We start from the raw sequence: 144,179 nt of genomic DNA on the forward strand, positions 1-144,179 counted from the left end.
CAGCCCCCTCACCATAAAAGACACCTTCAAAGGAACATGGGTCCTCCACGAAAGCTTGGGAATCCCAGGGTCACGAAGCGGACAGTGTCCGTTCGCTGGCTACTTGAGGGCAAGAGACAAAATGGACGTCGTATCTAAAATGGAACCCAAGGGTTCAGATGGACATACCCAAGAATGAGACGAACCATACATAGTAGCGTAGCGAAAACGCGTACACCCACTAAACTCGTCATTTGCGGTTCGTAGATACCAAACTCATCCATATTCGAACATACCCAAAATGTCAGTCAGATTCTCACGGAACCTCAGACGCTCCTTTTGCCCTCATGTAGGCAAGCACTAGTCGAGATCAGAATCGATTTCGATATTCATCAAATCGTTCAGTTGCTGCTGGAACATCATTCTATTCATCAACGTCTCTTTAGTAACTGATGGCCGTCTTATACACGTTGTAGCACAGAGGCCACATAAGGCCGGACCACACTGTACGCAAAGACAACACGTGAAAAGAAACGTTACCACAACTACCATGATCATCAGAATCTTCCAACCCCAAGTTGATATCAGGCCCCAAAACCATCCTAGAAGCGTCCAATTACCCTCGTCCACGTGTATGGACTCGGAGATCTTATGCAACTTCGAGATGGCTTGGTAAACAGTTGGAGCGTTGTCAGGAATGAAAATGCAACAGCTCGAATGGATAACTTTGCACACACCACCTCTATCTGCAAGAACAACATCTAGAACCATACGGTTCTGCAACGTCATAAGTCTATCCGCCTGAAGTTCCGCTGTTAAATTACCAAGAGCACTCGCAGTTATGTTAGCAGTCAATTCTACCACACGGGTCAACTGTCTCAGGTTCCTACTATTAACCATAGGTCCCCAAAACGGCAAGAAACCCTTAAAGAAGTCTCCTGCTTCTTGACCCGCAGTGTCTTCTTTGCTGACAGCGCCTCTCACAACTCTAGTTTTATGATAGTCGGAGGCAACTGTAAAAGTCGGTGGCAAAAGATTCGCAATATAACAGGTTCCCGAGAAGTCACAGGGCAACCAGGTATATGCACGCTCATAACATACAAAATAGGTACCCTTGGCAGTCAGGAAAACAGGGGAAGAGAGCATCGGTAGAACGTACGTGTCAGTACAAGCACTGTCCCCAAGCTGGGCTCTCGGATTTCGACCAAGACCTTTCAAGCAGAAATTACCGAGGTGGGGTAGGATCCATATTGGAGACGAGCTCTTGAGCTGTCTATCACCCACTGACATACTATACTCAGCCTCACTCAGATCTTTATATGCTTGTATCTCTGCATCTGGAATAAGCGATACATCAAAAATATCTCGATCGAGATCAGCAATCGCTATCGCCAAAGGCTTGTGGTACGGACCAGGACCAAAGTTCGCGGAACGTGGCTCTCGACTGGGGTAGGAATCTAGTGCACTACGGAACATAGTTTGGAATGCTCGAGCTGACCCCTGGGAACTATAAGGAAGAACCAATTACGGAATACCTCTATCCATGGTATGTGGCATTAACCCACACACCCAACAGTTGGTAGTATTCATTACCAACTGATGCTGATGTAGGAGTTGAACAAAGGAGTTATTCATGAATTCCGCACGTCTAACCTGCTCATGTTGGGGCAGAGGATGAAAGGAATGTGGAGAAACAGTAGTAATGGAACTTAGTTTAGGAGAAAAGGTAGGTGAAACAGAAGGCAATAACGACTGTATCCCAAAATACACTCAGACCACCAATAGCATAGAAACAGTCAAAAACAGTAGAAATACCTGAAACAAAAAACATTTCGTTCGTACAATCTTATGCAATTTTGATCTTTGCGCCGACATCCTTTCTACTTCCAACAGCTTAGAGAACGCCATCCTCTAAAAACCGTCCGTACGTTCTTGACGCACTTCGTTCTGAGTAGCAATTATCAATCCCCAGGAGTTCCCAGGAATTGACAAAAGGTAACTGACCTAGTATCAGGAACCTGCTAAACAGAAGGAAGTACCCGCACGGCCCTACGGTTAACCCAGATGATAGGTTTTCTCAAACAAACATCCAACTTAATAAAATCTCTTAGCTGTAAAAAAATGCACGTAGAAGGAAACTCAAAAATCAGCAAAGGATGCAATGGTTCTTAATGTTCGTGGCAACAGTAAAGGAAAATATAAAAAAATATTAGTCTTTGTCATGTGAACGAAGAAAATATCGACATCTTCCAGGTCGAGTCTGCTCTTCAAATAATTGTTCAGCTGGTGAAACAATGTTCAATCGATCAGATGACAATTCAGACCTTGAGTTCTCCAAAACTGACGACTCGACAGATGTGTCCGGCTGCAATGAATTGTCTACTACAGGTTGAGCATCGCTAAACGGCACATAACGTAGAGGAGTCTCAGTTTCCGCTGTCGCAATACCAGTTCTCACCCAATTATCTGCTGGTGAAGGGATCGAAACCTTTTTGGTATGGGTGGCATGCACCCAGTTCTTTCTGCCTTCCAACCGAACTGCAGTCCTTGTAGCCAGCAGCACCTGAAAAGGGCCCACAAATCTCGGCTCCAGATTGCGTTTTCTGCCAAAATTGCGGGTAACAACCCAGTCACCCGGTTGGAGCCGATGTCCAGGACCCTCTGTCTGTGCCGGTAAAGCTTCAAAGACCTGTTGATGAATTAACCTCAGTTTAGCAGTCAGATCATGAAGATAATCAATTAACATTGGATATTCAAGGCTATCAAAGGCCTTAGGCCTCGGGACTCCCCAAATGTTTGCAGGGCGGCCGAACACAATCTCATATGGGCTAAACCCTACTCGAGAGTGCACAGTCGCCCTGGTTGACAAGAGAGCCAGAGGCAAAGCATCAGGCCATGACAAACCAGTCGTAGCTTGTATCTTTGCAAGTTTCAGTTTCAGAGTACCATTGTACCCTTCAACCAAACCCGCTGCCTGAGGATGATTGGCGCTATGGAATTTCTGTCGAATTCCAAGGCCCTTACACACACTTTGCATCACACTTCCCACAAACTCACTTCCATTATCTGACCACACAATCCGTGGCATTCCATACCGAGGAAAGTATTACTTCAGTAGGACTGTCGCTGTGGACAAGGCAGTATTATCCTTGAGAGGATAGGCCTCTATCCATCTGGAGAACGCACAAACCACAACCAAAACGTACTTCAGATTATTGCATCTCTCCATATGGATGAAGTCCAGTTGGATAACCTCAAAAGGACATGTAGGAGGGGCAAAATGGCCAGGTGGAGTGGGAGTGCCCTTGCCAGGATTGTACATCAAACACACCATACAATTCTTAACCACTCTCTCAGCACATTTAGCGATACCATCATTCTTCCATACAGGAGACAATAGCTTACATATACCTTTCGCGCTAATATGCGACAAGCCGTGAGCCATAGTCACAACGGCTAGCACATATGCATCCGGTAACATCCACCTCTGACATTCTGACAAGTCAACCCAACATCCATAGGTATCTAACTTTCCCGTACTTTCTTTCCACTTGGTCTTCTCAGTTTTAGTGGCCTCGTTCTGAATTGCTTTCACGCTCTCAACAGTGTCTTCACACATACCAGTCTCCGTCGGCCACCGCACTGAACTCGTAACATACATTCGGGACGCAAGATTCTTAGCCGTTTCCTTAGCAATCTCATCCGCAAATGCATTACCACGACCAACATCATCCGTAACCTTTCGATGCGCACTACATTTAATGATCGCCACCTGTTTAGGCAATGTAAGTGCATCCAAAAGATCATTCACAAGCTGTCCGTGTTGGATCTTCGTACCATGCGATGTCATAAATCCTCTCTCTCTCCACAATCGGCCAAAGCTATGTGCAACACCAAACGCATACTGACTGTCAGTAAACACATTCACTCGCTTTCCCTTAGACAAGACACATGCTCTCGTTAACGCAATCAACTCTGCCGCCTGTGCTGAATTCTGACTCAATCTCGCAGTTTCCACAACCGTACTCAACGTCACTACAGCATACGCAGTCGTCACATCACCATTCGGCAACTTAAAACATGAACCATCAACATACAAAGTGCCATCGGGGTCTATCAATGGAGTGTTTTTCAGGTCCACACGACCCTTCGTTTCTTCTTCAGTTCGTAAATAACAATCATGTGGTGATACATCATTTGATTCCACATTAATCGGCAACAATGTCGCCGGATTCAGCACATTACAACGCTTGATCTGTATATGACTTGCCAAAAGTGTCAACTCGTAACCGGACAACCTTGCACTCGTCAGATGTTGAGTTTTTGTACGATTCAGGAGAGTGTCAACTGCATGCGGAACCATCACTGTGAGCATATTATCCATAACCAGACCTGCGGATTGTCGAATAGACACCGCAGCTGCCGCTGTCGCCCTCAAGCAACTCGGCAACGCTCTAGCTAACGGGTCTACGGTCGAGGAAAAATATGCACATGGACGCTGCTTACCACCAAATTGTTGCGTCAAAACACTCAACGCACAACCTTCTCTCTCGTGAACGTATAGTGTAAATGGCTTACTGTAACCAGGAGTACCTAACACATGAGCCGAACACAACGCGTCACGCAGTTCAGAAAAACTTTTCTGACATTCTTCCGTCCATGGCAAAGGAGTCGAAACATCCTTGCACGTGAGAGCTATCAATGGCTTCGCTAACAGTGAAAAGTTTGGGATCCACTGTCTGCAGTATGACGTGATACCTAGAAAGGCACGCACATCTCTCTGAGTTGTTGGCACCGTCATTCGAGCAATCGCTGCAATTCTTTCTGGGGTCAACCTTCTTCCCTCCTTTGACAATAAGTGACCGAGATAGGTTACTTCTTGACAACAATATTGCAATTTAGAGGGTGACACCTTGTGATGTAAGTCACATAGATGCTGTAACAGTGATACTGTAGCAGTTTTGCAAATCTGTTCAGTGTCAGCAGCTACCAACAGATCGTCAACGTACTGAATCAAGGCCGCACCAGTCGGTAACACAAACGCATCAAGTTGGCTCTTAAGCGCTTGACTATAGATCGATGGACTCTCACAGTAGCCCTGAGGTGCGCGTTTAAACCTGAAACTGCGACCACCTAACGAGAAACCAAATAGATCTCTGCTTTCCTCAGCAATTGGAATGCTAAAGAAGGCATTCTTCAGATCGATTACCGAGAACCATGATGCAGAAGCTGGAATCAGAGTTAGCAAAGCCGTAATGTCGGGCACTACGGGGAACTGTGGAATCACAATTTTATTCACGTCTCGTAAATCAATGACGAAACGATACACAGGAGGCTTAGATGGATCAGTTCGTTTCAAAATAGGTAACACAGGACTATTACACACGTTACCCCGAGTTTCTTCGATGACATCCTTATCGATCAAATCGTAAATGATCGCTAATAGTGCTCGTTCTCCATCAAGAGAGATACGATACTGGGGAATGCGTGGTAAGCGCACATTTGGTTTCAATTGAACAACATAAGGCGGTATATCCAACAGGCCCACATCGTTGGGACCCGTCGCCCACAAAGACTTAGGAAGAGAACTCAATTCCGGTGGGAGCTTACCAGTCGACAAATACATAGGAGAGATCACTTTCTGACCCAACGTAAGCTCCACTCCCGCAGGAGAACAGTACAAAGTCGCATATAACCGCTTCAACAAATCCAGGCCCAAAAGATTCTCACCACAACCAGTAGTCAAAAGCAAAGGAGCTTCTAACTCACGAGACCCAATTGTAAGGGGCAACGGGCTAGAAACTGGATTGCTAACGGGGGCGCCAGACCATCCAACGGAAACATTCGTTAAGCCAGACAAAGGCGCGCCAGGGAGTTTCGAATGCATGATGGAGCTTTTCGCTGCACCAGTATCCAACAGAAAAGGCTCAACTACGCCCATTGTGGCAACTGTAACGTAAGGCCCTCTCTGATCAACCGGAACCGATACCACTCCCTTTCTTTGTCTATGGCTGTCCTAATAATGACCATCAGCAGCAACATCATGCTCGACATAATAGTCGTCCACATGATACTGTGCAGATCTACCAGCCAATAAATCGTGCCGATCAAAGCAATTTTGCGAGTCTGCTGAAGTGGCAAGACGCTCATTCTGATTCTGAGTAACACCGCGACCTCTACCACGGGATGCTTGTTGAGGACCACTACGACCTCCTCGAGCCGAAACACCATTGTTTCGGTCACGCAAAACCGGACAATTAAACTTCAGATGACCCTCACCCCTACAATAGGCGCATTGATTATACCCCAACATAGTTCGCGGTGTAGAGGAGTCGGTACGCGACTGCGACCTAGAAAACTGTGACTGTAATCGATTTTGCTGTTGCAAGTTATTTTGATTCGAGCGCGGAGAATACGCTTGCTGCAATAAGACCTTAGTTTTAAGATCCTTCGTTTTCTTATCTGCACGTTCGCTTTCTTCTTTCTCTCTATTTTCGTAGTATTGGGCCGTAGCTAATATTTGAGCAGTGGTAGAAACAGCCCACGAACTTTCAGAATTCTTCAATTTGTTGCTTAGTTCAGGCAGCAGATTCGATACAAATTTATCAACAAACAGTCGCTGACCTCCCTCAGTGCTCATATCCTGACCACTGTGATCAAGGAATGCCTCCTCAAATCTCGTAAAGAAATCGGAGACACTCTCGTCCTTCTTTTGTTTGCACGCGGACAGTTTATCCCAGTTAACTCTTATTGCCGGCATAAGTGTCTTCATAAGTGTAATTATCCTCTGGGGCAGATTCTCAATGAGCTGTTCAGGTTTAGCCCCACCAACTTGCCGTGCGTCAGCCGCAGCAAGAGCAGCCCAATCACCGCCTAACTCGGCTACGTGATTCTCTTGGCGGATTTTCGCCCAAATCGGTTGAGGTACTACATTACCGAACAACATGTCAATATCGGCAAGGTTCATAATAGTAGCATCCACTAGTTGGGATAACTCCTTATAATAACCTGCCGGATATTTGCGGGGGTCAGGCAAAGTTTGCTTCACCTGCAAAACTTCCTATCGTTTCCAGGGGAGGTGTATCCAAACTCTCTGAAAGTGTGGTGGAATAGCAGGGTTAGCAGCAGCATCAACTGGCATCCACACTGGGGGAGCTTCCCGCATAGGGTACTGACCAGATTGTGCCATCCGCTCCTCAGCTTCGTCCTTAAACAATGCTCGAGGTGATACCGTAGATCGAAAAGATAACAAACGCTCTAAAGCATGTCGGACATTACTACCCACAATCATACCACTCGAAAAGTGACTCTGAAGTTCAGTAATCTCGGGCGGTACATTGTCTACCGCATCAGTATCCCACTTTTCTCGCAAAGATTTACACATTTCCTTGTACACAAATCTTTGTGTGGGCTCATTAAACTGAGAAAATGTCTCGAAGACTATACTCGAAGTGTACTTCGCAGGATAACTAATCCATTTACGCGCCAGTTTTACCAACGACTCACGTTCTCTACCATCAGGAATTTGACTACGCCTCTGAGAGACATCAGAAAGATCGGACCCAAGTATCGGCCCAAAAAGCGGAGAATAGAGATTAGCGACAGCATTAAATATGCGACTACGAACAGAAGGGGAAGAAGAAGGAAGCACAGGAGTAACTACATCAGGGGTAACCGTAGAACTAGTAGAAGTAGGCGAGATAGCAGGAGTAGTAGTAACAATAGGCTGAAGAGGTACAGGCAAAGGAGCAATAGGGAAAAGAGCGGGTAGTGGAGGATGAACAATTTGCGGCACAAGAGGATTCGGAAGAACAGGAGGAACAACAGGCTGTCCAGCAGCCGCCAAGACAGCAGGTTGGGGAGCAGGAGGAATCACAGGACCCACAGTATCTGGTGCATAGGGAGGTGGTGATTTCAATAGATAAGACAATAAGGAATCCTCAACCGTTTCTTCTCCCGTCTTATCAGGACTAGACGGTAAAACTGGATAACATTTATCCACCGCCATATGATGCAATCTAGCAGAAACTTCCTGCTCCTTCTCATCCTTGTCTCGCTGATACTGTTCTGCATTTCGCATCACCGCAATAACACCTTCTCTCTTATTTTTCTTAGACTGTTTAATTTCTTTCTGCTTGGCCACTTTACGCCATAACCGAAAGGAATCAAACATGACTGGCCTAGCCTTCTTTTTAAACAATTTAGTTTCAAGATTATCCAATATTGCAGTTTCGAAACTACCATGTGGTGGCCAACTAAGAACACCATCATTTTTAGTATATCAAATCCAATATTCATTATATACGATAGGACCTACTCCATGGCGACTATAGAGCTCATAAATTGGAGTTCCAACTGGAGGTATCGGACATGAATCCTCTAGTCGGGAATCCGTGCTGCAACATTTAAAGAAACCAAACAAAGTACTACGGCCAGGCATCGTGCACACTAACCTAGTTTACAAACTTCAAGGGTTATCGAATTACGATGTCCTCGCAAAAAAATGCAAGACCCTCGGTTTTTGGCAATTGCAATTGTCAAATTAAACCCAACAACTAAGAACCAACGACTAGGAACCACAAATGCAATGGAACCATACAAACAATCAAGTCTACTTTGGGAGCGACCCACAAATACTTAACTGAAAAAGCAATGGCGTCACCAGGAAGGCCCGTCTATCGTCTCGCCGTACAAAGGACTACGCCAGGCGCCAAAACAGGTCGACAGTCAGGGCATCAGTCCGTCGCAGCCGTCAGGAGGCGGGAATCTTCGCGGGAAAAGTCTTCGGGCCACTTATTTCGACAACTGGATCGATGAAGCGGGGTGCACCTTCCCTCGGAGATTTCACACGAAGTTCCTCACGATCGTAGGGCTTTGGACCGGTACCGCTGATGTCGCCCCACGTTGGGCGCCAACTGAAGGACTGGGCTATTCTAAGGCCCAGCGGTGCCAGGGGACAACACCTGAAACCTTCGTGGGTTACCTGTTCCGGCGTACAAAACACAGAGACACAGGACACTTCCTGCGGCGTCAAAGATCAGCATTTATTCACTGCAGGGATACAGAAATCGCAAGAAGTACACAACGTGTAGGTTCTGAGAGACTGCTTCGAATTGCACAAGTGGATCGCTCCTTTTATACACATTTTCGTCATTGCTCAGCATGGCGAACAAAAGGTTACAGCTTAGCTCCCATAATAAACTTCAAAAAGGTCGCATTCATGTTTTCAGAAACCCGAAACATAATTACAGCAGCATTGCCGGTTCCCAACTGTAAAAGCACATTAAACACATTCCATTCTGACCGTAACGAATTAGAGGAAGGGACAGAAACAGATGCAAAGGAAAAGATAAGGATGTACAACAGTTTAGAAAACAGTGTAGAGAGCAATAACGGAAACTTGATTGCAGGATCAAAGGACTCGGGCCCAATGTATGCACGACTGAAACAATTAACGGCATGGCAAGATGAGCCTTAAGCGGGGCCATCTGCCTTTGCCGTGTCAGCCCCCTCACCATAAAAGACACCTTCAAAGGAACATGGGTCCTCCACGAAAGCTTGGGAATCCCAGGGTCACGAAGCGGACAGTGTCCGTTCGCTGGCTACTTGAGGGCAAGAGACAAAATGGACGTCGTATCTAAAATGGAACCCAAGGGTTTAGATGGACATACCCAAGAATGAGACGAACCATACATAGTAGCGTAGCGAAAACGCGTACACCCACTAAACTCGTCATTTGCGGTTCGTAGATACCAAACTCATCCATATTCGAACATACCCAAAATGTCAGTCAGATTCTCACGGAACCTCAGAGGTCGGGAGTGGAGGTCGCACTCCGGAGACACCCGGAAGCGGGGAGACCGTGACCCTGTGACGCCGGAACACGACATCGAACCAAGGCCGCCCAGCGACATCGATCCGGAGCCGCCTCACGGCACCGACCCGGCGTCAGGTAAAGCAGATCGACGCTACATCAAACCGAGGCCGCCCAGCGACATCGAACCGGAACCGCCAGACGGCATCGACACGGCGTCAAGTGGAACAGATCGACACGACATCGAACCGGAACCGTCTCACGGCGTCGACTCGGCGCCAGCGGAGCCGATATTCGCAGAAGGGACAGTAAGTGGTAGAAAGGGCATCTGAGGCCCTGTGGAGCCCTAAAAGACCATTCTAGGGGCTAGAGGGGTGTTAGGACCGGCCTGGGAGTGCTAGGGGGTGAACTGAGACTGGTGGAGGGACCTGTGTGAGGGACTGTGTAGTTGGGAGAGCCAGAACCTTAGGTTACCCTCCTTCTACCTCAGCTTAGGCCGCAGCCTTGACCACTCTAGGTGGGACATCCCCAGGCCACCCCAGTGACCACAAGCTGTACTTGGGCATAGTAATACCAAACTACCTCATAAATGTGATCTGATTTGCAATTGTTATTGATTGCTTATATTATTTATTGAAGGTGTTTTATTTATTGTCTGACTGTATTTATTCCTGCATTGTATTTATTGTCTGACAGTATTTATTTGCCCTCTGAATTTATTGCACCCCTATTTATTCCTTGCTTATTTATGACCTGATCCTATTTATTGAAACCCCACTGTGGTATTATTTATTTGACCTGCTATTTTCAAGAAAAGTCTTATGGTATTGTATGTATGTTTTGAAACCTGCAACTAAGAGAAAATAAGATAAAGACAAACTACTTTCTTTCATAATTTTTACGGTGTAGTGTCGTTTTTGGAACGGATGAACGCATGGTTATTGTGAGGGTGTGACGTACGCTTAACACGGTGCCTGACCCCCAACCGCTCGAGCCAAGCTACCATTGTGCTGGGAACCTGGTGACTGCTAACCCGGTTGCCCGGTTTCCAACACCTACTTCCTATAGAAAGCCTAACCCTACTCTTAGTCCTACAACTAGTCCAGCAACCAATCACACCAGAAGCCCTAATCGCTACTTCCAATTAAAGGTCTAACCCTAGCCCTAGTCCCAACAACCAATAACACAGGAAGCCCTAGACCCTACTTCCAATAGAAATCCTAACCCTAGCCCTAGTCCCAACCCTACATTGTTTGAATCACAGACCCAGAAACTAATCAGAACACTCAAATACCCAACCAATGAGGACACTAACCCTAATCCAATAGGAACATCAGAGACAACCACTAATCAGTGTATACATGTACCAACCATTAGCAGACCATATAAGGTCCCAGCAACCTCAGAGAAGGTTTGCTGGCCAGGGAGTTGGAAGCTGCTTCTCCTGTTCAGAATCTCCTAGGAGACAGACAGGCTCAATCCACACTTTTGATTTCTGCAGGGAAAGGCCTCACTAACTTGAAATCTAACAATACTGTTTGAATAAAACTTTACTCCCTCTCCTGGCCAAAAAACGAAGTGCAGTCAGTCCCTAATAAACACAGTTTAAACAGCTCACAGAAGCACCCTCTGATGTAGAGTATCCCTGTTGCTGGGGGAGGGAGGCAGGGGGGCTGGTTTCACTGGCTTGTGAACACAAAATGGTGGTTGGGGGTGCACCGTTTTAACATACAGGTCTTAGCACAGAGCACCGTGCCACTGGAAGCAAGATGCCTGCTGTGTGTAAAGGCGAGACCTTGAAATGAAGAGTTAACTTGGATTATATGGATTCCATACAACTCATCATTCACATGTTTTCCCATTTCCAAGTGTCACATTTACAAACAGCAGGCATCTTGCTCCCGAGTGCCTTATTTACAACACAAAAAGAGAGTCAAGTGGGAGGAATTTAAAGTGAAGAAACATACTTCATTAATCATTAAGACGTAATGCACTTGATTGAAGGTGAAGAAAAACATTAAGACAGTGTTTCATATAAATATCTTTTTTCACTTTAAATTTCACACACAAACAAAAAAAAATCACAATTTTTCAGTTATAAATATGGCACAGTGTCCAATGGCCACTGGGCGCAAGAGGCCTGCTGTTTGTAAATGAAACACTTTGAAATGGGAGAAAATCAAAATGAAGAGTTTACTTAATGATTAAAGTAACTTCATTTACTCCTTTTAAAGGATTCAGAAACCTTTTTTCCCTCACGCTGCAATATTGAGTTGGCACAGACTTATTTAAGAGTTAAATACCTCGGTGCTTCAGTTCTCCACCTAAGTGCCCCAACATGGATCATAGCTATGACTGAGGATGGAGTGGCTTAGCCAGCAAACATGGTGGTCACTTTTGGAAGGCTCTGCCAATCTATGAATGTAATCTGCATGAATCTGCCGATCCCCGGGGCAAACGTACCTGGGTTGAGCGCCTACCAGCGTCTGACACAGGGCACCTCACCGATGCCGCAGGGAGGCACGAGGCAAGGGGTGATAATAGCAGCAGTGGCGATGATAGGCATGGGCCAAGAGTGTCTGCAGCGGGTGAGACAAAGAGGCAGTAGTCTGCTTGAAGCCAGAGAGGAGCGAGACACAGGGCAAAACGTGAGCTTGCATTGGACTGGGGAGGAGGGGTAGAGCCCCCCCCACTTTGGTGCCAACCATACAGTTGGCCACCCGACTGCCCTAGCGAGAACTAGTTATGGCGCCCGCGGCTTTGGACAACGCTGTTTGAGGCTGCTACAACAGTCACCGGAGGAGAGGGTGGGTGGGGGGTTGGGTAAGTACAACAGGAGGGTCAATGAAGAGCTGCAGACGACTCGCCAAACCAAGTGGCAGAACTGAGCAGCTTGTGAGGCTGTGTGGTAGCAGAGCCACAGCCTCGCAGCATTCGAGTGTCCAGCAGGCCCCGCACCGGCAATAGGAAACCTCGCTTGCTCACTAGAGAATAAAAGGCCCACCCCGTTGATACTTCCTAGGCCCAAGTCAATGAACACCCTGTTGTACACCGACAGACCTGGTTGTGCCCTCGGAGATTGGGGCCGTGAGCCTCCATTGCTGCAAGACGCAGCAGTGTCTGCAATAATGGGTCATGATACAGGTGCATCCCAGGAGCCCAGCTGGAGACACTGGGGACTGCCGGGAGGCTCTGGGCTGCAGGCCTAAACTGGAGGGGGCAGAGGCAATACTGAACCCGGACCTTGTAGGTAGCAATGGGACTGCTGCCTCTCTCCATTGACACCTACCACCCCCCCTTCCTCCTTTGCTGCTATTGTGGACTCACACAATGCCTTCTGAGGATCAGGACAACCACATGGAAGGCCAATAGCTGAATCTGCTGTGGTCTGGCAGAGTCGGACCTTATTGATTGGCCAACAATAGTGGGAGCATGAATGCCTGTACTCATGTTGCGGGTTCATCTCTTCTGGGGTCCAGGAACCGGTGACAAATTTGGAGGTTCACGACACGCTAAGCAGTGGCCCCTCTGTGAAGGTGATCCTTGGCAACTGTGGCCTGCTTGACACCTGGTGCAGACAGAGAATAAGTCACGATCATGGGTGAAGCGATTTCTTTTCCTCCTCTCTCAGCCCCCACTTGGGACTCCCAATGTATGCATGGTGGGCACCTGGTGGCCTGTATTGTGGACAGTGCCAAGGTTGCAGAGGGGACTGCTACCGGAGTGGGAGACGTGCCTATGCCCACTGCGACCACCATAGATACTACATTGCTTGATCGGGACCTTTCCAGATTCTTCACCCCGTTCTCGTGTGTCATGGGGGTCGTGCTATTTCACCACCGCAGGCGTGGATGGCGGTGAGACAGTGATCCCTCTACACCTGCTTTACTTTGAACTCCTGGCCGTACATGCTTCCCCATCTCTCTTGTGCAAGAGAGTGAAAAGATAGGGGTAACAAGAGCCTCATAGCTCCGAGACAACCTACGTGACTCCAAACTGGCATACTGACCGCCCCATGGTGACGTGGGGTGCGGGACACATCTGGTAGGCCTCACTGGTCTCTGCACCTGAACTCTGACAGGTACTGATCTTCACCCGCGCCCGCCCCCCCCCCCACCCCCCTGCAGCATGGCAAGGGACAAACCACGAGCCGCCGCCTCCCAGCAGATCAACAAATTCACTAAACGCAAAGCTCCCACATATACGGCTGGAGCAGCTGGGGCCAGTCTCCCGACAAACTAAAGTCCGCAAACCTCGTCCACATTGCATGCAATTCAAGATCTCAAAGTCACTCTAGAGGGCAAGATGGGAGAACTAAAGGTTGAGCAGAAAAGATCTACGGAATACTACTCATAGGGTCACAGAGGTAGACGGCAGGGTGTCAAACTGAAGAAGCTGCCAAGTCTCATGAAGATTGCCTAGAGCAGAAGGAAGATCACAGCGCAATAACTTGCGCATTGTGGCCATACCGGAGGGTGCTGAAGGGACTGTGTCCACCTTCGACTCAAAGCTCACATTTGAAGGTCATGTCAACTAGGTTACCTCAGCATCTTTCTATATGTTAAAATTGCGGAAGAAGATTCTTCCGTTCATTCCTGCTGATTTACACAGCTGGTGATCACAGCCTTGGTCCTGTCCAGGGCCGACTATTGTAATGGCCTGTTTATCAATCTTGGGTCTAAATGCCTGACAAAACTTCAGATCGTGCAAAATGCTGCAGCCAGGCTTCTGTTGAATATCCCTAAGCAGAAATCAGCCGCTGCTGCCTTAAAGGAATTACACTGGCTACCAGTGAAGCGACGCATTGAGTTTAAAGCCTTGTGCATAGCATTTAAAGCAACTCATAATATAGGGCCAATCTGTTTTAAGCAAAATCTTCGCCTGCATGTCCCTGCAAGCCAGCTACGCTCAGCTCAATTTCACAATCTGATTATCCCTAGGTTCAAGAAAAGTGCTTGGGGACGCAGAAGGTTTTTGGTAGGGACAACTAGACTCTGGACCTCTCTTCCCCCAGATATTGAAGGATGGCACTCATCTGTTAGCATTCAAGAAGGCGCTGAAGACATGGTTGTTTAACCCCTAACCATTGGTCAAGATCTAACGATGTCTGTTTTGAGGAGCTAGTGCCTTGACACCTTTGGGTAATTGACTTGAGCTTTATGAATCTCTTTTTCATTTCATTTCACTACATTCATGCTAACTGGTTGCTAAGCTGAATTCCCACAGGAGAGGTATTGAATTTCCTTCTAGTAGAGAGGGCCAACAGAGCACCGATTGCCAAGCCCCTGCTGGGTGCACCCCTCACTGGTTTGATCAACTATGTTGATCGAGACACTGTTCTCAGAGCAGCACAAAAGGTAGTTATACTGACCAATCAATCGCCCCCACGATGATCTTTCCGGACTACACCCTGAAGGTCCAGTAGCAAAGGTGACCCTTTCAGGAACCCATACAAAAACTAATCTATGGAGGTCACCTATATGCTTCTATTCCCAGCTAACCTGTAGGTCATCTTTCGGGGCAAGGCATTCTTGTTCAGCGCGCCAGAGGTGGTCTGGGACTGGATAGAGGAACGCCCCACGCTGCACATAGGGTATTCTCCACATCGAGGGAAGAGGAGCCGACGGGCGATAAGGAACATCCTAGAGAATGGCACACTGCTTTGGGAAGGTAGCTGCACCGCAGGGAATGAGGGCCTGGTCTCTGGGTCCTGAGCACCCCATTCTACGAGACTATTCTTCCACAGTGGTGAAGGAATGAGCTGCACAGACTGCCAATAATCAACCCTTGGAGGCCCTTCCAGACACTCGTGATTTATTTTTGTGGATACAGGCTGTAGGTGCCTTTGTGGTATTCACAAAGAACTGTTGATGGACAGAATGCAGAACAATGTCATACATTCACCCCAGTACAGAGATCTGGGCCTAAATCCATCGTTTTTTTGCTCACCATGCCATTCCAGTTTGGACCCAGCCATATGCAAATCAGTCTTGACCCTGTGCCCTATGGGAACAGTCCAGCCCGAACTGCCAGGCAAGGTCCTCCCTGTGTGTTTTGTTGTGGTATTCACTGCAGCTGCACAAAGGCTTTGCACAGATCATAGACAAGCTTCTCACTCCTGTTTTCCCCCTCTTCTTTTCTATCCTCCCACACATCCACCACCGCCCCTCACATATCCCCCCTCCTCCTTACCTCCCTCTTTAATTGGAGAGTTCAGATTGGCTTTAGTTGGGGTGGGATTATGCACGGTAGGGAAGATTTCGTGAAATGCTCAAGGCATGCTCGACAAAAATAAAGCTGGGCGATAATCAAGGCAGCCTCAAAGACTGTTGCCAATTTTCTGATGCTCCAGGAGACTCGCCTCCTTGGTAATCGTTGTCACTATTTGGTCTGAAGGGGTTATGCTCAGCTTTACCACTCAGGGTTTCACCAGGGCTTACGATGTACAGCCATCTTGATCCCAGAACTCTCACCCTTGGCAGTCTCTAAGGTGTGGCATGACAGCCTGGGCCAGTATGTAGCGGTGACGGGACCCTTATATGGCTTCCCAATTTCTTTGATTTGTCTCTTTGCCGCTGCCCCTTTACATCTGACTTTTTGGGAAAACTGGGTGGCCTCATACGTTCACTCCCAGAAGCTTCATGGGGAGATCTTAACGGGGTGTGCGACCCGGGTCTTGACCGCTCCTCTACCCCTCCAACACCTAGTTCGACACTTCTATCAGCTTTTCTGCATAACCTGACATTGAATCACGGGTGGAGAGCACATCACCCAGGGGAAAAGGGGTACACCTTCTACTCTGGAGCACCCCAGTCGTACTCTAGGCTAGATGCCACGTCGTGAGGGCTGCCAAGTCTTAGACATGCGACTACTGGTATGGAGCCTCTCAGATCATTCACTGGTGGCAGTAGACTTGGTCTGGCGCCTGCTGCAGACCGCAATCAGTTCATGAGCAGTTATGTCTTAAAATGGTGTAATATTCTCTGACAGAACTAAAAGGACAGTCATACCTATGGACACTGAGTTCCCATTACAAAATGGTAAGCGCGAGTTACTAAACGAGCGTTTATGGGTGTGATACCTTGTATGTGATAATTGCGGCTGATCGAGGGGGTCAGAGAATATTACACCATTTTAAGACAAAACTGATCATTAACTGATAACTCTAAGAAATTGAGATGCATTGTGGAACTTGCAGTCATCGTGAGAGACATTTCCTACTGAAGGTGTTTTTTTCAACCTACAGGCACTGCAATTGGTAGTTATAAGGCCTGGCAACCAATGTAAGCAAGTTTGGTTATATATATGAAAGAACTAATAATATCAGACCCTCGGTGGAAACTAGCATGAAGAAAGGCGAATTCTCACCAAAACACCTGCTTGGCACGATAAAAGATCCGTTGTGTGCTCCTGAATGTTTCTATTGGAGCGATGTTGTTGGAAATAAATATATATCTATCACTAGAAAATGCTCATTTACAGGCCCTGCTATCTGCAGCCTGAACAGGATAATGTAAAATACACACAGCCTTTCCTTAACTTTAAAAAGAAAATGTGACCCTGTGCTTATTTACTCAAGCTGTGATCTACTCTGTGTATGCCAGCTACTACTAGCTCGCAATCCAGATTCCCAATCTAGAAATTTGTTTTAAATTACCAATATCAACAGTTGTGCCATTGCTTTCCTTACCATGCCTATCCTTATCAACATGCTATTGCTTTCAGGGTGTTCTTCCAAAAAGTATTAGTTTTCCAAATATGTTTTTTAGAACACACCCTTTTTTAAATTTTATTTTTTTACTTGTTTTCGTTTTTCCATTTGAAAAGCTGTAACTTGGTCTTCTAAATAAACTGTTGCAGAATAGGTATTTGGCTAAGCACGCAAAACAAAAACATTTGGAAATTTTCAGGCTGTCATACTTGATATAATTTGCAACAACTGCACTTATGGGTGGGTTTGAATGGCTACCTTAAATAATACACAAGTTAGTTTGAACACTATTTTGCGAGAGATTCAGTATTTCAAAGAATATTTTGAACACTATTTTGCCCGAGATTCAGTATTTCAAAGAATCACTTTTTTTTCCCCCAGTGCTTTGCAAAATATTCGGCATGTCTAACTTTATGTGTACTTTTCTCCTCTCCAGGCAGTAGTAATCAATGACTGACACCCGAAAAAACACCTGAGCAAAGAACATCAACCAGATTGTCTAGCACCATCCAGGCCTGGACATCCAAGTCCTATTGAAGTTCAACAGCCATAAGACAGTACTCGCACTGCTCCTCTTCGCTCGGCCATCTTGGAGGTTAGTGGTCTAGCACTACCTTCCTCTACGCCTATATAAGGACAACAACAGTGCAGACACCTGCAGCGGGTGAGCCGCTGACGTGCCAGCCGTCTGCACCCGAAAGGCTGTAGAACCCCTGCCTCCCAAGCTATAAATGTTACCTCTGCAAACTAAGTAAGCTACACTGCTGCACCCCTTTTTAGGTCGAGCCTACGGCAGAGCACATGCGCTGCTCTGCGAGGCTTCTTCTAACTGCTCTGTGGGGGTCTGACTCCCCCCACGCATTGGGTTGGCTTTAGCATGTGTCTTTCAATAATGAAAGCACACAAATGGCTAAAGGCGAGTGCATGTCCCACCTCTTTTGTAATGTTCACTTACACGGCGTTTTGCCTACGGGAGCGAGCAGTGGCACGCAGGGTGGCAGCTGCATTCCTCGTGGCACGATCACTTTTAATTTATTCTTCTCAATGCTGCAATGTAATCTAATGTACTAGGGTAAAATGCGCTCACGTGTTAAATACACCGTTTTAAGACTTTATGACATTTTGCGTGATGCTTGTTGCATAATGTCCATGTCAAACATGTGCACGTCTGTCAGAGCCAGGCCAGGCCCCCCAGCTCGGCCTGTTCCATTTGTTTTCTGACCCACCACTAAGTTGCCCTGAAACTTTAGAAAGTGTTCTATGAACATAACTGGTGTGTGGAATGGCACTCGGTTTACAACCGTGCTGCTCGCGACAGAGCAAGGCTGAACCGTTCTCATGACCGGGGCTTCCCCGCTCTCCTCAAGGCCCAGGAGAAACTCTTCACTCCCAGTGAATGGAAAATTCTGTGGAGTGTCTCTCTCTCTATCCCCCTCCCACGGTCTGCCATAAGAAAGCTGTTGATTTTAGAAACTCTACTCCCAAAGAAGTGGATGTATGTGAAGTTGTAGTAGTAAATCGCATTCATTTTCAGTTCCATTAAAAGCCTCTGCTGTTGGGAATTACGCGCATCCAGGAAGTTTGCTGGTCACCAGTTAATCAGTGCACGTGCAGCAGCGCACTCTGTGTAAACTCAGGTCATTATCTTCAATCAGCGTAAAGCAGCTTAGGGGGTGAAAGTGCCTGCTGCAGAGCATTGTCCATAAAGTGAACCCTCAAACTTCCATTCAGTGCACTCATGAGTTTGTTAGAGGTCTTCGTAGCTCTCACGGCAGGCGTGTGGTTCCGTTATGCGGCAGCTACAATAACCTGTAAAGAAAACGTCTGAATACCTGTAGGAATGAACTCAACTTTATTATAAATTTGATTGAATATGCTACTTACCAGTATGCATCTGTTCTTGGCATGTAGGGCTGCTGACATTCATATCTGTGCATAGATCGCCGCCTAGTGTTGGGTCCGGATGTTTGCACGTTGTTGTCCTGGAAGAGTCTTCGAAGTATCCTTGGATAGGTGACTCCTCCCCTGGACTACAGTGCGCATGGGCATCCTCTCCATCCTCAGATTGTTTTTCGCCATTGTGGCAGTGATGGAGTAGATACAGAAAGTGATGACCATGCTTGCAGTAATTCTGAGAGCTGCAGCTGCGACAGGCGCCGGGGAGGAGGGAGGGCGATATGAATGTCAGCAGCCCTACATGCCAAGAACAGATGCATACTGGTAAGTAGCATATTCAGTTCGAGGCATGTGGGCTGCTGAATTCATATCTGTGCATAGAATACATAGCAGTGCCCTCTATTAGCGGCGGCTACCCGTGCCAGCTGCAGCGGTCTGAAAAAGTGTCTTGAGAACAGCCTGTCCTACAGCTGCCTGCTGTTTTGACTGCACATCTACACAATAGTGTTTTGTAAATGTGTGTGTAGTGGACCATGTGGCTGCTCTGCATATATCATGCAGGGGAATATTTCCTAGGAAGGCCATGGAAGCCCCCAACTTACGTGTTGAGTGGGCTCGTGGTGGAATAGTTAATGTGCGTTTTGCCTTTTGATAACAGATTTGAATACACTTAACTATCCATCTGGCTATCCCTGCTTTGGAGATGGCGTTACCTTTGTGGTGTGGGGCAAAGGCAATGAACAGTTGTTTTGTCTTCCTGAAGGGTTTAGTCCTGTCGATGTAGTACATGAGGGCCCTCCGTACATCTAGTGTATGTAGTGCCCTTTCTGCAACAGTTTGTGGGTTTTGGAAGAAAACGGGCAGTTCAATAGTCTGATTCATGTGGAACTGCGATATTACCTTGGGCATGAATTTGGGGTTGGTACGTAGTACGACCCTGTTGGCGTGAACCTGAATAAATGGCTCTTGAACGGTTAGTGCCTGGAGTTCACTAACTCTTCTTAGGGAAGTGATCGCTACCAGGAAGGCCACTTTCCAGGTAAGGAATTGAATCTCGCATGAGTGTAGAGGTTCAAAGGGTGGACCCATCAGGCGTGTGAGGACCAAGTTGAGGTTCCACATTGGAGCCGGTGGGTGACTAGGTGGAATGACTCGTTTGAGCCCTTCCAAGAATGCTTTGATGGCAGGCACTCTGAATAGAGAGAGGTGCTGCCTGGTTTGCAGATAGGCTGATATTGCGGTCAAATGGACACGTATAGAGGTGTACGCCAGATTGCATCGGTATAGGTGTAAGAGGTAACAGATGATGTTGTGGATGGATGCGTCCAGCGGGTTGATGTCATTATTATCGCAATAGATGACGAACCTTTTCCATTTGGCTGCATAGCAAGCTCTGGTAGTGGGTCTCCTGGCCTCCTTGATGATGTCCATACAGTCAGGTGGCAGGTTGAGATAGCCAAACTCTAGGACTTCAGGAGCCAGATCGCCAGGTTCAGCTGTTGCGGATCTGGGTGCTGAACCTCTCCATGGTTCTGCGTCAAATGCGCGGGTTTGATCCGCAGCCTTTGATGCGGCACCACGGAAAGTTCGAGGAAGGTGGTGTACCACGGCTGGCGTGCCCACGTGGGAGCAACTAGGACGAGTGTCAGGGAGTGTTGTCGGAGTTTGCGAGCCACCAGCGGTATCAACGGCGCTGGGGGAAAAGCGTACGCAAATCTGCCGGACCAGTTCATCCATATCGCATTGCCCTGCGACTGCGGATGTGGGAATCTGGCGGCGAAGCTTTGGCATTTTGCGTTTTCGCTTGTCGCGAATAGGTCTATCTCTGGATGACCCCACTGCTGGAAGTACGGTTGGAGTACTGATGGGTGTAACTCCCACTCGTGCATCTGGTGGCTGTGTCTGCTGAGCAGATCCGCCATCTGGTTGTCCTTGCCAGGGAGGTGTTCCGCCATGAGGAACATGTTCCTTTGAATGGCCCACTTCCACATGCTCTGAGCCAGATGAGACAACTGTGGAGAGTGTGTTCCTCCCTGTTTCTGTATGTAGTACATTGCGGTCATGTTGTCCGTCCGGATCAACACGACCTTGTTGCATAGATGTACTTTGAATGCCTTCATGGCTAGGAAGATTGCCATCAGTTCCAGAAGGTTGATGTGCATCTTCTTTTGTTGTGTTGTCCATAGTCCCTGCACTGTGTAGTGGAGTACATGAGCTCCCCATCCCTGGAGAGACGCGTCCGCTGTCAGTACTATCTGTGGGACAGGCTCTTGGAACGGTCGGCCCTTGCAAAGGTTTTGTGGATTCCACCAATGCAGAGAGTTGTATGCCCGACCGCTCACCAACACTAGGTCTTTCAACTGTCCTTGAGCCTGATTCCACTGACGTGCTAGGCACTCCTGAAGTGGGCGCATATGTAACCTCGCGTGCGGGACTATGAAGATGCAGGAGGCCATCATGCCTATCAACTGCATAAACACTCGCGCTGGAAGCGAGTGATTGGGTTTGAACTTGGAGATCAGCAGTTGTATGCTGTTGATCCTCACTAAATTTGGCTGAGCTGTGGCCGCCAGAGTGTCTATAGTCGCACCTAGGTACTGTTGTACGTGTGCGGGCTGGAGATGGGACTTTGGGTAATTTAGTGAGAATCCCAGACTGTGAAGAAGGTGAATGGTGCGGGACATGTGGCTTGCACATTGCTGGGCTGACTTCGCTTGAACGAGCCAGTCGTCTAGGTAGGGGTAGACGTGTATATGCTGTCTCCGTAAATGTGCTGCCACCGTAGCTAGGCACTTCGTGAAAACCCTGGGCGCTGTTGTCACGCCGAAGGGAAGGACTTTGAACTGATAGTGCCGTCCCTGAACAGTGAACCTGAGGTATTTTTTGTGTGAGGGGTGGATGGGTATGTGAAAGTACGCATCCTTGAGGTCCAGTGAGGCTAGGAAGTCTCCCTGCTTGAGAAGCGGAAGGACTTGCTGTAGAGTGAGCATGTGAAAGTGCTCTGAAAGAATGTACTGGTTCAGGGGTCTCAGGTCTAATATAGGCCTGAGCGACCCGTCCTTTTTTTGAATTAAGAAGTAGAGGGAGTAAACCCCCGTACCCTGCTCGTGGATGGGTACGACCTCGATAGCGCCTTTTAGAAGCATACTTTCTACCTCTTGCTGTAAGAGCGTTAAGTGCTCTGAGGACATAGGACGGTTTCTTGGTGGTATTGTGGGTGGAGTGGAGGTTAACTCCAGACAGTAACCGTATTTTATAATATCTTTGACCCACCTGTCCGTGGTGATGGAGTTCCACGTGGACAGGAACCTTTGTAGTCTTCCCCCGACAGGTGTTATGTGGTCGGGAGGAAGGGAGAGGGCGTCACTGCTTGTTCTTGGGGGAGGACCTGGTGTTGCCGTAGCCACGTCCTCTGCCCTTTGTACTGGAGCCACGATATCCACCTCGGGTGTTTTTATCGTAGGTGGTCTGTGTATTGCCTTTGTTATACGTTTGTTGTGACCCCTGTCCTCTACCTGCTCCCTTGTTTCCGGGGCGACGAAAGGAGCCGCTCCGAAAGGACTGAGTTTGGAGAGCGCCCATGGACTTTGCAGTGTCCGTGTCCTTTTTTATCTTTTCGAGGGTGGTGTCAACCTCGGGGCCGAATAAATAGTCGGGGTTGACGGGCTGGTTCAGTATGTTGTTTTGTACCTCAGGCTTGAATCCTGAGATTCGTAGCCAGGCATGGCGTTGCAGCATGACGCTTGTGTTTATGGCCCTGGCAGCCGTGTCTGCAGCATCTAGCGCACATTTGATGGAAGCATTTGTGAGTAGCTGTCCCTCTCTGATAAGAATTTCCGCACCTTCTTTGAAGTGGTCAGGGAGATGTTGGAGGAGGTGCTCCAATGTGTCATAGTGCGCTCTATCGTAGCGAGCGAGGAGCGCTTGAGTGTTGGCTATGCGCCATATGTTGGCAGCCTGGGCGGCAACTCGTTTGCCGGAGGTCTCTAGCACCTTGGACTCTTTGTCCGGGGGAGGAGCGTCACCTGTCGTTTGCGAGTGTGCCCTCTTGCGAGCATTCGCTACGACGATGGAGTCGAGTGGTAATTGTCCTTTGATGTAAGTAGGATCCCCAGGTGCTGATCTGTATTTTTTATCAATCCTGGGGTTTATCACTCGTGCCCTGGTGGGTTCCTTGAAAATGTCCTTAGCCGGCTTGAGGACCCCCTTCAGCATTGGCAAAGTTTTCACATGTCTTTCTGAGGATGCAAAGGTGTCCATTAGAAAGTCATCCTCGATGGTATCCGAGTGAAGCTGTACCCCATGGTTATTTGCCGCACGTTCAATAAGTGCGTTGAACGCCGCAGTATCCTCCGTGGGAGATGTTTTCGCCCCATAGAGTTGTGGGTCCTGTGTATCGAGAGGTGCACTGGGGTCTGCAGGGTCGCCCCAAGTTTGATCAGGGTCCTGCTGGTCATCAGGGTCTGTGTCTACATGGTAGGGTGCTTGGTCCTCCATGTAGTCCTCCAATGCATCCGTGTCGGAGCGTGCGGGGGAGAACCTGTGTGGATCCTGGTAGGAGGAATGGAACGGTTCATAAAGGAGAGGTTCTGATTCCACAGGCAGCTTCCTTTTTAGTGGGATCCTGAAAGGGTCCAATGGCGGTTCCGAAGTTATTCTTCGGTCGTGGAGAATCATCCTGCCAGTGTCGGCGTCGATGACACATGACGGCGACGTCTCGTCCGGTGGAACCGGAGTCTGGGTAACCCGTGTCCTGAGTTGGAACATCTTCGGGATTGTTGACGGAGGCAAGCCGAAGGTAATGTTGGCTGGCCCCGTTGAGGGTGCTGGAGCTCCTATCGGGCCGGAACCCGACGGGTCCTTGAGGGCCGCCGTGGTTTTGTTGCTTTGTGTCGCACCAGGCCGCACTTGGGGCGTCTTTGAGGCTTTGGCACCGGGCAGGTTCGTAGAGCCGGGCGTGGATTTTTTCGGCGCCGGCGGGTCTTCGAGTCGAGGTGTGGAGATCACCACCGACGTCCTCGGTACGTGAGGCTTCGGCGTCGTCGAGGGAGCGACGCGTGGCGAAGCAGGCGGTATTGCCCTCGGTGTCGTTGGCGTCGGTAGCCGAGTAGGTTTCTCGGTGCCGATGGCCTTTTTCCCTTTGCCGACTCCGATGTCGCCCGATTCCAGTTCGGCACCGAAGTCCCTCTTGGTGCGGTCGGTGCCGACGCGTTGCGCTGGCGTCGAAGGCGTTGAAGGCCTCGATCCGACCAAGGCCACTTTCAGTTTCGGTTTCGTTTGAACCGGAGCAGCTTTCGGTTTCGGTTTTGTGGTAGGGAAACCAGCTGGCTTATGCGGCAATGGCTGCCACTGAACGTCCGAGGCCGGGCCCGAGGGCGGGGCCGAAGAACTACGGGATGGGTCTCGGGTAAGGCCCGAAGGCGATCCCTCGACCGGAGCCAAAGGCCGTGGCGCTGGTGTTTCTTCGGTTTGAACAGGTAGGCCTTGTTCATCATTGGAGCTACTCTCCTCGGCCCCTAAGGCCTCCTCGTCGTCTCCTACCTCGGTGTCGTCTTCACCTCTGTGGAAGAGTGACTCGTCGCCCCCGTCCGATCCGGGGTCGTGTTCGGAAACGGGACTGGAGGGTATGGCTTCTAAGTCTTCGACGTCGGCCTCGTCGAAGATGTCTGCCGGGGCCGGTGCCGCGTCTCGAGTCTCGCCGCTCTTCGGTTCCTTAGAGTCTTCTTGGAACGGAACCCGGCACAGGCCATGCATGTCGATTCGTCGTGGTCCGGTGAAAGGCATTAGTTGCACACCGGATGGACGTCGATGTGTGGGTACTTCGCATTGCATACCGGACACCTTTTGAATGGCGTCCTGGATTCCATCGTCGAAGTCGTCGATGGACAGGTAAATGCGAAAGAAGTCGGTGCTGAAAAGTTAGTAAACTAACAAATTCTATCGAAACCCGATCGATAAACAGTACCGACGCGAACTAAAGGCCTTTTGGCCTCGACCAAATATTTTCCTAACTTGAGCTAAGATAGCACATCCGAACCCAATGGCGGAAAAAAACAATCTGAGGATGGAGAGGATGCCCATGCGCACTGTAGTCCAGGGGAGGAGTCACCTATCCAAGGATACTTCGAAGACTCTTCCAGGACAACAACGTGCAAACATCCGGACCCAACACTAGGCGGCGATCTATGCACAGATATGAATTCAGCAGCCCACATGCCTCGAACACAATGGTTTGCGTTGGGTAGTACACTTATTAATGTCACTAAAGACTTCAGTGTGATTGTGTGCTGGAAACACACCTGATATCACCAAATAGTACAACAAGCATTTGCAATGCAATAGGTCTTGCATTTACGTTGGTTTAAGCTATTGGCTTTGTAAATTACAATGCCTATTATTTGTTTTAAGAAACAAAGATAGGCAGCCATTTACAATGCCAATAGCTTAAATTTGCGTAAATGCGAGACCTATTGCGTTGCAAATGCTTGTTAACATCGGCAATCACTATGCTCAACTAGGCCAGTTTGGGTCTTCCTGCGGCCACTTCCCCCACCAGAGCTTGGAAGTTCCAGTCGCATGCATAGGTTGCAGGATTTCATGCCCGTCCCCTTTGATGATAGCACATGCGCTAACAGCTCGTTCTGGCCTGGATTTGCAACTAGAGGGACGGGTATCAGTCCCACGTCGGGGTCCCCTCCATCATCCCGGGTCTTGCCCTCAGACAACACGGTAAAAGTCACTCCCAGCACCATCCTGCCTCTCGAGGCATTTCTTGTCACTGCCTAAACATGCCACCAAAATCTGGGATCTTTTATCATAGCTGGCCCCAGATTTCTGTTTTCTCAAAGAAGCATGGCTTAATGCCTCGGCTCTCCTGTGTATTCCCCTCACTCTACCGGATAAGTATAAGCTAGTTAGGCGGGATAGAGAAACCAGACCGGGAGGTGGGGTAGCCATAGTGTTCCGAGACACTGTTAAGGTTAAACTTATCAAATCATTGCTAGTGGACTGGGTGGAAATGTGCATCTTTAAATTTGAGCTGCAGCCCGAAGTCCATTGGAAGGGTGCACTTATTGCCGGCCAGGCATTAAAAAAGACTTTAGTCTACTCCAAGCTGAAAGCATTGCCCCTGTCACATGTTATGTCACTTTTAGCTTAGGTTTAATCACTTTTTTCACTGGGACACCTTTTTTGACTGCTAATTCCTTGATTGTACTAATTTCTATTGTGTATTTCTACACTGCTTATTTGTTGCTTATCAAAAATACAAACAGCATTATTATACTTTGACTCTTTGATGTGTATAGACAATTTTCTTTCTGACTCCATTTTAAACCCTATATACTGCCATTGTGCTTTTTTCTACCATACAGTTGTTTATCATTTCGCAGGAGCCATTGTTTCCTATCTAAATATAAAATTTCACTGCCATGTTATCACATACACATTAAAAAAAAACAGGAGAAACTACATCTCTAGCAAAATTGTGACTGCTGGCAATTCATCTAAAGAACTCTACAAAGTGCTCAATGACTTCACAAAGCCACGCGCCTGCTCTATGGTGAATTCTGCCTCACAGCAACTATGCAACTCTTTGGCTGACTTTTTCATCAACCAGAAATTCCCTATCAGTCAGTCACACTAACCCTACTGCTCCGATCCCACTACCGTCCGATTCCGCCCTTCTCCGAGATAGGCTCGAACCTTTAACGTTAGATCAACTTTTGGTGCTCGTGGCTAAAGGTATATCTAGTTCACCTGCAGATGTATGTCCACTTAGGGTCACCGCTAATCTCGCATCTCTAGTAGCGCCTACCATCCTCTCACTTTTTAATTTATCCTTGGACATGGCTAAAATGAGACTTGCCTAGAAGGCCGCTCTAGTCTCTCTATATGAAAGAAACCAAATGCCGATCCATAGAGCTTACCACCCCATCTCAACAAACAGCTCACAACATTACTTTAAAACTCTAGATACCTCCCAATTGGGATTCAGATCTGGCCACAGCACAGGTGGCAATTACTGGCACCATTCGCCTGTCTTTAGAGCTGGGCTCTACTGCCATTCTTGTGCTCCTGGACCCGTCAGCAGCCTTTGACACCGTTTCGAATGACCTACTGTTGTGCACACTGCATGAGGTCAGTGTCGGGGGCAATGCCTTAATATGGCTTGCAGACTTCTTAGTCAGTGAACTCAAATGATCATGCTGGGTCCGTTTAAGTCCCACTCCATCTCAATAACAAAAGGGGTGGCTCAGGGCTCTTCTTTGAGCCAGACGTTGTTTTATATTTACGTAGCTCCCCCTTGCCCGGATTGTTAAATCGTACCGGCTTTGAAGCGATATCCTATTCGGGTGAAACACCGCTGATCATCTCGTTTAGTCAGTATTCTGACAGGGTAAGTCCCGATTCATGGACTGTATGAGAAGGATCGCTGCCTGGATGAAGATGAATTGTCATCAATTGAACAGCGAAAAAACTGACGTAGTGCTGTTTGGCACAGCCCAGGACCTCTGGGACACCAACTGTTGGGCTTCGGAACTGGAGGCGGCCCCCTCACCCCGGCTCATCCTGAAAAATCTGGGCATTAAATTAGATCAGGCCCTATCCATGAGAGATCATATCTCATCTACTTGCGGGGCATACTTCATAACCAGTCAGCTACTAAGGAAAGTCTTCCCTTGGTTATTATCCTCTGCAAGGCAGACTCTGGTTCAGGCCCTATACATAAGCCACCTTCACTATGGCAAAGCTTTGCTCATGGCAGCGAATTATACCTTCTTGGCCAAACTCCAGGTGGTGCAAAACACGGCTGCACGCCTGGTCTGTAATCTCCCAGCAGGCTCACCATCAGCGCCCATACTGAAAGCCTTATACTGACTTCGGGTCGGTAAGCACACTGTGTTCAAATTTTGCTGCCTCCTCCACAAGGCTCTGATGGGTGGAGCCCCCGCATTCCTAAAGGACAAACTGCGGCATTACTTTCCTGCAAGAATGCTTAGAAGGCACTCCTGACTGTTCACCGCATTCATACTTACAGATTTAGTGGGAGACCTTTTCCTTTAACCCCTTCCATGCTCATGACGGAACGGTTCCGTCATGAGCCACGGTTGAGCTGTGCTCATGACGGAACCGTTCCGTCATGAGCCCGCCCGCGCTCGAACCCTTCAGCACCGCGGCGGAATTCGCCCAGCGCTGAAGGGGTTAACGCCCCATCTACATGGAATCAACTTCCATAGCATCTCCATTGCTGCTCAGACTTGGCAAACAAAAAAACCTTCTGAAGACCAGGCTGTTTTAGGCTGATGAAGTGGCCCTGTGTTGGCATAGAGCAAAGATGTACTGTGGGTAGGATTTGTGCACTACATCAAGTGGAAATAACATAACATGCTGACTGTCACACAGACCTTACAGGAACATTGCAGGAATGTGTAGGAAAGTGAAGTTTTTCCTTGGTCATCCCCCTCTCTTTGAACTCACCCGCAAAGAACACATATCTCCCTCCACAACCTGGTTGGTTTCTAAGAACTTAGTGCAGGAGGCTAGAGTAAAGAAATGTAGTACTAATATACAGTATCATGCTTCTTCTTGATATACCACTACCTAGATCCAAAAAACACTTTTGCCCCTGCATGTCTAGAGGAAAATCAAGACCGTCTTCTGTAAGTGACATGTCGTCCATATGTTATCCACTAGATGAATGGTCCCAGTTGGGAAACCACCTTACACTGCCAATATCCTTACCTTCATCCGCCTACTCTGAATTCATCCCTTTTTACCTCACCCTTTGTACAGCACTGCGCTACCAATTTGCCAGTTTCATGCTACATAAATTCACTTAGAAACATTATAAGAAACCCACAGGTTAAAAAAAAAAATAACAGCCTAAAAGAGGACATTTGCTCTACTGGGCAGTTGAATTAACCATCTTTACAGATTCCGAAAAGGTATTTTTTTTTCTGAACTTGCGAAGCTCGGTAAATGTCTTTGAGGATAGGTGCGCTGAGGTGAATCTGAAAGTAACAGTGGCAAAAAATCCCATAATTGAGTAAGGATAGCAGCTCTAATTGCAATGTCAGAACTTGGATCATCTCACAGTAGTCTGGACATCGACGTTAATTTTTTTCCAGTGCATCTAACCAAGAAGACAACATTATAATAGTAGTACAGTACACAATCCTACTGAAGAAAGTTATGTTAAGCGGAATCAATGCATCGTTTGTGGAAAAACTTTTACTTAATATATGGGTGAAGTTGGTCCCCAAAATACCCACATTTTTAAAAACAGAGGTTATACACAATAGAGGGTACAAGTACACCATCTGCATCTCTTACATGGGAGGACAGCCGATAAAAAAACATGAAGAGAAATGGATAAGATACAGCATAAAAAATAAAAGTATTTCAAAGCAATGCCTCTTGAACATAAAAAAACAATGATTTAATATCTGCTTTGTCACCCACCTCAATCTAGGACCCTGACGTGGAGTTTGTGCATCTCAACAAAATAAGTTAAATATAAGCCGTGTCACCACTTAGTATATGCGAGCAGAGCAAAACATGAGAAAGTTAGACGTCAAATATTGTATTTAAATACAAGTGCTTGCTTTTTACCAAACCTACAAGTGCTCTATGCCACTCCCCTACCCGCAAAATGAAGGCTAATGATTCACTGCACATGGACAGGGCCGGGGCTGAAATGAGCAGGGGAGGGGCCGTGATAAACAAAGAGAGGCACCGTGAATAGAGCCATGTACAGATTTTGCTTACTTTAAGTAGGCCCTTGTTTTGGCTGGACTGCTGGCTTCAACTAAAGAAAAATATATTGTAAACAATGCAACCTATATTCATCGGACTCTCCATACCCACTACATATAAGATACAGATGCTTCAATTTAAGAGGTACAACCCTTCATGACCCTGCTGGTATACAGGAAGCCACCACTAGAGGCTATGACATTTAAAGGACAGAACACCCACAGCTGACCTGATTACTCTGCGGATCACACTTTTTTTGTGTTTAATGCACAGACAGGACAACTGCAGTAGACCACAAAGTTTATGAATGCAGTATTTCCTATGTATACCTTGTGATTACATGAATAATTAGTTCTTGGCTCTGATGCCAGGCTTGCCTGATGAAGAAAGAGACCAGCTATTTCATATGACAAACTCTGCAGCCTTTGATTCATCTTTCTGAACCACAGACAAGCCTCGTACTACAGAGGACGTATGGATATTTCGATGCACTCACAGAGTTTCAGCAAATTAAAAGTTTGCTGCCAAATTCTGTAAAACTATGCACAGTTGATTAGGACAAAGTAATTTCATAGCAACGTGTGTTGAACAAACCTGACAATCAGCTAACAAACACTGCTGTCTGTAATAAGTCACACTGATACATATTAAAAGTTAAAAAAAAAAAAATTGACAGTTCAGAAAATTAATTGAAGAGTTCTAGTTGCATCTTTCGGAGATTTCAGCACAATTCCTAGGTGATGTTCCAGTGTGGAGTTAACCTTCTTTGTCGAAAATAATCTGCACTGCAGCAAACACCTGAAAACAAGAGCAATAATTAAATGTTTGTAAGTAGCAATATGCATTAGCAAAGCCAAAAACTGACTATTTTTAGACGTATGTGTTCCTGTTGTAACTGCTTTATGTTGTTTTGTTTGACTGCACTAAGATAACACATGCATTCAGACAATAACTGGGGGTTGAAGGAAAACATTCTACATCCAGCCAGTTTATAGCTTGAACAAAAATGTCTTTGAAGGATCCAAGGTCCTAGAGAAAGGATGACTTGAGCTTGGATATAGAGTTGAATATAGGATTTATTTTTATAGGAAATATCCCATCCAGGCAGGGCATGTCATTACATCAACAGCCTCTTCTTGTTTAAAAGATCACATTCTAAACCAACGTAGCTAGGCAGCAAGAGTGGAGCATATGATCTAAATACATTCTCAAGTAACCATGGCACCAGAACAACAATAAGCAGATGCCACAGTTTTATTATTAACACACGTGTTTATAATGTGTGAGAGTTGTTCTCCTTTAAGTAGACTCAGTATGCGTTTGAATATTTACCATAGTACGCATTAGAGTACGTAACAAATACGTTTATTCTATATTTAAAAGCTTGCAATAATAACGTTTTTTTCTTAACTTTTTGATTACGTAACACAGCTTTTTGAAAAGTACAAACTGGTACTTTTAATAATAAAACACCCTCTTTTACTTTTAGATGAGGTCGTTCGTATTCTTGAATGCCATAAAGCATCAACGCTTGTTGCTTACATTTCACACCAAGGAATATAAACAAATCCAACAATGTAGGAAAATAAAAACAATGACTTTTAAAAATGAAATTGCATGCTTGTGATACTTGTTCCTTCTAACAGAAAATGGTACTTTGCTCAACAGGGCGATAGGTGTTTAGCTGTGTGTTTTAATGGCAGGCTAAGGAATCTATGCAGCACTATGTATTTGCCAGACTCGCCGTATCCAAGTTTGAAACCAGCATGCAATGCCATGTTACACATCCATGAACCATATTGGGATGTGTTACGTTTATTTCTGAAACTTTAACATGTGGTTTATTGCCAATCTTTTGTAATTAGCCTGCAAGTATATATTAATAGTAATGAGGAAAAGCAGCAGGGATACACAGGTCACTTGCCCCGGTGAAAGACTGTGACCCATGGAGCGCTATCAGTCAGCTGAAACAAGTTTACGGATGAAAAAATGTAAGAATAGGTTTGGTTCTCATGCATCTCCCCCTATTTACTAGTTTTAACCTTATCATTGGCCCAGGAGACCAATATATAACTTTATATTGTCTATAAGAATCTCCACTATAATCTTTTGCAACAGTCTAGCTCCCTTAATGTAAGATTGAGCCCATTGTTGGTGTGTAGACTGCACCCCTAGATGTTGGACTGAACCCAATGATAAAGCATGCCTCCTACAGTGGGTGAAGGATCCTCTAGCCAAAATATAAGATAGACTATGACAATACGAATGGTGAATTGCCATTTTTGGCTCTACTATACTCATATGGTGTTTAAGAACATCTCAGGAGGCCGTATAGCATTTGCCCACTTAAACAAATCCACTCCCTCCCTTTACGGGTTTACATGCATAAGGACATGCCTGAAAAGACTGCTAATCCTGTTACAGGCCAAGTGTAGAAATGTATCTTCCAGAGTACAGAGGAAGACCCTGCAAAGAGCGGTTCTCAACAACGTATGCAACTATCCAATGTGTGATGAGATAAGGGATTTATAGTGACATTTTAAATTCATAGGATATCTAGGTTGTGTTGGGGGCTTTGGCCACTGGAAAAGAAACAAGCTTTTTGTAGTGATTGAGTCAGGTAGTTTTATTCAAGATGGTACAATAGACCCCACCAGGAGCAGCCAGCATGCTGCTCAGCCCAGTCAACTGTGAAGATTTGACTCCCAACATTCTGTAGGATGACATCATAGCAAGGTTCCACAGAGAGAGCAAGAACAACATTTGCAATGCAATCGGTCTCGCCTTTGGAACCTTATATGCATTTAGCCATGCAGCACATTAGCATGGGTGCTGAAACATCTACTGTTCTTTAACATGGAGGGAAAGTAGGCACCAAACTGCGTGACATGCCAGGTATGGGAACACATGGAGAGAAAATATTGCCTTTCAGCGCGAAATGGTATAGTCCAAAGCTCTGTTTCTGATATAAACTCAGGCTCTTCGGTGGTCATATCACTGAAAGTACAAGATTTGAAAAACATTTTCTACGGGAGCTCGTGGAAGACAATTTCTATGGACTGGATTCTAGAGAATGCTAAAGAAATTCTGGTATTTTACTGACATTGGCTGGTCGTTTTCGATCAAGAAAGTTGCCAGAAAATAGAAATCCCTCAGCAGAACGCAATTCTGGTATTTTACTGACCTCTACTGGCCGTTTTCTATGAAGACAGTTAAATAGAGGCAGTTGAACAGAAAAAAAAAAGTCCCTTGGTGGATGGAGACAAGGCCTAGGGCTGGTCTCCAGAGCACACAAAGTACATACACATATTAGTATATACTAAAGTATATACAAGAGGTCTCGAATGCTCCACCTCAAAAGGATGGCAACATTCCTAATTTGATTAAAAATCTGATAATAGCTTTGACAGAATGAGATAGCATAAGGCAATGCCACGACCGAGTAGGAAACCATACATTGTAACTTGAAGAAAGTCTCCTTGCTTACTTCTGCAAGCAGACATCAGATTCAATAATCAACAATAACGATAACGGGCCAATATTATTCTAATTCTGAAATGGCATACCCACTTAAAATTTCAAAACATCAATCTTATATGTTTTTTTTTTTAATAGATAAGGTGGGATAAGGTCGAAATTGTCAAACTTTAACTTCAAGTCATTGCAACAAATATGACCGGTTTGTAATATTTCTCAGCACCGACTCCCCTCTGGCAAAACACTGCCATTTGCTCCTCAGCTGTTATCTATGGCAGTTTCCTCGCAACTTGAGTGACTTCAGAATTTCCCATGTAGCTGCCCAACCACTTAAACCTGCTCTTCAACTACATAATTAAGCGCTTGGTTTGCAGGGGGAGGAACCTGCATCCCTTGTAAAACAAGGAGATGATTTTAGAAAAGGAGGGGCAAACTACTATCTTATTCAGTGTCAATAGATGCGAAAACCATTCAATGTGGTCCCAGTACAGAGCCCCCAATATCATCCTGCATTAATGGCTACTGCAGAATTTGATGATTGAAGTGTACAGCTAACAAATATTCAACAGCATGTACATGCATGTTCTCATCAAGGGAGAAGAAAAGTGCCTTCTACTGAGAATGACAACCTTCACTATCCACAACAAATTCCCCTAGCCATCCTTTAATGATCCACCAACAGAATATTAAATTGAATAGCAAAGAGGACAAGAAAAACTAGCTAGGCACACGATGCAGCCCAGTAAGTGTTTGCTTCTCTGTTTTTGGCAATTGTTGCATGGGTTGTCAGAAGAAATGTTCAAGCTAGAGCCTAGGTCCACAATTGCAATAAATGAGTCATCAGTTTTGTATTCTAAAATATGATATTTTATTGATGTAAATTAGTGTTGTTTTAGAGGGAAGTGGAAGAAGGCAATCACAGCCACACAAAAAAAATTACCTTCCAATCAATTTAGAACAGAAATTATAAACCTTTCTACCTCTGTGGACTCTCAACAAATCAGAAATGGAAAATGAGGGCCCCTACTGAATCATTGCTGGAATCCAGGAACCCTCACTGAGTCATTTTGGGAGCCGAGCACCACGGTCTAAGCAATTTCTATTGTTTCAACTTAGGAAAATACAGAAACAAGTATACATCAAACGATGAAGTATTTTATTTAATGCACAAAAATATAGAAAAACTGATTTTTTTATGGGAAGTTCAGAGCTTTACTAAATGTTGTTTTTAATCCTAACAGAGGAAGCAATATGCTAAGCTCTAGAATATCACTTTGTCTTTTTTACTCCTAATGCAAGCTTTTTTTTTTGCCTATGCTTCAATTGAGACCACTCATTGTCCATATTATACTGTGCTTGCTGCTCCAAACAATCAAGTGAAGGATACCAACTTAATTTTTTGCCTCAGATTTTAATTTACATAACAGGTTTATAATTTGACTTTTACATTTTGTTTTTTCATGTACAATTTATTAGTCTGCTCATATAATTACATTTTCTATATAGTAGCTGCAAGTCTGGGTCCATAGCCTAGATTAAATCTAATTTGGTTTGCACACGAGAAAAAAGCGACTCCGTGAAATAAAATATTTGTCTAGGATCACACAATTTGAGACCAGTTTATGGGTCAGGAGCATTTCAGTTAGGTAGAGCAGATTGTTCTGGTCACTAGACCTGCAGGTCTGAAAACATTTTTATGATTTTGAGAGGCCTGTTGGTACTCTCAAAAGCTAGCTACTCCCAAATTTGCTAACTTTTAGAATAAAGGCAAACACAGGTTGGATGTAATAGGGAAGTATTACTGGGGTTCTTAAGCAGCTACTGTTAATAGATATTCTGCTAGACTTTTGTAGTCAGTAGCAATTATTTGACTTTTTAGTTTTGAATAGGAACTGATCCATCATGCTGTTTTTCAGTAAAACAAAGAAGATGTTGTGAATACAAACTGCTTGGTATTGTAACGACATAAAACTCGAAGCAAAACCTTTACAGGAACGCCTCACCTCAGAAGGATACTCACATCATGGTATCCTACATGAGCATCTACTCAAATTTTGCGAAGAAAGCTCCAGGCTTGACATTATGGTGGAAGGAGAGGAGAGAAATTTGAGAGGAAACAAACAATCTGAATTCATGCCCCCAAATAATTCAGTCATTCTTGTTGACTCAAATTCTGTGGGACAAGTTGGTGCTACTCAACTTGGGGATTTTATTTTGCTTCTAGGAAATCACTGCTGCAAAGCAGAAGTAACCTTAATGATGAAATTTTGCATTCATTGCTATTGTTTACTGGCTCACAGCTTGTGATTAAACTGGCTCTGGGGAACTCATGTTCGCCATTAACAAAACTGCTGTCTTCAGAATAGAAAGCTGAGAGCGCACTGGATTGTCACATGGTTTAGTACAGATTATGAATTCAGTCTACATCATGCAATTATTTAATCAGCAATATGATAGGAAAAAAGAGGATCTTGCTGTCATTATTTCCAATACCTTAGCCTGCATTTCCATTGGGAGACAATTTAAGCCATAGCTAGAACCATTTAGAATCAGATTACAAGCAGCTATTTTAATCTCAAAGCAGGCAGTGCTGCAGATCTGGCACATGATAGGAAGATTACATGGAAACATTTAGACAAGTGCACAAACTCAGAGGAAGATATTTAAGATGTGCAACATCATCCCAGAATAGCCTTAATGTTAATGTGAAGCAAAGAGGCTGTCATATCCTAGAGTAACACTTTACTTTACCCAAGACATTGTTCTATCTGCCCTCTTTATCTTGCGGGCCAAACATTGAAGGAGAATAACTACTGCCTTTACCCGGCGCCACTTAAAATACAATGGTCTCCAAGTGTCAAACGTTCCTTCACACTCAGTGAATTGTATTAATGGACTGAAATTTACATTTGCATTTTCCCATTTACTACAAGTGCTTCAATTAGCAGTGACTTAGATACAGCATGTATAATTATTTAATTTGATTAACGCAACACATTGTTTTCTTTCTTACTCACGAGTTATATTTTCAGTAAGGCTGTCTGCCTATTTCATTTTTAGGTCTCGCCTTGCTATCGCGTAAGCGATTGCAAAGCGAGACTATAGAATACGGGTTTCAAAAGTGCTCCCAAAAAGCGGATTGCATGGCTAGCACGCGCACAATCACGCGCATCGTGCCGCCATGCAATCCGCCTTTTGGGAGCACTTCAAAGGGTCCGCTCCCCCAAGCGCGCGCGCGCGCGCGCCACGCTCCGCCGGGCTTATTTTTCTTTTTTTTTTTAAACTTCAAGCGCGAGGCGCGCGTGCGGCCAATGCTTGTTACTCTGAGATTCTTGTAAAATTTCAGGGAGAAATTCACTATACTGGAGGTGGTTTGGTTTCCCAATTAAAAGGCGTAGTTTCGAAAGCCTCCCTATAAAGTTAAGCAAAGGAAGAGACGTCCTTGTCTAACAGACTCTGTGTCCAAGCAGGGTGTTCATTCTGGCTCCCGCTTAATCAGGTAACGGATATGGCTTGCTTGCTGCCGGCTGTGTTGCTTCTCTGTGTGATTGCAGTGATCAGCGTAGCAGCGCGTGGATATTCTCCAAGGAGGGTCCACGAAAGTGCAATTTCATCAGCCAAGAAGAACCACGAGGGGGATCAAAGCAGAAACAAGTGACCGGCCGCCGGTATTGTGCACAGCCCTGTGAGTACTGCAAAGCTAGATTGTTCAAATGTGTGTTTAAAGCAGAGCAACCCTGAGACAAGCGGCTGCGTGTCATATAAGTGAGCCCCGGCAGCGCTAAGGTGGCCCAGGTTTAGAAACGCATCATGAAACGCAGCGTTGCTCCCTGTTAGGTGCATTGCATGACAGGGGCAGAGCTTTAAGTGGGCCGGGTCCCTCCGGGTCTCGGGTCGAGTAGTATATTTATGTCCTTAACTCTACTGATGATTATAAGCAATTAATGTAATGACTTTTCAAGTAATCCAAGTCAAGGACTAAGATTCCGTTTATATTTCCCATGTTTTACTAAATCTTGCACTCCACTTGAGTGTTAGCTATTCTCAAGATGTTTTGTTTTGGGGTGTTTTTTTCGTGCAGCTTTACTTTTATATACTACATACAGGGCTTTGAGTGGGATGGAAAAACGGGGGCGGTTTGCCTGGCAAAGGGTCGTGGCCAATGTAATTAAGGGCGTGGCTTAATACACGTCCGCTAAAAAAATCTGTGCATAGCATAGTGTGCCACCCGACTTGTATTTTGCTGTTTCTGTCATTATATACAGATATATGATACAACAAGTAGTATCATAACTACAAGAAGTCGGGGCTATTGGCTTTGTCAAAGGTTGTTAGTTACATAAGATAAATAAGCAGCAACTATGGCTTGTATATAATATTAAAAAAGATTCTACTTGTTTTTTTGCTTGCTAAAGGATCAGCGCGGCGCCCGGTTCAGGGACACCGTGCTTTGTTCGTTTGTTTTTTTAAAAACTTTATTGGTGAGCGTGCGCTCTGCATTTAGATGCCGCTGAATTTGGCCCTGAGGCAGAAAGAGTTCGTCTCGTGGCTGGAATCTTCCTCTCGGATCCAGAACAGAGATGTGCAGTGTGCTTGTTTTCGTTCTTTTATTTTTTTTATTTTATTGGTGAGCGTGGCGCCCGCTTTAAGGACACCGTACTCAGTGTTAAAGTAAAAAATAAAAAAAGAAACCGAGCGTGGTTTCCTTGAAGCAGCGCCGCGCACAAATGCTTGTTTTTTTCAGTCACCCTTCCTTCTCTTTTTCTGTTTCCCCTCCCTCTTGTTTCTGGTCCTCTCGACTGTTTTTCTCTCCCCGTCTGTCTTTTCTCCTCTCTCGCTTTCCCTTTCCCGAAGTGTCTCTGATGTGGAGACGGGGCTCCCACTGCCAAAGTACGTAAAAAATGCAGCTGCTCTTCTGAGACTAGGGTGGCATTATCTGGCCTGTAGTCACATCACAGGCTGATGCAGTGTTACATCTCCCTGCTCTTGCAGTGTTGGCTTAACACCATCACTTCAGGACAGAATAATAGTGCACCAGGGAGACAGATACACAGCTAGGAAGACTGGGTCTCACATTACCGAGTTCCTGCTTCATGCAGAGATTTGAATTGTTGGAAAAGGAGCATGAGACCTCTGGTCCCAAATGAATGGTTCTTACTGCGGCACAGGGAATGGCGTGGGCCCTTAAAAAGGAGGCTTGTTACAATGGTGCCTCTGGGGTTACTGCTTCTAATGAATTACTTGCGTATTTATTAACAATACAGCAGTGCCTCTGAAATGTTTCAAACATAGCTGGGCGCGGACATGCAACACGTTTCACTTTGCTTCGGTGATTCTGGAGAGACATGTCCAGCTTTTTGTTCAGCTGCTCTGGAAGCTGTTTCTTTAAAGGCATTGTTACGTGCATGATTGCTTTGCATAACATAACACAGCATGACTGGATGTGACATGATAAAACATAACATATTTAAGTGGAGGATAAAAGAAAGCTAATGTAGACAATTCCTCTTCATGATCGTGTGGACATGGGTACCTAGACCATTTTTCAGAAAAGAGCGGTTCAGTCCAGTTTTCAAAAGCCTTTGCAGACATAACCAAATCTAGAGCGGGTAATTTGTAACTGGAAAGTAACTGTTTCTTAGAACCTGGGTGTTTAAAAGCAGCCTATTGTTTAACAGTATTAGAAAGTACCATCGTAACCCTGTAAAACAAGCATTTGCAATTTGCATTGCATTTGGGAGAGTTTGAGCTATTGGTATTGTAAATGACAATGCCTTTTAATTATGGGTTTTGAAAACCGGCAAGCGGTGCCTAAATACTTACAATCCATGCTTACTGAATGAAGGGTGGCAGTTAAAGGGGCGAAGTTGTTGCCAGCCTTGCTTCTCATAAACAACAACTATAAGCATGAAGTACATTTACACACCACTTGCAGATTTTCAAAACACATAAAAGACATTGTCATTTACAATGCCAATAGCTCAAACTCTCGGAAATGCGAGACCTATTGCATTGCAAATGCTTGTTGTGTAATAGTACACAGCTTTCGGTGGTGTCACTTTAAGATGTATAGGCTATGCAATGATGAGAGACAGCAAAGAAAATCTGTAATTTAACACATGTATTTGGTGCTTACTTTAATCATAAGTTTTCTTCAACAAACCAACCAGCAAGGACATAATGGTACTTGAATATGAAACCAAACAAACAGTAATTCTATGTCAGGACCGGAGGCGAGGATTAAGCTCTGCTTTCTTTATTTCCATTTGCAGCAGTGTTCAACTTTATTAAACAAAAAAACATCTTTCCCGTAGTCCACAGGGGAAAGGTCAACAAAGGTGAACCAATCAACGGTTCAGGGAGACCACAGGCTTCTGGGTAACTTCCTCTATCTTTGCCTGCTCATCCAGCAGTTAAGCCATCCATGTTTCAGCTTGGTTTGATTCTTGTGGTGCGGTGTAATAACTGCTATTTTGACTTGATGATACGTTTGGGTCTTTGCAGCGCCTCTGACGCAGCTGAATAAAACAGGGGAGCGTCTTCTCATTGCTCCAGTCGCGGTGATGAAAGTTTGCCTCGGGCATCGTTTATGCATTGGCCATCAAAGGGTGCACAGAGCCTTAGGTTCATCAAAAGAGTTTCTCCCATACTATAGGTGTATATTTCTGCCCTGTGGCTTGTGCTACTTTTTCTGGATTCACCCCTCACACATCACCCCTCTGATTTAAGCCATGGACATGGAAGGAGACTACTTACAGGAGGAGTCCTTGCAGGTCCTCCCTCTCAACTATGAATTTTGAGTGGATGCCTCCATCTATCAGGTGGTTGTGGCAGCCGTGGGCACCTTTGAACAGCCGCCTCATGGAAATTGCCTACGCTTATGCTGAACCATCCTCTTCAAGGGAGCAACCCCTCCCTCCTTTAACCATGCTCCAAAGCGCAAGTCTGGCCCTGCCATTGATCTTGGTGTTTTGGGCACCTTAAGAAGGCCTTCTTGGCCAGTCCCTCTCCTGGTTCTACTGACACGGCAGGGGCTGCAGACACCTTGTCTCCCTAGGGTGGTCTGGATGTGGAGGATGAGAAGTCTCATAATGACAAAGCCGGTTCTTCCAGGCCTTGGCACACCCCCTCGATTTGCGCGGAGGACCCTTCTGATATGCCGGGCCCCTACCAGTAAGGTTGCCCAGTTTATCACAAGTCACCTTAAGAAGCCCTTGGAAAAGGAGGCTAGGGCATGCCTTAGGTCGGAGTGTCCCCACCCCTCCCTCTTGGGCAAGGTGGCAGTCACTCCAGAGATAGAGGCCCGGATGGCCACGTTTTTGCAGAAATATGCCCGTCACCACAAGAAAGGGATAGATAGGTCCTGGGAGGCCTGCCAGGACAAGCTCCTAGACGTCTGTGGCCCCATCACCAAAATCTAAGACCTGGCTGAGGAGGCTAAGGCCTCAAATACCCTCTCTCCCCTGAATCGGTTTTGGGTTGGGCGCAAATCTGCCATATAGTGTTCGCAGGCAAAGTAAATTGCGCCCTCTCAAGAGAATTGCCTCCTCTTAAAGGTTGACCCCAAACTCAGGGACCTCGCTTTCTCAGGGGCAGGCGCTGTGGCACAAGGCAGGCTCTTTGGGGAGGAATTTATCAAGGAGTCGGGCAAGTTTCTTGTAAAGTTCACCTCCCCGGACAAGGCGCAAGCTTTCAATAAGAAGATTTTTTAATCCGAAGATTTTTGTCATGGCCGGCTGTGGCAGGGGGCTCTCGTCTAGCAGCTTTCACTCCCCATGCTCTCCCAGGTATCGGATTCTACTATTCTTTTGACAACGAGACACAAAAAACCACAACTGCTGGATGGTCTTATTATAGTGCCCTTATTATTCTCTTGATAACGCGACAAAGAATCATTTCTGCTGAACGGTCGTATCACAGTACCATTAGAGATTGGAATCTATCCTAAAAATTTTAAACAACGTTACAAAGAATCAATTATGTTAAACGTACGCACGCACTAACAAGCATTCTGGAGGACAAATCTTCTGCTCAATAAACTAAATAAGGAAGAAAGGACCAAAAGTACACATCAGAACTTTGAATGTGGATCCAAGATGTTCTTTGTGCACGTGACTATTGAGCCGATGAGATTTCTGGCCCCTGTTCGAGCAACATTGAAGCCTTGAGAAAGTCACGGTGGTGACGAAACGCCCGTTGGCTGTTTTCGATGTTCTACACAACAAGGACTGGACTACCACCCACATCATAGAAAAATCAATTTATGAATGTATCAACAAATGATTATGTGCCAATCGTTGTGGTCTTGGTGTTATCAGAAAATAAATCATTTCAATGAATAATCAATTGATTTTCTTTTCGGTGTTTCCTGCAATCTCTTTTCATCGTTGTGTTTCTTTGCTTTATGGACTAATATACTTAATTGTACGTAAAATCATTTGGAGTGCTGGGGTTCTCATTTTAAATACATTGTACAAGTCACTCTGTGTCTTGTGTTATTGATACTCTGGGTAGTGGGGTATCTTACCCTGAGTGGCACCGATTGTACTTACGGTTCTAAAAATAACTATGTTAAATTCACTACAATAGCCCAGTGTCTGGTGGTGTTTTGAAGTGCGACCTTGTATCCACCACTACCTTGTGTGGCTCTTTGTCCTTTGCTACCAAGTGTTGGATGAAGGACAGGATCAGCTGCAGTATCTTCCTCAAGATGGACAAAATGTCGGAAGTTCGCTACATAAACCATCTAGGGGTTACCAAATCCAAAGTTCTGGCGAACCTGGCCAAAGAGTTTTGGACGTTCTGTCTCCACCACAGTGTCTCAGTAACAGCGGAATGCCTTCGCGGGCGTCCAATCTGATTGCGGACTGGTATTCCAGGACATGGTCTGACATTAGCCTTTGGCAGTTAGATCTGCGAGTCTTCGGAGACTGCAATCCCTTTGGGGATCTTTTTGTTTCCCGCCTCAATCATCAACTCCCCAAATATTTCACCGGGAAGCCGGACAATATGGCTGCAGCGACGGATGCCTTCCTCCAAGGCAGGTCGCTAAAGAAGGTTACACCTTTACGTCATGCTCATGTACCTCTCAGCCCAGATCCGCAGACAATAGGCAAGGATGGTTTTGATCATGCCTTACTAGAGATCAAAAGTGTGGTTTCCAGTTCTTCCGGAACTTTCCTGGGATTCTCCAATCCTTCTAACCTCAAATCAGGGTATCCTCTGGGACTCCAGGGCGGTCTTTATCCCCTGGTCCTTCAAGGTCGGATGCCCCTCATGGCCTGGCGGATTTCAAGCAACGTTGGAGACTCCAACGCCTTTCACAGGAGGCTGAAAGAATCTTGGCAGCAGCCTGGGCAGACGGCACAAATAAGCGATACAGGTCAGATTGGTACAGATGGGTTGGTTGGTGTCTTCAGAACTATCAGGATCCTATGCGGTGCAAGGTGGTCCACATCATCAATGTTCTAGTTTCTTTGGCATATAAGGGGTTGGCCTACTGTACAATGAACTCCTACAGGATGAGCAATCTCTGCGGGTCATGCACCCACCCAAGGAGCATCAGTGGGTGAACATCCTTAGATATGTAAGCAGATGAGGGAATTGCCTGTTACTCCCCCCGCAACCCAGATATTCCAAATTGTGGGATATTCACAAGGTTTTATCTCTTTTTAAGATGAGACAATCGGACAAATATTTGTCTCGGAAGGCATGGTCAGCAAAGCTCGCCATGCTCTTATGTCTAGTTTCATGTAGGAGAGTATCTAATTTACGAGCTTTATAAGTCTCTGGACGGGTCTGGACCCCCAGGGGGTCACTTTTCATATTTCTAGGCACACAAAGTCAGATTCCAGGGTGGTGTCATACCCTGCCTTCGAGAAGCATTCCAATTTGTGTGTGGTTCGTTGCCTGAAGGCTTATGAGAGCATGACGGAGGAGCAACGGGCTCATGGTGAGCGGCAGCTGCTGCTAGCCCTCAAGAAACCTTCTGAAGCAGTCACTCCTCCCACCATAGCCCGCTGGATGAGATGGGTCATGCAAGAAGTGGGCATTGATGAGTCGCACTTTGGGGCTCACTCAATCAGAGGTGCAATGAATGGCCTCCAAGGTGTTGTCCATGGGGGCTCGCCAAGAGGACATTATTAATGCCGCAGATTGGCCTTCGGATTCCATGTTCAATATTTTATTTTTTTTCGAGGTCATGGCTTTTTTGGTGATAGACAAGCTTTGAACGAACATAATCCTCGCCCATGGTCCGGACATAGAATGAAAAATATCCTAGTAGACATTAAGGATAAGTTTCAGTTCTATTAAGGACACACAGGCAATTATTATTCCTGCCTGGAGTTCCTGAGACTCTGCCACATTCCCAATCAAGGGGTGCTCATGGTTGTGGTGTCCCAGCACCTCGTCCAGCGCAAGTATAGCCTTAAACTTCCTTTGTTGGTTTTTCATAAAAGTTCTATATTGACTCATGTTTTCTCTGCTGAAGCAGCATCGTAATACAGCTTTGTTTACATGTGCATTGTTTTGCTTGCCCAGTTATATTTTGGCTGCACGGCGTTCACAAGTTCAGGTTCATACGTCTTTATCTGAATTCTCATACGTTCGGAAGCATCTAAAGGAGTTTTGTAATATGTAAAAGGGTTGCAGTCAAGAAAGAGGAAGTTACCCAGAAGCCTCCTGTCTTTGTGGTCTCCCAGAATTGTTGATTGGTTCACTTTTGTTGACCATTCCCCTGTGGACTATGGGAAAGATATTTTGTTTAATAAAGTTGAACACTGTTGGAAAGGAAAATAAACAATGGAGAGCATAATCCTTGCACCCGTGTCCTTAATAGAATTGAAACTTTCCTTTATGTCTACTAAGAAATTTTTCATTCTCCTTTTACTACATTTGTGTTCTCTTTTGGTGTGGCATGAGTAAAAGAACATTTAACCAAATTGAGGGTCGCTTTTAACCGAAATTTAAGGTCACCTTTAGTGTGATCCAGACTTGTAACAGTAAACCAAAAAACAAACACCACAAAACTGGCTGCACAAGTCTATGGGAGTAATCCAGGATCAGTAAAATGGTTTGAAACAAACATATTTCTTGCAGTTTTGTTTAATTTCAATAACCTCGCCCCCAAGTGCTGTTAAGGAGTAAAACACCAAACTTGCCTCATCCACCGATTTGGAAGCATCTACCTTCTTGACTTTACCGTTTTTTTCGTATTGGTCAATTATGGGCTTTGTTGACCGCAGATAGGTTTGGATTCTATGAACAAAATAACACTGCATTAGAAAATGAAGAGAAAAAAATGGATGCTACAGCTAGACATTTAAGCAACTGATTTACCTCTTTTCTAGGCTTTCTCGATTGTCGTCAGTCCTTCCACTGCTCTTTCCTCGCTCCAGACAACGATCAATACAGGTCTAGCAACAAATAGAGAATGTTTTGTAAAAGACAATTCATGACATAACAGTACAAAAGTCCTTCTTGCAAAGCCACCAAAATACCAATATTGCCTTTAAATTTGAAAACAACAGGAATTAAAGTTTTTAGCTTAGGATACTCTTATTTAGTTACAAGCCACCCAAGACAAACTCAATTCTAGCAAACTTAAAAGGCACAGACAAAGAATATTGGCAATAAGTGAACAGATTACATATTTAGATGCAAGTTAAGAATGCATAATTTGGGCACTAGGGTATTTATTTTACTTTTGAAGCAACATTTTATCATTGGTTTTAACCCTGCAAAGATGAACATCTACATGAATGACGTACAATTTAGATAATAATAAAGAAAATGCTGAAGGCCATGTAGAAGGAAGATAAGGATCCCTGTGGCTCTTCTCTGTACAATTCCTCACTGCATACCTGCTCTAGTTGCCAACCAAAACACCACTACAGCTTTAGACTGCTTTTCAATGCACAATTCATTTAAAATCAGTTGTCATGTCTTTGTTGAACTCGAATGACACGCTATTTCATTAAGTTCTAAGCTTTGGATATCATTTGTCTTGCATTACATTAAGACCAGCATAATATTGTCTATTTTTTTCCTCGATTCAGCACTTGCACTTTTCAAGTACTTTATGTCAGAATCTCACACTGGGATTCCCAGTATAGGCCGATTCATGTTAGTTGGAATTTTATTGCCAGATACTGGAAGTTTACATCCATACGCTGCTAGGTAGGAGGAACGTTTTTCTGGGAAGTGGATCAGTCCAATGGTCTAAAGTTTGAATTTGGAGAGAAACAGGTTGATCTTCAGTCCTTTCCAGAAGTTCATGTTTGGATTTAAGACATAAATTGGAGGGGACAGAAAGGAAAATCCACAGGGAAGATACACTAGCATAATACTGATACTGTTATGAGCCTGAATGTACCCCAATACAGGCATAGGTAGTTGCACGACATTTTACCTACATTTGTCCTACCTTGCTCTACATAACGGCTCCGAAGCTGACCTTTTACCTAGTTGGGTGCCAAATAAATGTGTGGTTTTCTTCAAAAACTAGCCTCCTTTTTAATGCATGAGGATTCTTGGTATCACAGCAGGATTACCATCTTCTGCATAATAACTTTATACAAAAGTGAACACTTTCATCATCCTTGGCCGACAAGCCCACAGTACCATGATACATCTAGGTAGAACCCCTGAGGGTACCTTTCTGGTATACAAGTACCACATCTTCGCTGGGCAAACCATAGGAGAAGCTTCCACCCCGACACAAGACGTTAAAGACCATGCACTAAGACACTCCAGCACGCAGTGGTCTGACATTCCTTGCGGGTTGTCCAACTCAAGACCAAGACGGGGTCCTTCGTTCTCTCCAATCAGGTAATGAGGTTGGCTCTTTTCTAAGGGGATTCTTGCCAATACACAGGAATACATGCTAGGTAAACGTTGGTACATATAGTTAGGGCTTGCATCGTAGGAGTACTCATGATTACTGCCTTGCTTCCTGCATATATACACTGTTTTAGCACCATGGTATAATTCTACCTTTTATTTTCTCTGTTGGTGCTTATAATCGTATAGATCTGTTTCTATCCAATGGTTGTTGCAGCATACGTATTTTATACTAGAATGATGCTGATTCAATAAATATTTTTTGAAGAAGTCCCCATCATTTATTCTGTGTACCTCTCTAAGACGAAATGAGTATGAGTGACTAAGTGAAAAGTACTGTACGGTTTCCACGATCCCTGAGGGGTCAGGGTTGTCATGTTCGAGAGCTGCCAGAAACATTTCGCTCCTTGGTAAGGTTGTGGGGCTTATAGCGGCACTGTGAGCTGGCTGGTCTACAGACGAACATATCCTTTGGGTGTGCCTGGAATCAGTTTGAACACCAAACCCTCAGTTTATGTGGTCAAACACGCAGATCCTATAAAGATTTGTAGGAACTACATGACAATACTTTTGCTAAAGGTGGGACAGAAAGTTTAGGTGCGGGGTAGGTCAGTAACATATCCATAGCCAGGTTAGCTCCCTGGGACCAAGCTCCCTATACAATTGTTTCATTGGTAACTATAGAGTTTTGAAGGCCATGGGGACTTGGTTTGAACTCTCCGGTACAATACGTGGGGGGCTGTATGGTTACATAACAGCTGCGGTTGGACCAGAACTGCAGCATAGTTATCAGCATATATTGGAATCAATGCAACGATTTGAGTGTGACAAGATTACTGTGATAGTTATAGAGATCCTGCAAGGAACCGACCGTGGTGGGAGGGGGGAACGGAGTGGAAGAGAATCCCATTCAGAGGTCTTAAATGATAGAGGGACAGAAGCTAAGTTACCACATTGATTTAGGGGGAAAATATTGAATCAGTATCAACGTGAACTCCAAGGTCCTGGGCCTACTTTTATGCAGGTGGTGAACCCAGAGCAGGAGAAAATGTGAATGGGAGAGGCAGAAAACATTACTTTGGCCTAAATGGCTATGTATTAAAATGAAGAACTAACTTCAATCCACCTAACGTGTTATTACAGTAGCAGCATGGTTAGAGAAGCAGTTCTTAAAAACACAAAATAGGTGACTTAAGGGAATTTAAAGAAATCTAAAAACATAGGCGGTTGCTAGATCACATACACATTTTCCCTAGTTTCTTTATCAGTTTTACTTTTTTTAAATTTTTTTTATTAAAAGTGAACAGTTCCAATATTATATGACCCTGATGAGTATCGATCTGCTCACAAGATGGTGAATAAAAGAACCAATCCCCAGAGAAAGCAGCAACGTCTACAGAAATAACCTTTCAACTCATTACATGAAAAACTCTGCAGGAGAAATCCAGCCAACAACATACGAGTTAACAAGCTAACTCAAAATACGTAGTCAGTGGCTAGCTAAGTAAAAAACAAAACAGAAAAAAGGGCGACTTCTTGAAGTAACAATGACAAAAAAACATAAGGAAAGAACTTCAAACTGTGCCAATGGCCAAGACTCGAAATTCTACAGTGAGTAATAGCCTAACCAATAAAAGTGGATGCAGCATTTGATTCAAGGATATTTCCCTCCTCAGAAGCTCAGACACAAGCAACATATGATAGTGACTTCCAAACACTAAAATCTCAGAGCATCCCTGTAACTCTCCTACATCCACCATGGCTTCTGTTTTTACCCTAATTTTTTGTGTCGCTTTTCTCCCAGAAATCTTCTAGTCGTTGAGGAAAGAACAACAGATACGGGTTAGGGTAAAGGGTGTTGGGTCGTGCAGCAGTAAGTGGCTGTCTGCAGTGCAGAAATGATGCCTTTTACCTCCATGTTGTAAACCTTCTCCTTGATAAATTAATTTTTTTAACACGTTTACACTTTTTTTTCAAACTCTAATGGGCGGTGCTTCCCTAAGACTTCTCTAGCCAGAGATGCGAGGTGCAGGAAGTGAAAAAGACACATACCAGGATGGGCCCATGACTGGTCTAACGCTGGTCTGAAAAATTCTCTCTGTGATGACAATAGGCCCATTAAGTACCAGTATGCAGTCTCACCCATGAAGGTGAAACTGGTGCACATAACGCATCCTAACCACATAAAACCTCTTGTAGAAACTCAGTATGAACAAGCCTTTATTTGACGTTTAGGCACTGTGCAGATGTTTTGATGTTAGTAACACTATACAGAGGATCTCTTTGACATGGTGCAGGAGGGAAACTTCATAGTGTGTGTGAGAAGGCATAGCATGAAACTAGTGCGCAACAAAGAAAACAATAAAACTTATAAAACACATGCATTGTTGGGGTGCTAGGCAGCGGTGTAACGCAAAATGATGGGCCTGCTCTGTAGAAGGTGTAGGATCCCCGCCTACCTTAATTTCTCACATCTCACAAATATTCATTAGCTTTGGGCTGAATTGGGGCCCACTGTGTGTTGGAAGGGCTGTGCTGTATGGGCTGCAGGGGCCTGTTTTACACACTTGGCGCTAGGGTAATGTCAGAATCAAAGCAGGTTTTAAAGGTGGTGGGCAGCAATGAAAAACAAAAACTCACAAAGGACCTTGATAGCTGAGGGTGGTAGAGTAATTACAGACTGCACGAAAGGTGTAAAGATGCTGAAAACAATTATAAAACAGCAGGCTAGAGGGTTCTGGCTGGCTGTTACCTCTGTCACCTGGTATTAATGTAGGTATATTAGGAATCACAGTTTTCTTAAGCCTCTGTAGGACTAATGAACGAGGCACACATGGCGTCCTCGGATGACCCCCATATCCTAAATACCACTTTGTTTTCTGCAACTCTTGTATCGTTACTGTATTTCAAAACAGTTTGACAGCCCCACAATTAGGCATTTTGAGACCGCATAAACCATTTATATAAACAGAACACCTACTGGGGTTTCAGGTAGCGGTATACAAACTGGCAAGTAATCCATACGACTCATTTGTGCAGTACCTCATTATCGCAGTCAAAAAAGAGCACAAAAGACACAACTGCTTTGTCATCCATTTGCTTATTCCAGCCCTGCAGATTGTCTTCATTTCGAGGAAAGCCGTCAATCAAAAACTTATTCTTCTGGGCATTGGACGCCATAGTCTCGTTCATTGCCTGAAAGAAAAAAGACCTGTGGTTAGGTAAGAAAGTCTTGGAATCCTAGTATTCTATTATAGCAGATTCTATTTATATGTAAATATCCTCTTTGAGGGCATGACCGCCCAATCCCTCATAAAAATGGGTTTACTCCAAATTGTTTAGTAAATCAGGGATAATTACATTATATTTCACCAAGGGGGTACCCCAGGGCTCTTGCTTGAGCCCGACCCTGTTCAATTTTTATGTCACCCCACTTGCAAACTTAATAAGAAACCTAGGGTTTGTACCAATCTCCTATGCCGATGACACACAACTGCTTCTCTCATTTGATAAAAACAACACTAACATTCAGGCCACCTTTTCGGAGGGAATGAGAACCATCACTGACTGGATGAGCAACAACTTCCTCCAGCTGAATGCTGAGAAAACAGAAATCATGCTTAACATGAAGCAGTAACAAGTTGGTCTCCCAATTGGTGGCCAGGAGAATTGGGCCCTGCACCCTCCCCCAAACCTGTGGTAAAGAACCTAGGGGTAAAAATTGATCAGAAACTTAACCTAGAGGAGCATGCCACCTCGACCGCTAAGACCTGCTTCCATGTACTAAGTTTACTTTGAAGAGTTTTCCCCTTACTCCATTTATTCACAAGGAAAACTCTGATACAAGCATTGGTCACGAGTCGTCTGGACTACTGCAATGCTCTGCTGATCTCAACTAAGGAATCCTCCCTTAACAGATTGCAAGTAGTCCAGAACACAGCTGCTCGATTGGTGACCAATGCTCCCCCAGAACACCCTCACTTCCCCTACTCCGCAAACTGCACTGGGTGCCCATTCGGGAAAGGATTAAATTCAAGATCTGCTGTATGGTATATAAAGCCCTGAACAACCTAGGACCTAACTACATCGCAGATAAATGGATCCAATACATCCCCTCTAGGACCCTCCGCTATGGGTCCAAAGAGCTTCTTTTTGTACCTCGCATAAAACAAACCCGGCTGGGTGGTACATCCTTCTCTTACGTTGCACCATCTCTCTGGAATCAGCTCCCCATCCACATTTGACTCTCCTCCAGCTACTTATCTTTCAGAAGGAAATTAAAAACTTCACTTTTCTAAACCCTGGGCTTAGCTATCTAGAGCCGTCATAGCGTGGAGATACCCCGGTTGGGGGTGATTCATGCACTCTACAAAGAACATAAATAAGCTATCTAGAGCCGTCATAGCGTGGAGATACCCCGGTTGGGGGTGATTCATGCACTCTACAAAGAACATAAATAAATATTTCAAAGTAAGACCTGGGGCTTTTTCAAGGCTGGAAAGGCCCTAGGCATGCACAATGCGATGGGGCGAAACACATGTTGGCTGTTCTGCTTCAGGCTGTTCTGTTACTGTTGTGAAGAACAGAGCAATAAATAACTACCATGACTAAGTCATCGGTCTTACACAGCTTGCTTTACCTTGATACAAATGTATATAATTAAGTTGGTTCTGTAGTTAAAAGTAAAAACGTTATGCATTATCCCTTACTTTGAATACTAAAGTAATTGTCTTACTAAACAAAATGTATTCAGCTGGTTTAAGATTTCCAAGAAATGCCCCAAGTAAACTATTCATAGATTTCCAAGTGCCCAGAAATTCCTTTATCTAATGCATGCTTCATGTTTGCAGTATAATGTGGACATTATCATTTGATTTATAGCATGTATTTTTCATTGAGACAGCTTTTATATTCTTCCCCACTTGCTGGCTTATGCATTGTTTAATAGGGTGATAGCTCTGTATTGAAGAGCAGCGTGGCCATCACATAAGGAAAACTACAAGCCCCATCAGCAGAGAGTAAGAACTGCAGATAACAAAATACAACTGTGTGTCAAAGCGGTCAGGAAAAAAAAATAATGCAAGCAATCAAAATTGAAAAATGGTGGCAGTCTCATACCGGACTACCATACAGCCACTAGATGTTGTAAAGATAGCCAGAGAGAATGAAATAAAAGAACAACTTCACTCTACGAAAAGTGGGAAGACAACAAATAGCTGTGACTATTATCAGTAAAGAGTATATGTATGTGTGCTGCTGAAAAGTGAATAATATCCACCAAATACCTGCACAAGAGTGCCTTGTGTTGGGCAATAAACAGTGAAATAGATAGATCTTTAAATTATACATTCTCAGAAGACTGTCACTGCAAATGTCAAGGAAAGAAAAAAATTTCCCTTTACACTGAAGATATTGAAGGTATCTGAGGGTTTTCGAACAAGCCAGAAGTTTTTTTTCTCAAAATTTTGATATGCCATTAAAATGAGTGATCGCATTTGCATTTTAGTGCATAATGACTGCCTCCATGAGTGTTCTGACTGAAGTATGGCTAGTAAATAAATTAACACTTCTTTAAATATTATTTGATCTCAAACACACAGACTTATGATCTAAATGTGTGCAGCTGCTTTTCTGAATTGGTGCATGTATGCTGTGTCTAACAAATCTAGCAGTTCCATCCCTCCATTACCTAGGAAGACGAGTCCCCAGGATATTGCGGCATAAGTATGCGAATTTTGTGGTACAAAAATGTAAATCTTGCGGCATTATTACAGCCCTTTATTTTACTCACTTATTCCTTTTTAACCTTAAATCAATGGAACCCATTTTAGCAGAGCATTCCACTTTGAAATAGGCATGTTTAAAGTGTCTGGCGGTTTCTTTGCAATACCCTACTTTGTGGTAGCATTCTGGAGCACAGGTTCAGCCAGGCACAATAAAGCAGGATTTCTAGTTATCCTGTTTTCTGTGGCACTGTGCTGCAATCAGAGACCACAAAGCACAGAAGGGCATAGGAGCAGGAGGGACAGGATATGTGGAGCGGTTGGGCACGATGCCTCGAGCAAACTGGAAAGGTGTCCCTAGGTCATCTTTCAGTCCCTTATAATGTGAACTTTATGAGCTGTAAAGAACTGCTTTTCAGAAGCCGGCCTTTGTTTACAGAATGGCTGGAGGGAGCAGCTGAAACAGTACTTATCTTGCACAAAGCTAATTCAGTGCTTTAATGTCCTGATGATGTTTGCACGCATGGGTTGCCTGGAGAGTCGCAATTTCAACATCAGTCTGATTATTTTGCCGCAATTAACTTTTAATTATTTTGGTTATGTAGCTGGCAGTATTTGTTTTTTATAATCCTTATGGATTGTGTGTTTGGCTAATTTTTAACAGTGGCAAGTGGTGAAAATATCCTTGAGACATGTATTTCTTCTACTACTGGAGTGAAAAGTATGTTTTTCAGTGAATGGGGAGGTTCACACTGTCAGGTGAAAAGTTTCAATATGGGAATAACTCACCTGAAGCTAGAGGACAGAATGTTCTTGTTAAGTATATTTGTAAAGCGCACACTACCACCTGTGAGGGCATCCTGGCTGAGCAAGTGTGTGTACGCGCCTAGCCCTGCCTATGGTTGGGTGGTGAATTGAAAAGCCAGGACTTCAGCGTTTTGCAAAATTCACGAAGATAGGTAGAGCCTCTGATGTGGAGTGGGAGGCTGCTCTACGCTTTATGAGTGTTGCAGGAGAACGCTTGCCCTCCTGAGTGGGTTCTGTGTTTGTGTGGGATATGTGCAAGTAGGAATCCTGTGAAGCCGATGTGTCTGTGTGGTTGTTGGAAAGGGATCAGACTATTCAGGTAGGTAGGGCCCACTTTGTGTAGTGCCTTGAATGTGTTTGAGGATGAGCAAGTTTGGGTATAGAGAGCCAGTGGAGCTCCCGGTGGTGTGGTGGGCGTTCTGGGTGGAAGGTTAAAGAGAAGTCTGGCTGCAGAGTTGCTTGGTGATCCCAGCTTAGAGGGTGCTCCCATAGTCCAACTCGTGGTGCCAGTTTTTTCTAGTGTTGCTTTGGATCCCTTTGAAGATCTTCCTCAACCTCAGCATCTAGAGGGTGTGGAAGCAGGATGTAGCGACTTTGTTGACTTGTGAGATGTTTAGTTTGCTGCCAATATTTTCAAGGCACTGGCATTATGTGGGTCCCATTTAAGCCAGCCATCAGTTGGGATGCCATGGTGAGGTGTTCTTGATGAGGATCAGTGCTTCTGTCTCGTCAGTGTTGAGCTTGAGACAGCTGGCTGTCATCAAATTAGCAGCCCAGGTCATGAAGGCGATGAACTTGCTTCCTGGTTGGAGGTCTTGTCAGAGGGGGAAGAGTTGCATGCCATCAGGGTAGAAGAGGATGTTGGTGTTGTGTGAATGGATGACACCGACCATAGGGATCATGTATACTTTGAAGAGGATGGGGCAAGCGATGAACCTTGAGGCACTCCGCAGACAAATTTGCTGGCTACTTTAGTGGGTGGCACAATGAGTGCTGCAACTCACTCGTTGCCTTTAATTTACATGTAGTACCATTTACTAGGGATTACAAGTAAATTAAATGTGGCAACTGCATGTAAGCCAATGTTGCCATTTTTAAGAGAGCACAAGCATGTTGCCACTTATTAGCAGAGGGTAAGTGCACAGAGTCCTAAAGCCAACAAAAACTAGCTAATATAAAAGGGGGGCCTGAAGGTAAAACGTCTGAGGCAATGCCATGCCTAGGACGACACATCCAACACTTACATTTTGGAAGAACGCTATATTTAGCAAATAAAAACTCTAGGCAATGGCAATCAAGAAAAAAATTATATAGATTTTATTCTACAATTTACATCCGATTCAGGGACAAAATGCGAGGTCAAACAAGTATACCATAGAAACAAGAATGCTGGCTAACATAATCCTCTCTAGCAATAAGTATGGAAAAACCTTCACTGAAACAGTAATTAAGATCCAGAGGTTAATGTGCCGGTGGCAGACTTTGTTCAACTTACTGGATGACTTGACTCAACACCTTTCCAAAGTCGATAAAAGTAGCACCGCTGTTTAGGCAACATCAAAAGCTACCATTTACGTTTCAAACCGTAAGCCTGCATGCAACATCAAATACTATATATAAAGGCACGCGATTCACGTAATCATCCATCTGCTGCCAGTGTCAAAGTAAAGTAGAAAATAAGTGATGCTGCTAATAATTAATGCCAAGTTTGCAACACCCTCTTTTGAAACTAAGCTGGCTTGTAAGGGGCATGAATAAACAAATCATGAGTTTAAAATAGATTGCTCTCCTCAAGCTGTACAGTTTTGTGGGACTAGATTTGGACCTAGCAAAAGGAACTAAAGGAGTGAGAGAGGTCTGGGAAGGGCTCCAGGTACGGGGAGTGGAGACATATGTATGGGACGCAGGGAGAGAAGAAACAGTTAAAGGAAATTCAGGAATGAGTGAAGACACGCGCGGTAAAGGTGAAAGCAAGATCACGGAGGACTTTACCAAATCGATCACTATTTTTTTTAGTGCTGTGACTATTGCAATACTCTGCTGAAACACAAGATGGCAATGAGATATCTTTATTGGAATTTTGTTCGTTTTTTTTTAAAGATATCAATAAATGTGGCAGATATACTGAAATGGTTTATACAGTACCACTTACGTACCCGACCACAACTTGTGGTGATGTGTTCCAGTTATTAGAATGCCTATGGTCTGTGATGTCATTTAGAATGTTTTCTAAGGCTATCTTTGAATGTGAATGTGACAGTTGTCTCCGGGGCTTCGGCGGTGCTTGGGACGGCTCTCTGTATGTCGCATTAAACTCTTTCACGAACAACTACCGTTTTGCCCATCACTTCATTTGGCGACAGGATGAGATGCGTGTTTACACGTTCCGTATCGGACTTTACTGTGAAGCGTTTTGACGTGAACCAATCCACCGGAAAGATTTCAAAGGTTCCCGTATCTCTCGCTTCCTCAGCGAATTGAAACTGCTTTTGGGTCCCTGCCCTTCAACTGACTGTGAGTAAATCTTACTTTATTTACTGCAATATTATTAGTGAGACTTCCCGGAAAGAGACGGAAAGAGACAGAGAGCCGTGCCCGTATTTTTTTTGTATTAAACCTGAGCCACCTTGAATTTTAAAAAAAAACTCCCGTCTATCGAAGCGGACAGTTTTTGGGGCCACAAGCATAATTTAAAACGGGTATTTCAACGCGCGCCGCAGCGGAAGCCTTACCGGATCTCGAAGTGCAAGTGGAGATCGTTCTACAGCTACGTGAAGTCAGCTGGAACGCATCGTTGACACGCACGCTCTGCGTACGTCACACGCTTGAGCAATGGAGATTATTTTCTGAACACGATTTGCGCTGATACGCACAGCTGTTGGGTGTCACTCTATTTGAAAGCAAAATCCAGCGAAGTAAAAAAAAAAAGAAAATATACAAAGAAAATATACATATATTTTTGTGACATTTACAAGGTTGCATGTCAGTTTTGCTCAGTTTTCTTCGCTGACATGCTCAGCATTACGTTGTATTTCATGCAAGGTTGACGCAAATTAAACCAACACCGCCATCTGGTGGTTTAAGTGATTCTAGTTTTTACATTATTTTTTTTTTTCTTATCATTTTTGCTTTTCAACATCTTTAGTTGCGGAAATGCAAAGCGTCACACCGCCGGCACCTTTCTTGCAAGATCCTGGGGAACCACAGCTTGAATGGAAGTTGTGGATTAGGTCTTTTAAAGCGTATTTAGGTGCTATTGATGCGCAAAGGTACAGACCAGAAAGAAAAAAAAACCTAATGTACTATCATTTGGGTGTTGAAGGACAGAACGTTTTTGATCATCTCCCGCCTTATGAGCCACTGGAAGGACAAGATCCAGATGAGTTTGAAACCGCTGTTCTACAACTAGACAAGTATTTTACAAAAACCAAAAACGTTGTGGTACATAGGTACAATTTCTTCACAAGAACACAAAAACCGAATGAAAGCATAAACACTTTCATTACTGCGTTACAAGTTTTAGCTGCAAAGCGTGAGTTCGAAAGTTTCACATCTCAACTTGTTCGAGATCAACTAGTTGCACGATGTCATTGCAAAAAAATACAACAAAGATTACTTACCTGCAAAGATCCAACTTTAGATGAAGCGGTTGACATTGCAAAGAGCATCGAAAGATCAATTGATGATGCCAAACAACTTGAATCTGCTCTATCTAATGTCACTGTTTCCGGTGCTGTGTCTGCTAAACCTCCCCATACTGTCCCTTTTTCTGCTAATTCTAAACGTCCTCCTGCTACCTCTTTCTCTTCTAGCTCTTCTAGAGGGTTTACTAGGGGGGGGAGAAATTTTAGACCGTTTAGGGGCGGGAGAACTTTTATGTCCAATAGACAGTACAATTACAGTGCAAATTGTTACAGATGTGGGTCAAATACGCATGTTTCATCATTTAGAAACTGTCCCGCTGCGAACCAACAATGTGGTAAAATGGGCCACTTTGCAAAAGTGTGTATGAGTGGAAACAGAAGAGGTGTGAGTTGCGTTCTTAATGATGCAGATGAACATACAATGGAAGAATGTTTGGATGATTTTACTAATCAAGAGTATGTTGTCGTTGTCAAAAGTTGCTCGGAGAAAGGTAATACACAGCATGTTCCTGATCCTGACGTGGATGTATCAATTGATGGTAGCCACATTCAGCTTTTGGTAGACACTGGAGCACGTATAACAATCATTTCTCATGAGAAGTACTTGAAATTGAGGTTCACTAAGGGTCTGCTTCCTCCCGACATCCTTACTGTAGCCTTTGAAGGAAGTAAAATAGATTTAATTGGGTACTTTTGGGCAGATTTAAGTATTTTTGGGAAAATGATAAATGGGAAAGTATATGTAGCCAAGCGTGGGATAAATGTTCTTGGTCTTATTCACCAGGCAGAGTTTGGTCTCACCATTAAACCAGGCTCAGCTAATCCAGTTTTTATTGACTCTCAAGACAATCTGCCTGAGTCTGATAAGAATGTCAATTCTCTATCTGTCCCACGATCTGTAACTCACTGGGAACGAAAATATAGTGAAATTTTTGAGGATCGTCTAGGGAGAATTACGAATTTCCAACATTTTATCAAAATAAAAGAAAATGTTACTCCCATCAAACATAAACTCAGGAATGTCCCATTGTCAATTAGAGGTGATCTATCCAAACATCTAGAGTCACTGTGCAACCAAGGGATAATTGAAAAAGTTGAGTCTACCCTTTGGCTTTCGCCTATTGTTTTAGCCAAGAAGAGGTCTGGGGATTTGAGGATGTGTGTGGACTTGAGGAGTCTCAATGAAGCCATTTGGGTTGACGGATTTCCCCTACCGCGTATTGAAGATCTTATCTGTAAAGTGGGTTCATCCTCATGGTTCACCAAACTTGATCTCAAGGCGGCCTACCATCAAGTCGAACTACATCCTCAGTCCCGACACCTCACAGCTTTTGTCACTCCAGATGGAGTGTTTCAATTTTGTCGTCTCCCCTTTGGGCTTGCTTCGGCTGCTGCCATATTCCAAAGGTTGATGACTGAAATGTTTCAAAATAACCCTAATGTTGTTGTTTTTCAGGATGACATTTTAATTTTCACCAAAAGTGAAGCAGAACACGATTCTGTCCTTGACCAAGTTTTTAGTGTTCTAGCGAATAGAGGGGTGACACTACAAAAAAACAAATGTACTTTAAAAGTCAAAGAAATTGAGTATCTTGGACACATAATTTCAGAACAAGGTATCAGACCCAGACCGGGTCTCATAAAAAGCATAGTTGATGCGCCTCCTCCGCAAAATAAAGAACTTATGTCTTTTCTTGGACTGTGCGAATTTTACTCTAAATTTTTGAAGGATTTTGCCAAAACCACTGAGTGTTTTAGAGCATTGCTAAAGAAAGGGTCGTCTTTTGTATGGTCTGACGAGTGTGAAAAAGGTTTTCAAACCATCAAGAACCATATTGTGCAAGCTCCTGCACTACAAGCCTTTGTTGAAGGGAAACCAACGATTGTTACGGTGGATGCTTCAGAATATGGTTTGGGAGCTGTCCTTTCACAACGTTTTAACGGAAAAGAGGATACTGTTGGATTTGCTTCCAGAACCCTCCGTCCTGTTGAAAGAAAATATTCGGTTATCGAAAAAGAACTTCTGGCCTGTGTATGGAGTGTTGAAAAATTTAAGCAATATCTGTGGGGCAGGTCCTTTGTTCTCAGAACAGATCATCGGCCTTTGGTTGACATTCTTTCAGGGAAGAGAGTTAAACGCACCACAGCTCGCCTAGCAAGGTTATCTACAAAGCTTTTAGAGTTTAGTTTCACTGTAGAGTATATTCCTGGAGGAAAAAACTGCAGGGCAGATTGTCTGTCGAGACTTCCTGTTCAAGATGCGGATGAACAAGAATGGGAAACTGAAATAGAGGAATGCTTCATTGCTGTAATTAATCAGGACAAGTTATCGTTTGCAGAAGCTGACTGGATTGCACAGATCAATAAAGATCCCATTCTCAAGGAAGTCAGTCTTTTGATCGAGAAAGGTTGGCCTAGGGAGAAGTGTCTTTCGTATGATCTTCAGATGTACTGGAAGGTCAATGAAGAACTCTCGATGGAAGGTGGAAAAGTTGTTCGAGGAGTTAAACTCATTCCTCCTTCTTGTTATCGTGAGAAGATCATTCTTGCTGCGCATTCTGGTCATCTTGGTGCAACCATTACTAAGAGGAAAGTCAGGGACGATTTCTGGTGGCCCAGAATGGACACGCAAATTGATGAATTTGTGAAACAGTGTTCACGATGCAACTCCAGTGACAAAGTTCTTGTTCTTGAGGGTACTGTTGATTCTCAGGTGTCTCCTCCCAGTAGAGCCTGGCAAAAACTGGGCATGGATTTTCTTGGGCCCTTTCATATTCTTCCTTCAAACTCGAAATATTTTTTAGTACTTGTTGACCATTTATCAAGGTGGGTAGAGGTTGAACCTATTTCAGTGCCGGATTCAAAAAGTGTCATCAACTGCTTAGATAACATTTTTCGTAGGGAAGGTTACCCAGAGGAAATTCTCACCGACAATGGTGTTCAGTTTGTTTCTCACGAAATGTCTTCATTTTTGCATTCTTGTAACATCAAACACACAAGGACTCCACTTTACCATCCTCAGAGCAACGGGAAGACTGAAAGGTTCAACAGATGGGTAGTGGAATGTGTACAAGCAGCTTTTAGATCAAAGTCCTGTGTCTTCCAAGCTGTTAAGGATCTCATATGGTCTTATCGCACCTCACCCCATGTTGCTACCAACTTTTCACCCTTTGAAATGATGAGAGGTAGAAAGGCTTCTTCTCAAGTTTACCCCTTTTGGATGGTTAAATCGTTTCATCTTGGTTGTGACATGAGGTGTATGTGGGAGACTGCGAGGAAAACATCAAATGAAGTTTCTCAAAAATTTTGTAAGATTCCTTCCACAGGTGGCACACACAAGCTCAATGTAGGAGACTGGGTTAGAATCAAGAATCCAGTCTCAGTGAGAAAGGGTTATTCAAAGTTTCTTGAATCGCTACAGATTGTTGACATGCGAAAAAATGCAGTGAAATTGTCTAATGGAAACTGGTGGAGCACTTCACGTGTCGCAAGAGATCCTTGTATTCCTCGTGAGATCATTAAAGTGAATTCTAAAACTGTGGGGGAAGATGGTGTTAGGAAAAGTTCTAGGATTTGTGCAAAACCACGGAAGTTGCAAGATTATGTGTAAATTTGTTCAACTTGCATCTTATGTTTTTTTGTGTTGTATATTAGGTTCTTCTTCTTCTCTCTCTTTCTCCTTTCTCCTCTTTCTTTTGGTTCTTTCATTTTGTTAAAGGGGGAGGTGTGGTGATGTGTTCCAGTTATTAGAATGCCTATGGTCTGTGATGTCATTTAGAATGTTTTCTAAGGCTATCTTTGAATGTGAATGTGACAGTTGTCTCCGGGGCTTCGGCGGTGCTTGGGACGGCTCTCTGTATGTCGCATTAAACTCTTTCACGAACAACTACCGTTTTGCCCATCACTTCACAACTTTCCCCCAACAGATTCACAGCAACCTCCATGCAGGTTTCTCCTCACCACTAGAGAATATGATTTGGAAGCTCCGAAAAGGAATCTCAAAGACTGGGCCTATTCAGCTGGGTCTGGTGGCTCAGTGGATTAATGCGTCCATTGCAGGGGCCTGTGTTTAACCTCATGGTCAAATTTTCAAATCCCGGCAGGTCCACTCAGCCTTTCATCCATCTGAGGTCAATAAAATGAGTACCATTGAGTTGGGTAACAAACATCTGCTATTCAGTGCCAAGATACCTACAGGTGAACGTGTGCTTTACAAATGTTATGTTATGTTTTAACGGCTTCTCTGGTATGGTCCCGACTAAGTTCAGGCAAACTGTAACGCCGCAGGAGGAAACAGCTATAACGGCCATACAGCGGCATGCAGTGACGTGCGTTAGTACTGCTAACAAGAGGTCATCATTTTTATTCAACAAGGATGCAAATCATGTAAACAAATCTTGGTCGGCCCAGGAACCTTTTTGCTGCCTGCTGGGAGACCTTTCTTCGGTGGCCAAAATGGTAAATATTGCGCTCCTTGGTGAATTCGCGATTATCAGGCAAATTGCAAAATGCTGGAGGCTATGCCTTGGTCAAAGAAAATGGACAGAGGCAGGAAGAAGGGATACCACGGCTAACAGAATCTCATGATACAGCACTTTTGTGACTGGACCAGAGAGAAACAAGTGTCACAAAGCCAATAGGTCTGGCATTGGAAGCTGATCTTTTGAATTTAAACCTTGAGCACAAAAAAGAACAAGCATTGACAGAACCAGTAGGTCTCGCATACGGCTGATCTAATGACTTTGCAAATCAGCTAGAGGTGCACAACGGTTGGGATAGTCACCGAGAAATTAAAAATAACAGTCCTTACTGTAGTTGACGGGAGAGGAATAACTAACACGGGTGGGAGGGGAAGAAAAAAAACAGACAGAAGCATGCAGGAAGGGAGTGGGAGGAGAATAACCCACACTGATGGGTGTTGGAGGAAAAGAGGCCACACAGCCAGGGAGTATGTTATAACAATTTATATAGCGCACTAATCCCCTTAGGTGTCTAGGCGCTTATGGTCCGCATACTGTGAGAGGGAAATTGGTTTTTAAAAAGCCATGTCTTTAGGGGTTTCCTAAATTCAAGCAGGGATGGGACCTTCCTAAGAGAAAGCGGAAGAGAGTTCCATGTCCTAATAATACTATGTATGAATCTACCCCATTCCCCCCCTCCCCCCGTTCATCGTTTTGACTCTAAGGGTGAGCATTAGGAAAGCATTGGCCGAACGTAGTGATCTGCTAGCAGAGTACCAGCTAAAAGCGTGCCAAAGACATTGTGGACCTTCTCCGTAAAGGGCCTTCTGTGCGATACAAAGGGCCTTGAATTTCACGCGCTGGCTGACTGGCAGCCAATGCAAATTTTGAATCCCAGCCCTAATGGATTGGTGTTTAGGGACATCTAGAACTAATCTACCGGCGGCATACTGTAGAGATTGTATTTTTTCCTGAGTTGATTGGATTGTAAGTTAATATATAAGGCATTACAGTAGTCCAACTTTGATAAAATCAGGGAGGTTAAAACAGTTTTTCTGGCCTTTTTAGGAATGTACGGAAGAATTTTACGCATGATTCGGATAGTGAAAAATGCAGAAGACACCGCCTTTGAAATCTAAGATTTGAAATTAAGCTTCTCATCGATTATGACCCCCAAATTTTAAGCTTTTACTACCGGTGTAGGAGGGGGGCCCAGAGTACTTGGTCACCAAACTGGCGACCGTAGAGGAGAAAGCTTTCCAAATAGCACCACCTCGATTTTACTCGAGTTTAACTTCAAGCAATGCCTACTCATCCACTTGCTCAAGGAGACCATACAATCATGAAGTTTGATGGAGTAGTTAAAATCCTTGTCTATGGTTGAAATAACCAATTGGGTGTCGTCGGCATACGAGGTCGGAATTAGATCAAAACTTCTGATCAAAGGTACTAATTCGGACACATATATTAAAAAGCCTAGGGCTCAAAGAAGAGCCCACAGTACCCCATAAAAGGTACAGCTTTAAAATCGCCTAATTGCACTGTCAGAGTTCGATCTGCTAAAAAGGATGTTAAAAGCGAAAGGGCCTTTCCTCCCAGACCTATGGTCTTTAAACGTTCTATCAACAAGGTACGGTCCACGGTATCAAATGCCGCGGACAGGTCAAGGAGGATAAGAGCTGCCGAGCCTCCACCATCTAATGCGGTGCAGATTTCCTCTGTGGTCTTTATCAGAGCTGTCTCAGTGCTGTGACATGACCAAAATCCAAACTGACTGTGGTCTAAAATGTTGTTTTCTAAATCGTGCGTGGAGAGTTCCACGTTTATGATTTTCTCCAAATTTTCGCAAGAAGCGGGAGGCTCGCAATAGGTCGATAATTGGCCGGATCAGTTTATCCAGCTTGTTTTTTTTTTTTTTATTAACGGTAAAATGCAGGCCCGCTTCCACAGTGTTGGAAATATTCCGTGTGAAAGCATCTGATTAAATATGCTACATAGCTGAGGACTAATAACATAGCTAATATTATGGAGAATCCTCGGAAGGCAGGGGTCGTCCGGAGAGCCAGATTTAGTCCTTGCAAGAAGGGTAGCAATTTGCACTGGGGAGGTAAGGGTAAAATTTAAGAGAAGAGTTATGGTCTTAGCTTCCTTACTTCTGTAACATTAATGTTAGGTGTATACAAGGCAAATTGTTCATAAATTTGATCAACCTTTGATGTAAACGCCTGAGCCTGTGTGTTACAGGAGGACTAGGAGGGGGAAGAAGCAATATGATCGTGTGGGAGGGAGAAGAAGCAAATCATACGGGTGGGAAGGGCAGAAGTCACCCGGACGGGGTTGGGAGGGGAAGAAGCAACATGAACAGGTTGGTGGGAGGAGGAGACGCAAGAAAAGAAAATAGTACCTCAATCACAGCAAAAGTAGTGGTAGGACCTAATTGAGATGGAGCAATCGGTACTTGGTCCATGCTCCAGCCGAAAGATGAGGAAATTAAATTAGCTGGAGTGGACCAATTAGAAGCCAACAAATGAGACTGAAAATAAAGCCCACAAATGGTAAGCAATGGCGGGCTTCAAGCACAGAATGGACCGAACGTTCAAATATGACGCCATAGGGCGCGGGCACTACGACAAAACAACTGTATTCCCTAGAGCATGGAAAGATGCTCAGACTACATAATTCATGGGCAATAAATGACTTAAGGTGAAAGCCTGCCCTGTTTTGGGATGGTTTTTACCCAAATAATATATTAGAGTCCATATATTCTTTTGAAGAATGTACTATATACATCACTGTCAAAATGTTCTCTATATTCTTTTGATCTGGTTGGAATTCAGGTGAATCATTCAACCACTTGATGCGTTGCTGGATGGCAGCTAAACCAGTGGCTGTATTGAGATCCTGGTTGGCCTTTTCCAATATTCAACTTAAATGCCTGCTCATTGCTGTATTCAGCTGGCACCAGAACGACAATATTAATGTGTGTTAAAATGGCTGCACAGCACAAACCAAATACAGCCACAGAAGGTGGCACATTATGCCGCACAATTTGTGACAATGCAGTCAACAATGTTGCATTATTTTAGCCTGCAATGCTGCATAATTCCAGTGCTTTCAGCCATTAACTAATGCTCATAGCATAACATTGATAACTGAAGGGCACATCAACGTGTGCATTACATGTCCATTCTAATCATTTATGTTCTGAACATCATGCCACAATATTATTATTGTTGTCTTTATTTGCATTAGATACTATGCTGAAAACAGTAAAGGATTGTTTTCAGGTAAACAAGCCAACTAAGGGTTGCAGAATGGGGCATCGAGGGAACAACAGGGTCTACAACGATTGTTAATTCTAAAATAACAGATCCACAGTACGTTCATAGGCACCCTACCCTAGCCTCGTCACCGGATAGGATGCAGGTACCAGCAGATCCCAAAATAGGAAAATTTTCTTAACAGTCACATACACTGTATTAAACGCTATAAAAAAAATTGATATTTACAAATCAATGAAAACAAAGAGCCGGGGCGGCACAACATCGATCCCTTAATATTCTATGCAAAGTTTGCCCAAACTAAGGGCCAGACTATGAGTTTGACAGTCCATAGGACTGCCAAACACGCGGTGGTGGTCGTGGACCGTTGCACAAGTGGTACAACCGTCGGACCACAATAGGACCACCACAACCGCCAGGAAGCTGCTATCCCCGACGGTGGCATGGCAGTCTGAGGGCCACAATATGCTGCACCGCCAAGCATCTTATGAGTTTCCTCACATCCAGTGTTTTCATAGCAGTGAACCCGCCATGAAAGGGGTGGCAGTATAGAAACGTAGGGGGTGCTACAAGGCACCCTGTTCCCTCAGTGCCATGGGATGCATGTGGGGGGGGGGGGGGGGGGGGGGCACATGGTGTGCCCCACCATCAGCACCTCCCGCTTTCCTACGTTTCATGCATACTTTGCCCCCTTCCTCCAAACTAAGATATTATAAATTTACTGGATTCCTCTTTTCTTAGTCAAGTGATTCCTCTTTTCTTACTCAAGTGATCTATGAGAACAGTATGCTCTACACCAAACGCACAGTAAGGTGGCATCATCGCACAACCCACATTTCTTTCTGATTTACGCACACTAATATTATTAAACAAGGGACATATAATTATAGGATGATTTTAAATTGCTCACGGCTTGATTAATAGTGCTTCATAAAACGTACTAGAGGGAGCAGCTGACCGGGGGATGGGGTCAAATACTACCATTACATCAGGAGCACTGATTAAATTTGATTAATCTGTGCTTGGACCCTGCTCCACAGAAAGCATCGAAAATGGTGCTTGGCCATCACTGGCCAATTAAGGTGACTGCATAGAAGAGGGACGCTGCAGCCAACAAATGGTAAGCACTGGGAAGGCTCCAAGCCCTTTTTGTTAACAATAGTGTCTCACAAGCGGCACATATGCTCTCGCAGGCTCGACCATGAAAATATTTAGTGTTATAACGAAAATTCCAAAAAGTAGCTTTGGAGAGCAGATTTACGTCCTTGGGCGAGCATCAGTCCTTAAGCTGGAATGTGGGCTGCAGTGCTGTTCGAGGGTAAGGACTAATCACGATGATCATGTTAACCAATTTACTGCTAAGGAGTTGCTGCACAAGACTACTGCAGTTCCAAAAAATCTTGAGATCATAGCTCAGCAAAAAGAACGTCCACCTTGCAGACCATGTTTAGTAGTTGCCTTTAATTTAGCACCAGCGTCATAGGCAACAGGTAGTCAACTTGAGTCTTTAAAGCAGGGCGGTCCAATGTTGATTCACGAGGTTCAAGCTCTTAGAATTTCAGGATAGCAGATGAAAATGTAAATGGTTCCCTTTTAGCCTCACTGCATGCAAATTAAGTGGGATGGGATGGATTTTGTTAGCTTTTATTTTTCTTTATTATTTTGAAAGCCTGCCTAGTATCAAGCTAGTGCGTAAATTGGTTTATGGATTCTGTCAACTGGGAAGGAAGCAGTAAGAGACAGATATATGAAAATCCGACATCTTTTGGAAGAACTTCAGGATCAGCCCCAAAAACAACCATAATTCTGCACACAAATGTAGGCATCTTTTCAGCAGAATCGTTTCAGAAAAGTATCCCAGTTTACAGTTCTATTTCTAATGAAAAAGACCACATGAAAAGGACACTTAAGGTGGTAATCTACTAGTTTGAAAAATGTAACGTCTTTACAATTGTTTCCCACTAACGTGAATTGTATTTTGTTTCTGTGGTCTGAATGGGTTTATCAGTACATGGTGCTATTGGAGTGCTTTGAAGCAGGGTGAGATCTGAATCCCTGCCCCGCCTCAGCCGAATGTCCATCTAAACCAAATGTCAGCTAAGCGGAAATGTCGGACTATGATATTGTCACAGTTGCATCTGTCCAAGTGAAAGAGTGGAAGTATTAAAGGGCTGCTGCTTCACGTTTGCAGGGTTGTGATCACTCCGGTTACAGTACTTATTGTTTGGTCTTGCTTTAAATGGCCCACCCATGACACTGCACATGCACCAGTCACTACATAGAGCACCATATTCACTTAATGAAACCACACTGTGGGGCATGCAATGCATGCGCAGTGTAGACTCCTCTATGTGTATATTTCTGAACACACCAAGGGCCACCCACAGTCTGCCTGATGTGGTCTGCGCCCTATACCTTTAATGTTCAAGCTTGATACTAATCATTTCAGGGAAGGGGGTGTGGGGGGGGGGAGGAGAATATATAACTCTTGCTTCCTATTTCAGTTTAGCTCTTGTATCCAATACGATTAATGTAAACGATTAGATCGAAAGAAAACCTATTCAAATGCTATTCTGAATGGACAACATTAGACAGTAGTTCAAATACACTTTATAAAGATAAGAACTGTGAGTGAAATTCTACTAAACAAACTACCTCAGAATAAAGTACAGTCGGTCAGGTATACTGATTAAATAAATATGCAAATCAATAAGACTGAGAGGTGTGAAGTACCGTTTAGGTGTTTAATTGCCAAATAGTGATAAAATACAATAAAATACTGATTGGGAAATGTTAACCGTGTGCCCTGAAATATAGCCATTAGTTCCCTTAACAACATCTAAAATGAAAACCATCTCAAAGAGCATGAAATATTTGGGATAATAATCACAAGAGTAACTGAAAAAAATAGAAGGTAGCGCCTAAAAAAAAATGTTGGCACGATGAAGCCAAACCATTTCTTTGGAACTTGAAAACAGAAAGCATAACATAACAAGCATTTACAATGCAATAGGTCTCGCAATTACATTGTTTTGAGCTATTGGCATTGAAAATGTTATTGGTTTTTTTTCCCTTCGTGAAACATTAATCAAATGGTGTGATGCAGAATGGCAATAGCTCACATTGTTGTAATTGCGAAATCTATTGCATTGCATTTGTACTAATGTGAGTTTTGTACTGTAAATGGTACTTGCTTTTATTAATGTTTTTTTTAATCAAATTAATCTAAAGAATTAAAAATGTTAATACCAGCTAACTAATCTCCATACGTTATCTATTTCTTGCTAAAAAATGTGTCTGGCATCATAAGCACACACGTGAATTTAATAACTGCACGGAAATGGAATAGTCGTGCTCACTTTATACCACATTTACTGTTGAAAGGCGCATCTACATTCCTTTCTGCTCACCACCTCTAGCACGCACTCCTATGACCAAATTCAGAAGTGCGCTTTGTAGCTGGGAAAACATAACATGCAGACAAACAATTCTAGACAAAACGCAGACGTGGCCAAGTTATCTCAATAGAGGCCGCTTTAAAATAGACCTGATTGAGCTGGCGGCTGGTATGTAATTAACGATAACGTTGCCTTTGTTTTTAGATTAATGCCAAAAATGTACGCGATTTGAAATAGTCTTAAAAATCCGCTCTTAATACTTAATAAAATGCACGGGCTAATGAAATTAAGTTGCAGTGTTCTTTATCTGTTCGGAATCAGTACCTTCTCCTCCTTGGCTTGGTGTTTACTTTCCTGCAGAAGCGGACATCAAAATGTTGTCGGGAACACCTGGGACTGTGTAAGTTCTGCTTAACTCCATAGGGAAGACAAATAGCCCGGGGTCCTCTTCAGAAACACGATCATAAAAGCTGGAGTTGTTTACTGAGAGCTGGCCACACTTTGCTGACATAGTATTTGTTTAATCACCAATCTTTGTGTGCCTTCCTGCCCTTGGAGCTCTGAGCCCAAAGGACTGTGCTGCGGTATCAAAGCATAGTGTGTGTCTGTGTATATATTTGTGCGTGCGTTCGCATTCTATGAACGTGATGGTGTTGCTGTGTCTTTGCAGGTGTAAGCACTTGTGTATTTCAGTAGCGAGCAAGAGTGGGTGTGTATTAGTGAGAGACACACAGATAGATTTCTGCTTGCTGTTACGTCTACAGACCGTCCAATGTCCGACGTCCTTGCTGCGTCCAGGCACAGTGTTAGCATTCGCACGTCTACATTGGCACAGTGATGCATACACATACATGCACTCACAAAAATACACCACCTACCAACTTACAGACACATCCTATATACAAACAACTCCATATGTACTTATTGGTACACATTTATACACCAAGAAATACACAGATACACAAGTACTTATGCACATGTCAAAACATACAAACACAAACGCACACATACAGACTCGTACTCAAAGACTTACACACTTAACCACGGGCAAACACAAGCATAGACGCGTACACAGGCACAAATACACACAGACTCACAGGCACGCAGACCAACATACACACAAACTCATAGATCCAGACACACCATGCAACACAGTGATCCATGCACATACAATCACACACGCACACACAGACTCACAGATCCAGACACACAGACACTCACAGATCCAGACACACGCCAGACAAACACACATAGACCCACACATGCGCGCGCGCACACACACACAAATACAGATCCAGACACACAATCAGACAGGCCCACGCACACACATGTGCAAACACGAACGCACACAGATCCAGACACACAATCAGACAGGCCCACGCACACACACGTGCATACACGAACGCACGCAGATCCAGACACACAATCAGACAGGCCCACGCACACACACGAACACGCGCACACATGTTATCACGCACACACTAAGATGCAGAGAAGAGAGCCAGGATGAAATGTGAAAATTGGAGGGGGATAGGCAGAACCCCTTCCCACCCTCACCCAGTCCCTATAAATCATTCAAACATGGACCCACTCTCTGGGCTGAGACTCCAGGTGACCCCATAAAAGGGCCAGCAGGAGAGAGGGGTGCCTGGTGCCTCCAAATACCAACTTGGGCATTCTCCTCTGTGCCAGCCCATGCCCCACTGAGTTTGTAGTCAGTTCGTTATGCCAGTCAGACTGTCGTATGAGTAGTATCATCCTATCATGGAGGCAGTGACCACCGATACACTGACCCAACTACGGTTGTCTATAAATGAAGGAATGACCGCCACAGTTGCTCAAATTTCTGCAGTTGATCATTGGGTTTGTAGATCAGTTTTTCATACGAGGCTATAGCATACATGTCTGCAAACCCTGTGCAGTTGGACAGTGAGGCAGCGTTTTTTCCAGTGGCGCAGGATCTCCACCTTCGCCACTGCCAAAGCCGTTGAGAGCCATCTATTAGCATGGTGGTCAATTGGTGGATTTGTCAAGCAGCAAGGCTAGCCGGTTCATCAATGGTGTCAACACCCCTAGTTCCTTTTCAAGTAGGTCCCAAACTGAGCGCCAGTAATGAGAGAAGGTCGGGCATTCCCACAGGACATGTACTAAGTCGCTATCAACAGCCGGGCATCTCCAACATTTGGAGTCCGATAGTCTGTGTGCCCCATGGAGTTTGGCCGGTGACCAGGGCCACCTATGGAGGATCCTGTAGTAGCTACATTTTAGCCTCACGTCACAATGTTTTGTCATGATCTTCCAGAAGTGTAAGCCACTCGATGTCCTGTATAGAGGCACAATTTGGTTTCCCTTTATTGACGTACGTCCTGTGCAGTCAGTTGAAAGGAATTAATGTCAGTCAGGCTAGAATAAAGCCCCAACATGGTTCTCTTAAAGTGTTTCCATGTTATAATGTAATGTAGTATCTGGTCAGCCTCCGAGGCGTATGGTTCTCTACCTATTATAGTGCGTAAGCTGTGTAGGAGTTACAGATATTTACAGCTATGCAACGACTGAGGCCTAAACTCATTTACAAGCCAGGTAATAAGCATTTGCAATGCAATAGGTCTCGTAATTGAGAGATTTTGAGCTATTGGCTTTGTAAATGACAATACTTTTTATTTATGTATTTAAAAAACCTGCAATAATAAAAGGCATTGCCATTTATAATACAAGTAGGTTAAAGTTTCTAAAATGCGAGACATATTGCAAATGCTTGTTTAGGATTATAAATGTGATGGGTGGTTTGCTCTGTGGGAGGGGCTGATCGGTGAAAAAAAAGATTACACACACACACACACACACACACACACACACGCTAGACTTAGTTCATCTATCTAATTGTCTTTCCATCTATGGAACGTTCTGTAAAATTAGTTTTGAATAACCGCACGTCAGGCAGCCGTATGGATGTGAAATCATTTCATATCTCTGTATGTGAACTCCCACGAGCTCAAACGCATGAAATAACGAGCATTGAAAATGCAATAGATCTCGCCTTTGATTAAGTTAAAGCCATTTGCTTTGCTAATGGTATTGTATAGCAAAGCAAATGGCTTTAACTTAATGAAAGGCGAGACCTATTGCATTTTTAATGCTTGTTTACTTCTCCAAGCAAGACCAGCCAACAACCACCACCCTTCTAATGCTCCCCACTGCAGCGCATGCCAAAAGGACCACACGCTTACTGCTCCCTACTGTGCTGGCCAACAACTACCACTGTTCTACAACACAATGTAACGCGTGCCAAAAAGGTCAATACTTTTACCAGCCCTTACCAAAATCTCCACCATACTCTGCGGTTCTTGCTGGTAACAAGCAGCCTTTAACTGTTCCATGCTTCACATACAGTCATCACCGTTCTTTCTCCGTTCTATCCTCTATGTAGCACCTGCCAATAACTACCCCTTTTTCTGTGCTCAATAGAGTGCCTGGTGATTCACCACCATTCTGCCAGACGATGCATTCATTGCCTACCAATAATCACCAGCCCTTTGCTGTACCATACAGGACTGCCAAAACCACCACCTCTGTTCTACTGCATCACCCACTGCGTGCCAATAAGTACCTCTCTTTTTCTGCTTCATGCTCCGTGTAACAACTGCCACCCTTTTACTGCTTTGTGCAGCACCCAATGATAACTACTATGCGTCTCACCTACCCGTTTTCCTAAACATTGCAGCACACGCGAATTACCACAAAACAATGTAGCACAAGCTAATAGTCACTACCCTAAACCCACCTTCCACTTTCGCACCCTGTCTCTTTCTCACTCATTCTCTGTGCCCCAGCTCACTTAGATTTAAGCTGGTTCTCTTTTCCTTTACCCCTTGGTTCTCAGTTACTATGGTTACGGCCCCCTATGGAGGACCACTATCAAATTCTGTACTTTTTCATAAATGTGTTTGTGTAATCTGTAGGTCACAGATTATAACGCCTGTGCGAACTAGTTTGAGGGGCTTCCAGGTCATACATGAGTAACTGGGTTCCAAATGTAGCAACTGAACCTTCAGCTAGTCATAAAGCTTATTCTTCCCACAACACTATGAATCAGTAGTTTATTACACTCTGCGTATCTGCATATATGGCTTATGCCATGGAATTTTTCTACTTGGTTTAAGGAAAGATATTTAACCAAAACCACAAGGTGCAAAAGTTTAAATTTGTACAATAATATGGTCAATTTGACATTTGCACTGTAGTAATAACTATGTGGATGTATGCATGTTTAAGTGTACCAGGAAACCGGTACTTGTGTGAAACTTTATCACTTACTCTGCCCATGCTTAAAACAAGCGCTCGCCATTGCCTTGTCCTCCCCGTGCGCCTTTGAGCTCCGTGCCAGCTCCACAGCTGTCGTGAAGCCTTTTCTTATCCGCTATCCAATGGAAATGAGGGGCGGGGCTCGAGTCCCCTTCTCAAAAGTAACTTGTTTACTATAGCTCTCGCAGGCGAGGAGCGCATGCGCTCCAACGCCAGGCGAGACCTAAAAACATAGTCACCCTACAGCCAGACCCCAACATTGCAAGTTACCAGCCATTAAACAAACATGGCCTGTAATGCCTGGGTGAAAGGCATGGCCCTCAGTGGCACGGAGTCACGCTCCCTGGCCCGGGACATAGTAACCCACAAGCAATTATATTGTGCCATTTACAGAATCTTAAGATGCATGGTCACGGTAACCCATGGCAGGAGTCATTCAGCATCTGGTTGCTGTTGCCCAGTTCTCCCCCTGGACAGCCGATTGTGGAATGCCTGGAAAAGATAACCTTTGGAGGCATTGGGGATTTTTTTAAATTATTGTAATGAATTTATTTCCAGGGAAACTTAGGCAACCTGCCCAAAATCACACTACATAAAGTAGATGTCGGGACTTAAACGTTGTTACCCGGTTTCAGAGCAGGCTGTTATACCACTTCTGCCCTGGAACTAAAGGAGGTGCTCTGTGCCACATCAACCGTCGGCAATTATATAGCTTATGGCATAAATAATCATTGGAATGCACGGTTATACGTTGTATGGATCTGTGTAGTAATTGCACTGGTAAATCTAAACGTGCTCTTTATCATCAATGAAATCATTGTACATTTCTTATAGCATGGGAAACTTGTTTTAATTGACACAGGTACCACCTGTAGCCTCTTGGCAAAATTGTAGTTTTCCCTGTAAGCCAATCCAACACTGGTTTAGGAGGAGCGGCAGGGCCTTTAAATCCGCCCCGTGCCCTCGCAGGAGTGCACGCTGGGCTGGGGAACAGAGGGAACGGTTCTGGATGGCGAGGGAGCGCAGCCAGGGATCAGGAATGTCTTGCACAGTGGTCCGCCTAAAATTAAGAGCCGCCTGGTGGGGGCTGGGCTGCTGGCACCCTGGGATAGGTAGGCGAGAAATGCAGGGACGCTGAACTAGGGGTTCTAAATCCGTCTACGACTGCGGGCCTCCGGGCTTCCAGTCTTCGGAATTTAGTTAACCAAACGACGCATTCAGGGAATTTTAGGCAAAATTTGTTTCCGTTAACTCAATAGCAGTAACCTACACGATAACATTCTTTCTGTTCATTGTGGGTTGAGAAGAGTGAGTGTGAAAATATTTATACAAACACCCTTCTCGCACAGGTCACACGCTTAAACCAGCATGCACAGAAAGGCAATGAAATGAGCGCCAGTAATTTGGTTAGTAACCATCTTAAGCGCCCAAATACTTTTTAATTTGCATTATGCGCTATACATGGCCAATGTCATAAGGTAAAGCGCACTGCTGAGGCTGCTGCAATCACAAGACGCTAGTGTATATTTACATCGCGCTTTCACTTAAAAGTGAAAACGTGATGCAAAAATAAACACGAGGCTGCCTTTAACAAAGACGAGTGAAAGAAAATAGTGCTCACCCACCAGAAAAAGCCCACCGTGTAATCTCCGCGAGTACACGATCGAGTCTGGATGGGCCAGCCCAAAAGGAGACAGTACGGTAACAAAAAAGCCTCACTTTTAACCGGAGTCCAGCGTTTAACATAAGTGATGACGCCAGCCAATAAGATTGATGGGCGGGGCTTCAAGTCCCCTTCCGAAATCATCTTGATCACAATAAGCCTCGCAGAGCGAGGAGCGCATGCGCGCTCCAGCGCTAGGTCTGTGAGACCTAAGAAGGAAGTCAACTTCGTGTAACAGGTGTTCAATGAAGAGTATTCTCTTGTTCCTCTACAGGGACCATTCCAGCTCCACCCCTCCTATTGTGATGTATTTATTCCTCCAGATGGGTGCATGCAGAAAGTTTGAAGCAATTTGTGTGCCCGCTCCCATACGTAGAGTGAGGTATGTAGTATAGAGTTACCCTTGGGGCCAGTTTGAGCATGTGATATGTAATAGACCTCAAGATCAGTGAAACAGTTTCTTGTTGTTTGTGTATATTTTATAGTAAACTGGTTTATATACTTTTCTGTTAAATAACTTATTTTCTTTATCTAAAGTGAAGACTGACTGTGCACTGATGGGAGTGTTATTTACAGTGTCAAACTCAATTTGAGTTTGTAAACTCCTCCATATCCTTAAGTAAGCCTTCAACTGCTCATCCTCGCAAACCCTAAGATGGTCAAGTGCTCAAAGGAGAAAAACCTGGCTATCACATTGGGGTGCACCATTATCATGGCCCTGTACAATCATGGTAAACAAAGAAGACTCACACAGGACACTGCCAGCAACCGCCAACTGCCCCAAGACCTCCAAAACTGCCTCAAACAGTGTGTGCTTAGATGGAGAGGGCGGCCTAGTATATCCTGCTCTTTGAGAGTATATTCTTTGCTGCATACTTCAGACAATAAAGAGATCACATTTTCCCACGCCTCCAGTTTTTTTTTTTTTTTTTTTTTATTAAAAGGATGCAGTTGTCACCCGTTATTAAACTACAAAAAAAGTTCCACACGAAGCACTGTTAGGTCATGTTAATCTGTTTTACGCCATATCTGGTTTGTCCCCCATTAGTTTTTTTAACACTTCATGGCAATTGTATGCTCTGTTCCTGACATTGTATTGACGAACCTTTCAGAAAAGGAACATCATAGCAAATATTAAATAGAATACGAACAAGCATTGGTAAAGCCAATATGTCGCGACTGTTTAAGAGCTATTGGATTTGCCAATATTTTTTAGTCATGTAGTGTTCAATGTTCAGCGTGTCTCAAATTGGTGGTGTGACACAGAGTAGAGTGGCTTAAAGGAGAGAAGAGTGACGTGGAGTGGTGTAGAATGACATAGAGTGGAGTAGAACAGAGTGTCAGAGTGTAGCAGGGTGGAGTTGAGTGCCATAGAGTGGCACGAGTGGTGAAGAGTAGAGTGGCATAACGTAGGGTGAAGTAGAGTGGTGAGGAGTAGAGTGTGGCATATAGTATAGGGTGTCAGACTAGAGTGTGGCATAGAGTGGCATAGAGTACAGGGTGGTGTATAGCACAGTGTGGCGTATAGCAGTGTGGCGTATAGCACAGTGTGGCGTAGAGTACAGTGTGGCGTAGAGTACAGTGTGGCGTAGAGTACAGTGTGGCGTAGAGTGGATTGGAGTGCCATAAAGTGGCACTGTGTGGCATAGAGTGAAGTGTGATGTTGAGTGGATTGGCAGAGTGGGGCAGCATCGCGTAGATTCCCGTGTTGTTGCGTGGCGTAGAGTAGATTTGGAAAGAGGTGAATGGGGTGGCGTAGAGTGTGGTGTGGAGTGGCTAAGAATGTAGAGTGGCGTGGCATCGACTAGAGTAGAGTGGCAAGACACACCCAGAATGTGTATTGTGCTAGTTTCACAGGGCAACACAATCAGTGATGTACAAGATATTAGTGCCTAAACCGTAATGCACATTTCTCCCAAGCAGTAATCACATCATATGAACTAGTCTAGTATGGATTTCGTCCTTTCCCCTCCCCGCCACTCAGAATGAAGTAGTATCTCACTTTCCAAAAGTAAAACAGCCCCAGGTAGGTATACTACCCATGAAGCTCCATATCAGAGTCCTTCAACTTCCAAAAGACTATTGAACTCTCCTTCAAAGGGCAGACATTTAGTACTGTTAATGTTATTTTGGCCCTCGTGGTTGCAGTCATGCTCCTCTGTTGGGGCTGGAATTCCTATAAACGTTCTGTGCATGATTTTGGTGTCATTTGCATTGGTCCTGGTAAAACGCAACAAGTTCCTTGTATCGTTAAAAAATGTCCTTACAGATTACTCTCTATATGCTGCGGATCGCTCCACTAGTACAGTAATGCTTAAAGAGTAAAGTGCATATATTTAAATTCCTCAACATTCAAGCATGCTGCACACCAGATAAGAAACTAGATTTTTCATCTTTAAAAAAAATAAATAGCCTACCAGCCTCTGACATACATGTAAAACGTCCATTTCTTCACATTGTGTATAAATGCTAATTTAAAACATCATAGTAAAAAGTGAACTATAAATGGAGCCATCATAATGCGTGGCTTTACTTTTCTTTGTTTAAATATAAAGCATCGATTTTGGGGGGACAAAATACTTCTCTTCATTGTGTCGAACACGTTCATACCCCACCTGCAGCCCGAGCCAGCTAAACAAATCCTTTAGAGCAGCATGCAGCAGTGTGTTTCCCAACGGATGTATGACGGAATAACGCATGCCTTTACCACACAATGTCTGGACCACGCAATGCCTGGACCAAACACACATGCCCCTTTACAAAGCACACACGCGCCTTTACAAAGCACGCATGGCTTTACAAAAGCACGCACCAATAGTTATTTTGATGTTATGCTTAAAATTCTAATGTTACAAAATTAAAAATTAGTAGTGGAATAGATGGAACATTATGAAATTGCAAACGAAATAATGATTTAAGGAAGAGACAGCAAGCACACTTTTGATTCTTAGTACCTACATGTGAGTCTGGCATTCGGAGGCCATTGAGGTGGCACATTTGCACCTTACCACAAAATAACGTCTGCAACCCTAAAAATTTAAGTTTTGCAGGAGACGCGGGAAAAGTTGTTTTTTCTCCACAACAGCTGGCGAGGAGACTGGTGTGCAACATTTGAGAATTGTGAATGGGAATCTCGACAAAAGTCATATGGCATCATCCACTTGAATGATCCGCCATACCCTGGAAATTGTGCACACAACGTCGTTTTTTCATAGGCGTCTGAACGGCTTCACTGATAAAGAGGCGTCCTTCTATTCGACGTCCTCCTTGATCTGCAACAATAGGGGTTGCAGCGGATTCAGGTTCAACTTTTAAACTAAGCTATAAGCAACTTTAATAAAGACAAAATATACTTAGTGCTAAGGTGAAAATACATAATTATGAAAACAAACGCATTATCACTCAAACAGAAGTGACACGAGAAGGACGAGGAGACTGAACTTTAAAATGTTCCCAATAAGTTTATCGGCACGCTTATGTCTTCCAACTCCAACATGTAGAAGCAAGTGATTGGGCAACTCAATGCACTTGAAAAAACATAAGTCTCTCAGGGAAAAAAAAAATGAAAAAATCTCAAATTCTCTTTGCTTGTGGAAGCACCAGAAAACGAAGTCAATCCGCTTTCAATCATTCATTAACGCTTTATCAATGTTATTTAATCATGTTGAATAGCAGCACGTGCTGGTGTACAGTGGCTTGAAGTCAGAGCAGCAGCGGCGGGAGTGTTTGAGGGGGTTGGCGGGGGAAGGAGAGAAAAATAGTACCTTGATCACGTCTGCAGCAGCGAAAGGACACTGATAAAGTCGAATCAATTAGTGCTTGGTCCATGCTCAACAGAAATGATTGGAAATTACCTCTGGCCTGCACTGGCCAATTAAAGAGACCGGAAAGAATGACAGCTATGGCAATAAATGATGAGCAGTAAGTGGGCTCCAAGCACTTTTTGTATATAATAGTGTCTCGCAAGCGGGATGAATGGCTAGGGCAGGCTCGCCCTAAAAAGTACTATTCAGAATACAAACAGTCAGCTCCTTACCCTCTGCAGCAAAGAGATTGTTATTTCAACAGGGACAATTTGCCCATCCTTAATGTAGGTCTTGATGAGTTCGCCAAACTCGGAATCTGGCTTCTTTTGTTCGTTCCGAAGAAGATCTCCTGCTGACAGGTGGGTGTAGCCGTACTTCTGTAATGCACAATGTGAAAAACAGACAGGTAATCAAACCAGAAAAACAACTACGGTTAAGCTCGTCTACACATACACACACCTATTAACATTTTGCACACTTCAATGTATTTTTTAAAAGTGCAAAATCAGTGCTATAGTTTGATGGAAATACACAATGTTCATTTCATGGAGAACGTGCCCACTTATACAGGAAGCAAGAAGGTGATCTGATGAGACTTTTGTTCAGTATCAACATCGCATTCTAAAAATCTGGGCTTAAAATGTAAACTGGAATAAGAATCCTTAAACTGATATGGTGCTCCAGTAAAATAGACTGTTAAATGATTGATTTGAAGAACTTTAGGTAGAAAATTCACGGAGCGTAGCCAGCCACTGAGACAGTTTAACTCAGAAAGAACATTAAGCCAATTAAAACAAGCATTGGCATAGCCAATAGGTCTCGCCTTTGGGACCTTATAAGTGTTTAGCTAAGCAATAGTTGCATAACCAAATACTTATAAGGTCCCAAAAGCGAGACCTATTGGCTATACGTGCGGCCGCGAAAGTTAAAGTGATCGCGATCGTGATCACGATCAAACATAGGAGCCGCGAAAGTGAAAGTAATTGCGGTAAAGCGCGGCGTGCGCGCCCGCGCACATGCACTGTAGCTCTATGCTGGCCTGGTAGCACTTTTTGGAGCCCTCTCAATAAGTCTGGCCAGACCAGCGCATGCGCTGGGTCAGGCCAGACCTAAACATGGCATCTTGAGAAACACAGTTAAGACATTCTACAGACCGATAAACGAAGACTGTGGCAGAGAACGGAGGTCAGATGAGAAACATACTTAAAGTGGGGAGAAGTGGACGAAGCAATGTAATAACTTGTTCCAGGTTAACTTAGAGCAAAGATTCTGGGTGCACCCAGCACTCAGCAGACGGAACAGCGTTTGAAGCGAATCCAGGTACTGCTGTCACGTTCTTTTAAACTTAAAAGCGTTTGAGATAAAGTCACACTGCAAGCTGGCAGGCATATTCACTGGTTTTCAAGTAGTGCGTTAAGATCTTAATGCTGGCAAAAAAAAGCTCGTGACGCTTAACCTTGTGAGCAGCGCTCATTTCAGGCTAAAATCATCAAATAAGAGAAGGTTGTGCTTTGGCTTGGGAATGAATGACGTAAAACGCCAAAACAAAGAGCAAACCAGGTGCATTGCTCTGTGGGTGTGACCTGTGTGTTAAGGATCTAAATTTAGCACACATTGGGGAAGTGTACTTCTACCTTTGTTTCTGCTCACAATGTACCAGAGGAGGAAAATGTCAAGGTGGACAGTTTGCCATCTTGAGGTCAGAAAGGCTTCTTAGGAACACAGAAGAAGGTGAGCTTAGTCAGGAGAATCACATTGAATATTTGTGGAGGGGCCTCCCACATTATTAACTGGAACTATACAATAGCAGGGAAATACCAAGAAATGCTCCAAAATTCTAATTGAAAGTATTATTTTTAAATCTTTTTATTGTACTTTTTTTTTCCAATTCCCACATACAATTTACCATGCAAACAGTAAAAACATTATGCAATTGTCAGTACCACTGTACAGTATACAGTCATTAATACCAGGTCGATTAGTGCAAAGACGTGTGGCAGCGGGTAGCTGTCGTGCATAGTCCAGTGCAACAGAGTACAAGAACATTCAATTCCATAAGCAATAAAAAGATAAAACATTGGATAACAAGTAGTGTTGAAAGTAGCCCGCACCCACACAGTATACAAGGAGAAAATGTGATAACAGAAGACGAAAATATATAGGACAGGGGCAGGAAACGATAGCGCTCGTTACGTAATGCTCCTATCGGGTAGAATGGACATTCCTCATTGGGTAACAAGCTAAAGAACGTCGCTTGAGGGGGTGGGGGGAGCCGGGGGACATCGCCATTAGCTCGCCAACAGAGAGTCCCAACTGGCAGAGGTAGGGTATTTGCGCAAATCTCCCAAAATCTTCCCAGTGCAAGGCCGAGCCCACGGCTTGGGCCCAGGCATTTATGGAGAGCGCCCAAGCAGACAGCACAGAGGGGTTGGGTGACCTCCATCTGCAGGTGATCAAGAACTTAGCAAGGAGAAGAGCCAGGTATGTGAACCATCCAGCTCCTGTGTTCTTTTTGGTCCAGCGCAGCATTCCTAGCAGGCACACCTCCCATGTGTGTAACGGGAAACGGCCACTACAATGCGGCCGTTTCAACGCATGACAATAACCACACATGCATTACAACGCATGCGTGGTTACAACAAATAGCCTTTACCACGCATACCTTTACTACGAGATACGTAGTAAAGGCATGTGTGATAAAGGTAAAAAAAAAAAAAAGGGGGGCGGGGGGGGGGGGGGGTCTCCCCCCCCAAGAAAAATAAAAAAAATAAAGCGTGGGTTTGAAAAAACAGACCTCTTTCCGTCGTTTTAAGTTAATGAAGAGAAATGATGTGGAGGCAATCGGCGTCGTTAGAGGAAACGGAAAGACACTTCTGCTTCCTCTTAACATCGTAAAATGCTATTCAGAAGTGCTTGGAGTGGAGAGGTAAATGGGGGTGGTGTCGCGCAGGGGTAAGTTTAAAGGGTACATTAGGGTTAATTTGTAGGGATAGGAGATATCCTTTAACGTGAAAATGCCATTAACATGCATAGTTTAACAACAAAAAACGTTGTAAAAATATGCGTGTTAAAGGCATTTTCGTGATAAAAGATATGGGTGGTGAAGGCATTCCCGTTGTAACGCATGCGTGGTAAAGGCATGCGTTGCAACGGAATGCGTTGTAACGTCATACAACCGTGTGCAACATGGAATTTCCAGTGCATGGTGCTAAAAAGCCTGCGACTCCTAGCCAGTACTGGAAGAGCTATGAACAAGCCCAGTACATGCGGAGGAAATCAGCTTCAGGTAGAGGGCATCGGGGGCGGGCAGCATCTGTGCAATGGAAGTAGCACTTCATTTTGTCTGGAGTGAGGTAAGCCCGATGTAGTATGTAGTATTGCAATAACGTAAAGTGAGCGTTGCAGGACACCAAAGCAGGGTATGACAGGATGCTCTGCCACTCTCTATCTCTGCAAGGACGACCCAGCTCACGGTCCCAGTGATGACACAATGTAGTAAGGGGCACGGCAGGGTGTGTGTATATGGTGAACTGGCAAGCCATCTTATTAGGCAACAACCCATCCCCATGACGTGTAAATATTGGATTGTCAGGTGTATGGCATGCTCCTGTCACATGACGCCCCAGTGTCTTCCCGTCACCCGAATAAGACAATTGTACAACAGAAATTGGCCCAGAGGGAGCACAACATCTGCAATTATTTCTGCCATTGAAAGTAGAGCGTTGCCCCTTTACACATCTCCCAGGCAATGGAGCCACACCTCATGCCACAGGCCTACTTCCACCAGGGAATTCACCACAATTTCCCCCAGTGTGCCAAGCAACAGTAGCGCCGGTGCATAAGGCGTCACTGAAAGCTTTTTCGAAAGCAGCTGCACACAAACTGCATAAGGGGGAAGAGGGTGGTAGAGAGGTGTTTCAGTAAAGGGATGGAATAGGTGCAGTTTTTTTTATTAAGTCCCATCTGGGAAGGGGGTAGGCGGGCAGTCCCAGTATCCTCCAGCTGGACGGCCGATAGCCACTGGGCTATCCACTACAATTGGAAGGTCAAATAGTACTGTTCGAAATGTGGAACTTCCAAACTCCTCTATTCGGTCAGGAGTTAGAACTTAGTAAGAGCCACCCTCTGGCGATTAGCGTGTTATATAAAAATCGCCTGGCAGGCATCAAGTGAGCGGAAGGGCGGCTTAATGACCTAAAGGTTAAGATTGGCAAAATAGTACAGAAAGCGTGGCATTACCGTTTTCGTGAGTGCTATTCGGCCCACTACTGAAAGTGGGAGGGTCCTCCAGAACGGCATCTGCACTAGCGGGGAGAACACTGCTTATGCAAGATTTCTATCCAAAAGATAAGCAGAGGTATGATGTATGTGTATGCCTAGATAGAGGAAGGTCATGGGCTGACAAGATAAAGCGGCATTGTTTATCTGAAGAACACGGTCAAGCGTTGTAGCAGTAAATAAAAATAGAAAAGATTTAGCCCAATTAACTCAGAGGTTCACTACCTCCGTTAACCTGTCAAGTGTGTGTGTGTGTGTGTGCTATGCCTGCTGGGACATTGTGTAGGTTTGTGAGATAGAGGAGCATATCATCACCTTAAAGCGAGACTGAGTGAAGGCCATCACTGAGCGGTATACCCCAGCGTTGCCCCCTGACTCTGAAAGACGTAGGCTAATGGTTCAATAGCCAACGAGAAAAGCATCGGGGACAGTGTGCATCCTTGGCTGATGCCCTGTGGATCAGGATATATACGAGGCGTCCATTTCTATCTCCTCAGGTGCAGATACGGTGGCAGGTAGGTTTCACAGCTGTCTTGGGCACATCATGGAATGGATGCACAAGAACTATCTTTAATTAAATACAGATAAGACTGGAGGTTATGCAATTTGGAAAGGGACCGCCTATTAGGAATCAAGCATGGTGGCCGGCAGTGGCAGGAGCCTGTCCAGTCCTAGTAGAACAATTGAGGAATTTAGGATATGTGCGTGATGTCCAGCTAAACTTCTCAGAGCAAATCAACCAGGTGACGTAACCCTGCTACTTTCTTGTAAAAATGTTGCGTAAAATCTTGGAATTTATTCCCTTAAACCTGAGGAAAACGGTCGTGGTCACCCTCTTTCTCGAATTGACTATTGCAACACACTGTATTTAGGCGTTGACAAACGTCAACTGTCAAAACTGCAATCTTTGCAAAACGCTGCAGCACAAACTTTGCTCGATATCCCCAAATATCATCATATTTCTAGCGCTATTTGGTCTCTCCACTGGCTTCCAGTGTGGCGGCGAACAGAGTTTAAGGCACTATGCCTGGTGCATAAAGCCCTCTATGGGGGTGGGCCAGAAACGATTTCAATGGTACACCCCCGCCTGAATCTTACATCGGCCAATAAAGCTCTGGTCCGGGTCCCCAAAATCAATGAGGCAAGATGGGGAGGCAGATGACTCATATCTAGCATCGAAGCTCTGGAATGAGTTACCGGACAATATTAGGCTTCAATCCTCTGAACCCCAGTTTAGGAGATTGGTCAAAACTTGGCTTTTCCAGTCTCAGGAATGACTTGGCATCTCTTGGTTCACTGCGTTTCTCTGCATTCCCAGCGCCAAGACGCCTGGGCAATCGTGCGCTCTACAAGCTCCTTACTTACTTATCATCCTGTCAGAGGGGCGAGTGTAGATGAGTTTAATGAAGCAGCGGAAGCAGGTCCCCATGTCAATTCACGGAAGCACCTCAAGCAGGTAAGTAGGCCCACGCCGGGAAGTCAAAAGACTTTTGTAAGTCGAGGACCAGACAGCGAGAGCGACGCCAGGCGGAGTGGACATACTCCAGTACACAGAAGAATTAGCGCAGGTTAAAAGAGGTGTTTCTGGCCAGCACAAGTCCATTTTGATCTGGATGAACCAGTTGGGGATTAAAGGGGCCCAACAGTCCGGTAATATCTTACCAAGTATTTTGTAGCCTGCATTGATGAGTGCTAATGGTCAGTAGGATTCCAGCGCCTTAAATAAGTAGTGCTTTAAGTAGTGTGGGTGGAAGACAGGCAGCTGACATTGCCTCATTGTATACAGTTTTCAAACGTGTGGCAAGAAGTGAAGCATAGACCTTTTAGAAATCAGGTAGTAGCCCATCAGGGCCCGGAATCTCACCCATGGCAAGAACACAGATAGCCTCCTTAATCTCAAGGAGTGCGAGGTCTCCCTTAAATTCCTCCCTCCATTCAGGCCACACTATGGAGAGGGTCACACTGGGCAAGGAGGACTCAACCTCCTCCACAGTTGCAACAATCGCTGAAGTGTATAGGGAAATGTAGGGACTTGTAAATGCAGAGTGTATGCCCATTTGCGTATGTTTGAGTTCCCGTGACTCTGCACATATGGCCAATATGGGTCGTTGTGGCTGCTCTTGCCTGATAAAGCAAATAGCGCTCCCACTTTATCCACCTCAGAGTGTGTCTTTGTGGAATGTGGCACATAATTATGGAAGAGCAGTCTCTCCAATGCTGTGTGCTCGCGCCTCGCCTGGTTGAGGTGCTCTGTGCCCTCTGCTGAAGATTGCACTTGTCTCTCATATTGGAGCAGTTTCCGTTCCACCTGAGAGACGTCCCGGTCAATCTGGTGTCATATGACGCTACCCAAGCAGTGTCCCGTGGTCACCACCTTTAAGGCGTCCCATTTGATTAGCCGTGAAGTGCCAGTGCCTGCATTTATGTCAAAATATTCTGTTATAATATCGTTAATGGAATCCCTGAAGGGAGGGTTTTTCAACGCTGCCACTTTTAAGTACCACGTTGAGATGGGAGGAGGGTCATACCCCCAGCACATGTGCAGATGTTGGGGATTATGGTCAGAGTGTGTCCTGTTAAGGTAATCTATGTAAGTAACGTGGGGAAATAGGTCTGGCGTGCTAACAAGGCGATCTATATGGACATGGAGGTCGTGAACATACGAGGAGGACAAGTAAACTCTTGTAAAGGCATTGCGCTGGCGCCAAATATCAAACGAGTTCCAGTGACATAGCTAGCCAGATAAAGCAGGCATGTTCGAGTTTAGCGTTGGTGCAGGAGAGAGGGGGGAAGAAATTATGCAAATCAACACAGCATCCAAGAACGCTGCTTGCTCTGAGTTAGGTGCATAGAAGGTTCCAAGTAGGATACGGCGATCCTCAGGCTGGCCCTCCAAGAAGACCAAATGACAATCTGTAACTGTGGCGTCTACAACAAAGGGGGCCCAGGCCTTTAGCCACAGCAAGACCCCATGAGCATATGTAGAAAAGTTAGTAGAGTATACCTGAACCCTTCAGAGTTTCAGGAACCTTACGGCCTCTATGTGGGTGAGGTGTGATAACTGCAGGAACGCTGTGTGTGTCGTACTTAGATGCAAGTAATAATACACTGCATATCGACGGGAGGTACCAGTGCCAGGTGGTTTAACAGTAGCCAGCGCTTTTGTTGACACCTGCAGAGGCGCTGTGACTAAGGAGTATGGCTTAAGTACGTTGGTGGGTAGGTGAGCACAATTGGCCAACACCACAAGTAAAAGACAAAATCACACAACAGTCCCCAGAGCCAGCTGCATGGGTACAGTCTGTAAGGAAGGAAACCAGATAATCGCTACCCCAAAAGTGGCGCCCAGGGGCAGGTGAGAATTAGGTGCAACGGCAGGCAGGGAGAAAAGTCACCATTTCAAGGGCACAGAGCAGGAGCGCTCCCCATCGCCGCAGTCACAGTGTGGGACAACAGAGGGTGGCCCGCACCCATTGGGCCTGCCAGGCATGTCCCGCACAGTGCATGCAGCGTGTCGGTAACAGCCCACACACCCCACAATAAAGTAAAAGAAGAGAGGAATTCCTTTGGTAACCACATTATTTGGGGAGAGTTTATGATAATGCTGTACAATAGCACACCCATCTCCAAGGCTGCGATCGCCAAGTACAGTTCAATACACTGGCTGTTCCCCGGGCCAAGGGGAGCAGTGCTGGATCTGCTGTAAAAACAAACAAAAAAAAGCATATATAAAACAGCAGTAACAAATCAAGAGAAAAGGCAACCATAGGAGCATAACATCCCCAGCGCAACTTAAAGGATATCTTCTGCTTTTGAGGGGTTACACTGGGCGGTGTATTGGAGCCAAGCGGGAGAAAGCAGGACGTCAAGAAGACCTCAGCACTGGTAGATTTGGAGCAGTCACTATCAGAGGATGGAATACGGTCCCAAAACGCCACAGCTGTCTGTAGCGCTATCCTCCTCTACTGAATGATTTGCTCCAGATCAGACAAGAGTGACGTCTGAGAGGCAGCCAGTGAACATCGCTCTGTACACCACAGGAGGCTCCTACTGGAGGGCCCCAAGGAAGTAGTCCATGGTTGAAATAGGGCGGCGGTCCCAGTGCAGTGCTGCTCTGCCCAGTCCCAGGTCTTACTAGGATCCATGAAGAAGTGCGACATGCCGTCTACTAGAACCTGAAGCCGAGCTGGAAAGGGGAGTGAGTACTTAATGTTGGATTCCTGCAATCTGCGTTTGACAGCAAGGAAAAAGCTCCGCTGTCATTGGACTGCCAACATACAATCCAGGAGGAGCATTACTCGCACACTGTCCATCAACAGGTTGTCTAGCTTCCGAGCCTCTCACATTATAAGGTCAAGATCTTTGTAATGCAGAAGTCGGACCACAAACGCCGGAGAGGGAGGCCTCTGTACTGGCACTCAGTGTGCTCCTTCAATCGAGATGAGAGGCGAGAGGTCGGAAGAGGTGATAAAGCTGCTGAACCATAGCTCCAGGTAGGACACAGCGCCTTGGCCTTTCTCGAGCAGGCCCACTACACATTATTTATGCAGGAGCAGCCCTCAGCGTTCTCCGCTTTCTCCTCCAATATACGGACCAGGTAACGCAGTGTGTGCAGCTGAGACTGCACATCTTGTGTCTGTGGTTGGAGTCGCAAGAAATTGTTCTGCAGTATGAACTTTGAGCTTTCGATGATCGCCCGCAGTAGAGCAAGGTTTGTCGCCACAGAGTCAATTTTGTTCTCCAGTGACACACAGGACTTTTCTATGGCCGCCAAGATGGTCTAGTTTGTTCTCAACAGAAGTGGGCCCAGTAGAGTTCCGATTGATCAATTACACTTGGAGCAAGCAAGGGCAGCGCAGAGGGACACAAAGGTGTAGATTGAGCTCCAGTTCGAAGACACCCCATAGCTGCTAGAGGAGCAGTACCACCATCCACCGGGGAGTAGAAGCATGGCAAAAGGAAAGGGATAGTTTGTGAGCGCGAAGTGGTGCTGCAGTTCCACGCAGCACAAGCAGCCTAGCAGACAGGTCAGACCATAGGTAAACTGCTAACCACTGCTGTGGCCAATCCAGGAGCTGCAGGTCGACCAGTGCTCCCTAGGGAGTGGGAGAGGTCGGGCAGGGTTGCAATCCCCAGTGAGATTCCCAGCAGCAGGACAACCACATGTCAGCAAGGGGGGCTCAAAGAAGGTGTGGCCAGTATGGTGAGGCTCAAAGGTGCATAACGCTTGCATCAAGGTGCAAGGAAACCAGATGGCAGAGCCGCCGGGACCCGCAGACCACGCAGGACAGACCCACTAGCGGGGGGAGTCAGGATTCACACAGCAGAGGACTCAAAATAGGTGAACTCCTCCGGCAAGACGCAGGGCCTCCTCAAGCTAGATCCGCCACAGCGTGACCCAGTCAAATAGTCACATCTTCTTGCTCGGTCACCGCCAGGAGCTAGGTGAACTTCAATGGCCTTGCAGGTGCTAGGTGAACTTTAACGGCCTTGCTCTAACCATGCTTGAGCTGTCTCCAATATCAATGACTCCCCGTCTCAATTTGTTTGGTCAGCGTTACCTGCACTTGTGCATCCCAGTGTGACTCCGGACGACACCCCCCACTGCCTCAGCGCCCCAGTACATTGTTGCAGGTAGGTCTGGCCACGTGATCTCAGCCCCCAGGTCAGGGCTTTTCATGGGCATGTCTCCCATCGAGTTAGTCACATGTCCTCAATTAGGTGTCTGGTCAATGTATTGCGTTGTACTGGGTTGTCAGTCGCCGTACACAGAGTCCAGCCTGGTGTGGTCAGGAGTGCATTGTACTGCATTCTGTCTGTGCCAGGGAGTGCTCCCCCCACCCTCCAAATAAGGGGCTTGGGTACTATGTGGGTGGATCCTCCAGCTCCTGCCACCTCTAGTACCAGGTTAGTGTGCCAACAATAAAGGCCCAGCCCGCCCAGTGCCCGAGGATGCTGTCACTGCCTCCAATTGCAAGTTCGGTGGACGAGGATGTTGCAGGCCACAAGCACCCCACAGGGTCTAGGCAAGGGGCCGTCAGGGAGCCCCGTTTTGTTCCATGGAGGTCACTATGAGTCTCCCTCGGTTTGTTTAGGGCTTCAGGGTCAGGGGGCGGAGCCCGCATTGTTCAGGGCTTTGGTCCTAACGAATGCAAGGCTGAGGGAAGTCGGCCCGCCCGTTGCATCAGCTCCACTCAAGGACACTGCTGGTGCCCCGGCGGTCTCCCACCAGACAAATGGTGGGGATCCCACACTTACCGGCAGAGCACCAAGCCCCCTTCGCGGACAGGCTTCAGCATGCCGCAAGTCAGTCTGAGCAAGGTCGAGAGATTCGTCTATCTCCTCTGCTGCCCAGGTCATTGCTTCTGTTGTCCAGAGAATGGCTTCCAGCTGGGGTGGAGGGCCAATGGCAGCCAGCACCAGGAGGATTCCCCCAGATAACGGGGTTATAGTGCAGAGCACCATTAGAGATCGTCCGCCATCTTGGCTCTACAAGTCACGCAGCCATTATAATTGAACATAATATATATTGTGCAGACTACAATTAACAAAAGATAGTTAACTTTCACCTTTGTTTAGGCAAGAATTTGAAGCTTAGATTTAAAAACAAAGGAAGTGGTTCCAAGTGATATCAAATAGTTAACGAGAGTAAGGTTGAAGGGGTCTATGATTTTACATGAAATCCTGGAGTCAAAACTCCTATTACTTGCAGGTAACAACCATTCTGTATGCCCTCCATGGGCACCTCCTACAGCAGTGTATTGACAACTGAGTTTTGGTACAGCCACGCATAAAAATACCTTTCCTTATGTTAGGTTATGTTTAACTTATAGAGCGCACAGCTACTCAAAGTGTCTCGGCGCTTGCCCCAAAAAAGAAAAGTAGACTGCAGACAGATCAGAAGCTAAAAGAGCAACGTTTTGAGTTTTTTTCTGAAAAAGCTGTGGGTCCTGAATGCCCCGGAGTGCCAACGGTAGCCCGTTCCAGCTCAAGCCGGCTTTACGGACAAATGAGCTCCCGACAAGCCTCTGGCCCTTATCCCATTCCTTCAAGCTCTCTCCCCTTTACTCATTACCTACTACAATCCTTCCAAAAAAAACCCGTTATTATAAAAAAAAAATTAAAACAGCAGCCCTTCCCTTATAACTTTTGCCTTTCCCACACACTGCCCAAAATAGTTTTATTATTACCATTTAAGAAACATCTATTACCTGGTGCCCTACTACTGTCCACACCCCTCTCTGGGCCTTCGATCCCCCCTTCCAGCCCTTGTGTCACACTCACTGCTGTTAATTCAGAGAGCAGCTTTGGGTGATTTGCTGCAAACGTAGACCAATTACTTGTTAGTGCTGCTAGTAATGGAAATGGTGACTGGCAACACCAGAGTGCCACCTCCATTTCCCTGCCCATCACGAGTCAGCGGAGACCCTGAAGAAGAAGGCGAGCGAGAAAGCTAATCATCATTCACTATTCCATTGCTTTGCTCTGGCCCCTGAGCCCAGGGCAGCTACCACTTTCTGGAGATACATCAGCAGCGAAAGGAACAAGTTACTTACCTTAGGTGACGTTTTGTTTTTACTGTCGGATGTGGAAGTGGATGTAAAAGATGTGAATAACCAAATTTAGAATCTGGCACTTACGCTATGCAAAATGTTCATGTAAAGTTGGAAACGAAGGGAGCATTCTTCATTTTCTAGACAACTCGATTAAACAAGGAGAAACAACAGCAACTTGATCAGTTTACGCTCATGTAGGAACTGGAGTGCTGAAACCTGGTGAGAACTCCCAAACGCAGATTTTTGCCACTTTATGTAGCATTACCACATTAAAATAGGGTCCTTTTTAGGCCAAGCCTGGGCAGCGCATGCACTGCTCTGTGATACATGCTATATTGGAGTATGTACATGAAGCCCCGCCCATATTTGTCATAGGCTTGTGTCATTGTCCTTCGTAAATGTTGGCTTCTGATTAGTTAACATTCTTAGTCTCTTAGTACCGCCTTGTCTTCCTTCATTTGTAACCTCCAATGAGGACTGGCCTTTTTACTTCAGTTGTTACATGAGTTTCTCTTACTGCAGGAGGGTCTCATGCGCTGTTGTGACCACCCTCTTGCTTAACTCGTAGCAAACGGGGAGCTCTTGGGGCCATGAGAGACAGAAGGGGGCAACTCAGCGATGCATTTTCACACACACTCAAGGGGACCCCCTGCAGTGTGGCTGATGGTCGTGCGCACGTTCACGCACACTCAAGGGGACCTCTTGCAGTGCAGCTCCTGGTTGTGTGCACGTTCACGCGCACTCAAGCAACGCAGTAGTGCTGGGCTCGGCCAAAGCTGACGTGCTCCTCTGCTGTCCTTCAACAGTGCAGCCGTACACAGATATGCTCCTCCAGGTCAGCCGGGGAGGGGGTGATGTGGTCATGGGTCACATGGTCCACGCACACTTGTGCCAATCCTGCTGTTTCAAGAATCTCTGATGGCAATTGTGGTACTTCGTAGTTACTGATCTTCCCCAGCACTGCGTGATCTTGTGCAACATAAACTGCCAGATGTGGTTATAAGGTTTCATTGCGCCAGACTGTTTCAATGCTTCTTTACTTTAGAGCTTCCACTGACACTTTGAGATTCTCTGCAGATCAGGGGACGAGAACCCAACGCGATCACAGGTTCGGTGACTTAGCTTCAGGGGACCAGGGTCACAAGAACTCCCCAGATGGCAGATCCTTTCATGGACCCCAGGGGTCCAACATTCAGTCCGCCTGCACAGCTTCTTATACCGTCCTCTTCTAGGCAGCCTTTTTCACGCAAGGCACCCCCAGACTTTCCTTCACACAGGGCACCTCCAGTTACCTCTAGGATGTCAGGCCGCTCCCTCTTTCAGGGTGCCTGAAGGCAGCATTCCGGGACAGGATGCACTCATACCAGATTCCCAATAGGTCTCATCTGCTAGAGTTTAAGCTATTGGCATTGTAAACGACAATGCCTTTTATTTATGTTTTGAAAAACAAAACATAAATAAAAGGCATTGTCACTTACAATGTCAATAGCTCAAACTCGCGTAAATGCGAGACCTATTGCACTGCAGATGCTTGTTCAATGTTGCAAGAAAGCAGAAGTAACTTGTACTTTGCTTTTTTATTATACAGTTCTGGCCATCCAACAATGCCTAAGGAAACACAATAAAACAACAATCTGACACATGGCAAACTCCACTCGACAAGTGACTACTGATTTAAAAAGAAGACTGTATACAATAAACGGCCGCACACACAAGTGCGCAAATGTCCCCTGGTAGTAGTTGGAACCACGATTACCCAAGTGCAGCCAGTGGCTCACAAAACCTGTACTTTCAAATGCTTCTACTCTACAGCTGTAAGAATGTAGGAGATTCCAGGAATTTCCCCAGGAGGATATCCTTGTGTTAAGAAAGCTAATAACGTCCCGGAATAGCTCTGCAGGTGCACCTGGGCAGTTTGCTTAGCTTAACAAATAGCAGGCAGTGCACAGAAGCAATACTAGCAGGTGAAAGTGCGCGGCCAAAGTGCACGCAAAGCTAAATCAATACTCTCCACGCCAGTGCCAGCCACTGCACAGTTCCCACATAACCTCCCCAAAAGTCACAGCTTTAGTTTCCTACAGAAAATATATGTCATCCTTTTTCTAGGTTGGTTTTCCTCTTTTGAAAACTTTAAAACTGAGTAATATAACCTTGTCACCGGAAATAGGCAAGTTGACAGGTACAGTCATGCAGATTTCCAGAGTGCAGTGCTGGATAATAAATGGATACCGTTTGCTCCGTTGTTGCAACCACCTGCTCGCGAGTGTCAGGTCTGGGAGGGACAGGTGGCCAACGACAGTCAGGTTTAGGGTTAGGATATACCGAGGGCTAGGCCTGGAACTTCGGGGACACAAGCAGGAAGAAAAAGTCAAATGGCCTTACAAGAAACACAAGTGGCCATCAGTCTGAGGGCACATGATGGAAAAAGATCACTTCACCCAAGGCTGCAAAAATGCTTGCACCTGTGTGGGCCAGGGTCAAACACCCAGGATTCAGTTAAAACGGGCTTGAAGGCTGGGAGATTCACTCCGGAGGATGCCTCTTATAGTATACAGAGTAAGCTGCCGACACGTGGGGTCCGACACTGTCCCTGCTTCACTAGGTCACCTTGGCTTACCCACCCTTGGCAGACACCCCCTTCTTTAAACCAAATGACACTTCTGCAATCGCCCTAACAATGAAAGCCTCCAGAATGAAGGCTTGTCCAGCTCGGACCCTCGGCCGGCACACCTATCGATGCACCATGTTCCTGTGTTATCAGCACAGGCTTCGCTCTCTCACTCCAAATGCGCTCAGCCAACAACCTCCTGGGCCAGCTCGGGCAGGCGGTCACAATGCACCTATCGCGCGATCTGCTCAAATGAAAACAAAATCATATGGCACAGGATTGTCAGGATTTCCGTAAGAGAGCATTTCTGCATATCTTTATTGCTGGGGTCATGGTTAAAAAAAAAAAAAGAAAAACACAGCGAGCCCCCTCTAACTCGCAGGAGGCCAAATCCAAACGACCCCTGATCCCTAGCTCTGCAGCCAATATAAGTAACGATGGCAGGCGCATACGGAAAATTGAGGCGCTCAAAGCAGCATCAAATTTCTGCACCTAAAAAAATGGATAAAAGACAGCGGGTGACACCGATTCTTACATTCGCATCCAAGGCACAAATGTTAGTATTTAACGTTTTTTTAATGTTAATGCAATGCACAGCTGTTGTGGTCTTAATGAATTACGTTGCTCTTCCAAAGGGGGCCCGCAGGGCTCATCACATAATGCTCACATTTCTTTAGGTCAGAATAAATAATTAAAGAGGAAGAACCAGCAAAGAAACCGTGTCCCATTTGAAGCGGATTCACCAAAAGCGCACAGATTGGGAAGCAGTCAGATTTAGAATACCCAGGGTGTTATTACAGAAAGAAAATGAGTCGTACTGCAGCCACAAGAACCGTAGCTGAAACCGCTGTCCGCCCTCCGACATGTGTGTTTGGGTGTGGCCACCTAAACCCCCTCATTCTGGGCTCCATAAACTCAAAGGATTTAAAATAGCCTTTTCCCGACACGGATTACAAGTGCAGCTTGATCAGGAATACAAACTCAAAGACTAAATTGTGACTGTCACAGCCGTGGCTCGGAAGCCTCTGAACAGGCGCCTACTTATTAACTGCACGGTATATCTTGAATGAAACACTACATTTCAACCAGGAATTCGTATGATGTTTAGGTTGTGCGCGCCTGGTCTGCTCTGTGGTCTAGCACAGACTGGCAGCAGCAACCTGTGCATACAGTACTGTGGCAATCAGATGGGACGTGGATACCCTAAACCTCACAACTGCAATCCGTGACTTTCACCCAGGGTCGGACTGAGACAGTAATAGGCCCTAGCACCAAAATAAAAGGGGCCCGTATTTACAAATTGGGACAGTTTTGAACTTATACAGACACCACGCAGAACAAGTGTTTTGCAAGTCATGATAGACTGCGTGGACTTCAGCTTCCTGCTTTTATATCAAGAAAATCAACAGTACAAACCGGTTCAGCAGACTATGAAATAGGCCCACAAAAAGCCGAAAAACCGGCAGACACACTGACCGGTCAGAACAGCCCATCGGGCACTGCCTGGCTGCCCTATAGGCAAGTCCAAACCTCGTTACACCCAACAAACACCACAGGACAGAGCACAGCCTTCAGTGTGGACGTGTAAAATGGATTTTCCCAAATAGCCACCAAATGGAAACATAAGATGTAGCATCTGCATGACAAAGGAGCTAAACAACACTCATGAAGCATTCAAATACATTCCTCTTTTACTCAGCCAGCAGCAAAGTCAGCTGTGTATACAGCACTCTGCTGCCTATTGGCTAGGTTCGCACTATTAAAATATCATATACATACGTCTTGTGCCTCAATTTGAAGGCAGAACACTTTCATTAACGCTTTACTGGAAGATGGATGGTGCGTAACTGATCAGGCACACAGTGGTCAAGATTAGACTTTCAAAGCAATATTTGCCTAAATACACTGCGAGTATGTCACTGAAAATGTAGCGCCTAAAAAATCAGATGCACGATGGGTCTGCAGTTAAATGCTGCAATGGTCACATTCATGGCATCTCCCAAGACACACGGATGATCATCAACAATCTGTGACATGATGCAGGTCAGTCATACTTCGAAACCTTCACTAAATGTGATCATGCTGCTTGTGAATTTAAGAGCAACTTTTCAGATCTCATGGAAAGTGCAATAGGACTCAGTAATGTAGGAAGTAGATGCTTGCTAGTTTAAAACGATGCAAAGCACAGACCCCACCCCCTGCATGCATTTAGGACTACCTGAAGTCAACCAAAAACAAGCTCATGTACCAAACTAACTCAGAGAGGTGGGCACGGATAAAAACTGTACACAATCTGGAGCGTGGGAATGGGTTCATGCTGCATCAACTAATAAACATTCACATCCATTTTTCTTATGCGGGAATCCTGAACCCTGTTAAGTTGATGATTGAAAGCCGATGCAGTAAGGGCTAACAGACTGTGGCCATGTGGAATTTAAAAAAAAAAAAAAAACACACACACACAAAAACGGCCAACAACGTCAAACTATGTACTAAACAGATTACAATGCCTCTCTTACAAATTTCTAAATATTCCATGACAAGAGATCAGATTTAATTAACTGGTAATGAACATAGCCTATTCAGGTGCTAGCGAAAATCCTCCCACCACTCTAAATGCAGACCAGGTCTATTCAGCAATGCGATGAGTCACCCAGGCAAGATAGGGCACACCTCAACTCCCCTTCCCACCACCTCCAAGTGACTGTCTAGAGTGAATGCATATCACAGCTCCTGTCACTCAAACATCAGATGCCGAATACACAAACAGCCAGAGGCACACAGAAAGGTAAAGTAAGAAAATGCCCACTTTCTAAAAGTGGTATTTTCAAACACAGAAATTAAAAACCACCATTACCAAAAAGGTGCGAAAATGAATTCTGATTAATGAGAGCCTAAACTCCATGTTTCTATCTTTTTCCTGCTGCGAGTTACACATGTAAAATTGTTACAGTGCAGCCCCAATGATAAGCCTATGGGACAGATAGCCTTTCAATAGTGAAAAACGAAATACACAGTAGTTCGCTATCAGGACATGTCACACACACGACTGCATGTCCTATCTTTCACAAACACTGTGCCCTACCCATGGGGGTACCTTGGACCTACCTCAGGGGTGCCTTAAATGTCAGGAAAGGGTAGGTTTGGGCCAGGCAAGTGGGTGCACTGGCAGTTTACAACTGTGGGCACAGATACTACAGTGGTAGGTCTGAGACATATTTACAGGGTTACTCATGTGAGTGGCACAACCAGTGCTGCACGCCCACTAGTAGCATTTGATTTACAGGCCCTGGTACACACCTTTCAATTTACTAGGGACTTCCCAGTAAAGCAAATATTCCAATCATGGATAACCAATCATATCATATTTTAAACAGAGGGCATATGCACTTTAGCACTGATCAGCAGTGCTAAAGTGCCCAGAATCCTATAGCCAACAAAAACAGGGTCAGAAAAATAAGAGGCAAAATGTTTGGGGATAAACCTGTCAAAGGGGCAAGGTCTAACACTTAAAAGAACAATTTTTAGAGCGGCTTAACACCTTCATGACCACTAATAAATAATTAGCAAAAGTAAGTGATCTTGGAGCCCAACAAAGTTTACTCCTTGGGTTACAGCACTTCAGTGGTACACATTGGATGTGTAGCATGGTTTAACATAGGCATGTTGTGCCACTGTGATTGATCCTCAGTTTCTGTGGAAACAATTCAAACAGAAAAGCACAGATTTACATCTTAGTGGTGATGCACATGTGTGTACAAGACTAGTTTGATTTAAGGTATGCTAAATATAATAATAATAATAATATCCACATTTGTAAAGCGCGAACAATCACCCGTAAGGGTCTCTAGGCGCGGGGGACGGTCGGGAAGATTAAGCAAGCTATTGCCCAGAGTCACATGGTGCTGGGCTAATCTGCCGCAGGCCATCGAACCGTGATCCCCAGATTCCGGAGTCAGTCGCCCTGGCCGCGGCGCCACACCTCTTACTGAACTCCATTTGCCAAAACTATTTTCGGAAATATCTGAGCACAAAACATTGACCTTTGGTGATTAACTAAAGAAAGATCAAACCTTGCAGTAAATTAATTGCACACTTCACAGCCAGGAAACTTGGGTTCAAATTCCAGCTTCCCCGCTTGACTAAATTATGAGGAACAGAGCACATTGCTTTACTTGGCCATATATCATTTTCTGAACCAACCAATTTGAGAACACATTGAATTAACTAAATTCAGGAGTGGCACTACACAAAAACCTCACTTGTATATGGTTACTATGAAATAACATTGCTTCGCAATTCAATACAATATAAGCTATATAAACAGAAAACATGACAAACCGATAAGTGCTTGGAAACTTGGGATAATGACATCAGGGCATGGGGGTATTCTTGAATGTCCCATGTATAAAATAAGATTTACAATAAATGTCAAAGCAGTGATGTAACAATACATACTTGATACTTATAAATGTTTACACAAAAACAACGAGAGAGGAAGGGAACACAACACAACTACTCCCCTCAAGGGATAAATCTAAAAAAGCAACGAGAGCGGTGTGCCATATGCTCCCACCCTTCTCCCGGGATCTCAGAGGCTTCACACGGATATACCTCCGAAATAAACTCGTTCCTCTCCACCACCATAATAGCTGGCGGATTATTCACTATATATATTTTTCACACTTACAGTCCTCGGCAGGGTGAGCCTTAGCGCGCTCATACCGCCGGGACTCTGCACCCCCACTCTGGTCCTGACGAAAGCCTGTATACCATACATTAAGGCAGAAACATGTTGACCGCCACAGAGTGAATCCGGTCTTCTAATTTTTGACCCTCACTCTTCCTTTTTTAATATTTCCAATTAGCAAAACAAATAAAACTGCTTTTTTGACTCAATTGGAAGTTTTTAAATTCACTGTCACCTCACACGAACCCCGCTCCGCAGTAACCTGGCGTTGTAGCACACTGGGTTGGCATTCGGCCATACCCAGTGGAGCCCGATGATGAAGCATGTCACCAACCAGGTTGGCGAGTGAGGGCTTTATATAAAACCTAAAAAATCTATGTAGGTTTCTTTCCCCTAAACAACATAAAGTGTTGTTTTGAGTCAGCAGACTCGTGCTCCTTTGACCCTAAGAGGTTGTGTTTAAATCACACGGACTTCGTTGTTTTTTGAGACTTATAAATGTTTAACAAATGTTTTTTGTTTCAATTGATGAGAGTCTATCATATTTTTTCAGGAGATTAATTGTAACTTTATATGGCTCTGCGAGCCAAGTCAAACCCATGGTTCACTTCTGGCTTGGCTCTCCTCATAGCTGTCCCTGTCCCACCAAACGATTTAGGCTCACATTTACCAATATTTTGCGTTGTGGTTATACCACTTTTGCGCCATATAAACGCAAAATGGCTGAGATTCGCCAAGCCATGCAATTCAGATTTGCATGGCTTTGGGTAGTGGCTTTCTCAAAAGGTAGCTTAAGACAGTGCTGCCTTGCTTTACTTTGCTTCATAGAGGCATTCCATAGGTGGAGCACGGACGTTTCCATGGATATTGATACAATTCCAGATTTATTAAGGCAATTACTTCAAAATACGTCTTCCTGAACCGGGCGTAACGAGGTTCAATATGTGTGCTATCTTTCTAAAGCACACATAGAATGAGGAAAATACCTTTAAGGATTGTTTTGTGCAGGATGGTATGCCTTCCTGCACATAAACCTAACTGCCTATAACACAAGGCCAGGCCTGGCCCTAGTGGAATGGTGACTGCGTTGGCCTAGGCATCACACTGTGCCAGGGCTGGGAGACAGCAGAAATGTGCCACATCTTTTAACATATGGAATATATATGCTGCCTCCTTTTCACGCAGCTTTACTTACAGCCCTGTATTGTGTACATTTTTTTTTTAAATATGTCCCCGGCCTTAGTGTCTCCTATGCTCATTGTCGGCTTTTGTTTAGATAGCACACTGAAGGGAAAGAAAGTGGACACCCTCACATATGAACAAAATGAGGCCGCAGGGGGCCTTTTGTGTTCACAGAGCAGTTCCTCACTAAGTAGAGCAGTTCCTCACTAAGTACAGCAGATCAGTGACTGCCCCTGAATACAAACATCTCAGCATCACCCCCAACCATCTGACTCACACCCACCTTAGCTCCATTACGTTATTACTACATTGTTGGTTGATGGGGTGCTGGTGAGCGATAGAAGAGAATGAGCGAAAGAAGCGAGGGGACAAGGTAGAGAGCTAATGTGGTGTTAATATTAGCACCCACAGTGAGTAAATAAATGATTAAAAGCAATTTTAACTGTCAATTAAGCCGTGTGCGAACGACTGTCATGTGCATGACCCTCGGGGCTGATGGCTCAGGGTCCACCACTTAACATATGCGACCTGGACCAGGGTCACTCATGCCAAAAGCCAGCCCCTTGACTAAAATAACAACAAAAAAACAGGGCAAATCTCTCACGAGAAGCGATTATGCATGTTTGTGTTGAAGAGGGTGGAGCCGGAGTGCCGTAAGGCTAACAATCTGTAAAGAGAACTTAAAAAATATCCAAGGATAAGGATGAACACGAGATAACATACTAGAAACGGAAGTGGGCGGATAGGTCGTGAAAACATGCATTAGACGGTTTAGGTTAAACCCGGGAATAAAGGCGATGATAATCGAGGCGTGCATCGGAAACGGGGTGAGGGGGCTCAAATAATACGTGTCTTAAGACAGATGGAAAATATGTGTCTTATTGAAAAGATGGAGATATTGGTCTTATTCCTTAGAAATTTAAATAAAAAAAAAAGAGGCGCCGGGTATGGATGTTCTACGATCTACGTATAATAGAGGGGTAGCGGAGAGGTATGGGCTGGATAGCGAGGTGGGGTGCGATGCCCAACAATTAAGCCTTTAAATGAAAAGTCAGCCACAGCGGTTAGTAGGTGGGAAAGAGGCACTAGGCCCGGAGAAGTGCCTTTCTGGACGTCTGTGCCGCTCCACTGGGTGCCAGAGAATGGAACTGTCCTAGGATGGGGTGAAAAATGTACCTCTCAGACTCACCTCCACTATCTTCTCACACTGTGTGCCTTTGCCGGCACCGGGCCCGCCGAGGACGAACACCACCAAAGGCTTCATGACAGAGCTTATGACACAGCGAAGACTGGGAGGAATGCGGGACAGCGAGCCGAGGATACTGTACAACATGCAGAGGCTGGTGAAAGGCGGCGCAGGACACACCCGAGGCAGGGGCGGTACACCCGGCCTCAGTGGAACCAGGAAACCAGAACAGAAACCGGCAGGCAGGAGGGCTACTAACATAGAAGAAAGACTACCACGGATATCCTGATTCTAGTCTGACACCAGGTCGGAACTATGCAAAGTTAAAATAGGAAGTCTGATGCGAATATGTTATATTTCCGCTACTTGTTACTATGTGTCAACTCATATTTGTCAATACGCAGTATATGCAAGATAAATTCAAAATACAAATCAATCACTTGAAGATGGCCGCCGCCTTTCAAATGTTCATTAAAGAACCTTTCTCGGCCTCCTTCGAGTCAGCCATGTTGGGAAGTGGCGATTTTAAGCCACTCCCATAGAGCAACGTGTTGGGAATTCTGGCATTGCGTCATTGCAAAAAGAGCAATAATTTCACTTTAGAAATCGAACGAGGGTTTCCTAATCAATATTATAAATTCATGTGAGTTTCCAGATGTTTTTAAAGTGAGCGCGTGGTATAAAAAGCTCTTACACTGGAGCCAGAGCTCGATTTTACATCTTTATTCACATGATAATTGGAAAGGGAATCGTTCGCCAATGGAATTCGCTTTGATAAATATAAAACAAATCAAATATAATTGCTTTCATCTTTGACACAGCCATAGCACTTGCTCAGGCATCAGCCTTAGCCACGTGGAAAAACGAAGACGTCACCATCGATACAAGCCGCCAAGTTCTAAACAAATAATAAGAAAAAAGAAAATAGACCGCTATTTTTCTAAATTGATTGTGACGGCGGGGGCTTCAGTGTTGGCTCAGTCGGCACATCTTATAGAAGAAAACAGTTGTGTCTGCAAAGGAGTGTAGGAATCAGATAGGACACGTATCCTTCTTTAAATGAACAGGACACCTATGATCCAAGTGTAACTTCTTTATTATCAAACCCACAGCAACCATATAACAGCAACAGAATGCCCCTAACATTCCATGATGTTCCTCAATGTATACTGAGAACTTGGAATGCAAGCTTGTGATCTAATACATTCTACATATCACTGATGATTATACCTACAGCATATATTACACAATCCCTTTTAAAAAAATAAATAAACTACAAGACCTAAGAAATGCCACAAAAAAGTGCACAAACAAAAATAAATACATAACACAAATGTCAAAAGACCTACTACATTGTACAAGAGGACAAAAGTATTAAGAGTTAATCGCACAAAAATTCATCAAACAACTTGGTTTCTTTACAACCCTTCCTCAAGTCGTTCTTAATACCAATGAACAATGAGGACCATCCTGAATTAGACCATCCTGAATTAAACATTTGCAAACATTCGTGACAAGAATTTTCAGTTCTATGGAGGCAAGGATTATGCTTCTCAATTCCTTACAGGAAATTTACAGCAGCCAATAAAAGACAAATAATCAAAACACTACAATACCCATGAGTACTGTTGTAACTTCCTCCCTTGGTATGTTCCAATCACCCCTCCCCTTTTCACCTTATTGGTGCAGTCGTGGAATGTTAGTCTGGAGTCTCCCTTAGAATGTTGGTGAGAGACTGGTGATGCTGTAACTGACAAGCTGGAGATGCGTCTATGGTTTTAACTAATAAAGAAGTAAACCATTCTACCACCTGCGTGATTCATTACTACATTTTGGCGACGAGTTAAAAGGGATGCTGTGACAGGGACGGCGGCGCATTTTCCCCTGTAGCCAATAAGCTTGCAGTTGATGATGGTGAAGACTCTACGGCATCTGAAGTAAGAGGACTGGTCTCGACATTGGTGTAAAGCGGATCAACTGGCCATCAGCTGTGTGGCAGATCAAGTCAGAAACAAGCATACTATTGGGGTGCCTAGTGGTTCGGTACATACGAACTGAAGATTGCTCACCAGGAAAGGAGAGTGACCAGACCCTTATTATAAGCGTATGTGAGGGACTTTCAGCTGGCACAACGGTGAGCCTATGGTGGACAATACTGATACGTAATGATGGTGGTACCCGTGTGAGCGCAAGGCTTGGCGCTAAGTGGGCTCCTGTCACATCTTTTCAGTGAAGTAAGGTCACCCTCTAGCAGATCCGAGGGAGAGCGTCTTTACGCGACTTCAGTTGGCAAGTATTGGAGACGGCCGACGACAGGGTCAACTATTCAAACAAAGCACATATTTTCATATCCCAGGCGTATTAAGAGGAAGTGCTTCTAGTCTCAGCTGTTGTTGAAAGTCAAGGTTAGTGCTTCCGGAGTGGAAGAGTGCTCTTACCTCGTCAGGAAAGGCGTGCGTATCTTGACCAGCGTGAGGCGGCTGCGATCCTTTGTGAGGCGTTTCCTGCTAGCTGTGGATTCGTCGGCGGCTGTTCCTCGTGAGGTGTTTCCCGTCAGAAAAGCACATCTTTACCTGCGTGAGGCGGCTGCGATCCTCGGCGAGGCGTTTCCTGGCAGCGGTGGAGTCGTCGGCGGCTGTTCCCCGTGTGGTGTTTCCTGTCAGCGGAGCACATTCTTCCAAGAAGGAGGCGGCTACGAACATTTGTGAGGCGTTTCCTGGCAGCGGAGGAGGCGTCGTTCTTCGCGTAGCAGGCCAACCAGGAGATTCATCGGTGGGGAACACAGTCAAAGAAACAGGACTGTCAATTCCCTAAGGTTGATTGCCTCTTATTTTTTTTTTCCCCCTCAGCTAGGGACGAGAGAAGTAAGACTTCCGCCGATGTAAGCTAATAGTTCATTCTTTGGTATTCCTTTAGCATAACTCAAGAAGTATAGTTTACATAATTTATTTAAAAAATAATTATATAGTGAGGTGCACTTCCTGAGTATACTTAAGAAAATATTAATGACAGTTCAATAAGAATGTATTGGGAGAGTTAAGTGTCAGCTGGTGTTTAATACTACTGTCAGAGGCATTTTATTCCTTAGGCTTTCATTGTGCATTTAGGGAGGCATGGCGGGAGCAGGAATGAGTCAGCCTCCTCCATTTTTGAATGAACTAGGTGAACCAGAAATCCCTTGGAAGAGATGGGAGGGAATTTTTAAATCATATTTGATTGCAATAGGAGGAGGAAACTTTTCAAATATACGTAAGCAGCATATATTATTGCACAACTTGGGCATACAAGGGAGAAAAGTGTATGAGGATGTGACAGGGAGGTCGGCTGAGGATGATCCCTTGGAGGAAGAGGATGGTGTGGACGTATATGAGTATACCTTGAGGAAGTTGGAGGCACACTTCAAAGTAAAAATAAATGTGGTCCTGGAGAGACACAAATTTTTCAAGCGTAATCAAAAGAGAGAGGAGAAAGTGTCCTCATATGTGGCTGTGTTGAGGGGGATGGCGGCCACGTGTGAGTTTGGTGCACTCACTGACTCCCTTATAAGGGATCAATTGGTGAGATGCACAAATGACGAAAAAGTGCAAGAAGAGCTTCTCACTAGGAATCCAGATTTAGAGGAGGCCATTAACATAGCCAAAGGTTTAGAACACACTGCACAGTGTATGAGAGAGATGAAAATTGGTGGTGCAGTGAAAGACAAGGTGGAATGCAAGGAGGGAACCAACAGTGAGGCAGTATGTATAGTTAATGAGAAAAAAAAGGATGAGTCAAACAAGAAAACGAGTACTTTACAATGTTATAGATGTGGCAGTCACAACCATTTGGCGAATAATTGGAAGTGTCCCGCAAGAAGCACTGTTTGTAGAAAATGCAATAAGAAGGGGCATTATTCGAAAGTTTGTAATGTTTTTATGCCTAAAGTACACATGATTGAGCAGCATGAGGAAGGAGAGGTCAGTGATAGGAACTTCATTTTTCAAATAGATGAGGAGGACTCGGAAAAAAACACAGGGTATCCTAAGTGTGAAATCAAGTTAGATGACGAATGTTTTGAAGTTTATGCGGATTCCTGTTCGCCTTTCACACTAGTGGATAGGAAAGTATTTGAGGAGAAATTTGCAAAACATAACATTAGGATAGAGAAAGCTGACATTGCCCCGTTGGGGTACAACAAAGTGCCCATACCCTTAGAAGGCATGGTAAGAATGAGGATTTCTTTCAAAGATAGACACACGGTGGGGAAGGTGTATATTTCAAAAGAGGGGTCATGCTTGTTGGGATGGAAGCATCAGAAGGAGCTTGGCATAAAGCTTGATCCCAATAACAGTGAGCAGGTCCTACTCATGGAAACCCCAGGGGCTGGTGCCACGCTAATTGAGGGTTACCCGGAGGTATTCAATGAGGAATTAGGATTACTTAAGAATTACATGCACAAGATTACACTAAAAGAGGGGGCAAAGCCAGTCATTCACAGAACAAGGTCAGTACCCTTATTGATGAGGGAACCATTAAAGTTGGAGCTAGAGAAGCTAGTGAGGCAAGGGGTGATACAAGAAATCGAGAGCTCAGCTTGGTTGGCACCCATCGTGATCACGACTAAGGATGGGGGAAAGAGCATTAGGCTCTGTGTTGATTTGAGAGCGCTCAATGGAAACATTGAGGTAGACAGACACCCTTTACCAAGAATTAATGAGATGTTGAGCACCTTGCAGGGTGCAAAGGTGTTTAGTGTCCTTGACCTGTCGTCAGCATACTATCAGGTGAAATTACACCCTGAGTCACAACCGCTGACGGCATTCACTACCCCTTTCGGCAACTACAAGTTCTTAAGAATGCCTTTTGGACTAGCCTCGGCAGCCTCAGCCTTCCAGAGAGCCATGCAGCATGTTCTCAAAGATTGCAAAAAAACAATGTGCTTCCAAGATGACATACTAGTTTATGGCATGAGCGAAGAGGAACATAAGGTCAATGCAGAGAGGGTGTTGGAAAGGTTGAAAGAAGTAGGGTTTACCACTAAAGAGAGTAAGTGCAAGGTAGGGGTAACCTCTGTAGAGTATTTGGGGCACATAATCTCGGAAGAGGGTATCAAACCTAAACATAGCCTAGTAGAGGCGGTGATGAAAGCACCCACACCCACTAGCAAGGAGGAAGTGCTGTCATTCCTGGGCCTGGCGGAGTACATGGCAAAGTTCATAAGGAATTTTGCTATGATGGCTCAACCCCTAAGGGATATGCTAAAGAAAAAATGTGATTTCACTTGGGGAAAAGAACAGGAAGAGGCAACAGAACATATAAAAGAAGCAATTTCCAAGGCACCATACATAGGCAATTTTGATGTCAATAAAGATACCATAATCACCACGGATGCCAGTAGCAAAGGAATTGGGGCAATGTTATCACAGAGTACGAAGGATGGTACAAATGTGGTTGCGTTTGCTTCAAGAACTCTGTCTGCAGCCGAGTCTAACTACTCCACGATAGAGAAAGAGGCTTTGGCTGTGTACTGGGCGATCCGACACTTCAATTTCTATGTGTGGGGCATGCCGTTCTCTGTGCACACAGACTACAAACCCTTAGTGGGGTTATTTGGAAAAAAAGAATTGGAAAATCTTACTCCCCGTATTGCTAAATGGATACTGGGCTTACAAAGCTTCAATTTTAAAGTGTGTTATCTTCCTGATCACCAAAACAAGGTGGCAGATTTTCTGTCTAGAGCACCATTAGAGGATGGGGCGGAATCAGAGACAGGAGAAAAAAAAGTGTTGGAGATCAAGATACCTGCAGTGACTAGAGAAGTATGGGATGTGCATTCAGAACAAGATGCCAATCTGGTGGAAGTGAGAAGGAGGGTTACTGAAGGGTGGCCCAATAGGTGCAAGGATTTGGCGGAAGACATCCAGCCGTACTGGAATGTACGCAATGACTTGTCTATAGAAGGGAAATTCGTTCTCAAGTCAGGGAAGATAGTACCCCCGGAGGGATTGAGATCGAAGATAATTGATCTCACCCATGAGGGGCACATGGGCAGGAGCATGTGTAAAGCACGCTTAAGAGCCGCCTACTGGTTCCCAGGGATGGATCAACTCATGGAGGACAAAGTGAAGGATTGCTATTCTTGCAGTGTCAGTGACAAAGCCAGAAGCATAAGACACACACCGCTTATACCGGTGGAAGTCCCCATGGTCCCGTGGGACAAACTAGGATTGGACATTACAGGGCCTATCAGGTCCGTTGGACCTCAGGACAGGTACCTATTAGTCCTAATTGACTATTACTCAAATTGGATAACGTGCAAGTTTGTGAATTCAATAAATACCAAGTCACTTATAGAGTTCATGAGCGAAATATTTTCGAGGGAAGGCATTCCCTCCACCTTGGTTACTGACAACGGGGTGCAGTTTGTGTCGGAGGAAATGAGGGAGTTCCTCAAAGACATGTCCATATCACATGTACGTACACCCCTTTATTGTCCCAGAGCCAATGGGAAGGTGGAAAGGGCCAATAGGATGATGAAGGAGTGCATACAGCTGGCTAAAAAGTCTGGGTTAGCTGTTGAGCCAGCTATTAGGGATATGTTATGGGCATATCACACAACGCCCAATCTGTCAACGGGACAGTCACCTTTTGAACTATTGAGGGGAAGGAAGGCAGGCACTAAGTTGTCCCCAAACTGGTTGGGTCCGAAGGAGAGGGTATCGGTCAACTTGAGGGAATTCAAAGCCAGGACTGATACTCGGCAGAGGAAGTACCAGGAATGGTATAATAGGAGGTGGGGGACACAGGAGAAATCCCTCAGTCCAGGGCAGAGTGTGTACATCAGGAAACCCGAGATACAGGGTGGAAGTGGAGGCAAATACTACCCCCCTGTAGGATAAAGGAGGTCAAAAGGAACGTGGTAATCATGGAGGATGGTAAGAAATGGAGTATGGACAGGGTGGCATCGAACTACAATGGAGGTGTCCACAAAGAGGTTGACAGAGGTCAAGGACAAGGTGCTGGGGAGGAGAAGACTCAAATCAGGAGAGGGTACCGCCAAAGGTACACTCCATGCTGGCACAAGGATTTTAGTATGAGAGACCAAAGTCAAGCAGGATGTTCTTATACCTAGGCACTCCATCCTTAGAGTACCCAGTTAGGGGTTCTGTTACCGCCTACCTCTGTAGGCACCCATCTGTTCTTATTCTTTCCATTTACGGTCTGTTAGGGAAGGAAGATGTGTTGTAACTTCCTCCCTTGGTATGTTCCAATCACCCCTCCCCTTTTCACCTTATTGGTGCAGTCGTGGAATGTTAGTCTGGAGTCTCCCTTAGAATGTTGGTGAGAGACTGGTGATGCTGTAACTGACAAGCTGGAGATGCGTCTATGGTTTTAACTAATAAAGAAGTAAACCATTCTACCACCTGCGTGATTCATTACTACAAGTACCTTACAGGTCACATGACCAACCATAGAGTGTCCCCTATATAAACTCTATTCACAGTGATAGTGTCCTCTTTCTTTGACAAAACATCAAACAATTAAGTCCATCAACAGCAACTTGATCCTGAAGAACCATCCTTAATTCAGAAGAACCTCCTGGAAGAAACAACTTGCAGACCAACGGGGTTCTTATCCAAGAACTGGTTCCTGAACTGACTAGACGCAGAATCCACTGAGGGAATGCAAAACTTTCCATCAATGTAGACAAACATGCCCTACTTGCTATCAGCACCTGAAAGTGTAAAGGATAAACCGTAACACCGTTCGCCATGTCTGATAAGTCATCAAATCAATCAGACAGGGGAGGGAAAAAACATAAGAACATGTATGCAGTATGAAAATACTTAATTTTACTATGTAAATACGTATCAGTTGGGTGGGATAATCCTCGACTCCGTGTCCTTAATAGAATTGAAAATTCTTGTTATGAATGTTTGCAAATTTTTAATTCTATGTCAGGGCCAGAGGCTCCGATTATGCCTGTTTAAAGCTTAGCCACCACTACAGATGCCACATCAATAATTGGCTTATAGTAGAAGGATTTAAACATGGTCTCTGTTGACCAATCTGCTGCATTCATAATGTCTGAGAGACTGACCCCAACAGAGAAAGCCTTAGACGCCATAGCCCCTCAAGCTGATTGGGCTTTACATTTTTATACATCAATACCTGCTTTGCTCATGAGCCAGCGCACGCACCCATCTTGACAGAGTGGCTGGGGTCACTGGGCGAAATGGTTTTTGCAGTGCAATTAGCAATTGACCTTTCATGTCTGCTCGAAACTCAGCAGTACTCACCTCGTAGTCTTTTAAGCATTGCACAACACACAGCTTAGGATTGTTAGGGAAAGCTGGGTAAGATACCGAAGAGCTATTACACTTAGTCCGTTTAGTGATCGCAAAAGTCACCTCCTCTGGGGAAAATCTACGTCCCGCTAGATCTAAAGCGCGGACATCTGAGACCCGTTTGCAAGACACTAGGCAAAGTAACATGGTCAACTTAGCAGATAATTGTTTTCTTGACAGATTCTTATTGGAAGGCTAGGCCTCCAAAAATTTCAGAACGGAAGACACATCCCGTAACTCTGAGTATTTAGGTTTGACCATCCAGATACCCCTGAGCAGTTTACATACCAAGGGATTCTCACCAACCGGTTTGCTATCCACTGACACATGACCTGCTGAGATGGCCGAACGTAAATTATTCACTGTTCTTTAGGCTAAGCCCGAAGCCGCAACAGAAGCAAGAAAGTTCACAATCAAAGAGACATGTGCTGTAGTGGGATCCACCTCCCGCTGAGAGCACCAACTCTATCATCCTTTCCAGGCTGATGCGTATCACTTGTGGGTGTTAGCTGACCATGCTTCACTAATAAATCTATCAGCTTGTCTTGAAAGGCCTGGGATCTTCCATCTGTCCCTGAAACCCGCATAACTACCAGAGAAAGTTGCCTTGATTCTGTCAACGGATGAGGGGCTTTCAGAGGGTCCAGCAAAAGGTTCCAAAGCTGTGAAAGAAGGATCTGCACTGCACAAAGCATCTCCAGAAGCACTGGGAATCACGCCTGCGCTCTCCAGAGTGGGGTGATCAATATCATCTCTGACTGATGACAACGGGCTTGTGCCAGAACCCTGGGAATCATCATGAACGGAGGGAAGGCATAGCACAGAGATGTCGGCCAGTCCTGCAGAAACGCATCCATGGCCAAAGCTTCCGGATCCGGACGCCAACTGTAAAAGGCTGGAAGTTGCCTGTTGAGGCGCGATGCGAACAGGTCTATCTGACAAGGTCCCCACAGACGGTTCAGTGACTGGAAAACCAGGGGATGGAGTCTCCAGTCGCTGAAGGCCCGTAGGTGCTGAGAGTGCCAGTCAGCCACCTCATTGCGGCAGCCCGGGAGGTATTCTGCCACCACTGAAATTCTGTTCTGAAGTCAAAAGTGCCAAAAATCTTTGGCAATCTCCGCTGGAATTCGGGACCTCGTTCCCCCTAGCTTTTTTACCTAGAGTACTGCTGATACGTTATCCATGCGAAGTAGGATATAACAGTCAGTCTTTTGAGGTGAAAGACAGTGGATCGCAAAAGAGCCTGCCAGAAGTTCCAGAAAACAATGTCTCAACTGGAGATTATTAGGAAGGGACAATTTAAGAACAGTGAGATAAATCACAGTTGGGAAGGGGAACAAAGGAGGGGAGACCACAACGTAAGGGTGGGATGAAGCAAGTCAATTTATAATTCGATAAGTAGTTAAGAGGCACTACAGTACATCTATTATACAATGACCATTACACACAAGGTGAGCACTGGGCGTGCTAGTGAGAGGTGGACGGCGCAGTGACACAAGGGTGCAAAAAACAGCGTGAACGGTGAGAGTCAATAGGATTAAAGTGGTCAAAAAACAATGCAGTTTATATACAAAGTGTCTGTACAAAATTATTCAGGTAATTGAATTGACCACGAGAGCGCCTGAGTTCTAGGCTGTGTAGTCGACGGCGCTTCAACCTGGATGATTTCAGGTCATCATCTTGAGAACGCACTTTCAAGTCAAGCCCCATTTCTCCCCCCGCGCCCAGTTATCGGGCCTCTCTGGACATACACCCCCGATGCCATAATGCAATTGGACTATCCGCCAGCGCGTTTCCTTTGACTTTGTACCAGATTGACACAGCTCCCTCGATGATTTACAGATCTAGTATCATTTGTGATCCCCTACAACCGCTTTGTACTAGGTCTTTTTTACCCTTTCCATATTTTACTTACCCTCGCTGACCTTGCCTCCTGGGACCACTCTTGTTCTGACCCTTCTCTCTCCTCCCTTCTTTCTTTCCCCATAGAGCACTACCTTCAATTCAATGACCTATTGTCCTGATGATGACCTGAAATCATCCAGGTTGAAACACCGTCGACTACACAGCCTATAACTCAGGCGCTCTCGTGGTCAATTCAATTACCTGAATAATTTTGTACAGACACTTTGTGTATAAACTGCATTGTTTTTGACCACTTTAATCCTATTGACTCTCGCCGTTCACGCTGTTTTTTGCACCCTTGTGTCACTGCGCCATCCACCTCTCACTAGCACACCCAATGCTCACCTTGTGTGCTATGGTCATTGTCTAACAGATGTACTGTAGTGCCTCTTAACTACTTACCGAACTATAAATTGACTTTCTTCACCCCACCCTTACGTTGTGGTCTCCCCTCCTTTGTTCCCCTTACCAACTGTGATTTATCTCACTGTTCTTAAATTGTCCCTTCCTAATAATCTCCAGTTGAAACATTGTTTTCTGTTGCATACTACGCCTAGTCTCACCTGGGTTAACAGGCTGTACTCCTGTTAATTGTTTCTTTTTTTCCAGAAGTTCCAGGCAATTGATATGCAATGAAAGTTCCTTCTGCGACCAACGGCCGCCCGGGGAAATTTGACCGCAACGGGCTCCCCAACCCCACCGTCTGGCATCGGATTCTATCACTACATCCGGGGTAGATTTGAAGAGGGCTCTGCCGTTCCAGGCCTCCATGTGGTCCATCCACCACAACGTCTCCAACATTGCCTCCTCGTAAAGGGGGATTTGATCTGTGTACCCGGGGTCTTTCTGGAGATGTCGAATCTCGAGCCGCTGGAGTGCACAGTAGTGAAGGGGACCTGGGAAGATCGCCTGAATTGAGGAGTCTAGCAGTCCGACGACTCGGGCTAAAGATCTCAATGACAGAGTCTGCTTGTGCAAGATCAGCCTCAACTCTCTCTTGATGGAACTGATTTCTGGTTTTTCAGGAGGAGTTGAGAGCTCCAAGAGTACATCAGAAAGCCCAAAAACTCAATCAATTGAGCTGGGATTAAAATCGATTTCTGAGGATTTACAATAAAACCGAGACTGTGTAGTAGGTTGATCGCCCATTGGAGGTGGGTCATCACCAATTGCGGATAACAAAGCCATGATGATGATGTCGACCAGGTATATGATCAGACAAACTCCCCATGATCTCAATGATTCCACCACTGGACAAAGGAGTTTCTTGAAGCACCAAGGTGCTGACGAGAGGCCGAAGGGGAGGACTCTGTATTCATAACACACTCTCTGCCAGTGGAACTGAAGAAAATGCCAATGTGGTGCAGACAGATACGCATCTTTCAGGTACAGACGGACCATCCAGTCCCCCTCCTGAAGGAGTTTGCGCAGAAGATGGATACCATCCATCTTGAAATGCCGATATACTACCCATCCATTGAAATCCTTTACATTTAAAACTAGCCTGGATCCACCCCCATTCTTCTGGACTAGGAAGATGCTGCTGGTAAAACCTAGGGGTGAGGATCTGTGACCACTATGGCCCCTTTCCTGAGAAGAGAATCTATCTGTTCGGAGATAAAGTCTTGATCTTGTTGGTGAAAATACATCTGGGGGGAAGAAATTCCTGACTGGGGGAGTTGTAAAGCTCTAGCCTGTACCCCTGTACTGTCTCTAGGATCCATGCATCCTGCGAGATTGTGTGCCAGATTTTCAGAAAAAACTGTATTCTGCACCCTAACAAGGAATTAGTCTCACCTGACTCCTGTTGTCCGCCCTGGTTTCCTCTATATCTGCCCTTCCGGAATCTGTTTTTGGCACGCTGGGTCGGGTAGAAGGAGAAGTTATTGTAATTGGGGTCTTGGTGAGCCCCTAGTTGCTGGTGGAGCTGGCCACACGGGGCGCGTTGATTATACCCACAGCCGAACGACCGCCCTCGGTATCGTCCGGCTCTACCGAAAACCAGCCGGAAAGCTTGTTTGAGAAAATCTTGAGCCTTATCCAACCCACTAAAAGTGGCGACAAACCTTGTTGGCTCTTTAAGGTAAGGCTGGCCAAAGAGTAGACCCTGGGCTAGAGGACCAGATTCCGAGGAAGAGAGTTCCGCCAGTTTGGGATCCAGCTTTAATAAAATTGAGCGCCAGTGCTTGCTGGACATCGCACAGTTAGCATTGCCTAATTGACAGACGTCCCTTTGTGCCCAACCAATCAATTCCTCCGGATCAATGGTCAATGCAGACTCCTTGGCTCGAAAGCCTAGCTCCAGAATTTTCGGGACCTGTCATGTCCAAAAGCTTATCCTGGCATGATCTCCATGCACGGTCTATGCCCTTTTTGGGGTCTTTGGAGTACTTCTTGAGGTAAGTGAGCATGGAAGGTTCTACTTCCGGGATCTCCACCACTTTACCTGCCAGGTCAGACCTAGGGCATTTTCTGATCTAAGCTGTGACCTCACGTCCTTGTCAAAGGCCTGTTGAAGGTGAGATTGGAGGTAGTCGGCCACCTCTTGAGACTAAAGCCACGCAGTGGAATTGGGATGCACTATCTCCACTGGCTCAAAAGTAAGGACCTTAGGTTGGGAAGGTGTGTCCACGTGGTGCTCCTTCATCAATTTCTTGGAGGGTCTAGGAGCCTCTTCCTTGTCAGACACATGGTCCGAGGAGGTATCATCGTCCTCATCCTGAGGTATCTCCGTGATTTTTTTTTTAAACACTTTATTGAATTTCGCATAAAAGAGAAACACGAGACTGAGTCTTGTAGCATGACATTAGCAATTGTACACATCAATCAAATAGCATAATTTATATCACCAAAGTTGTCAGTCACAACATAATACATGGCGTTTGGTTGCATAAAACCCATCCCCCCATCCTCCCTCTTTGAAATATTTAGTTCTACGCTCTTTGGCGAAAACATTAAGTATTTTTTTAGACAAGAGACCTCTAGACCTCTAGTTAGTTAAATTGATATCACGCAGTTCCTGACTTTTCACTTCCATAGATGCAGCGCCTCTCCCCCTTGTGTCAATGTACGTTTTATACAACGCCCAAAAGTTCTTAGGTCGACTACGTGGCGGTAGAAGATCACTGAAATTTTCCGTTTGTGTACTGCAGTACAACATATCACTCGACCACTGTGGAATCGTAGGGGTCGGGCCCCGTAGCCAACACATTGCTACTCTACGCCTGGCTAACAGCAGCCCCATATCCACCAGCCTACAAGCACCTTTGGGTATCAACTTGGAGTATCCCAATAACGCTAGTGTCGGTTCCGGAGAGAGGGGGAGCTCCACCATTCGTCCCAATTCCTTATAAACGAAGTCCCAAAATTTGGCGATCCCCGGACACTGCCATGTCAAGTGTATAAAATCAGCTCTCCGTTTGCTACATCGGTAACATTCAGCCCCATCTCTTAGTCCATATCTACAGAGTTTCTCCGGGGTGTAGTATACCCTATTGAAGTGAATGAGTCTGTGCCTACCATTTAATGAGATGCGCTTCGTACTAGTACAGCAATAGGCCCACATTGCATCATCGATCTCCCTGCCCAAGTCTCTCTGCCACGCTAAACGGGCTTTCGTGTAATGATTACCCCTGTAATCCATTGTGAAGTACTGGGTATTTAGACCCAGCGGTGCAGGGGCACACACCCTATGACTTCGGGGTTTCACCCTGTTCCGGACCTACAGAAACACAGAGTCTTCTAGGTGAAGTCAAAGAATCATTTATTGGCTGCAGACCAATGACAGATATCCTAGAAGTACAACAGCGTGTATGTTCTCAGGAGACTGCTGAAAATCATAGGAACGGACTTCTCCTTAAGTACAAAATATCATGCTCCAGGCACACATTCCTGGGTTTACGATATGGTCATATAAAGGCATACATTACAAACGAAAAAGCAGAGTCATGATGACCATCCCACATTCCAGTTCGGCCAGCCCATAATGATTTACACAGGAAGGTTCAGATCCCATGTTTGAAGTAAATAGACCCCCCAATAAACATGAGCATCTCCTGTTTTGGGAAACAAGTCATAAAGCAAGAACAAGCAGGTGTGGAAGAGATTAGCCGGGGGATTGTGTAGAATGAAAGGGTTTTATGACGGGTCAAACCCTGATACGAATCACAGGTGGACGGAGGAAGGGGAGCTCGTGAGACCGGTTTGACCCGGGGCAGCAGAGCCAGCTGCCCAGGTCACAGAGAAGTCAGAGGGAAAGCCCATGTACTGTGAGGCCCGTATTAACTCCATCATAGCCTATGTGAGGGCAATGACAAGATGGCCACTGCTTCCAAAATGGAACCCGCGTAGTTGAGCAGGATACGTGTACACAGTGCATTCGTAGCTAGAACGACACATGAAGCACTCGTACGTGCCGCATTTACCATTTGCGGTTCGCTAATACCAAGATAGACAGGGGTAGGGCCCTGTCCCCTACGCGGTTCCGAATACCAAAGTACGACAGACCCTCCTTTTGCCCTTACATAGGCAATCACTATACTCATCTTAGTCCGAGTCTAGGTCAATGTTCACGAAGTCATGGAGATGTTGCTGTAGCATCATCCTATTACTTAGCTCGTCCCTCGATACAGGTTTCCTTACACATAAGGTAGCACAGAGGCCACATATCGTAGGAGCACACTGTATGCATAAACAGAACAGGAAAAGAATGGCTAAGATCATTCCAATGACCATCAGAGCTTTCCAACCCCAGGCAGATATCATTTCCCAGAACCATCCCATCAGTGACCAATCTCCCTTATCCACGTGTATGGCTTCAGATATTTTATGGAGTTTGGAGATGGCTTGATACACTGTTGGAGCATTATCTGGTATGAAAATGCAGCAACTGGATTGGATGACCTTGCATACCCCACCGCGGTCTGCAAGAATAACGTCTAGAACCATGCGGTTCTGCAAAGTCATAAGGCGATCCGCTTGGAGCTCAGCTGTCAAATTACTAAGGGCACCAGCCGTTACATTGACGGTGGATTCAACCACACGAGTCAGCTGTCTCAGGTTCCTACTATTGACCATAGGTCCCCAAAACGGCAGGAAACCCAAGAAGAAGTCTCCTGCTTCCTGACCGGCAGTGTCCTCCTTACTAATCACACCTCTCACAACTCTGGTCTTGTGATAGTCAGAGGCGGCAGTAAATGTCGGCGGTAGCAAGTTCGCAATATAACATGTGCCCGAGAAATCAGGGGGCAACCATGTATATGCTCGATCATGACAGATGAAATATGTGCCCTTAGCAGCCAAAAACGCAGGGGAAAACTGTGACGGGAAAGTGTACGTTTCAGTACAGTCACTTCTTCCCAGTTGAGCCCTAGGGTTCTGACCATTACCCTGTAAGCAGAACCGACCCATGTGGGGTACGACCCAGATTGGAGATGAGATTTTTCGCTGTCTTTCACCCAGACTAATACTATACCCCGTCGCGTTCCATCCTACATAAGGTCTCAGCTCTTCTTTGGGAATGGATGAGTATGCATCGATATCCCTACTCATATCGGCAACTCCTTTCATCAAAGCCTTATTATTGGTGATGGGTCTGATGGAACGCGGTGGGCGAGGGGAGTATGTATCTAGAGCGTAGAGAAACATGGTTTGGAATGCCCATGACGATCCATTGTAACTGTACGGTAGCACCAGGTAGGGAATACCCTTGTTAGTGGTATGTGGCATTAACCCACAGACCCAGCAATTGGTCGTATTCATTACCAGTTGGTGCTGGTGCAAGAGTTGGATAAACGAGTTATTTACGAACTCTGATCGTCTGGTCTGTTCGTGCTCAGGCAAAGGGTGAAAAGAGTGAGAGGAGGCAGTAGAAAAAGATATAGGCTGTTGAGTGGGTGCAATGGGCTTTTGAGCAGAGAAAAGCACACATCCTACAATAAACATCATGATACTACACAGTGTAAAAAAGCACAAAAAGACAAAACATTTACTTTTTACAATTCTACACATCCTTGTTTGAGAGTTCATTTCCTCAATCGGTCTCTCCATCTTACAAAACTCCATCCTCTACTCGGGCCGCTCGCGGTGGATGAGTTTCTTCTGCTAAGGAGTACGCCTGTCAGTCCAGGGAAACGCCCTAGACCAACCAGAACCGTTGACCTAGCGTCTTCGGCCTGTACCCCAAAGTCTTGGCACCGCGACCCTGCGGCAGAACCCGGATGGTGGTTCGAAAAACAAAAATCAAGAAAGTCCTTCAGATGGGAGAGCAAAAAATGTCAAAGGGGAAATAATGAGGAAATCTTTATTTGTCTATGGGCCTAGGTCTCAAGTTATAGCGGAGACGGCCAGGTGCTGTTTGGTCTTGAAACAAAAGTTCAGGCTCAGTGGTGTCCAGTCGATTTGATGGCGGCACAGCTTCCTGCAGAATATTGTCACTCTCTTGGACTGAAGCTGTGTCTTTTAAGCGGGCGTCACTGAATGGTACAAAGCGAGGTACAATGTCTGTCTCTGAGTCGGCGATACCCTCGTTGACCCACTGGTCATATGGCAGAGGCAAGGGAACTACCTTGCAGTGAGTACCATGAATCCAGTGCTTCTTCCCTTTCACTCGCACTGCTGATCTTGTCGAAAGAAGAACAAGGTGAGGGCCAATCCAGCGAGGCTCGTCGTTGCCCTTGCGCTGGAAATTCCGGACCAAGACCCACGAGCCAGGGTTGATGGGGTGTCCAGGAGGTTCAGAGGCTTGGGGAAGAGTATCATGTACCTGTTGGTGCAAAACACGCAGTTTAACAGTCAAATCATACAGGTAATCGAGCAGTACTGGATGCTCTATTTCACTGAACTTCGTAGGCCTTGGCACACCCCATACGTTGGCCGGGCGGCCAAAGACTACTTCATAAGGACTAAGTCCCACTCGTGAGTGTATCGTCATTCTGGTGGACAAGAGTGCTAAAGGCAGAGCGTCAGGCCATTTAAGACCAGTGCTCGCCTGAATTTTGGCCAACTTGAGCTTTAGGGCTCCATTGTAGCGTTCTACTAGTCCAGCTGATTGGGGGTGATTTGCAGCGTGGAATTTCTGCCTTATGCCTAAACCTTCACATACATTCTTCATCACTTTACCCACAAACTCACTTCCATTATCACACCATACCATTCTCGGCATTCCAAACCTGGGGAAAAACTCCTTCACAAGGGCTTTGGCTGTGGATAGGGCAGTGTTATCTTTCAGAGGATAAGCCTCTACCCATTTAGAAAAAGCACAAACAACCACCAATACATATTTCAGGTTGTTGCACCTTTCCATGTGAATAAAGTCCAGCTGCAAAACTTCGAATGGACATGATGGGGGTGCAAAGTGACCGGCTGGAGTTGGGGTTCCCCTACCAGGGTTGTACTTCAAACATACTATACAATTCTTGACCACATTCTCTGCACACTTGGGAATCCCAACATTCTGCCATACTGGAGCCAACAACTTACAGATACCTTTCGTACTGATATGTGCCATTCCATGTGCCATAGTAACCACTGGAAGCACGTATGCATCAGGCAACAACCATCGCCTATGTTCTGTCAGATCAATCCAACAACCATTCTCATCCAACTTACCCATACTCTCTCTCCACTTGCTTAACTCTTCTTCCGTAGCTTCAGCCTGAAGCGACTTCACACTCTCTATTGTGTTCTCACACATTCCCACATTATTAACCCATCTTGCGGGGCCTGCAACATACATTCTAGTCTTCACATTCTGTGCGGTTTCTCTCGCGGTCTCATCAGCAAACGCATTCCCACGTCCAACATCATCTGTGACTTTCCTATGCGCACTGCATTTCATGATCGCAACTTGCAAAGGTAGGGTCAGTGACTCAAGGAGATCATTCACCAACTTGCCATTCTGAATTTTAGCTCCATGCGACGTCAGGAACCCACGCTCTTTCCATAGTCGCCCAAAATTATGAGCCACGCCAAAGGCGTACTGGCTATCTGTGTATATGTTCACTCTCATTCCTTCAGACAACACACATGCTCTCGTGAGGGCGATTAATTCCGCTGCTTGGGCCGAATTATGTGGCACTCGTGCAGTTTCCACGACCGTGTGCAAAGTCGTGATAGCATATGCAGCAGTCGTGTCACCATTAGGGAGCTTGAAGCATGAACCATCTACCCATAGAGTGCCATCACACTCAGTCAGGGGAGTATCTTTGAGATCTACTCTCCCTTTCGTCTCTTCTTCTGTTCTGAACAGACAGTCATGTTGCTCAATCTCATCTGAGTCTGCTGGAATCGGCAATAATGTGGCTGGATTCAGCGTATTGCATCTTTTTATGTGTATGTGATTCGCTAACAATGTGAGTTCATACCCTGATAATCGCGCACTAGTCAAGTGTTGTGTCTTGGTTCTATTCAATAATGTGTCTACAGCGTGTGGAACCATGACAATCAATGTGTTGTCCATTACCAGACCAGCAGATTGTCGGATAGACATCGCTGCAGCAGCTGTCGCTCTCAGACAGCTTGGCAATGCCCTCGCTACAGGGTCCAAGGTGGATGAAAAATATGCGCAAGGGCGCGGTCTGTCGCCAAAAGGCTGTGTTAACACTGACAACGCACATCCATCTTTCTCGTGAACATACAATGTAAAAGGCTTACTGTAGTCAGGAGTGCCCAACACAGGAGCTGAACACAACGCATTGCGTAATTCCACAAAACTTTTCTGGCACTCTTCAGACCATGGGATAGGATTCGGTGTGTCTTTACATGTTAATGCTAATAAAGGTTTTGCCAACAAAGAAAAACTTGGGATCCAATGCCTACAGTATGAGGTAATGCCCAAGAAAGCACGCACTTCTCTCTGTGTCTTTGGCACACTCAACTGTGCAATGGCTTGAATTCTTTCTGGGGTCAGTCTCCTTCCCTCCTTCGATAAGAGATGACCTAAGTAGGTCACTTCTTGTCGACAATATTGCAGCTTAGAGAGAGACACTTTGTGATGGAATGCGGATAAATGGCGCAACAGTGACAATGTGGCTTCTTTACAGATCTTCTCAGTATCCGCGGCGATCAGTAAATCGTCCACGTACTGGATCAGGATAGCGCCACTAGGTAAAACAAGTGCATCAAGCTGCGCTTTCAAAGCTTGACTGTATATGGATGGACTCTCGCAGTAGCCCTGGGGAGCGCGTTTGAAGCGGAAGCTTCGGCCTCCCAGACTAAAACCAAAAATGTCTCTGCTCTCTTCTGCAATTGGGATACTAAAGAAAGCATTCTTTAAATCGATCACTGAAAACCATGCAGCAGAGGCTGGAATCATCGTTAACAAGGCAGTTATATCGGGGACAACCGGAAACTGAGGCACAACAATCTTATTAACCTCTCTAAGATCAATCACAAATCTGTAAACAGGTGGCTGTGAAGGGTCCGTTCATTTTAAGACAGGTAAAATCGGGCTATTGCAAACGTTGCCTCTTGTCTCTTCAATCACACCCTTATTAATCAAGTCGCTGACAATGTCTAACAATGCTTTCTGCCCTTCATTAGAGATCTTGTACTGGGGAATACGTGGCAGTCTGACATTAGCCTTTAGAGTCACTACATATGGTGGTATTTCCAAGAGGCCCACATCATTGGGACCAGTAGCCCAAAGGGCATCCGGAAGGGATGACAATTCAGGTGGCATCGTGTTTTTAGACAAATACATTGGGGAAACCACTTTCTTGCCTAATGTAAGTTGTACTCCTGAAGGAGAACAATACAGTGTAGCGTGCAATCTTTTCAACAAATCTAATCCCAGCAAATTCTCACCACAACCAGTTGTCAGGATCAGGGGCGCTTTCAGCTCGCAAGGTCCAACAGAAAGTAACATGGGACTGGAAATCGGGTTCCTAACTGGGGCGCCAGAAAAACCTACTGAAACATTTATATCGCCAGACAAAGGTGCGCCAGGGAGTTTTGAATGCATGATTGAACTCTTTGCAGCACCAGTGTCTAGCAGAAAAGGCTCCGTTACATTTGCTGTAGTCACCTCAACATACGGTCCACTCTGATCCACTGGCACTGAAACAACTCCCTCTCTCTGTCTATGGCTGTCCTAGTAACCATTATTTTCTGCATCGCCATCCTCCACATAATAATCATTATTGTAATACTGTGCCGTATTACCAGTCGCGTTAGCTTGCTGATCAAAACTATTAATGGCGCTTTGGGGCGGAAGAGGACGCGCGTTTTGGGGAACACCTCCACGCCCTCTGCCTCTAGGAGCTTGCTGACCACCTCTACCTCTTGCGCCATACGTATTACCGTTCCGTTGCATTAATTTAGGGCAACTATATTTAAAATGACCTTCCTCTTTGCAGTATGAACATTGGTTGGGACCTACAGGGACACGTGGTTGATAATACCCATTCATTTGCTGGTTAGTCTGAAATTGTTGGGGTTGGTGATAGACACCTTGGGGTTGTCTATAATTATTACCACCTCCACGTGGCGGATAGGCCTGCTGTAAAAGGACCTTTGTCTTTAGTTCCTTCGTTTTCTTCTCCGTTCTATCTTTCTCGTCTTTATCCCTGTTTTCATAATACTGTGCAGTAGCCAGTATTTGCGCTGAAGAGGAAACGGCCCAAGAACTCTCTGAATCTTTCAACTTTTTACACAGGTCAGGGAGTAAATTCTGCACAAACTTATCCACAAACAACCGTTGGCCACCCTCAGTACTCATATCTTGTCCACTGTGGTCAATAAACGTTTCCTCAAACCTAGTAAAGAAGTCTGACACTGTCTCATCTTTCTTCTGCTTACATGCAGATAACTTGTCCCAATTTACGCGCATCGCAGGCATTAGTGTCTTCATATACGTAATGATTCTACCAGGCAATTCAGCTACTAAAGGTTCTGGTTTCGCACCACCCGTTTGTCTAGCATCAGCAGCAACAATGTTCGCCCATGTATCCCCTAGTTCTGCATTGTGATCTATATTACGAATTGATCCCCATAGAGGCTGTGGAACAACATTACCAAACAACATGTCTATGTCGGCCAGATTCATAATGCATGACCCTGCCGTCTGTGACAACTCTTTATAATAACCTGCTGGGTTTTTACGGGGATCAGGCAATGTCTGCTTAAGTGCTAACACCTCAGAGCGCTTCCATGGAACATGCACCCAAACACGTTGGAAATGCGCTGGCACAGCGGGGTTATTGCCGACAGCTGCAACTGCTTCCTTCCATACCGGGGGAACTTCTCTCATAGGGTATTGTCGCGCTTTTGCCTTTTTCCCCACAAGGACCTCTTGTTCAAACAATGACTGTTGGCAATCGTCATTCCTTAAGGACAATACAACCGCAACTGCTTTATCTACTTCGCGGTCCACGATTATACCAGTTCCAAAATCGAACCTCACTCTACACAATTCCTGCGGGTTCGGATTTCTACCACTATCCTCCAATTCTTCACAGAGAATTTCGCACATTTTCTCAAATACATATCTCTGTTTCGGGGCATCCCATTGATGGAAAGTGTTAACAACCGATTCCACATCATACAGTGAAGGAAAAACGATCCATCTACGCGCCATGTGATCTATTACCTTTTTCTCGTCGGGGTTAGGCAATTGGCTGCGCAACTGCTTACGCTGTACACCAGGAGTTGCACCAGATGACCCAAAGAGAGGCGACATTAATGTAGTAACCACATTAGCTAAACGCTGTCGCGCTGAAGGAGAAGCTGAGGCGAGAACAGGGGGAAAAACAGAGGGAAGAAAAGAGGATGTAGAGACAGGTACTGGAGTGGTGGAAGGAAGAGTGTTAGGGGAGGCAGTTACTGGATTAAGCAAAGTCGCAGGAAGTGCGGGGGTAGTTGGAAGCACTACTGGAGGCGCTTGAGAAGACTGCGCTACAGGAATAGGAACTGGTTGCAAAGCCACTGGCGGTTGCGGCAAGGCTTGCAGTATATGCACTGGAGGCGGCATATTTACAAGCTGGGGAGGCGCCGTGGCAGTTTGAGCATACGGGGGTGGCGAACTCAACAAATGTGACATCAGGGGATCTTTCTCCTTTTCTTCTGACTCATCCTGCTTAGAATGTGGCAAAGCTGGGTAACATTTGTCAATCCCTAACTTACGCTGCCTGTGCAATTGCTCATTCATTTGCTCCTCTTCATTGTCTTTAAATTGTACAGCTGCTTGCATTACTGACATACCTCTCTCTCTCTTATTCTTTTTCGCTAACTTAATTTCCTTCTGTTTGGCTTCCTTTCGCCATAAGCGGAAAGAGTCAAACATCGCCGGCCGGGCTTTCTTCTTAAACAATTTAATTTCCAGATTATCTAAAATATCGGTATCAAAACTACCATTTTGGGGCCATTTTAAAACACCATCTTTCCTGGTGTAGTGGATCCACACTTCGTTATATGCAATGGGGCCTACGCCATGTTTCACATAGAGCTCATAAGTTGGAGTTCCAACCGGAGGAACCGGACATGATTCCTCTAGCTGGAAATCTTTTCCACAACCCAAACAGAATAATCTACCAAATAGTCCAGAACCAGGCATCTTCGCTCACTAGTCTAGATCCAAACGTCAAAGGATTATCGATTACGATATTCTCGTGAATACACGAGTCCTCTGGCTTTGGGGTTTGCAAACACCAAATCACCAATTACCAAATCAAACCAAACGATCCCGAGGGATACCAAAACAAATGGGAGACGCTCCACTTATACTTAACTGAATATTGCTGATCGATGACGTCACCAGAAGACTCTCTCGATTGTTTCGCTCTCTCAAACTCGTCAAGGGTCCAAAACAGGTCGATTAATCAGGGCAGCAGTCCTTCGTAGCCGTCGGGACGCGGAGAACCTCGCAGAAAAGACTTTCGGACCACGTCGACATGCAGGGGTCGATGAAGTGGCGGCCTTCCTCCGGAATTTCCACACGAAGCTCCTCACGAACCTCTGGCTTGGACTGGTACCGCTGAAATCGGCCCGAGTTGGGCGCCAAACTGAAGTACTGGGTATTTAGACCCAGCGGTGCAGGGGCACACACCCTATGACTTCGGGGTTTCACCCTGTTCCGGACCTACAGAAACACAGAGTCTTCTAGGTGAAGTCAAAGAATCATTTATTGGCTGCAGACCAATGACAGATATCCTAGAAGTACAACAGCGTGTATGTTCTCAGGAGACTGCTGAAAATCATAGGAACGGACTTCTCCTTAAGTACAAAATATCATGCTCCAGGCACACATTCCTGGGTTTACGATATGGTCATATAAAGGCATACATTACAAACGAAAAAGCAGAGTCATGATGACCATCCCACATTCCAGTTCGGCCAGCCCATAATGATTTACACAGGAAGGTTCAGATCCCATGTTTGAAGTAAATAGACCCCCCAATAAACATGAGCATCTCCTGTTTTGGGAAACAAGTCATAAAGCAAGAACAAGCAGGTGTGGAAGAGATTAGCCGGGGGATTGTGTAGAATGAAAGGGTTTTATGACGGGTCAAACCCTGATACGAATCACAGGTGGACGGAGGAAGGGGAGCTCGTGAGACCGGTTTGACCCGGGGCAGCAGAGCCAGCTGCCCAGGTCACAGAGAAGTCAGAGGGAAAGCCCATGTACTGTGAGGCCCGTATTAACTCCATCATAGCCTATGTGAGGGCAATGACAAGATGGCCACTGCTTCCAAAATGGAACCCGCGTAGTTGAGCAGGATACGTGTACACAGTGCATTCGTAGCTAGAACGACACATGAAGCACTCGTACGTGCCGCATTTACCATTTGCGGTTCGCTAATACCAAGATAGACAGGGGTAGGGCCCTGTCCCCTACGCGGTTCCGAATACCAAAGTACGACAATTGACAGCCTATAAATCTTCGATACAATCCGCTGCGGTGACTTAGCCTTGATAACATAGGACAACGAGGACAATTCCTGCGGTTCCACCAGGTCTCCACCCAGGATATGCAACAAGGCTTGCCGTGTTCTGTGGAACTGGAATTTAGTAAGGTAAGTTACCACCATGTCTCCCGTTACCAACTTCTCCCAGCTCTTTGCCGTACCCCTCAAATAAGTCCCCGACGGTCCGAACTCAAATGGAAGTGAGAGCCCGTGCAACCCCCCTTTTCCCTGCAGGGGGGCAGCCAGTGGCACCAATCTAACGGAGTGTGCGCTGAGTACAGTATAGCCCCCGCCTGCAACTTCAGGAGGTGATGCCAAGCATGCGTTGTGGTGTTCGCCGAGTCCAGTATCCCAGTTCTACGATCTGGGGATGAAAACATTAAAACTGGCATGGGCAGAGGGGAGGCTACCACTCTCTCAATATACTAGTGTGGGGTGTCTGGTAGGCCATGCATCCAGTGGAAAGCATGCGCACTCTGGGCTGCCTGATAATAAAGATCCAAGTCTGGAGCTCCCAGTCCTCCCATATGGTATGGCAACGTAAGGATCTCCCATCTGACCCACGCCTGCTTACCCGCCCAAGCCAGCTTGAGCATTAGCGTAGTAAGTCGTTGGAAAAAAGAGGAAGGGAGAACCAAAGGAATATTATGAAAAAGAAACAATAAAACGGGGGAGTACTACCGTTTTCATGATGGAAACTTTGCCCGGCAGGGACAGTGGGAGACGGATCCAACCTTCCACGTCACCTTCTAGCCTATTTATAGCTACCCCGTATTTTTCTCTGAACACCACTTTTGAATCCGTGTGAATCTTGATCCCAAGGTACCTCACTGATTCTGTTGTCCATTGTAGTGGCTAGTCAGGCTCGAACGGGACCATGATGGATGTAAGGGGAAATATCACAGATTTTTGCCAATTGACCTTTAGTCCCAATACTACTCCAAATCGTACCAACTCCCGCAACACAGAGGAGAGGTTCCGTTCTGGGTCACGTACATAAAGTAACGTGTCGTCTGCATATGTGGAAACTATCAACTCGTACTTTGGGAATCTTATGCCCTTATATCCGTGCTACTAACACATATAGTATGGGAGACAACGGGCAGCCCTGCCTCGTGCCTCTAGTGATACGTATAGGACCGTCACTAGGTTGCCAATTTTTATTCTAGCAGTGGGTGCACTGTATAATATCCCTATCAGCTGCAAGAAGACATCCCCCACCCCCATCCTCAGTAGGACCTGTCGCATAAAGAGCCATTCCACCGAGTAGAAAGCTTTTTCCATATCCAGAAATACTGCTATCGCCTGTATCTCCGACTTGGTGTGCTGAATTGCTCAGAACACTGTTCTCAAATTATGAGTTAACTTCCTGTTGGAACAAAACCCACCTGTTCCGGCACCACCAGAAACAGAATAAGCGGGACCAGCCGCGTAGCTAAGATCTTCGCAAATATTTTACTATCAACATTAAGCAGTAAAAGCGGGCGATAGGAGGAGTACTCATCCGGTGGTTTGCCCGGTTATAAAAAATTGCCACAATTATTGCTTCATTCATCGACGGTGGCATAGTGCCCATGACACCTATGTTGTCAAAAAGAGTAGCCAAATATGGGACCAGTAAGTCCCCGAATGCCTTGTAAAGGGCAACAGTCAGGCCATCTACCCCAGGCGCGCTCCCCGACTTCATGCTCGACAAAGCTAGTACGATTTCATCCTTCTCCACCGGCCTCATAAGGAATTTGCAGTGCGTATTTGTTAACCATGGGAGCTTGATAGACGTCAGAGAGTCCAATATCTCCGCTTCGGTGCTGCCACTGCAAGACAAACATAGCTCTGAGTAGTAGCTGCGGAACCTCCTCGCTATAGCCGCCTCTTCATAAAGCGTGTATCCCTCCGTGGATTTGACCTCAGTGACTATCGTCTTCTCCCGTCTCTTTTTAAGGAGCTGTGCTAAAACTGCACCGACCTCTCGCCTTCACCGTATGTGCGCGCCATGGCATATTTACCCAGGTGTTTAACTTCCGCATCTGCTGCGTCATGATATTCTTCCAGCTGTGCTTTGAACTCCAGCATAAGATCGTCGTCAGCACAGCCCAGGAGTCGGTTCTCAAGAGCCAAATCCGACAATCTTTTGCGGATCGCTTTCAGGACCCCAGAGTGTTTGGTCATCGTAATACCTTGGATATATACTTTAAACGTTTCCCAAATGACCTGGAAACTGTCCACCGATCCTATGTTCGTGTTAAAAACGTTTCTATCGCATCCGCCAGTTCTGCCTTAAACACCGCGTCCGGCAGAGAGTAGGATGGGAACCTCCACGTAAAGGGGGATATGAATTTCTGTGGGGTGTTAAATACCAATAGCAACGGGGAATTATTCAAAAGCGTACGGGGGTGTACCTCACAGTTCCGGACCCGTTCCTGGATCCATCTAGCAGCTAGCCAAGAATCTATGCGAGTGTGGAGGTTATGGTACACTGAATAATGCGTGTATCCCCCCTTCTCTGGATACCGTTGACGCCACACATCACACAAGTCAAGCTGTACCCTCAAATCTGTGACTGTGCGTGCTGATAGCGTGACTTGTCTATCAGGCCCCGACCTATCTTTACTCGGGTTTAGAACCATATTAAAATCTCCACCCCAAAGCTGTTTGCCCTCGACACATCCACGGACCGTCTCCGACATGGAAGTGTAAAAGTCAGGGTTGTTGAAATTCGGGCCATAAACATTTACTAGGAGAAGTTCCACTCCCTTACCCCTACACCTAGAGATCACGTATCGCTTTTCTTTATCAGTGTGTAATGGCTCTAGTTTGAGAGAGGACCTGGGGTACACAACAGGCAACGGCCGACATCCGATGATGTGAGGCACCTGCGGAGGCTGGTTTTGAGTGCCGACCGCCACGAGAACTACCGTTTCTGCCCTGGCTGCCTCGGAAGGTGAACGCGCCACTCATTAAAATGGCGGCACGCGGCCCACTGTGACGGGCGCTCGGCATGAACTCCCTCTGGCAACGGAGACGCCGATCTCCATAAGTGACACGGAGGATCGACTTGAGGTACCGCTTGGTTTGGGGGCGGTGGCAATATTGAAGCATTGGCTTGGCTAGACTTTGCCCCCTTCCCCTCTGCCTGACTTCAACATGGCAGCCGCGTTTGCCTAAATGGCGACGGTCGCCGACACGCCTGTCTTGAGTGCTGGGACTACTTACTGTCTCCCGGTGGGGGGGCCCATCACACGCGGTGCTGGATGATTCACTGCCTCCTGTCTCCTGACCACTACCGCATGCCTGCATAGAGCCTCATTACCTGGTACCGTTGTGCTCACCTCTGCTTTGATGTAACCCGGCGTGTGCACCAGCCCCCCTCTGGGAGATCTATGGATGTAATCCATCACGGCTAATACATCCTGCGCGGGCGATCTCGGGCCTCATGATTTGCCGCCTTGCTGCCCCTGCTGAAGTCTCTTTCTAACTGGCTCCTTCTAGACAAAGGCACGACATCCCACGGCTGCCGCTATTATCCTGGGCACAGGTGCACACCTATTTTCGATACCCCCACGCGGTGGCACCGACTCTCCCTGTGCATTGAATGTCTGCAAGGCTGAATTCATAAGAAAATACCGTCTTTAGCTTCGGGATACTTGTTCTGCGACAAGGGGGTCGCCACTTCCGCCACCACTTCACGCTACTCACCAGCCGGTCCCCTGCACAACCTATCCTCCCTGCGCGTGCATGACTTTGACGGTCTGAGCCATATGCCACCTAAAAAGACGACGAGCAAGACGCCAAATAAGGTTTCAGATTTCTTTGCTTCTTCAGAAAAGCAGTCCACGTTACGGGCAGACGCAAGCTCCACAACAATGGCCCTCACGAAAGCGGACCTTTTAACAATGTTCAAAGACTTCAAATCGGAGCTCCGAAACGATATCAGCCAAGACATCAAAGCCTCCATAGACCAAATGTGGTCAGACTTGTCAGAGTGCCTGACCTCTCTGCAACAGGATGTTGACTCAGTGGGCACTAGGGTCCTTGACCTCGAGACACACCATAAGGATCAAGAGCAACTCAATGCGGAGCTCCGAGACGATGTCTAAACACTCAAGGCTCAGCTCCATCAAGCGCAGCTCAAGACGGAGGACCTCGAGAACAGAGCACCTAGGGAAAACATACGGATCCGAGACCTGGAGGAAAACGTGGAAGGGCCAGATTTGGAGGCATACTTGGTGGGGCTGTAATCGGAGCTCCTGCTTCCACGGACTCTTAAGATCAAACGGGATAGAGTTCACCGAATGGGGTTCCTCCAGCATGTAGAGAAGAGGCGACCCCGCGACATCCTGGCGAAATTCCACTCCTATCAGGTTAAAGAGACAGTTCTCCTGTCGCGATTTCTGCAGTGGAAGGCCAGGGCGAGGCGTGCACCATGCATCTTACCCCCGGCATTTCTAGATTACAGCGCGCGGTCCGATATGCAGGGCGCGTAAGGGGAGGCAGTAGTATGTACAAGCACCGGGCACTACAACTCCCAGCATGCCCACAGACGACGAACCGGAAGTAGTTCCCGGCGGTACTGCCGGAATACGATAAAGCCCTTCCCTCTTCCCGGGAACAGTGCTTGCCAATGCTTTTTCCGGACACACTTGTAGCGGATGGTATTCCCCGCTGGATACTTCCAACCAACTAAGCCTAGCGCCGGATGACCTGCAGCGGCTCGACACGCAAAAGACATCACTGTTTCGAGAACAGGGAGCCATCAACCGCCGATGAGTCCAAGTCGAGACTTCCCGTCTGATGCAGTTCTGTGAGTAGCGCACTACCAAGTAACATCTTGATTCCCCCTGTGTGCTTGGCCATGCGTTAGAACTCTGGTTGTTGCCCTGTTGCTAGCTGCCTTGCTACACCCCGTTCGTTTCTCTCCTTCAAGTCTACCTGCACGTGAAACACTCACCTATGCCTAGAAGCCTGCTGTCCCAGGGATTACCCAGTTTTTGTAACCGTGAACAGTTAAGTGAACTCTGAAGCGATTATTCAAACCCCAAACTGTGACGTAACAGTGTGGGGGAGATTGACTGTATCTACTACTGCCAAGTTCTGAGATGCATGCTCGCGCTCAACCCTTGCGCAATCATTGAAGTAACCTGTTGTTGACTTTACTGAAGTGCTGTACAGTTGCTGCTACTGTCTCTAGTAAGTCTCGCTTGCTGTTGGGGTAACAACGTAACTTAGAGAACTTGAGGAGGCAGGGGGTGGGAAGCGCGTATTTACCTTTCTGTCGCTTGTCTTCCCTCTGTAGTTATTTCCTGGGAGGTTCCTCTGCTGAGTCACCGATCCCCTCGTAGACGCAGGATCACAGAGACCTCACCGCCCAGCAGCATTTTCTTATTTTATCCACTTCCCTTTTCCCCGGGGGGCTTTCCCGCGCAGCAGTGTAGTTATTGCTCTGTGAGGGTCTGCGCCTCAGGGTCGAGGGGGGATAAACCACGCTCCATCGCTCCCAAAGGCTTCCTTCCGAGGTTAGTGGCAATTTTGTGTTCTTTAACCACTGACTCCACGACAGATTGGCAAGCCCAAGGAACGAGCCTGCCTGAGCGATGGACACTGCAACGGTCATGGCCTCACTGTTGGAAAGCATAAATGCTCTCCAGCAAGAAGTACAGACCTCCTGTAGAGAGACCCAAGAGCTTAGGAATGAAATGGGAACCCTACGTAGAGAAGTAGCAGGGCTCTCCAGAACCAGTACCCCCGTAACTACAGGGAGAGGCTCCTATATTAGAGACTGGACATTACCACCACCCATTTCCTCCCAAGGTGAAGGGCCCAAAGGAACAGGTATATTTTCAACACCAGCAGCCTCTTCGTCGAGTACCAGTCCCATCCCAACAGTCCATGTGATACAGAACCCCGGAATTCCCCTAGCCGCCCCAGAACGTTTCTATGGGGATCCAAAAAGGTTCGAAACCTTCTTACACCAATGCAGACTCCATTTTCTGTGTAAACCAGTGGTGTTCCAAGAGGACGCAACCAAAACGTCGTTTATGATGTCCTATATGGGAGGTAACGCATCAAACTGGACAATACCCTTAATGGAACGAAACGACCCCGTGCTTCACAATTTCCAAGACTTCTGTGGGGAACTGAGAAAAATGTTCGATAGAAAGACCCATATGCTTTCTTTGGATCAAGAACTCATGACACTACGACAAGGGTCACAGGACCTCCTTACATATATAACGACCTTTAACCGGCTCCTGGTGGAAACAACTTGGCCCCAAGAAAAGCGTGCCTCGTTATTCTATCAGGGACTTCGGGGAGAATTAAAGGATGTCCTGTCTCAAGTGGTCCAGCTGCCGCCAACTTGTGAAGAACTAATCGAGCTGACAGTCCAACTAGACCATAGGTTACAAGAGAGAAAAGGGGATAAAGGTAGAGGAGAACCTCGTTTAGTTTTACCTCGACTCCGCCCGTCTGTTGACGAACGCCCCAAGGGAACAGACGGGTCAGAACCCATGCAAATCGGAGGACTCCGAGGTCCGTTGACCCCAGAAGAAAGAGAAAAACGGAGACAACAGAAGCTATGCTTATACTGTGGAAAAGGAGGACACTTTATAAGAGAGTGTCGGGCCAGAACCAAAGGTTCAGAGAGGGGGTCCGTTTTCAAGTCACAAGCAGCCACTCACCAGGATGCGGAAAACTCCTAAACCCAAGTCAGGACGGGATCTCCGTCTTGGGTTCTGAAGAGCTTACGATCCCTTTTTCCTTGGCTAACACCATCCAGCCCTCTGTTGCCCACCTGAACGTGGACGTCACGCTGTGGGTAACATTAGACTCGCCCATAAGAGTACCCGCTCTGCTCGATTCAGGAGCCACGGGAAATTTCATGGATCAGCAACACGCAAAAAATATAGGAGTCCCCTATGTCCAGAAAACAACTCCTACCCTGGTAAGGGCGGTAGATGGGAAAGCGTTGACTTCGGGGCCCGTCCGATACCAGACCATTCCCTTGGAGATGAAGATTACCGAAGAGCATTACGAAACCATAAGCTTCGATCTCATTGACGCCCCTCATTTTCGTCTGATCTTGGGAATGCCATGGCTGACGCTGCACGATCCAGTTATTCGATGGGCTCATCGTACTATTTCCTTGTCCTCTGAGTTCTGTAGAGCTCATTGCACGAAACATACCACGTCCCACGAGACTACTCTCCATACTCAAGCCGAGTACCTAGCATCTGGGGTGGAAGCCATTGCTCTTTGTTGCTCTACACAACTTCCAGAGGAATACCTGTCGTTTCAGACAGTCTTTGATAAACAAAAGGCCACCCAACTGCCACCCCATCGGCCGTACGATTGCCGCATAGATTTATTACCAGGAGCAGACATCCCCTGTAGCCGTGTCTATGCCCTTACCGAACCCGAAAACCTGTATCTCAAAAATTACCTGGACGAAAACCTAGCGTCAGGATTAAATACAAAACTCGTCATCCCCCGCCTCGTCAACACTCTTTTTTATAACTAAAAAGGATTGCGACGAGTTTAGAATGTGTATCGATTATAGAGCCCTCAACAAAATCACCGTAAAAAACAGGTATCCGTTACCTTTGATACCAGTGTTACTTGATCAATTGAAGGGGGCTCAAGTCTACACCAAACTGGATCTCCGAGGGGCATATCACTTGGTACGAGTCAGAACAGGAGATGAATGGAAAACCACTTTTCGAACTAAGTACGGGTTGTTCGAGTACCAAGTGATGCCCTTCGGACTGTGCAATGCACCAGCAGCGTTCCAGTTCTTTATGGACGAGGTATTGCGTGGATTACTGGACTCCATATGCATCGTCTATATCGATGATATTCTCATCTATTCCTCAAACCTCTCGGAGCACATCATTCATGTGAGAACCGTACTGGAACGCCTTCAACAACACTCTCTCTACGCCAAGCTGGAGAAATGTCTTTTTCATGTGCAAGAAGTCGCCTTCTTGGGATACGTCATTAACGCCCGAGGCTTCCAGATGGATATGGCAAAGGTCTCAGCAATAACCCAATGGAAGGCACCTCTCAATGTGAAATCAGTGCAGAGTTTCCTTGGTTTTGCCAACTATTATAGAAGGTTCATTAAAGATTTCTCCAAAGTTATCCACCCCATAACCCGTCTTTTACGAAAGAATACTCCCTTCTTGTGGAACGAAGAAGCAGACCAAGCATTTGAGGAATTGAAGCAGAGGTTCACCCATGCTCCCATCCTACGTCATCCAGATTCCCGATTGCCCTTCATCCTGGAAACAGACGCCTCACAACATGCCTTGGGAGGGGTACTGTCGCAACAGCATCCTACTACAGGACAAATCCACCCAGTCGCCTTCTATTCTAAGAAACTCACCCCCAGTGAGGTAAACTACTCGATCTCGGACAAGGAACTCCTAGCCATCAAAAGGGCCTGCGAGGAGTGGAGACATTATCTCCTGGCAGCTCACCACACCGTAGAAATCTATACGGATCACAGAAACCTGTTATTCCTCAAAACAGCCAAAGCCTTGACGCCACGACAACTCCGATCGTCTCTTTTCTTTTCAGACTATGACTTTGTTATAAAATTCAAGCCTGGTCTTCAGAACGGTAAGGCGGACGCCTTGTCACGACAAGACGAAACAGCGGAAGGGCAGGCAGAAGAAACGACGGAACCCCCTTCCATATTACCCAGCCAGGCCTTCTCAGAGACACTCGGTGCCACCCTCATGTCTCAGACCTTTCTTGAGGAAGTCAAGACAGCCCTGACCGACGTGAATATCCAACAGTGGATCGACGAAGACCCCGACAATCGGCTAACCCACGAACATCTAGCATATCACAAACATGCCTTGTATGTCCCCTTGGTCGCCCTCCAAAAACAAGCGCTGGCTTGGGTTCATGATTCCACCCTCGGAGGTCACCTGGGAGAACAGAAAACGGTGGCAGCATTAGAAAGATCCTTTTGGTGGCCCTCACTGCGTAAAGACACGCAAGACTACCTACGTACTTGTTCACTGTGTGCTCAAAGCAAGGCCTGTCATTCTAAACCCGCGGGCCTCTTACGACCCATTCCCATTCCTCCTCTACCTTGGCATACAGTCTCTATGGATTTTATTGTGGAAATGCCTCCCTGCGAAGGTTAGACCACCATCCTTGTAATCATAGACCGCCTGACAAAAATGGGCCACTTCATTCCATTGAAGAGACTTCCAACGTCCTCTGAACTAGCTGTCACATTCCTGCAACATGTTGTTCAAGCCCATGGAATTCCCAGAGTTATCATCACTGACCGGGGTACTCAGTTCACTTCGCGTTTCTGGAAGGTGCTTTGCTCCACCATGAAAGTAGATGCCCGTTTATCCACCAGTTACCACCCTCAAACGGATGGCAAAACGGAACGATTAAACCAATCCTTGGAGCAATACCTTCGGTGTTTTACCCTGCAAACTCATCCGACTGGTACCCTCTAATTTGGACAGCGGAATTCACATACAACAACGCTGAACACGCCACTTTGGGTTGTTCACCTTTCTTCTGTCTTTCAGGGTTTCATCCAAACATGCTTCCATTCGACTGGCCTGTGGTTTCCAAACATCCCACGATTCAAGAACATCATGCTCATCTTCGAATCGTGCTGAAAGAAGCAAAGAAACAACTACAGAAAGCTCAAGACGCCCACAAGCGCTTCGCAGACAAGAAAAGAAGTCCTGAACCACTTTATCAAGTAGGAGACTGGGTATGGCTGTCCACAAAAAACCTACATCTGAAGGGAGGGGGAAAGCTATCACCCAAATACATAGGGCCGTATAAAGTGGATGAAGTCATTAACCCAGTCGCTCTAAAACTGTTGCTTCCCCAAACCTGGCATATACACCCTGTATTTCACGTCTCCTTACTTAAACGTGTCCTAGTTCTATGAGACTTCCCTCAAGACCTGCCCCTATTGAAATAGACGGACAGGAAGAATGCGAAGTGAGAGCCATACTGGACTCCCGCTTAGTCAGAGGACGAGGGCAATACCTGGTAGATTGGGTAGGATACGGAGTGGAAGACCGAACCTGGGAACCCGCTAGTAACCTACACTGCCCTCTTTTAGTTACACGATTTCATGCTCAAAATTCTGGGAAGCCAGGTCGACCGCCGAGACGGCAGTCCTTAAGAGGGGGCTCTGTCGCGATTTCTGCAGTGGAAGGCCAGGGCGAGGCGCGCACCATGCATCTTACCCCAGGCATTTCTAGATTACAGCGCGCGGTCCGATATGCAAGGCGCGTAAGGGGAGGCAGTAGTATGTACAAGCACCGGGCACTACAACTCCCAGCATGCCCACAGACGACGAACCGGAAGTAGTTCCCGGCGGTACTGCCGGAATACGATAAAGCCCTTCCCTCTTCCCGGGAACAGTGCTTGCCAATGCTTTTTCCGGACACACTTGTAGCGGATGGTATTCCCCGCTGGATACTTCCAACCAACTAAGCCTAGCGCCGGATGACCTGCAGCGGCTCGACACGCAAAAGGGACCGCGCCATTGTGAAGGAGACATCACTGTTTCGAGAACAGGGAGCCATCAACCGCCGATGAGTCCAAGTCGAGACTTCCCGTCTGATGCAGTTCTGTGAGTAGCGCACTACCAAGTAACATCTTGATTCCCCCTGTGTGCTTGGCCATGCGTTAGAACTCTGGTTGTTGCCCTGTTGCTAGCTACCTTGCTACACCCCGTTCGTTTCTCTCCTTCAAGTCTCAATGCACGTGAAACACTCACCTATGCCTAGAAGCCTGCTGTCCCAGGGATTACCCAGTTTTTGTAACCGTGAACAGTTAAGTGAACTCTGAAGCGATTATTCAAACCCCAAACTGTGACGTAACAGTGTGGGGGAGATTGACTGTATCTACTACTGCCAAGTTCTGAGATGCATGCTCGCGCTCAACCCTTGCGCAATCATTGAAGTAACCTGTTGTTGACTTTACTGAAGTGCTGTACAGTTGCTGCTACTGTCTCTAGTAAGTCTCGCTTGCTGTTGGGGTAACAACGTAACTTAGAGAACTTGAGGAGGCAGGGGGTGGGAAGCGCGTATTTACCTTTCTGTTGCTTGTCTTCTCTCTGTCGTTATTTCCTGGGAGGTTCCTCTGCTGAGTCACCGATCCCCTCGTAGACGCAGGATCACAGAGACCTCACCGCCCAGCAGCATTTTCTTATTTTATCCACTTCCCTTTTCCCCGGGGGCTCTCCCGCGCAGTAGTGTAGTTATTGCTCTGTGAGGGTCTGCGCCTCAGGGTCGAGGGGGGATAAACCACGCTCCATCGCTCCCAAAGGCTTCCTTCCGAGGTTAGTGGCAATTTTGTGTTCTTTAACCACTGACTCCACGACAGATTGGCAAGCCCAAGGAACGAGCCTGCCTGAGCGATGGACACTGCAACGGTCATGGCCTCACTGTTGGAAAGCATAAATGCTCTCCAGCAAGAAGTACAGACCTCCTGTAGAGAGACCCAAGAGCTTAGGAATGAAATGGGAACCCTACGTAGAGAAGTAGCAGGGCTCTCCAGAACCAGTACCCCCGTAACTACAGGGAGAGGCTCCTATATTAGAGACTGGACATTACCACCACCCATTTCCTCCCAAGGTGAAGGGCCCAAAGGAACAGGTATATTTTCAACACCAGCAGCCTCTTCGTCGAGTACCAGTCCCATCCCAACAGTCCATGTGATACAGAACCCCGGAATTCCCCTAGCCGCCCCAGAACGTTTCTATGGGGATCCAAAAAGGTTCGAAACCTTCTTACACCAATGCAGACTCCATTTTCTGTGTAAACCAGTGGTGTTCCAAGAGGACGCAACCAAAACGTTGTTTATGATGTCCTATATGGGAGGTAACGCATCAAACTGGACAATACCCTTAATGGAACGAAACGACCCCGTGCTTCACAATTTCCAAGACTTCTGTGGGGAACTGAGAAAACTTTTCGATAGAAAGACCCATATGCTTTCTTTGGATCAAGAACTTATGACACTACGACAAGGGTCACAGGACCTCCTTACATATATAACGACCTTTAACCGGCTCCTGGTGGAAACAACTTGGCCCCAAGAAAAGCGTGCCTCGTTATTCCATCAGGGACTTCGGGGAGAATTAAAGGATGTCCTGTCTCAAGTGGTCCAGCTGCCGCCAACTTGTGAAGAACTAATCGAGCTGACAGTCCAACTGGACCATAGGTTACAAGAGAGAAAAGGGGATAAAGGTAGAGGAGAACCTCGTTTAGTTTTACCTCGACTCCGCCCGTCTGTTGACGAACGCCCCAAGGGAACAGACGGGTCAGAACCCATGCAAATCGGAGGACTCCGAGGTCCGTTGACCCCAGAAGAAAGAGAAAAACGGAGACAACAGAAACTATGCTTATACTGTGGGAAAGGAGGACACTTTATAAGAGAGTGTCGGGCCAGAACCAAAGGTTCAAAGAGGGGGTCCGTTTTCAAGTCACAAGCAGCCACTCACCAGGATGCGGAAAACTCCTAAACCCAAGTCAGGACGGGATCTCCGTCTTGGGTTCTGAAGAGCTTACGATCCCTTTTTTCTTGGCTAACACCATCCAGCCCTCTGTTGCCCACCTGAACGTGGACGTCACGCTGTGGGTAACATCAGACTCGCCCATAAGAGTACCCGCTCTGCTCGATTCAGGAGCCACGGGAAATTTCATGGATCAGCAATACGCAACAAATATAGGAGTCCCCTATGTCCAGAAAACGACTCCTACCCTGGTAAGGGCGGTAGATGGGAAAGCGTTGACTTCGGGGCCCGTCCGATACCAGACCATTCCCTTGGAGATGAAGATTACCGAAGAGCCTTACGAAACCATAAGCTTCGATCTCATTGACGCCCCTCATTTTCGTCTGATCTTGGGAATGCCATGGCTGACGCTGCACGATCCAGTTATACGATGGGCTCATCGTACTATTTCTTTGTCCTCTGAGTTCTGTAGAGCTCATTGCACGAAACATACCACGTCCCACGAGACTACTCTCCATACTCAAGCCGAGTACCTAGCATCTGGGGTGGAAGCCATTGCTCTTTGTTGCTCTACACAACTTCCAGAGGAATACCTGTCGTTTCAGACAGTCTTTGATAAACAAAAGGCCACCCAACTGCCACCCCATCGGCCTTACGATTGCCGCATAGATTTATTACCAGGAGCAGACATCCCCTGTAGCCGTGTCTATGCCCTTACCGAACCCGAATACCTGTATCTCAAAAATTACCTGGACGAAAACCTAGCGTCAGGATTCATACGACACTCGTCATCCCCCGCCTCGTCCCCACTCTTTTTTATGACTAAAAAGGATTGCGACGAGTTGAGAATGTGTATCGATTATAGAGCCCTCAACAAAATCACCGTAAAAAACAGGTATCCGTTACCTTTGATACCAGTGTTACTTGATCAATTGAAGGGGGCTCAAGTCTACACCAAACTGGATCTCCGAGGGGCATATCACTTGGTACGAGTCAGAACAGGAGATGAATGGAAAACCACTTTTCGAACTAAGTACGGGTTGTTCGAGTACCAAGTGATGCCCTTCGGACTGTGCAATGCACCAGCAGCGTTCCAGTTCTTTATGGACGAGGTATTGCGTGGATTACTGGACTCCATATGCATCGTCTATATCGATGATGTTCTCATCTATTCCTCAAACCTCTCGGAGCACATCACTCATGTGAGAACCGTACTGGAACGCCTTCAACAACACTCTCTCTACGCCAAGCTGGAGAAATGTCTTTTTCATGTGCAAGAAGTCGCCTTCTTGGGATACGTCATTAACGCCCGAGGCTTCCAGATGGATATGGCAAAGGTCTCAGCAATAACCTAATGGAAGGCACCTCTCAATGTGAAATCAGTGCAGAGTTTCCTTGGTTTTGCCAACTATTATAGAAGGTTCATTAAAGATTTCTCCAAAGTTATCCACCCCATAACCCGTCTTTTATGAAAGAATACTCCCTTCTTGTGGAACGAAGAAGCAGACCAAGCATTTGAGGAATTGAAGCAGAGGTTCACCCATGCTCCCATCCTGCATCATCCAGATTCCCGATTGCCCTTCATCCTGGAAACAGATGCCTCACAACATGCCTTGGGAGGGGTACTGTCGCAACGGCATCCTACTACAGGATAAATCCACCCAGTCGCCTTCTATTCTAAGAAACTCACCCCCAGTGAGGTAAACTACTCGATCTCGGACAAGGAACTCCTAGCCATCAAAAGGGCCTGCGAGGAGTGGAGACATTATCTCCTGGGAGCTCACCACACCGTAGAAATCTATACGGATCACAGAAACCTGTTATTCCTCAAAACAGCCAAAGCCTTGACGCTACGACAACTCCGATGGTTTTTTTTCATTTCAGACTATGACTTTGTTATAAAATTCAAGCCCGGTCTTCAGAACGGTAAGGCGGACGCCTTGTCACGACAAGACGAAACAGCGGAAGGGCAGGCAGAAGAAACGACGGAACCCCTTTCCATATTACCCAGCCAGGCCTTCTCAGAGACACTCGGTGCCACCCTCATGTCTCAGACCTTTCTTGAGGAAGTCAAGACAGCCCTGACCGACGTGAATATCCAACAGTGGATCGACGAAGACCCCGACAATCGGCTAACCCACGAACATCTAGCATATCACAAACATGCCTTGTATGTCCCCTTGGTCGCCCTCCAAAAACAAGCGCTGGCTTGGGTTCATGATTCCACCCTCGGAGGTCACCTGGGAGAACAGAAAACGGTGGCAGCATTAGAAAGATCCTTTTGGTGGCCCTCACTGCGTAAAGACACGCAAGACTACCTACGTACTTGTTCAGTGTGTGCTCAAAGCAAGGCATGTCATTCTAAACCCGCGGGCCTCTTACGACCCATTCCCATTCCTCCTCTACCTTGGCATACAGTCTCTATGGATTTTATTGTGGAAATGCCTCCCTGCGAAGGTTATACCACCATCTTTGTAATCATAGACCACCTGACAAAAATGGGCCACTTCATTCCATTGAAGAGACTTCCAACGTCCTCTGAACTAGCTGTCACATTCCTGCAACATGTTGTTCAAGCCCATGGAATTTCCAGATTTATCATCACTGACCGGGGTACTCAGTTCACTTCGCGTCTCTGGAAGGCGCTTTGCTCCACCATGAAGGTAGATGCACGTTTATCCACCAGTTACCACCCTCAAACGGATGGCAAAACGGAACGATTAAACCAATCCTTGGAGCAATACCTTCGATGTTTTACCCTGCAAAACTCATCCGACTGGTACCCTCTAATTTGGACAGCGGAATTCACATACAACAACGCTGAACACGCCACTTTGGGTTGTTCACCTTTCTTCTGTCTTTCAGGGTTTCATCCAAACATGCTTCCAATCGACTGGCCTGTGGTTTCCAAACATCCCACGATTCAAGAACATCATGCTCATCTTCGAATCGTGCTGAAAGAAGCAAAGAAACAACTACAGAAAGCTCAAGACGCCCACAAGCGCTTCGCAGACAAGAAAAGAAGTCCTGAACCACTTTATCAAGTAGGAGACTGGGTATGGCTGTCCACAAAAAACCTACATCTGAAGGGAGGGGGAAAGCTATCACCCAAATACATAGGGCCGTATAAAGTGGATGAAGTCATTAACCCAGTCGCTCTAAAACTGTTGCTTCCCCAAACCTGGCATATACACCCTGTATTTCACGTCTCCTTACTTAAAACGTGTCCTAGTTCTATGAGACTTCCCTCAAGACCTGCCCCTATTGAAATAGACAGACAGGAAAAATACGAAGTGAGAGCCATACTGGACTCCCGCTTAGTCAGAGGACGAGTGTAATACCTGGTAGATTGGGTAGGATACGGAGTGGAAGACCGAACCTGGGAACCCGCTAGTAACCTACACTGCCCTCTTTTAGTTACACGATTTCATGCTCAAAATCCTGGGAAGCCAGGTCGACCGCCGAGACGGCAGTCCTTAAGAGGGGGCTCTGTCGCGATTTCTGCAGTGGAAGGCCAGGGCGAGGCGCGCACCATGCATCTTACCCCCGGCGCTTCTAGATTACAGCGCGCGGTCCGATATGCAGGGCGCGTAAGGGGAGGCAGTAGTATGTACAAGCACCGGGCACTACAACTCCCAGCATGCCCACAGACGACGAACCGGAAGTAGTTCCCGGCGGTACTGCCGGAATACGATAAAGCCCTTCCCTCTTCCCGGGAACAGTGCTTGCCAATGCTTTTTCCGGACACACTTGTAGCGGATGGTATTCCCCGCTGGATACTTCCAACCAACTAAGCCTAGCGCCGGATGACCTGCAGGGGCTCCACACGCAATAGGGACCGCGCCATTGTGACGGAGACATCACTGTTTCGAGAACAGGGAGCCATCAACCGCCGATGAGTCCAAGTCGAGACTTCCCGTCTGATGCAGTTCTGTGAGTAGCGCACTACCAAGTAACATCTTGATTCCCCCTGTGTGCTTGGCCATGCGTTAGAACTCTGGTTGTTGCCCTGTTGCTAGCTGCCTTGCTACACCCCGTTCGTTTCTCTCCTTCAAGTCTACCTGCACGTGAAACACTCACCTATGCCTAGAAGCCTGCTGTCCCAGGGATTACCCAGTTTTTGTAACCGTGAACAGTTAAGTGAACTCTGAAGCGATTATTCAAACCCCAAACTGTGACGTAACAGTGTGGGGGAGATTGACTGTATCTACTACTGCCAAGTTCTGAGATGCATGCTCGCGCTCAACCCTTGCGCAATCATTGAAGTAACCTGTTGTTGACTTTACTGAAGTGCTGTACAGTTGCTGCTACTGTCTCTAGTAAGTCTCGCTTGCTGTTGGGGTAACAACGTAACTTAGAGAACTTGAGGAGGCAGGGGGTGGGAAGCGCGTATTTACCTTTCTGTCGCTTGTCTTCCCTCTGTAGTTATTTCCTGGGAGGTTCCTCTGCTGAGTCACCGATCCCCTCGTAGACGCAGGATCACAGAGGCCTCACCGCCCAGCAGCATTTTCTTATTTTATCCACTTCCCTTTTCCCCGGGGGGCTTTCCCGTGCAGCAGTGTAGTTATTGCTCTGTGAGGGTCTGCGCCTCAGGGTCGAGGGGGGATAAACCACGCTCCATCGCTCCCAAAGGCTTCCTTCCGAGGTTAGTGGCAATTTTGTGTTCTTTAACCACTGACTCCACGACATCTCCAGGCAGCTAGGACGAAAGACTCCGTCTCATTTCAAGGCCATTCGTGTACCATCTATCAGGACGTGGCACACTCTACTTTGGCACGGAGACAGCTGTTTAGACCACTCACCGCGAAATTACGAGATGATAAGATCCGGTACAGATGGACCTACCCATTTGGACTCAGCTTTGATTTCCAGAACAAACGGCACCACATCACCAATCTACAGGAGGGCTTGGATCTTCTGGGCCTTCCCTCTGAGGAAGCTGCCCCTTCCCAAGGTAAATATGGAGAATCTACCCGGGGCTCAGCGTCGGCGCCTGCCTGGAGTGTTGGGACTCGCAAGGGGTGCCGATGATCTTCTCCGGCCTGCATCAAGGAGTCTACTGTGTATGCGGGCCATTCAGTGGCATACTACCAGAGCCGACGCTAACTCAGAGCACAAGGCGTGGGTCGCTCTTCGGATTCACGGCTGCTCTCATCCCTAGGACCTTGGCCACTTATCCACGACGAGAAGAGAACAGTGGTACTGTGCATTCTACCTGTGAGACCAATTTAGCTTTCCTTGTTTTTTTTTTCTGTAGTGAGGTTTGTCGGTAGGACGAAGATAATCTTGGATGTCGATACAGGCTGTTACCCAGAATGGTTCCTGATGATCTACTCACTAATGCTGGTAGTCTACTGATGCAATTAGCTAAGCATGGCCTTGTATTAAGACTTGCCTTTCCTTGTTGATTCCCTTAGCCGCACAAATATGCTTTTGACTGCAAATTCTGCAGAGACGGGCGTGGACGGGGCCCTCGGACCTGCGGTCCCCCCTGGTTCCTGGAAGGCCCCTTTCGGCCACAAAGAGGGACCTACTGTAATCTTAGCATTGTTTATTCGAATATGTTTGTTTCTGTTTCTTCGAAGGGGGGGGGGTGGGTAGGGGAGGGCTGTGGTGGCGGCTTTTTAACGGTTACTTGCGACGAGAACTCTGATTTTTGGGAGGGCTTGGTTATGAGGTCTGGCATTATGACTATTCAGGAGGGAGGATTGGGATCAGAAGCTATGTGGAATTTTGGAGCTATGGATAGGTGGTAGGGGCGTACCTGTGACATAATGTTGATTGCTATAGGAACGTGGAATGTTAAAGGTCTTAACTCTCCCCAAAAACGTCACAAAGTCTGGAAATACATTCTCGACCATCATCTGGACATAGTAGCGTTACAGGAGACGCACTTAGCTAGAGCTGAAGACACGCGCCTCAAACACAAACACTTTCCGCTAATTTATAGGTCCCACACAAAACATAAGGGAGTGGCCATCATGTTTCGCTCCTCCATACAATTCCAACCGCTGGGAGTTCAGAGTGACAAGGAGGGTTGCTGGGTTATGATAAAAGGACGCTTAAGAGGAAAGCTCAGCACCTTTGCCGTGGTATACGCCCCTAATACTGGGCAAGCGGCCTTTTTACACAAGTTTTTGGGGAAACTCACGGATTTTATGGAAGGGCCACTAATCCTTATGGGTGATTTCAATTTGATATGGAAGAAAGAATTGGACCGTACGCACACTCAGCGTTCGAACATGGGCTAATTTTCAGGGGTGACGTAACACCGCTTACATGATTTAGGACTTCTGGACGCCTGGCGCACCCTTTTCCCACAGACCCGAGATTACACCTTCTATTCCCATGTTCATCATACATACTCGCGGCTCGATTATATCTTCATAAGTCAGACCCTATGGGGGGCTTACAGGATGCGAAGATCTTCCACCTCCCGGTGTCTGACCACAGCCTGCTATCTGTTAACCTCACTTGGTATGGGAACCCCCTGACTACCCCCAGGTGGTACTTTCCCCCGTCGCATCTCCGAGATAAAGATTCCTGTACCAAACTTAGAGAAGCGATCACTGAGTTCTTCACTACTAATGACCCGGAGGACACTTCGGAATTTACCACCTGGGATACTTTTAAAGCTGTTATTAGGGGGGACTGTATTGCCCTCAATGCGACTTTGAACAATCAGCGGGCTAGTGAGAGAGAACAATTGGAAAGTGAGTTGACTGATATTGAGCGCTCCCATAAACTCAACCCCACGAAGCAAACTCTGCGCAACCTCACGGCACTCCGGGGCAAACTTAGGGCTATATATAATAATAGGGCGGAATTTACACTCCTCAAATTGCGACATTTATCATACACACAGTGCAATAAAATTGGTAAACACCTTGCCAGACAATTGAAAGATAAACGTGAACGAGAATATATAGGTGGCATTAAGGGACCGGCGGGGGACATCACATATAAAGATGAGGACAAAGCTGAACTCTTTGGCTCCTTCTATACAAATCTCTACACTGGGGACACCCTAGACACCGAAGCCCAAAAGGGCTACCTACAGGCATTGCCCTTACCTCAGGTATCTGCTGCATGGAATGATTTACTCACAGCTCCTATAACAGTAGACGAAGTGACTGCGGCCATTAAAGCCCTAAAACCCCACAAGGCCCCCGGGCCGGATGGCTATACCGCCCTCTTTTATAAGACATTTGCCCCAGACATTATCTCCCACCTTGCACGTCTTTTTAACACTATGGCAGAGACAAGCTTGACCTCTGGCACAATGTCCGAGGCCGTTATCTCAGTGATACCTAAACCAGGGAAGAACACCCAATGCTGCCCATCTTATAGGCCGATCGCCCTATTAAATCTGGACGCCAAACTCTACTCCTCGATTATAGCCCAACGCTTGAATGACCTCATGCCTGCCCTTATCCACCCAGATCAGTCGGGCTTTATCAAAGGCCGTCAAACACACGATAATACCCGTCGAATTGTGCATCTGATTGAAAAGGCCAATAGACGCCAAATTCCTGCGGTCCAAGTAGGGTTAGATGCTGAAAAAGCTTTTGATAGGGTTGATTGGCCATATCTTTTCCAAACACTCACAACATTCGGATTTTAACCCAAATTTCTCACCATGATTAGAGCTAATTACCTCCACCCTCGCTCTAAAGTGGTTTTCAACGGGGTGCACACGCCCTTTTTTCGCCATTCCAGAGGCACCTGTCAGGGGTGCCCCTTTCGCCCTTACTTTTTGCCCTCAGCATAGAACCACTAGCATTAGCAATTAGGTCTCATCCCGGAATCAAAGGGTTACCATTCATTGGGGAGTAACACAAAATGTCACTAAATGTAGACAAATCATATATACTCAACCTCACCCTCCCGCCGACAGAAGTCCTCAGACTCCGGGCCCTTACTTCCCTTCCCTGGGCTAGCGAATCCATCCAATACTTGGGGGTCCAACTAACGCCAAGATTTGAGAGACTCTATGCTGCCAATTTTCCTCCCATTCTTGCACGCATTCAAACAGAACTCACAAAATGGAAACCTCTTTTCCTGTCATGGTTAGGTCGAATTCACGCCGTAAAGATGACTCTCTTGCCTAAGCTCCTTTATTTGTTTCAAGCCTTACCTATTGATCTTGAGGGTGACTTCTTTCGGAAAGTGAAGGCCATGAGTCTCTGCTTTATCTGGCAGGGAAGCCAAGCATGCTTCTCCTACTCCCTGTTGCGTCGCTCTCGCAAAGGAGGGGGTGTTGGTCTCCCAGATATTCAACTATATTATAAAGCGGCACAGCTGAGAGTCCTGGTAGAATGGTCACAACAGGAATCTAAAAAACATTGGTTACATATGGACCGCAGCGTAACGGGAAGGACAATCTGGGACTTGGCTTGGCGCCCTAGACAGGACAGACCTAAAAACACTTACATTAGCACCCCCACACGTACCACCCTGAAGGTGTGGGACTCAG

The 144,179-nt window shown here is 45.8% G+C and overlaps 1 protein-coding gene across 1 annotated transcript; it reads right to left on the reverse strand.

The window, feature by feature from the left end:
* Window positions 1–29,615: 29,615 nt before the first annotated feature.
* CMPK1 (cytidine/uridine monophosphate kinase 1) lies at window positions 29,616–99,295 on the reverse strand. The gene is made up of 6 exons (XM_085602677.1): window positions 99,066–99,295; window positions 77,793–77,939; window positions 49,521–49,673; window positions 44,976–45,052; window positions 44,798–44,894; window positions 29,616–30,956 (listed from the first exon to the last, which is right to left on the reverse strand). The coding sequence occupies exons 1-6, from the start codon at window positions 99,207–99,209 to the stop codon at window positions 30,915–30,917; spliced, it is 660 nt and encodes a 219-aa protein (XP_085458803.1). The 5' UTR covers window positions 99,210–99,295; the 3' UTR covers window positions 29,616–30,914.
* Window positions 99,296–144,179: the final 44,884 nt, after the last annotated feature.

The sequence above is a fragment of the Triturus cristatus genome, chromosome 4_2 (genome assembly GCF_964204655.1).
Source record: "Triturus cristatus chromosome 4_2, aTriCri1.1, whole genome shotgun sequence".
Lineage (NCBI taxonomy): Eukaryota > Metazoa > Chordata > Amphibia > Caudata > Salamandridae > Triturus > Triturus cristatus.

Bases quoted from the DNA above. Each gene is read 5' to 3' on its own strand.
- CMPK1 (XM_085602677.1), bottom strand. From the start codon at position 99,209: ATGTTGTACAGTATCCTCGGCTCGCTGTCCCGCATTCCTCCCAGTCTT. The intron at 45,053-49,520 runs GTACTGCACAAA...ATTTGTTGCTAG, and splicing joins TTTTTGACTGCGATAATGAG to ACCTGTATTGATCGTTGTCT. The intron at 44,895-44,975 runs GTAAATCAGTTG...TTTTGTTCATAG, and splicing joins CGAGAAAGCCTAGAAAAGAG to AATCCAAACCTATCTGCGGT.